We start from the raw sequence: 144179 nt of genomic DNA, 5'->3' as shown, positions 1-144179 counted from the left end.
AGAGTTAAGCTCAAACTGATGATTTTCAACTCTCAGTAATGTTGCCCAGTGGGTGATTGTATGCTCATGTGTGATCTTCTGCACTCCTGATCCCTGACTTACTCTCCCAGAGCATTTGTCAATATTAACTCTCTTCTTTGGCTATATTTGCTTATAAAGGTGGACCACCTAACATGATACCATCCAATTTCTTTTTTTTTTTGGTCTTTTTGCTATTTCTTTGGGCCGCTTCTGCGGCATATGGAGGGTCCCAGGCTAGGGGTCTAATCGGAGCTGTAGCCACCGGTCTATGCCAGAGCCACAGCAACGCGGGATCCGAGCCGCGTCTGCAACCTACACCACAGCTCACGGCAACGCCGGATTGTTAACCCACTGAGCAAGGGCAGGGACCGAACCCGCAACCTCATGGTTCCTAGTCGGGTTCGTTAACCACTGCGCCACAACAAGAACTCCCCATCCAATTTCTGAAATTCAGTTAAATTTGTCACATCTAATGCTTTTTCTGGGCAGTATGTGTGATAGAGGAAAGGAGAACAAGCCCTTCAGGTCATTCTAGTACATTCTAATGTTTGAGAACTACTTCTGTAGGCAAAAATATATAAGACATGGTCATCCTTTCCTCTCTCTATGCTCCCTATCCCCCAAGCTAAATAGAATGTTAACTTGGCTTCTTCCAGATCATGACTTGCTTTTTTACTTCCATATCCCTTATTGCTTTGTACTGATCACTCAAATATAAACTAGAAAATTGTGTGTGTGCATGTATATGTGTGTGTATGTGTGTGTTTTGGGGGGGAGGAAGTTAGCCTAGCATATGTTACTGTATTTATATAAAAGGATTCTATGGATGTATACAGAGTTTTTGAGAAGTATGTTAATCTAACAATCTTGAATCTCCAAAACATTAGCATGTAATTTAGTAATGGTTTCTCACTATTGGCTGTAGCAAGATAAGACTAACCTGAGGATGTGGACAAGCTGATAGCACTCTAGCTATAACTCCATGTTATGCTTTTGAATTTAGGGGACTATATCAGAATATCCATAATTGAGTAGGACATTATTATAAGGATATCTTTAAACTCAATTCTGTTTATATAAAGTTAATACTTGATAAAATTCATTATTTTATTATTAGTAACAAATTACTTACCTCACTATATCATATATATAATATATAATAATGGCAGGCTAGTCTCAGCTGACAGCAACTTTGAGGACCAGTCCTATGTAGACTCTGTGTAGAAAATTGTGTTTGTAGCATCTGTAGACTTTGCATTCTGTGATTACTGCTTCTCATCGCCTTTCTAAAAGATTTTGCAGCTTGCCACTGATCTAGGCTAATAGGAAGAAGAAGATCATGTCTTATACTCTTATCTGTTGTAGTAGCTCTCAAACTTTAGGGTGTACTCGAATAATATAAAGGGTTTATGAAAACAACTTGCTTGGCTCCACAGAAGGTTCTAATGTGGTAGGTCTGAGGGAGCGTCAGAGAATTTCCATTTCTATCAAAGTTCCCAGGTAATGTTGTGAACCACCATCCTATGATATTTCAGTCTGTTCAGTCTGAGAATCCCCTGATACTGATTCTCCTTTTAGATGCTTCTGAGATATGTTGCTAGTGATCAGCTTTGGTTGACCTTCTGCGGCATTGCCAAAGTCACTTAATGCTTCTGTGTTTCTATATCACTGCCTGCAAGATGGAATATGTCATCTAAGGCTTAACAATGCTTAGGCTCACATGAATAGTGCTATGGATTTGCAAGTATTTATTTTGAAGTATTATTTTGCAGACTTGGAAAATTCCCCAGAGAAGTTATGGTTAGGGCTCCATATAGAAATTGAAATCTCTCTTTTGCTTCAGAATCATTTTCTCTGGAGCTCTGGCTTATTCAGGGGGAAAAAAAGTCAGCTCTTTTGTTATCTCAGTCTCCATGATGTTATAGTTAAAAATAATTTTTACAGTTAAACTAAATCCTAATGCCTGTTGATGTATTTGGTCAAGCTTTGTAACATTTGAAGAATCTAAATGGTATGTTAGAAAACTTTTAAATAATATTTAAAGGTTTCAAGTATAAAAATGAAAAACACTCAAAATGGATATTATCAATTATTCATTGGAATAAAGTTTGTTTCATTTGAACAAAATATTTATTTAATAAGAATATCACATTACATTGAAAGATTCTTTGGGTCAGAGTCCTACAATGCATAAATTTTATTTTATCTCTAAAGTACCAGGCTTGACAAATGTTTACTCTTGGCATTCTGTGTCCTTAGAGTAATAACTTACTTGAGACTCAACTTTCTTATCTGATATTGGTGATAATGCAGCAGCATCCTCAACAAAATTGTTTTAAAGCTGTAATAAGATTATGTACTGAAAATATTTTGGGACGAAATGGATCATTAGATATTTGAAGTCTTATCCATTAAAATATAATTAGGCCCTACAATAATTACACATAACTTTTAATAGTTTATTGCTCTTAGGAAGTAAGGGAAATCTCTATGACAAATCAACAAAACAAAATGGCATTTAAAAAATAAAACAAAAAGAGCAGCGAGCTAATATAAAACAGGGAATAAACCCCAGAGGTGAAATTCAGGGCTGTCCTAGCAAAAGTCCATACCAGTTTTGTGAGTGCAGAATAAGTCTTGGGTAAGCAGCAAGGGTAAAGAAGATGAACCTGATATTCTTATATTCATTTAGGGCCCTCAAGTTGGGATAAAGTGTCCTAAATTAGCAGTAACTTCTGATTCTCAGCAGAAGTAAGTTCAAATCTTCTCTGGATATAAGTATTTTTGTATTAGAGATTTAGGATTCCCACAGAATAAGCCCCAACAAAATAAATTCATAGTAAAAAGGGCCAAGGAAGCTAGCTACTATGAGTGAAAGCTTGAAGGACAGCAAACAGATACGTGCCCACAAAGGACCTCAAATATTAGAATTTACTGATATGGAATACATAAGCATTTTAAAAGTAAAATATGGAATATAAAACAAGAATAAATAAAAATGGCCAAGCATATTTGAAAATAATCAAAATAAAACCTTTAAATATAAAAAATATAAATGTTGAAACTAAAAGCTTGGAGGATATTTTAACTACAGAGTTCATGCCACTGACTAGAGAATGACTAAACTAAAATACAAATCCAATGAGTTCCCCAAAAAGAAGCACAGAAAAAGGAGATGAAAAATATGGAAGTTTTATTATTATAGAAGTTTGAGTAAAAGAACTAACATACATTTAATTTGAGCAAACAGTTAAAAACATAATGGCTAAAAAATTTCCAGCCTTGACAAAATAAATAAAATTCATCAGCATGGGAGTCTGGTTATATTCCAAGCAAGATAAATAAAAAATGAGTCCATGCAGCGTAAATTTTTTAGCCAACATGTAGAATATTAGTGACAAAAGAAAGATCTTGATAATAGCCAGAGAGAGAATACACATCAGGCATAAAGGAGTAGTAACAATTAGACTCACAGCAGACTTGGTGAGAGCAGGAATACATGCCAAAAGACAGAACAATATCTCAGTATGCTAGGAAAAGGAATTATGTACTTATCAAAGCTAGGTTTTAAAAACAAGAGTATAGTATTCAAAATAAAAACTGGCAGAATATGCAATTTAAAAACTTTCACTTACAAAAGATATATTTTAGAAAAAAAATTAAATGTCTAAATTGAAAGAATGAAAAAATATAGACAAAAATAACCTGTATAAAATGCTAATCTTAATAACATTTAATTTGGGAGTAAAAGTAAAAGATATACCTGACCTACTAGAAAGCTATAGCATGTATGTCAGAAAGGAGTGATTGAAATCCAGTTATTCTGAAATTCCTACCTTTTTTTAAGGTGAAAAGATATTGATTTTATACTTCATTTATCATGCATGATAAAATTTCAAGAGTATTTATCAAAAAACAGAAACAGAACATACAACTTCCCAACAGAGGAAAGAATTACCATAAGAAAAAGCAAATAAACAAACCAACAGAGACCTCAATCATGCCACTTTCCATAAAGAAAAAGGAGATAATAGTGGGACAAATAAGAAGCACCAAAGTCAAAATGGTACAAATAAAGAAGTATATAAATATGATATACAATAAGAATATATCATTTAGCTATTGCCACAAAATTGCTTAGGAACACATCATTCCACAATTCAGTGAATTAACACATAAGCATTCATTCCCATGGATTGAGGATCGGTGAATAACATTTGGCTGAGCTATAAATGGTTTGAATTTGTTTCACGTATCTTTCACCTTCCTCCTAGGGCCAGCTGGCTAAACTAGGGATGTTTTCATTATGGCTACAGAAGACAAACATACAAGATAATTCACTGCTAAGCTACATTATATCTGCTAACATTCTGTTTGCCAAATCAAGTCCTGTGGCCAATCCCAAGATTGATAGAATGGGCAAATACTCTCCTTGATGTGATGGTAAAGACATAAACATTTATAAACAATAATCTGATACAAAGAGGAATAAATGTAGTAATATTAAATTCACTATTTTTATATAATAAATAAATAGAAATGTAATGATTTGTACAGTTACAGCAATTTAACTACTAATAGTTAAAAGGTAAAGATTATCAGATTAAATTTAAGAGAAACATAGAAACCTGGAGAGACTGATGATTAAAGAATGGGAAAAAAAAGGTAACCAGAAACATAGTCAACAAAATTAAGAAGGAAAATTTCAGTGGTTGCTTGGTAGGGCACACCAAGAGGCTCTTGGGGGAACTGATGATAGTCTGTTGCTCAATCTGGTGAATTTGAATAAATAGAAAAAGGAAGAAAGAAAGAAAGAAAAGCAAGGAAGCAAGCGAGCAGGGTGTGGTAGCTATATTAAAATGGAACAAAATAAAATTTTAAACACAAAGCATTCTTAAGGATAAATCCCTATAAAACACTGAAAAGTTCAATTCACCAGAAAAATAAAACAATTCTAAACTTGTATGGATCTAGCTAATTACCATTAAGATATAAAAAGCCAAACATGATAGAGCTATAAGGGAATTCACAAATTCACCAATTTCCCTTATCTTTATTTTAGGACAAGCAGAAGGAAAAATGTAACAATATGGAGGATTTGAACAATGTATTATTAAGTTTGATTTAATAAGCATGCATGGAACCATATGATCAACATTTGGAGAATCCACATTTTTTTTCTATATTACATATAAGTTTTATATATTAGACCTTTATAAATTTCAAAAAGTATATTTTACAGATTTTTTTTTTTTGTCTTTTTGCTATTTCTTTGGGCTGCTCCCGCGGCATATGGAGGTTCCCAGGCTAGGGGTTGAATCGGAGCTGCAGCCACCGGCCTACGCCAGAGCCACAGCAACGCGGGATCCAAGCCGCGTCTGCAACCTACACCACAGCTCACGGCAACGCCGGATCGTTAATGCACTGAGCAAGGGCAGGGACCGAACCCGCCACCTCATGGTTCCTAGTTGGATTCGTTAACTACTGCGCCACGACGGGAACTCCTATAGATTTAATACTTTTAAGACAGGAGTTCCCATCATGGCTGAGCAATAACGAACCCCTGACTAGTATCCATGAGGTTAAGGCTTCAATCCCTGGCCTTGCTCAGTGGGTTAAGGATCTGATGTTGGAAACTGTGGTGTAGGTCACAGACGTGGCTTGGATCCCATCTTGCTGTGGCTGTAGTGAAGGCCAACAACTATGGCTCCAATTTGACCTCTAGCCTGGAAACTTCCATGTGCTACATGTATGGCCCTAAAAAGATGAAATAATAATAATACTATTAAGATAAAAATCATATCCTAAAGGATAACGTTTACAACCATCATCCATTTGAAAAATAACAAATATCTAGAGCAGAATAAAGATACCATAAAATATAATAAAAATAGTACCATAAATGGAGAATACTGAATAATTTGAATGTAATATGTGTGTACATATGTATAGATGCTTTTAGTAAGAAAAGAAGAAAGGCTGAAAATTAATTTGCTGATTATTAAAAAAGATTTTAGAAAAAAATCAACAAAATCCAAAGAAAGTAGAAGAAAATAGATAATAAACAAAAAAAATTAATTAAATAGAAGATATAATGAAGATGATCAGCAACAGAAAGTCAGTCACTTTAAAAGACTAGTAATACTTGGAGTTCCCGTCTGGCACAGTGGCTAACGAATCCAACTAGGAACCATGACGTTTCAGGTTCGATCCCTGGCCTTGCTCAGTGGGTTAAGGATCCAGCATTGCCGTGGGCTGTGGTGTAGGTTGCAGACGCAGCTCGGATCCCTCGTTGCTGTGGCTCTGGCTTAGGCTGGTGGCTACAGCTCCGATTCGACCCCTAGCCTGAGAATCTCCATATGCTGTGGGAGCGGCCCTAGAGAAGACAAAAAGACAGAATAAATAAATAAATAAATAAATAAATAAAGACTAGTAATACAAGAACACTGTAAACCAGCTATAATGGAAAAAATAAAAATCATTATATATAAAAAAGACTAGTAATACAGATAAATCTATGGTAGAAATTAGCAAGTTAAAGAGACAAGGCACAAGTAATATAATAATTTTTTTATCAAATTTGAAAACAGATGGAATAGATTTAAGAAAACTGTAACTTACTGAAATTGACTAGATAAGAAATGGTAATCCAGATCAGTAGTTAAAAATCTCCCCACATTGAAAATAGTAAGCCCAATTGTATCAATGAATTCTTTAATTTTTATTTTTTTATTTTTTTGTCTTTTCTAGGGCCGCACCCATGGCCTATGGAGGTTCCCAGGCTAGGGGTCTAATCGGAGCTGTAGCTACTGGCCTACACCACAGCCACAGCAACATGGGATCCGAGCCGCATCTGCGACCTACACCACAACTCATGGCAACGCCGGACCCTTAACCCACTGAGTGAGGCCAGGGATCAAACCCGCAACCTCATGGTTCCTAGTCGGATTCGTTAACCACTGCGTCATGATGGGAACTCCTGAATTCTTTAAATTTTTAAGACAAACAATAAATTCCAACTTTATACAGACTCTTGCAGGTAATAGACAAAGAAGAAATTCTTCACAACATTTTTTCAAACATAAGCATAACTTTTCCACAAAAACGCCAGTAAGGACAGTATGTTCACAGAAAATTATAAACCAAACCTACACACAAACATTAATGCCAAAATGAAAAACAATATTATCAAAACAAGCCCAGCAGTGTACAAAAATGATAATACATCTGGTCAAATTGAGGTGATTCTAGGAATGTAAAGGTATTTTAACATTATAAAACCAATTAGCACGTTTCACCACATTTGCAGATTAAAGAAGAAATCCATTTGATCATCTCACTTGAAGCAGAAAATCATTTGGGATAATTGAACATCCATTTACAATTATCATCCTTTCCAACACAGCAATACAAGTATTTATCAAAACTTTACAAAAAACATTCTTAATGATGAATTTTAAAATTAGGAACAAGACAAGAATTCCTATTATTGCTTTTTTTTTTTTCCTCAACATTGCACTAGAGGTTCTATTATGACCAATGAAATATAAGAAAAGGAAATTAATATAACTTTTGGGAAGGAACAAACTTATCTACAAATAGCATGACTACATAGAAACTCTAAACAAATATTGATATAGTGTATTAGAATTAATAAGAAAAATTAAGAAAGTGACTGGGTATGAGATGAAAAACAAAAAACAGCTACATTTCTAAGCACCAGCAACAGATAGAGACAATAACTTTAAAGATGACACTATATTCAGTATAAACAAAAATTGTAAAATAACCAGGATAAATGTAACATTATAAGTGAAATACCAGTATGGAGAATATTATTAAACATTATTGGAAGACATTACAAAATAAATAATTGCAGAGATATCCCCATATTTATGGTTAGAAAGAATCAATTCTGCTAAGATGTCAATTTTCTCTAAATTAAATGAGAGTTTCAGGGCAAATTCAATCAAATTCCCAAAAGGGGCTTTTGAGGAACCTGACTAGCTTATGATAATATTTGAATAGAAGATCAAGGGGTCAAGAAAAGTCAGGATACTCCTGATGAATAAGAATAAGGTTAAGAGAATCACCCTACCAGCTACCAGGTCCATTAAGCTAAGCTAATTAAGAGTGTGGTATCTATGCAAGGGTAAAAAACGATCAATGGAACAGCAAGCTCAGAATAAATCTCCTCATATACAGAAATAAAATATATAACCAAGATGGTATCTTATATTTAAATATAGATAATTATTTATCCATAGAGAGAAAAGTTAGAATCCTCTCTCATAACATACATTTATCTGGAAATAGCTTTGTGTATTAGGAAAGGTAAAACTTTATAAATAAGAAAAAAACATGTAAAAGAATATTTTATGATTTCGGGGTAGAAAAGAATTCTTAAAATACAAAAAGAATTAACTAGATGAGAAAATTTTGGTATATTTAAGTGCAGACATAAGCTCCTTTCACTGCATTCGCAAAACCCATAAATCCATGAAATATGAAAGTTTATTTTGTATGCAACCTTGTTTGGTGGCAAAGACAGACATGAGGCTATTTGTAGCGTTTCTCTGTAACAGATGTGAATAATCACTCATTTTGCCTCTGTGTATTAATGAATTTGACTACAGACTTTTCTCCAGACTGTTGCTCTGTTGGGAGTGTTCATAATACAGAGGATACGACCTATATCATCTTCCTGGGGAAAAAAAAAAAAATCCGAATCAGAAACACACCTGATTTTAAAGGTTTTTCAATAAGGATTGTGGTCCTCCCTTAACACTAAGAATGAGAAACATAATTGATGATAATAGTTACTTCTGGGTGGTGATGGGAAGCCAAGAGATGGAAAGGAAAGGACTGCCCAAGCTCTGCAGGGATAAGTAGTGTTCAAGTAAAAGGATTAGGGGATCATGATTTTATTTGCTTTATACCCTACCTTGTGTATGTTGCCTATGTTTAATGTGTTGTGGTCAATAAGACATTTAAAGTATGGGTTGAGGATATTTTAATTCTTCTCTCATCTTTTTTCTTTTATTTTTTTTAAACATGATTATTTCCCCTGAAAAAATTGATTTTGTGGCTCACTTATATGTCGAAAGCTGCTTTTTAAAAAGCTGTCCTTGAACAACCCTCACCCACGTGTACTGGAAGTCCAGAACAAGGCTGTCAGCTGGCCTCATTCCTAAGTGTTCAGGTAGTTGATGCTTAATGGATGGGGTTGTCTTCATGTTATAAAACGACTTGAAGTGCACCTATCGAGAATGAAAACGTTCTTTCTTGTCGCTCTGAAGGTTTTGATTTATTTCTTCTTTTTTATGATGTGCACTAATTATCCTGTAAATAACCTCACCTCTTACCTGGCGGGGGCCTGCCTATTAGGCTTCCCTTGCTGGGATTTTAACGCTCTCATAAAGAACAGGCGCTGTGAAGCACGCACTGGCATCCAGCGTAGAGGGAGGAAGGAAAGCCGTCTGGGCTGCGAAGGTGCACAAGTTTGACAACCTTGATTCCAGCGTCAGGCACTCTTACCACTCAGGCACTTAAGCTGGGAGCAGGGGTGTTTAAACAGACAGCATCTGCCACAGCAGCCGGCCCTCCTGCCGCCTCTCAACAGGGAGGACATTCATCTCCCTCCCATCTCCTGTGCATTAATTGAGCAAAACAGTCTTCCTGCTGGTAAACCAAAGTAATCAGAACAGGCAGGAGATAAGACTACAAAAGACGATTTGGAGCCATTCGAACCACTGTGGGTCTCTTTGGTTGAAATGCTTTGCAGTGCAAGCACTCAAAATGTGTAGACATCCCTTGGGACTTGGAGATTATCGCCCAGGTCGTCAGGGATTTCATTTATCAAAGGGATCCTCTGCCTCCTGGCTGAAATTTCCATTTGACAGGCCCTCAGGGCGCCAGAGACTCCACAAGATGGGGATATTCTCAAAGGAAAGTAGAGTAGCCCTCATCAAGGGAAAGCTGACAAGTCCTTACCTTGTAGCAAGTGGTACCATTTTCTTTTCTGCAAAGGAAGATCACCCAGTGGATGCTCTTGAACTTATTTATAGACGTACTGTAGGAAATAAACCTTATTAATATGAAAATTAGTACTTTATCTAGTTTTTCTTAGAATGGGTTAAAATAGTTTTTATAATTTGCAATAACTTGCTTTGTTAACAAATGTGCAGTCAAATTTTGTATTTCTTTTAAAAAGTACTTTGTAAATTTACAGTTAAAAATCAAATAGTGACAATGAGATATAAATACATGTTAGATATTATGAAACAATTAAATTTTTTAAAGTTTTTAATCACCAACTATTAAGTTCTCTAGCCCCTATGGAGTTTTGTGTATTTTATTAATATATATGAGACTTTAGATTATTATTTCATGCATACTTCTATAAGATTCGTTTTGTTTATCAAAATCAAATAAGATTTTTGAAATATTTTTAAGGCCACATTAGTAGAGTTCCAGACTGTCCAGGTTCAAATCCTAGTGGCTCTACAACTATATGACCTTGATCAAATTACTTATTTTGAGACTTTCTCATTTTTTAAAATAGTATATTATAAAAGGCATTGTCATGGGAATTAAATCCATATAAAATGCTTAGAATTATCTCCTTGATACCTAACAAAGTCCTCATTATTTACTAGCTATTATTTTTCTCCATAATTGCAGCACTTAAAAATGCTAGACTTTATTCCACAATACAGTTTTCTTCATTTATTGATGAAATATGGCTTTGTGAAAGAGTTTTGCAAAAGGAAATTCAGGCCTGTGTCTTTAAAATCTAGTTTTAAAATAATCAGTGGAGTGAAACCAATAAGCAAAACATAAAAAAATTTTTTAAATGGCACACTATTAGAAGTTTCTTCTTGATTGATCACTTCATTTACCAGCCATTGCTTTTGTTCTTTGCCTATATAGTTTTGCAAAACATTGAGTTTGTATTTAGGATCATTCAGTATTAACAAAAGTAAGGTAGTAAGTTCTGCTCCTTGCCCAACCCCAACTTTAAACGGAGCAGCCTCAATTTTATCTGGTTTTAGTAGTTGAGCTTCTGGGAAATTTTCATGTGAATGAATGGTATCTTGTCAACTAAGACAATCAGATATTTTAAAAACTGCATACTTAGTCCATACATCTGACTTAATAGGCAAGAAAGCTGAGGTGTTGAGAAGTAACGTGGAGGAGATGTGCTCTCCCTAGCAGAAGGTATAAGACAAAAAAAGAATAACTAAAAATTATTTCTAGGTGATTTTTATCCATATGTATGACATTCCAAGCTATAAGCACTACAGAAACAGAAATGCATTGATGTTTTTTATGGTATTGTTTTTCTATATGTAGTAATATTTTTTATATAATGATTTAAATTTTTTTCATTATAGCTGGTTGACAGTGTTCTGTCAATTTTCTACTGTACAGCAAGTTGACCCAGTCACACATACGTATATACATTGTTTTTTTCTCACATTATCATGCTTCATCATAAGTGATAAGACATAGTTCCCAGTGCTATACAGCAGGATCTCATTGCCTATCCATTCCAAAGGCAATAGTCTGCATCTATTAACCCCAAGTTCCCAATCCATCCCACTCCCTCCCCCTCCCATTGACAACCACAAGTCTCTTCTCCAAGTCTATGATTTGCTTTTCTGTGGAAATGTTCATTTGTGCTGTATATTAGATTCCAGACATAAGTGATATCATATGGTATTTGTCTTTCTCTTTCTGACTTCACTCAGTATGAGAGTCTCTAGTTCCATCCATGTTGTTGCAGATGGCATGACTTTGTTCTTGTTCATGGCTGAGGAGTATTCCATTATGTATATACACCACATTGTCTTAATCCATTCATCTGTCAGTGGACATCTAGGTTGTTTCCATGTCTTGGCTGTTGTGAATAGTGCTATAGTGAACATGTGGGTGTATGTGTCTTTTTCAAGGAAAGTTTTGTCTGGATATATGCCCAAGAGTGGGAGTGCTGGGTCATATGGTAGTTCTCTACTTGGTTTTCTGAGGTACCTCCATACTCTTTTCCATAGTGGTTGTACCAGTTGACATTCCCACCAACAGTGCAGGAGGGTTTCCCTTTCTCCACACCCTCTGCAGCATTTGTTATTTGTGGACTTATTAATAATGGCCATTCTGGCTGGTGTGAGGTGGTATTTCATGGTTGTTTTGATTTGCATTTTGATGTTGAGCATTTTTTCATGTGCTTGTTGGCCATCTGTATATCTTCCTTGGAGAAATGGCTATTCAGGTTTTTGCCCATTTTTTCAACTGTGTTGTTGGCTTTTTTGCTGTTGAGTTGTATAAGTTGTTTGCATATTTTAGAGATTAAGCCCTTGTCAGTTGTATCATTTGAAACTATTTTCTCCCATTCTGTAAGTTATCTTTTTTTTCTTTTTTTTTTTATGGTTTCCTTTGCTGTGCAAAAGCTTCTCAGTTTGATTAGGTCCCATTGGTTTATTTTTGTTTTTACTTCTGTTGCCTTGGGAGAATGACCTGAGAAAACATTTATAAGTTGATGTCAGAGAATGTTTTGCCTATGTTCTCTTCTGGAGTTTGATGGTGTCTTGTCTTATATTTAAGTCTTTAAGCCATTTTGAGTTTGTTTTTGCGCATGGTGTGAGGGTGTGTTCTAGTTTCATTGATTTGCATGCAGCTGTCCAGGTTTCCCAGCAATACTTGCTGAAAAGACTGTCTTTCCCCCATTTTATGTGCATGTCTTCTTTGTCAAAGATTAATTGACCATAGGTGTCTGGGTTTATTTCTGGGTTCTCTATTCTGTTTCATTGGTCTGTATGTCTGTTTTGGTGCCAGTACCACACTGCGTAGATTACTGTGGCTTCGTGATATTACCTGAATTCTGGGAGAGTGATGCCTCCTGCTTGGTTTTTTTTCCTCAGAATTGCTTTGGCAATTCTGGGTCTTTTGTGGTTCTATATAAATTTTTGGATTGTTCTAGTTCTGTGAAAAATGTCCTGGGTAATTTGATAGGTATTGCATTGAATCTGTAGATAAGCAATCTACCACAATGGATAGTATGGTCACTTTAACAATATTAATTCTTCCAATCCGAGAACATGAAATATCTTTCCATTTCCTTGACTCTTCTTTAATTTCCTTTATCAATGTTTTATAGTTCTCAGTGTATGTCTTTTACCTCTTCAGTTAGGTTTATTCCTAGTTTTTTTAAATGAAATTTTAAAGGGGATTTTTTTTTTTACTTTGTCTTTCTGATATTTCATAGTTAGTATAAAGAAATAGACAGATTTCTGAATATTAATCTTGTATCCTGCTACCTTGCTGAAATCATTTATCAGGTCTAATAGTTTTTGTGTGAAATCTTTGGAGTTTTCTATATAGAGTACCAAGTCATCTATGTATAATGACAGTTTTACCTTTTCCCTTCTGATTTGGATACTTTTAATTTCTTTTCTTGTCTGGTTGCTGTGACTATGTTAAATAAAAGTGGTGAGTGTGGGCATCCTTGTCTTGTTCCAGATTTTAGTGAGAAGGCTTTCAGCTTTTCTCCATTGAGTATTATATTTGCTGTGGGTTTGTCATAAATGGCTTTTATTAGGTTAAGGTATGTTCCCTCTATACTCACTTTAGTAAGAGTTTTGATCATGAATGGATATTGGACTTTGTCAAATGCTTTTTCTACATCTATTGGATAATCATGTGGTTTTTTTTTTTTACTTTTGTTAATGTAGTGTATAAGGGTGATTGATTTGCATATGTTGAACCATTTTTGTGAACCTGGGATGAATCCCACCTTGTCATGGTGTATTATATTTTTTATAATATTTTATTGTTATTTATACATGTTATGTCTTGATGTAGATTATTTATTTTTGAACACAGACTTCTAAGTAGGTTTTTTTTTTCAGTTCTTATTTACAGATGAGGAATGTAAGGTCCAAAATCATCCAGTTAGGAGTGAAGCTATGATTCAAACCCAGCTTGTGAAGGCCACAAAATATATATTTTTTATCAGTCTTAGAGTAAGAGATAGACCATATGTGTCTTACCACCTATGTCATTTGTGATGAAATTATAACTTGAACCTTCTATTGGTCCATTAATTATAATTAAGATTTATTAGGATTATAATGAATACAAACACATGCAGTGGGAAACAAGTAATTGAAAAAAAATGTAAGATACAAAATATTTTACTCATAGGAATGATTAGTGATGGGAATTTTAAGCACAATATTTCATAGTGGGAAAAGCTGGTTTGCTTATTCCATGCCACTTTCTGGTGTAGGACCAGTCAAATACTATTTAAACCAGATGTTGGCAGTAAAGCTTTTGTGAAATGCTCCTTTATAGGTCTAAAGTTTCTAACACTTGTCATCCCATTAATGATTTTTTTTCCGTCTCTGGGAACAAATGGAATCAACAAAATGGTGATTTCCTCTGTGGCTCTAGAATTAGTCACACTAAAATTATTGTGCATATTTCTCAGAAGATATATTTTACATCTTGTAACAAATGAACCACTTAATTCTTAAGATTTTCCAGCGAGAAGTTCTCTCACAAGTTGCAGCTGGCAGTTTAAGATTATTAGAGAAAAGAGGCATCTGACTATTGCATCAGTCTCATAAAAGATAATAGAATTCTGAGATTATTATAGTGATTCATTTCTGACCTAGGAAAGGTTATAAATCGGGTTAGAACTCCCACCCTTTGAAGCAGTGAGAAGGTGTACACAAAAGACATGGATGGGGAAGTTGCGATCTATTTAAGCTTTTTTCATCTCAATCAATTGGTAATGGTGAAAAGCCCTAACTCCTTTCCTCATCACCGCCTCATGATAACCACCCTCCTCCCCTGTCATCCTAGCATGTCAAATATACTTTGCAACAATATGTCTTCAAGTGCTAAAAGTTAGTTTGACTGTGCATGGAAATTAATATATCCCTGTTGTATCTTAGCAGCACTTTCATTAACAACAAGGGAAAACATTTTCATTACACAAACAGGTAATGACTACTCAGTGGCACATCGAATTAGCAGACTCAATGATCTACTGATCAGCAACCGTGTACCCAGACTTAGGAGGCAATCCAGCCTTGAAGATGTGGAGCAGTCACACTGTTTTGGACCTTCTAAAGAGACGAATAACTCCATCCAGTTAATTCTTGAAGTGGGACAGGGGACTCCAGAATATAAAGAACTTGGAATTCCTGTTTCTGAATTGTGTCTCAGAATTTCCCTCAATCCCCAGAATCTCTTCTGAGGCTCCATTTGTCCAAAATACCAGAGCTCATGGGCTGCACACATTGCACGCATTTCATTTGGTCTGAGTCTCCATCTCTTGTTAGGACAGTGAAATCGCTTTTATCCATAGCTGACAGCATTCCTGGGGTGTGTTTATTAAGGAGTTAGCCTTCCAGTTATGTAAGTATTTAGGCTGTGTTTGGAGAGAGGGCATAACAGGTGATGACAGTTTTCATTAATACTAATCTTTGCTGGTCTTTAGGAAAGGGTTCTTTTTTCTAGGAAACAAATATGGTTGTTAATTTTAACATTTCATGGGTTCGGGAAGCTAAATATAATTTCAGTTTTCAAGGTTCAGTTAGAATTGCCTATGCTAGGGTTTTTCAAAAGGTTGTCAAACTCAATTCCCTCTAGGGAACACTGCCGTAACTTCATCCAGTATCTAAACAGTAGGCAGATTTTTAAAAAAGCAGAAGATGGATTGCACATCTTTGTGTTACAGCATACAATTGCCATTGTGTTTGGCACACCCAGAGGGAAACTGCCATTCAGTAATAAAGAAGGGCAGTTTATCTGGTTTATTTATTTTAGGCACTGGAATCATCAGAGTAATGATTAGAATCAGGTGTTTGAATTCCATCTCTAATAAGATCCAAGGGTTCTTCTATTATGAATTTCATCAAGATAACAAGAGTGGCTGAACTAGCACTGAACAATGAACTCTAAACACATTGTATGCCTTTAATATGCAGTACAAGGACAAATAAACAGTGGAGTTGTGATGGTAACTTCTAGTCATTCCTCAGTGAGAATTCATGAAGTCATAGCCAGGGAACATAGAGTCCTCATTTTGTCGTCTTCCAAATTTATCTACTACTTTTCTCCCTCCTCATATCCCTCACCATCTCATATCAGGTGGTGAAGCTGTACTTCCATGATGCACCTGTTTGTTTTTTGCTGTTGTACCATAGCAGCTGGTACACTATCTGATCACTTGTTAACCATCAACAGGCAAGTCTGAATGAACAAGCAGAGTCCCTTCCTGGGCTCAGGACTTTATGATAGTTTTTTTGGCAGTGTATCCCATTGCTGCTGCCTGATTTCCTCTCTGTCTACCTGGCATATTTCTTAGCTGATTCTGAGATTGGCTAAGGTGTTGGAAAGATTCTTTAAAAGTTAATTTTTCCTGTTTATTTGAAAAGTAATACTATTTGACAATAGTACTGTTTAATGAAAAAAGTTTTGAAAAATATACCAAAATACATAGAAGGAAATAAATATCCCCCATGATTCCACTGCCCACAAATAAGTACTCAATATTTGTTTTTCTTCTTTCTGATATCTTATATATTATATCTTTAATTAAGCTAATATCATAATTGTAATTTTAACATTTGATTTTTAAAACTAATATTATATGGTGTTTTCCTAGGCTGTTAAATATTCTTTAAATCAGTGGTTTTTAAATAACTGTCTTTGGTATTTTAGGTTTATTTTTTATATGCATTTTCATAATTATTTTAACAATTCTATTTTGTTCCAGTTCTTTTCCTTGCTGTTATAAACAATGCCTTAACTAGAATCTCGTACTTTTATGACTATATTCCTCCTATAGTGTTCCTTTAGGATAAATTCCAGAAATGGACATTCTGAGTTAAGCATAATAAGATTTTAAAGTCTCTAGATGCATACTGCTTAACTTCTTCCTAGAAAGACTGTACCAGTTTATACTGGTTTATACTTTTGTGTAAAGATTAGCTGGTAGCTTGAATTTCAAATGAAAAAGTATCCCCCACAGCACAGAAGTTTGGTTGCTGCATGCCTCCTCCTCACATGCCACCTCTGTTGCAGGAGCCTGGGGTTGTGCTAGTTCACTAACTTATACCCACTGTTAAGGCTTTACCTTGTTTCCTTTTTAAATTAAAAGATCTTCGCTACGAAATTTCTGCTAGAAATGGCTGATTCCAAGACTGGCAAGGTATAGTTTTATTGTTTTAGCATTTTGCCTCATTTTTGGCTGCTTGAGACTTAGTGCTTTACCAAAGTGCACAGGGCTGTATAAGCAAATTCAGAGATGGGGTCATGGTTAAATTACCAGGGTCAACATTTGTGCCTAAAAAGCGATTGGGAACTATACTACATCGTCTGTGCTGAGAGAAAATGCACATGTACTCTTTTGGAATGTCATCCAATAGAATGTGCTAAATAGACTAAAGCAGACCATATCCACCAATAATAGAGTGAAGCAGGAGTGATGATTGGCAAAGTTTAAATTTTTTATGCGATGTGAATTTGCAAATATGTTAAATAAACAATTAAAGCCGAGAGTTCCACACCATATCATAAAGACAAATAGTGCTGAGTTGTTTCAAGCTTATTGTTTCCTAAAATAATAGATGAAGCTATGTCATGCATTGGATTTTCAGCAAATCGTTCCCTAGGATGGAGGAACAACTTGCCTATTGTGAGTTTAGGCCTGTAGGCTCTAGTGTCCTTTGGAATGCACCTGAATACAGTTTAAGGAAATGACATTGAATCAGGTGCACAGGAAAATTAACTTGTATATTTTAATAGAAGAATAAGGGGCATGTATTCTACTGATTTTTTTTTTCCTTTCCTTCCTTCCTTCTCTACTGATGATTTTTTCAGATGAGTGAGCAAAGAAAGGGGAAGTGTCTGCTTCTGAGAAGAGGGATAGAATCACAGGGCATAGATTCCCAGAACTGGGAATTGACTCTAGTAGCTATTTGATTCATAAAGTAATTCTCTGTGATAAAGCTGTGCTACACTGGAGTTAGGAGAATTTCAGTCCTCTTCGGGCAGTTCACTGATTCAATCAATATTTACTGACTGATCACTATGTACCTAAACTGTTCTAAATCCAGGGATTAAAACAATGGGCAGAAAATAGATTTGTCCTTGTCCTTCTGTCATTTGCCATTGAGCATGAGGAGAGAGACATTAATCACGTAATTTCACAAGCAAATGTATAAAAGCAGTTGTGAAGACAGACAAGATAGAGAATAGAGGAATTAACTTTGCTGAGAAGGTCAGAGAAGTCTTCCGTGAGAAAAGTGACAGTAGTTGAGAAATGAGACATTAATTAGGTAAGGAGAGGGTGGATGAGGATTAAAGACGGAGAAACTATATGTTCAGGAGAGAGATCCTGACCCTAGAGTGGTAGTGGTGTAGATGGAGAAAATGGACGATGTTAAGGGGTAGTTAGGACATAATACTAAGAGAAATTGATGAGAATTCGTAATATAGGATAGAGGGAAAGTGAGGTGTTGGTATAGACATGGAAGTTTCTGGTTTGAGCATTGCTTAGATGGTGCCATATCCTGAGCTTAAAAATAATGACAAATGACCAGGTTTGGGGGAATATTTCATGTGTGGTTTTGAATATTTGTTAATGGGTTTCTGAAATATCCTGGATGAGATGAGTAGATAGTTGAATATGGTACTCTGAGCTCGGAGGGAGCATGCGGGCTGGAGGTACAAATTTTCTAGTCATGTGGGTATTAGATATTGATGTTATGGATGCAGATAAAGTTTCTATGTTGAAAGTTTGAGTGGGTGAAGAAACAACAAGGCATAGGCCTAATCTGCTATATTCAAAAGTTTATCTTTCTCTCCCAGGTCAATAAATAAAGAGGCTTTTTGAATTTATTTCCCAGGCTTCCTAGGAAATAAGATCTAATCTATCAGGAAAATATAGTATTTCATGAAGGAGACATGGTGATTGTTGGTGACATATTTTGTTTAAGAATCAAATAAGATGAAAATGTTAGCTGGGTTAAGCACTAACAGATTATGTACATCTGTTACTTTATTGAGAGCCATTTCAGGGAAGTCATTTGGCCTTAGACTGGATTAGGCTAAGGGGTAGAGAATGAAACAGACCAAAGTTCAGACAACTTGATAAGTCTGACTATGAAGGAAAGAAGAGATTGGAGCAATAGTTGGAGAGGAATATTGAACTGATGAGGATTTTTCATTTTTAATGGCAGAAACTTTGTGTAAAACTGATGAAAAAGTTAAGTTGATGGGGACAGGGGAAATATGTTAAATATATAGGAGAGAGAAAAGATAGTAGCAAAAGTTTCTTAAATCATTCAGGAAAGCATTTCGGTCCAAAGCACAGGTGGTAAAGAATTTTAGATTTAGCTAGGAAAAGAGATAGCCCTTTTATTTTCCCAGGAAAAAAGAAACCAAGATGATTGAAAATGTAAATGGATGTTTAATGTCAAGGAAACAAGGTAAATCCTTCTTGATGGTTTCTATATTCTTTGTAAATTTCTTGTATTTTTATGTGAAGGTGATTTGTTGAGTTTGAGAGGCAGGAAGAGTGGTTTGAGAAGAATGGAAAACTTGTGACATAAACATTAAGGTGAGTGTGAGAGTGAGGGAACTGAACCAGAGAAAGGAGATGAGATTGTTAGGTGGTGCTGAAGGTCCCATTTGAGGTTGGTGATTGTGGGTTTCCAATAGAGCTTATCTGGCTATGATTATTTCTAACTGCACTCATCTGCTGAGAGGTAAGCATCAAGAAAGCAGAGAGTCATACACCTTCATTTTGGGGGTTTCCTTAGAGGGGAGTAATGAATAAAGCATGAAGGCAATCAAATGTATAGCATTGTCAAGAGTATTACTGAAACAATAAAGCATGAATTCTAAACAGTCTCAGAAGAGACATATAGAAGAAAGAGGGAGATGAATTGAGAGGAAGTAGAGTGAGCATGAGGCTGGAGACCATGGTGAAGTCAAAGGATTATTGTAACAGAAGTAATGAAGAAAACAAGTGGAGGGGATAAGTTAATAGTCAAAGAATATGATATATTGGAATTATTGCTTTAGACATGGAAAAGTCCAAGATGAGATCATGCTCATTGAAGGTATAGAGACTGAAAAGTCCAAAGCGTTGGGCCTGATGATCCAAGAGGACTTGGAAAACATACAAGAATGGTGTCTTGAGAATGGTGGGGATGATTCTAAGCCAGGAATAATATTCTCTAGTGATCTAAATATGGTGATCCTGATTTCAGAAGATGACAGCATTTAAGTGGATAATATGTGATTGAATGATGTAAGTCTCAAAGGAGTCCTGTCCTGTCCTGTCCTTTCCCTCCCTTTCCTTCCTTTCCTTTCCCTCCCCTTCCCTCCCCTTCCCTTTCTTTTTCACTTCAGAAGAATGAGTAAGTAATGACCTAAAAGTAGCAATGGAGAACAAAAGCACAGAGTCCTGCTTCCTAGATTAAGGGTATATGGCATGTGCGAAAATACAGTGATATTCTTGAGATAACTTGAGAGCCTTCTAAAGTAAGAACTGGGTTGTAGATACAGTAGACGGTGGATATAAAACTTAGAGAAGAGGGCAAAAACAAAGAAGAATTAGTGAAAAAATTCTATAACTTTCTGATAGGGCCCCAGGAAAGGTATGAAAGGTGGATAAAGACAGAGGCCAGTCAGGGCAGGGAAGTACACAGTATCATGAAGATTATGATGGGTAGAGCATTGAGATTGTGGCCTTACATGTTGGGAATTTATTTAAAAATTTTAGTCTCAAGAAAACCTGGGATAAAGCCAAGAACTAGGCCCAGTGGCCAGGGTGGGGTGTTGCGTTTTTCATGTTGGAAGAGTCATGATGAGACCAGAAATCATACATTCCACATACTTTTGTTGAGCGGTAACTGACTCAGAACTTCAAACACAGCATAGGATTCAAGACTTTTCTTTCATTCATTTTTAGAAATTATTTCCTATTAAGTGTGGTGAGTCTTAACATGTGATGTTCTTCAAAGACTTAAGATTTTTATTGACTTTGGTTAATAAAGTGTGAATGTGCATGTGCGTGTGTGCATGTGCATGCACGCTTGGGTGCATGCATGTGTGTCTTCTGCCTCCACTGGTGTCATTAATGAATATTTAGTATAGATAGCTTGATTGGTCTGGTTTTTATTAGCTCTACCTCTAGTGGAGCCTTCAAAATATGTATGCTACCCACACAGTTGGGCTGGATTTATGAATATCTGTTGCATGTGTGAACCCCAAACTGAAGCTAATTTAAAGGTCATTTGGTATTAATGGAAGTTTCAATTAAAATCTGAGGATGGATGATTAAGTCAAACCATGAATGATTAAGAAACCAGATGGATAAAAGGGAGTTTAGATTTTGGCACGGTAATCATGTATCCGTTTTCCTTTTCTTGGAGCCTGACCCAGTTGAAGCATGAACAACTATGAGCTGACAGGATATTGGCTCACGAGGTAGGGCCTTCCCAGAAGGCTCAGTGCACTTATTTCCTGCCATGCAAAAGTCTGGGATTACCCTGCAGTTTTGTTGCTCTGTTACCTCAGAGTATTATATCATTATTATTTCTTCTAAAAGTATTGAATATATTTAGTAGAATATGATGCCACTGTTGTTTTATTTTTTATTTATAATGATTTTTTTTTCCTTTATAACTGGTGTTCTATTAGTTTTCTACTGTACAGCATGGTGACCTAGTTACACATACATGCATACATTATTTTTTCTCACATTATCATGCTCCATCATAAGTGACTAGACAGAGTTCCCAGTGCTACACAGAAGGATCTCATTGCTAATCCATTCCAAAGGCAATAGTCTGCATCTATTAATCCCAAGCTTCCCATCCATCCCACTCCCTCTCCCTCCCCCTTGGCAACCACAAGTCTATTCTCCAAGTCCATGATTTTCTTTTCTGTGGAAAGGTTCATTTGTACTGTATATTAGATTCCAGATGTAAGTGGTATCATATGGTATTTGTCTTTCTCTTTCTGACTTACTCCATATATGACATTTCATGACATAGAAATGTGTCCATAATATATTGTTGAGTGAAAAGAGTAGATTACCAAATTGATGTATGATACCATTTATGTAAAATAGTGTGTGTGCACATCTGTATTATAGGCATAGAAGGAATCGGAAATGTGTGTCACACTGTTTATAGTAGTTATTACAAGGTATAGATATGTAGGGTTCAACTTGCTGTTTTTTAATCATTTGCATCAGCCAAATAATAGCATGTAATAGAATATTTACAAAATATATATATTTATACACATCTCTATCCTACAATGAATTAATATCACATTGCTTTTATGTCACCTTTTAGGATGACATATTTGAGATTGAAGTAACTGACTTAGACTTTATGATTTGTTGTAATAATTTTGAAAAAGGGACAAATTTTTTGTCTTGCATTGTAGCTGATGTGCATATACACACACAACTATGTGGTTTCCTAATCTTTAAGTTATGCTATTCTTTGAGAGTTTGGAGCAAAACAATATTTTGATCCTGAAAGATGAGTCAATTAATGCATTTATTTTTAAATGATTTTTATTTTTTCCATTATAGTTGGTTTACAGTGTTCTGTCAATTTTCTACTGTACAGCAAAGTGACCCAGTCACATATATATATGTGCATTCTTTTTCTCACGTTATCCTCCATCATGCTCTATCATGATATAGATATAGTTCCCAGTGCTATACAGCAGGATCTCATTGCTTATCCTTTCAAAAGACAATAGTTTCCATCTATTAACCCCAGATTCCCAGTCCCCCCCGACTCTCTCTTCCGAGAGAGTCGGGGGGGACTGGCAACCACAAGTCTGTTCTCCAAGTCCATGAGCTTCTTTTCTGTGGAAAGGTTCATTTGTGCTGTATATTAGATTCCAGATATAAGTGATATCATATGGTATTTATCTTTATCTTTCTGACTTACTTCACTCAATATGAGTCTCTAGTTCCATCCATGTTGCTGCAAATGGCATGACTTTGTTCTTGTTTATGGCTGAGGAGTATTCCATTATGTATCTTCTTAATCCATTCATCTGTCAATGGACATCTAGGTTGTTTCCATTTCTTGGCTATTGTGAATAGTGATATAGTGAACATGTGGGTGCATGTGTCTTTTTCAGGAAAGTTTTGTCTGGATATATGCCCAAGAGTGGGAGTGCTGGGTCATATGGTAGTTCTCTACTTGGTTTTCTGAGGTACCTCCATACTCTTTTCCATAGCGGTTGTACCAGTTTACATTCCCCACCAACAGTGCAGGAGGGTTCCCATTTCTCCAGCATTTGTTATTTTTGGACTTATTAGTAATGGCTCTTCTGACTGGTGTGAGATTAATGCATTTCTTTAATGAAAGTAAGCGATACCACCTAGTAGTAAATTCTGAGCCAGTTTGGAAGATGAATTGTGAGTGCTTGAAAATCTCTGAGCAAGTGGTAAAATACATAAAAATAAGGAACAGAGAAATTTGATAATTGTTAGTAAGGGAAAGGCAAAGAGATCCAGGAATGAAAAAAAAGTAATTCAGCTCTTTCTCACACTCATTCATTATTTTTATTTTTGACTACACCCGAGGCATATGAAAGTTCCTGGACCAGGGATCAAACCTGCACCACCGCAGCAACCTAAGCTGCTGTAGTAACAACATGGGATTCTCCACCCACTGCACCACAAGAGAACTCCCATTCATGAATAATTAAGTAGGCGCCTTGAAACCTTGATCCAGAGGGCAGTTTTCAATAGCATGCTATGTGTACAGCAAGGTGGGATGAAGGGGTGGTGCACCTTCCTAAGTTTAGGGAGCAGAGTAGGGATCAGGGAGAACTTCGAGGAGGAGGACTCTTGAAGTAAACTTGAAGGATGGAGATGAATTAGCCAGGCAAAAGATTCCAGTATGAATTAATGGCACAAATGGGATTTGTGGGAGAGGATCATATCAGATAGGACATTTACTCCCAGTAAAGAATAATAAATGGTGTTAAAATAAATAGATAAATCTTGGAAAGAGTTAGAAGTCTCAGTGGTTACCACCAATATTAGCCACTACAGCTTTGGGTGTGGGGTTTTCTTTATGGTGAGTACACTATTCAAGGCCCACCATTGGTATAAATTAACATGAAGACACTGTTCGTCTTCCTCTTACTGCATGTCTACACAGCGTTATATTTGCTGGCATTCTTATTTTCTATCTGGTGATTCCATTCAGCAGGAATTCCTCAACAGCAAAACCCAACTTATGTGTGTTCCCTAAGTGGAATCCAGTGCCTGACAATATAGTATATGAACTATATGGATATAGTAAAATGAGTAAGTGTTGGTAATTCTGTGTGTGTGTGTGTGTGTGTGTGTGTGTGTGTGTGTGTGTGTGTGTGTGTTTAGAGGGCAGTTATCAACTCCCTTGTCTTCCAATGAGAGATATTGGAAATATGTCACAAGAAGTAAATGGAGCCCTGTGCCCTGACACCTCCATACCCCTAACAGCAGCAGGAAGAAAAGGAAGACTAATCTTAATGAAGAGACTCAGTCAAACAGTCTCTGGGATTGGGTTTTGTGATAGGTAAATCACATAGAATTAAAATATATATTTAGTGAGGTATTAGAGGGAGAGAATTCTTTAAAAAAAAAAACTTGCATTCTTTAAGCTTTTGAATCATTTATTCCCCAAACTATGAATCTTCACCATTGTAGTAAATTCCGTATTTCAGCAGTTCACTGTAACCTTACAGGACAAAATAACCATTGATTGAATTCTGAGACTGAAGAAGAGAGGATGCCTGCTTATGGTCCTCTAGTTCATGGTAGTTATAAAACATTAGGGATTAGGAAGTCTGAGGCTTGAGAGTAGAGGATAAACGTCATGGGCTGCCCACCAGAACTGTCTGGATAGGCTTTTCCAAATAGGTATGCTTCAACACTCAAATGGAATCCAGGCATGTGAATCTTGAAGATGTTTCCACTCTGGATGTTAATGCACAGCATTGTTTGAGAACTATTGATAAAGTATATACACACAAGAACAACAGAATGGCAACAACAAAAACAACCACAGCAGCTGCTTTACAACTTATAAAGGTTTTTCAATGCATTGTTTTGCCTAATCTTCATAATAATCCAGCAAGATAAGCAATGCCAAACCCATTTTACCAAAGGAGAAACTGAGGTTTAGAGAGATCCAGTCAATTTCCCAAGTTTCTATTGCATAGAAACACCAGAGCTAAGTGCAATTCCAAATGTTGTAGTATTAAAATCTTATTTGGTGTGAAGTCCTTTATACCATCAGATCATGTTTGAGCATTTCATTTTCCCTTCCCCTCCCTTCCATTTGAGCTGTTCACTATAGCTCCTTTATATATGTCCTACTGAGTGTGATACCATTCTTGAAAGTCATGTTTCCACCATATATTATTTTTTTTGGAAGGAAAATTTTAAGAAATTTGGATTTTTTAGCTTTGGATAAGCAATATTGGCAGCTCTATCACTTTGATAACCTCATAATAATTTCCTTGACTTTTTCACAGTGTAAAAAAAATATAAATGGGATTTCCAATGGCATTTTAAGGGAATTCCAGGCATCGTATTATGACATTAATGTCCTAATATTGGAAGATTAATATTATTAAAACTCTAACTCATCCATGCATGGAGGTTACACAGTATATTGACTACCTATTAACTTCTGAACTCAAAGCTTTAAGAATAGATGTACAAATGTTCTTATTGAGCAATTTCAAGTCCCTGGGGTAGTTTCTCATTAAAAAAATAATTTTGCTTTCCTAACTTAAGAATTTTAAATATTAAACAGCTGTTTAAGTATGTTTTCATTTATGATGTAAAGGAGTTTATAATCCTTGTTTGGGGAAGCTCTCCAACCATTTTACTTTTATATTCCTTCAGAGTGAAAGCTTTCTTTCTAAAGAGGATTCTCATTCACACACACACACACATTTAAAAAAAATGTTTTCTACATTTAATATTTCTTTCTATAATCCTTTATGTCTTGACAAGTCATTACTCTATCCTTTTTTCCATGGTATTTATCTACATAGCATAATGTCTCTCAATATAATCTTGACCTTAAAAAATCTCTTAGACAATTCTTAAAGTTTCTAGAGGTCAAAGAGAACAAGTTCACAATTCAATCATAGTGACAACCTAGCACAAAAATCAAGGAGGCAGTGCCTTGGAATGAGACCTACACTAAAGGATTGACTGTAAGACTTTATTTTTTGGCAAGGCATTATTCAGTGGCAGCTTTAACTTAGAACTGACATAGCTCCCAAGTGAAGTCTCAGATTAGCCTGATTTGTTTTTTAGTTCATCCATCTGAGAAATAGAACAATTGAATCTATTTATCAGCTTCCTACTCCTCTTTATATTTTTTTCCAACCTATTATTCAAGGTAGCTAAACTCAGGATTGTCACCACCTGACTTAAGCACTGAGAAGTGAATTGTGGAATGATACCATTTAGTTCACATTGTTGATGTGCCTTCGGGAAATAAAGCTTGGTAAAGCAAAAAGAGAGCCAGCTCTGATATCTATTTATCTCAGTGCCCTTTCTGATATCTATTTATCTGGATGCTCTGTCTAAGGGATGACTTGTAATATAAATGTATTTTCTAAGTCATGGTATAAATGAGAAAGAAGATGGATACTTCTACTTTGTCAAATGAAGGCTTTCTCAAAGACTTCTTTGCTTATTTATTCAACTTATTTTTGACTGAAGAGCTGTCTTTTAAACCTTATGTTCTGCTCTATTCTGTTCTCCTTTCAGCCTTTGAGGGGCTTTGAGGACAATTGCTGAAGCTGCCTAAAGGGCTTTTGACATAATGTCCAGCAAAGGCACATATTCTTTGAAAGTTAGATTTTGACTGAGAATTGAACCAGGAAATTAGTAGTCTGTTTAGAAAGTGAGACTTTTGTATGGAAATCAAAACCTATGTGAGTGTTCAGCCAGACCGTAATTTCTGCCCACTGAATAAACAATAAATCAACCCACTGAAACAAAGTTCTGAAGATAAATAATATTAGGAGCCATATTCATCACAGTGCAGATGCTTGATAAAGATATTTGTCAGGATAGCAATTCCACAGAAAATATTCTTTTTCAATGTAACTCTTACATCTGGCTGAAGATAGACCCATGATGGTTGTTATTCATTTTGGGACAAGTCATAATCGCCTTGGAATAACAAGACCCTTGAAACTCTTTTGTGAGGAAAAACAAAAACTGTTGTCTCTATTTTAAGAGATGGAAGTAAACTAAGACAAAAATTTATCCCATGATGAAAAGTGTATAAAATGCCTTTGGATGATGCTTTGTCATCATATCCAGATGTCAAAAAAAATGTTCCAATGCATGGTCCAAAAAACTATAATAACAGCAGAGTAAGCATAGACTGCAAGTCCTTGGTTGTGATAAATACAAGACAGAAACAAGTAGGTTATAATAATAAAAAGGTCTCTGTGAAAAAATAATGATCGTAAAGATGCATGTTTCCAACATAGAAAGTTTAGAGAATGTTTTTTAGCTCAAGAACAGGTAACTAAAAGTGGAGCTGAGAACTGCTTGAATACCTTCCAAAATTGCTTGGGTAGGATTGGAAAACAGCAGCAGCAGTGATAACAGCACAGCAACTATCTGGTAAGAGATGAGAACGCAGATAAAATAATGATACCCACTAAAAAACTTCAGTACTGTTGACATTTGGGGCCAGATAATTCTTTTTTATGAGAAGTTGTCCTATGCATTGTAGGAAGTTTAGTAGCAGCATCCCTGGTCTCTGCTCATTAGAAGCGGGTAGTACCTTCCCGCTTGTATAAACCAAAAATGTCTTCAGACTTTCTGAAATCTCTGGAGACTTCCCCTGGGGAGAAAAATAGGTCTCATTGAAAACCACTAGGCTAGGAAACATTTCTTAGATATGAAAATCAAAAGCATAACGCATAAAATAATAATCTGATAAATTATACATGAACAAAACTTAAATCTCTGTTCCATAAAAACACTGTAAAGAGAATGAAAAGACAGGCTGCAGACTGGAAGAGAATATTTAGAAATCATATACCTGAAAAAATTGTTGTATCCAGAATACATACATAAAGAGCTCTCAAAACTCCAATAATAAACAACCTAAGAAAAACATAAAAAAGTTTTTATTAAAGACCCTTTAATAAAAAAGGTATACAGATGGCAAATAAGTACATGAAAAGATGTTCAATAGCATTAGTCAGTAGGGAGATACAATTTATGATATACCACTGCATGCATATGGTATATTGCATACAATGGAAATGTATGATATACCATTACATACTTATTAAAATAGCTATAAGTAAAGAGAGTGACCATAGCAAGTGTCAGTACGGATGTGGAGGAACTGGAATTCTCATACCCTGCTGGTAAGAATGTAAAGCAACACTGCATTGGAAAACCATTTGGCAGTTTCTTACAAAGTAACCATATATGATCCAGCCATTCTATTCCTTGATATTTATCCAAGAGAAATGAAAGCATATGCTCAACAAATACTTGTATAAGTATGTTTATAGCAGCTTTATTTTTTAATAACCAAAATAGAAAATAACTCAAACGTCCATCATAGATGCATGGTTAAACTAATATTGTGGTATATCCATATGATAGAAAACTACTCAGTGAAAAAAATATAAATATTGATATTTATGCACCTAAAACATGAATAAATATCAAAATAATGATGCTAGGCAAAAAATGTGTAAGTATATACTGTATTAGTCCATATATATAAATATTGAGAAAATGCAAACTCATTTATAGTGAAAGAAAAGAAAGCTAAGATTAGAGGTTGTCTGGGGATGAGGAATAGGTAGGGTGAGAAAAGTGGCAGTAGAGAGGCATAAGAAAACTTTTGAGGTGATGAAAATATTCACTATATTGATTGCAGTGTTGGATTTACCGCTGTATACATATGTCAAAACTTAAAACTTGTATACTTTAAGTACAATTTATTGCATGTAAAAATATAAAAGGAAAAGGTACCATCTAGAATAATAACATGAAGTATAAATTACCTAGCAAGAAATATCAAGGACAATTAGGAAGAAACTCAAGACTGTTGTGGATATAAAAAGAAGGTTTAGCTAAAAGGGAACTCATTTTGCATCATTAATATTGGATGAAAAAACTCATTACTATAAAATTGTCAATTTCTCTAAATCAATCTATGATTTTAATGCAGTAATAATACCAGTCCTCAGGAAATTATTTTATTTTTGAACAGTGACAAGTTTATTCCAATGTTCATATAGAAAAAATATGTGAGAATAATCAAAAATTGAAAAAGAAAGTCCTGAGAAGTGACTTTAACTTACTACATTTTAAAACATGTTATAAAGCCTGAGTACCTAAAACAGTGTCAATATGATATATAAATTGATAGATAGATCAATAATGTAGACAAGATATAGAACCAGGTATATATGTGAAATAAGCATATGGCAAAAGTGGCATTAAATTTAAAAATATATTGGACATGCTTAAAATTTGGTTGTGATGATTGTTGTACACCTATAAATGTAATAAAATTCATTAAGTATTAAACTTTAATAAACAGTTTGGGGATAATTAACCAGCCATTTGAAAAAAATTAAGGCTAGATTATTATAGTCTGTATAAAGATAAATTCCAGGTTGAACAAAGATGAAGTATTAAGATAAAATTGTTAAAAAAAAATAGAAGATAAAAAAGGGAGAAATTATAATCTTGAAATGGTAAAGATTTCCTTAGCCTGAAATAAAAACTGGAAAGATATATAACTAAAGATTTAAAATGTTTTGTGTTTGCCAAGGGGGAGGGGGTGGTAGTGGGGTGGTCAGGGAACTTGGGGTTAATAGATGCAGACTATTGCCTTTGGAATGGATTAGCAATGAGATCCTGCTGTGTAGCACTGGGAACTATGTCTAGTCACTTATGATGGAGCATGATAATGTGAGAAAACAGAATGTGTACATGTATGTGTAACTGGGTCACCATGATGTATAGTAGAAAAAAAATTGTATTGGGGAAATAACTATTAAAAATTTTTAAAATGTTGAATACATAAAAATTGAAAACTTTATACCTAAAAAAAACCCACAAACAAGGCTGATGAACATGAAATATCTGCAATTAAGCAGGATGGTAGCCATGCAAGTCCCAATCCGCTAAGGAGCATGTAACAACTCATCTGCCAAATCAATTAGCCCTGAAAATGGATGGCACTGGAGCATAGGGCTCATACCCAGCTGGCTGGCATCGGAGAAGTGCATGAGAGGGACTAGAGCAGGGCCCATGGTCACCCAGGGTCAGGGGTGGTGGTGGGGGCCGAGGGGGTGGAGGTGGGCATAAAAAATAAAGATTTTTAAAAAGAGATAGCTGCAATTAATGTGATAGAAAAAAGTTAATGTTTTAAGCATACAAAGCACTGTTAAAATTGAGAACAGAATTGATAATTTCTGAAAAGAAATAGAGGCAAAAAAGATATAAACAGACATTTCACCAAAGAAGAAATATAAATGGTCAGTGAATTTTTTATATATATAGCCTTATTAGTAATCTAATGTGGGCAAACAAACACAATAATGAGCTATCGCCACCTTTCTAAGGAGCAAATTTAAAAAGACTAATCAAACTTAGATTGGCAAGAGAATGGAAATTGACTTATTTGTGTATTGTTGAAAGGAGTATAAAAACTGACACATTTTTCCAGAACACAAATTGGAAATGTATGTCAAAACTTGAAATAATGCAATTACACTTCTAAGTAATTATTCTAAGTGAATAAATAAACATGAGCACAAGGATTTATGAACAATGGTATTCACAGCTGCTGTATTTCTCCTTTGTAAGGAAAAGTACAGTTTTTTTTTTAATGGAAAATTTAAACATACAAAAGTAGAGAATGGTATAATGAACCATGAACTAAATCACCCAGTTTCAACAATCAGCAACATTTTGTTAATTTTATTTGTCTCCTTCTCTACTTTTATTTGGGAGACCTTGCACTTTCATTTTAGTGTGGAGACAGACTTTGTTAAAGTAAGTCCAAAACAATATAATATACTCCACAAATACTTTGTAATTAAAACATAACTACAAAAAGCTGTTAACATTTTCTAACACCCAGGCTATGTTTAAATTTTTTTTTTCTCAGAAATGGCTGTTTAGAATTAGTTTGCTTGGATTAAGATCTTAAGTTTCATATTTTACATTTGGTTCATTATGTGGCTTCTTCCCCTTAAAAATCTGTTAATATTTCCTCCTCTCCCTCTTTTTTGATGCCATTTATTTATTGAAAAACTCATTTATACTGTAGAAATTTGTGCAAACTGAATTCAGTTGATTGCTCTCCAGTATGCCATTTAACTTGTTTTTCATTCCCTTATATTTATTGTAAAATGTTGGATATGTAGGATTGATTAAAATTTTTTTGACAGAAACATTGCATAAGGGATGCCCTATACTTCCTGTTGCAAAATGAGTGATTGTCCTGTTTAAATGATGTTAAGATCCAGATGGGTTCAGATGATGTCAGTGTGACACATCCATTATAAAGTTCCCCAACAATTCCTAATGGTTTTACATTCATGTTGATAATTGCATAGATCCATTTTTTAATTAAGAATTGCGAAACCGTGATTTTCTAATTGTCATCCTCTTTGCATTTATTAGCTAGAATTCTTTAAAGAACTTTTTCTTATCAACTAATTGATCACACTGAAATAGATTTTGTACAGCAAAGACTGGCTTGATTCTTTCCTTTACTTGATGTTCTTTTTAGAATAAGTTGGTTTCCAAGAAGGCTCTAATGGTGGTCATTGAATTTGTTTATGGTCTTCTCTCATTATGAACCTGTGGGTTTTCATATTCTTTTTTTTTCTTTTTCTTTTTGGCTTTTTATGGACACACCTGCTGCATATGGCAGTTCCCAGGCTAGGGGTCGAATTGCAGCAACTTGGGATCTGAGTTGTGTCTGTGCCATACGCCACAGCTCATGGCAATGCCAGATCCTTAACCCACTGAACGGGGCCAGGGATCGAACCAGCATCCTTACAGATACTAGTCGGGTTCATTGCCCTCTGAGCCACAGTGGGAACTCCGGTTTTCTTTATCTTAAATTGTTTCACTCTATTGAAGCCATTATTCTTTTGATGTACAGATTATCTATATCAGCCTGGTGAAAGCCCCTTTGAATTGGTGACTCTACTGTTTTTTGACATAATTCCGGGGGGGGGGGGGATTGTTTGTTTGTTTTGTTTTTTAAGAAGTGTCTTGCCTTTTGGCACATCTGAAGGTCCTAGACTCACTTTACACATTTCTAGCCTTTGACCTAGATTCACTCAAGTTCTCAACAAACTTATTTAAGCTCTAGCCGTCCTCTAACTATGTGCATTAGATTCTACCCCTTTTTACCTATTCATTCATCATTCTCATCCTGGGGCACCTTTATTTCTCACTCACTATTGGATTATTCCTACCATGTTAAAAATATGTTGCTCCTTTTCACCTCTAAAAAATTCTTTCAAATTACCTTCCCTTTACATCCACTACCCCCATATTGTGTTCCCTTTTACAGCAAAACTCTCTGAAAGAGGAATCTATGCTCACTACCTCTAATTTCTCTCCCTCCATACTTTCTTGAATATATTTGAACCTAGTTTTTGCTCTACAACTACCCTAAAACTGCTTTTACAACAGGTATCAGGTCCAAAAGTCGTTTCTCAGCTTTTAGCTTAAAGGATAAAACACATAGGTATTTGATCATTCTTTCCTCTTTGAAACACATAACCCAGATTGAGTTTCTGATTTTTTTTTTCCCCACAAAACAAGCTCTTTACAATGATAACTTTACTCTTTCAGTTGCTCCAGCCAAAAACCTTGGCGTCATCTTTAATTTCTCTCTTGCATCAAACCACATCTAGTCTGACAGTAATCTCATCCTGTCATTTCTACCTTCAAAACACACTCAGCATTCTACCATTTCTTATTCCAAATGCCATTAGCTTGGCTTAAGTCACTAACATTTCATACCCATAGGATGAAAATAGAATCCAAACTGGTCTCCTTGCTTCTGACCTTGGTTTATTGCAATCTATTCTCAACAAAGCGGCAAAGTGTATGTAGTTAGAACATAAACCAGATTATTTCTCTCTTTCTCTGGTTAGTGCCCTCCAGTGGCCTCCCATCTCACCCAATATGCAATCCAAAATAGCTACTCTGAGCTACAAGACCATTCATGATTACTTTTCTGTCCTCATACTTCAGCCCCTTCCCTATTATTTTCTTTACCCCATCTTCTTTTCCTCCAAAGGCCTTTGCACTTACTAATCCCTTTGCCTGTACTGCTCTTCCTCCAGTGTCTGCAAGCCTCCCTTCCTCACTTCCTTCACATCTTTACTTCCCTGTATGCTACCTAAAACTTCAAACTTGGCCATTATTAATTGGCTTTGGATGCCATAACAAAATACCATAGACTGGCTGGCTGAAACAACAGGAGTTTGTTTCTCACCGTTCTGGAGACTGGAAGTCCAAGGTCAAGGTACCAGCAGGACTGGTGTCTGGTGAGGCCACTCTTTCTGCCTTGTAGAAAGCTGTCTTCTGGGTGAGGGCTTACATGGCCTTTCCTTGGTGGGCACTTTCCTGTCTCTTCCTCTTCATATAAAGGCACTGATCTCATCATGAAGGCATCACCTTCATGACCTCCTCTAAACTTAATTACCTCCCCAAAGCCCCACCTCCAAATATCATCACATTGGAGATTAGAATTTCAATGTTTGAATTTGGCAGGGGGACTCAAACATTCATTCCATAGTAACTATATCCACTAATGTTTTGTATATTCTCTCTTTATTTTTTAAGACACTTGTCACTTTCTAAAACAAAATATATCTTACTAATTTGTTTTGTGGATTGTTTGCATTCCCCATTGGAATTATACCTCCAGGAAATCAGGATTTTAAGCTTTTTTATTTGCTTTTTTTTTTGGTTGTTGATTCTCTAGCAACTCCAAAAATGTCTGGCACATAGTAGATGCTCAGCAAATGGGTGTTGAATAAGTATATGTGTCCAGAATGTCTTAGAGGTTCAAGTGGGCCATAAACATAAAGGAGAATGTAACCCTTGTAAGGAAATAAACATGCTCAACCCTGGAATAAGACATGTGTTATAGGAAATCATTGAATTATCTTCACACCCACAACTGTGAACACCTTAACATTCATTCAGTGAATTTGTCAAGATTTCTCTTTTGAAAAATATCTAATTGATTAAGTTACAACAAATAAACTAGGCTGTCAGAAAAAAAAGAGTACCAAAGTGATTTAAATGCCAACACTGATATAGGCATCTGTTTATCATAAAACAAAGGCTTTTTTCCCTTTTACTTTAGAATAAACAACTGTGACAAATTGGCTCAATATTTCCTTTAGTTATGCTCATAATATATTTTAAGCAACATAATAGGCTTACATTACCCATCTTGTTTTCAATATCCATATGGCGACCATTATGTAAATGTTCCTTAAAAATAATACTGTTTAGTATACAATGTATGTTGTTTGCTGCTAAAGTCGTGATTATATGAAAGAAAAAAGTCATTGGATCATCCTAGAAAAAGGTTTAAATTTTAGGAGAGTTATAAATAGGAAATAGTTGGTACAATTAAACTAATGTCAGGAGCACTTTACTTGAATTTATCAAGATGGCATAACTTGGAAGAAGGTTTTAAGGTGATAGAAGAACATGTTTTATAAGTTTTTCAACAAATACTGTTTATAAAAGTCTCTACAAACTAGCTATTAGAAAACTGCAATCATATGGGAAGTGTTGACTGAGGTAACCCAGTGTGTTACTTTGTTTCTCAAAAACCCAAGTGAGTGTAATAAGGACAGGTACCCTTGGGATTATTAACGTCAATTTTAGGTATTCCAAAAAATGCAACAACAAGATAGAATTTAGTAAGAGTTGTACACTTCTCATTATTCCCCCAAATTATGTTTTCTCTATATTTCAAACTATAATATTTGTGGCCTATTGAATTGAAGGCTGACAGTATAAAAGCATCAAGTTGAGCAGTTAGGGACCATATTATAGATAAACCTGCTCTGGTACATTTGTATAAGAGACCTTTCAAACACTCTATTTGTGTTAAAGGTGTTCTGTCATATTCAGTTATAGACACATAGACCCTTAGCATTTAAACTCTCCTCTTAGCCGTGAAAAAGTGTGGATCCTGTGGGCATCAGGAGTTTTCCCATGGTTACATAGGTCAGGTTAGAGGATACCAGGACTGAAACCTACCTACCACATCCCCTAGGTAGTCTGCTGTCAAAAGGGATTCCAAATCTTTTTTTGTTACTGGATGAGACTGGCCGAGTAAAAAATACCACACACATACACACACACACAATTTTATTGATGCATCCTAATTCCATTTACAATGGGGAGGGAACCAGGTTTGTAAGTGCCTAACAGTATGTTCAGTCATATGGACATCTGGTTAGCATGTAATCCTGGCCTGCTTCTTTAGGGCACTAAATTTCCCTAGCAGCACCCAGAGCCTTGGACTTATGATAGTGATTAAGTGGTTTTTAAAGTGAAGAAAATGGCACACTAGTCCTGCTATTTATGTTCCTTTATGGTATCTGACATTTAGAAAAGATCAGAAGCATACAGTGACTCTGGCTGCAAGCAAAAGTACCTAAAATTGCCCTATAAAGCTAGAAAACAAGAAAGAGGCTAGAGAAAAACAGCGTATTTCCTGCCTCATTACCTTCCTACATAAAAGCAGAGGCTGGGTGTGAGGGGCACTCCAAGATACTTTCTTTTAAAAACTTAGGTTTTTAAGAAATTAATAGCTTAAACAAAGAAGAAGAGTACTTTGCTGAAAAGTGTATTGTCTATCAGCATTTTCAAGTCTTCTACTTTTAATGATGTGATATTTTATCCAAATTTGGGGGATTATGCATAAGCCTCCTTTCATTAACATTTTCTACAGAATATATTTTTCTTTTCAGAGTTTTTGAAGATATGCCACTACAAATTTGGAAGTCTAAAATAAATTGTAGTAGTTCATAAACTTTCCATTTGATTTGGGGGACCCTAGCTTCCCTTTGCATGCACTACTGAAATATCAACCCCGTAACTCCATAAAGATGGGCTGGCTTCTTTAGGTGACACATCTATCTTTTGTATATTAGAACATTTTTCTACCTATCAGAGATGTGTGTTTGTGGTTTGGGTCAAGGAAGTGAAATTGTAAGAGGATAGGAATGCAGGTTGATTAGTTAAGGGTCTTAATGATATCCAGTGATCTCTAAGAGGGGACACTGATGATGGAATTTGTAACCCCAACAACACCCAGCACTGTAATGGGGACCCTGAGGATGGATCAGAAAAGTGAATGCCAGCACTGTGGGAATTTCCTTCTGCCCAGAAGGGGGGGGGGGCCTAAGAAATCTGGAATTTGCTCTCATTTGTTTCTCCCCAAACCTCATATACATCATAACAATCATGAATATCAAAAAATCCCAGCAGCTTCTAGATTCAAAAGCAAATAACTCTATGGATAAAATCATAGCTTGAGAGAAAAAAAGAACATTAGCAAGTTCTTATTCTTTTTTTAAAAAAGAAATATTATAACCTCCAGGTTAAATTTAGAGGATGAACCACCAAAAAGAAACTTTTATTTAAAATATTTCTTGCTTATTCATTTATAAGTAAGAAAAACAAAACAGCACAAAATTGAAGTTGCAAAGATACCACATGTTTAAAAAAAAAGGCATTTTGAAATGTGGGAAGATCCAACAGGAACAGTGGAGGAAACCACAAGATTTTTAATACATTGGAATGAAATACCAATGAGGGCTGTGGAGGTTGGTCCAGGAATTCTTTCTTGGTTATGGTGGATATGCTGGATTGGCTCTTTTAAACATCTGTTTCAACTTGCTTCTAATAAGTAGAGGGTGAAAATAAAAATAAAAAGTCCCAGATACTTTTGAAATGAGGATTCCAGATGTGATTTGGGCTCCTGCTGATTGGATGTTCTCAAATGACACTTCAAAATTGAGTTAATGGAGGGGTGAGGCTCACTGTGTGAGACACTAATTTTGTGGGTGCAGATTCAGCAGGATTTGCATGACTCTGGGGCTGACAGTGGCAGTGGTGGGTCCCTTGGTCTCAGATCGCAGCTGAGCCATGGGTGGACTCTGCAGTGAGGAGATGGCTCCTGAATTCTCTCCCAGAAGTCGTAATTCTCTTGGCAGCCCACTTCTGCTGTGTGGTTCTGGGAGTCATTCCTAGAGGCCCAGCCTAGAGCTCGATCCTTCAGCTTTTGCAGCAATTCTGTAAAGACCTTATTCCCTGTATTAAATTATTTTCTAATTTCCTATATTAAATTCTTTTCTACTTAAAACATGTAACATATTTTATGTTACCAGCAGCTGAATTTTTACACAACAGCCGAATATGTCCTTATCATATGTTTCTAGTGTAGTCCTGCTGGAAGGGTTTAGGAAAGAAAAGGACTAAATATATTGAACGTCTAGCCCTCCCCTCTCCAATACAATTGTTCTCTTTCTATTGCCTTCCCTCTGGAATCAGAACCACCACCTTGGCTTTGACCTTTGGCAACTTACTTGACCTCTCTGTGCCTGAGAATAAAATAGTGTCTGCTTCACAGAGTGATGGAAATTCAATTATGAAAGTGTATAAAGCATTTAGTACAATTCCTGGTACATAGTAAATGATTATTGAATGATATCTACTGTCAGCATTATTACCTCTATATAACTTCTGCTATCTGTAATGATAGATACATGATAAATGGTTTGCATATCCTTGAGAGAAAGAACTAGGCTTCATTAATCTTTCTGTCTCAAGAGCCTATTGTAAAGCTTAAGACTTAGATATTTAATGCTTCCTGAATGACTGTTTCTAAATGAAGGATCTATGAGTTCAAAAACATTCTCAGAGTTCTCAGAGTATCTTGTTCTTTTATTTTCTTTTGGGAAATTGGAATATTGCTAATCCTTCATAGAGCCTTCCTTGTGTGTAGAGAATAAAAAAATCTAAAAGAAGTGTTGTACAATATTTCTTATATAAATATTTTTATATAATTTTATTTTAAAATTTTTATTAAAGTTGATTTTCAGTGTTCTGTAAATTTCTGCTGTACAGCAAAATGACCCATATATATATATATATATATATATATATATATATATATTCTATTTCTGCTGTACAGCAAAATGACCCATATATATATATATATATATATATGGGTCATATATATATATATATATATATTCTTTTTCTCACATTATCCTCCATATATATATATATATATTCTATTTTTCTCACATTATCCTCCATATATATATATTCTATTTCTGCTGTACAGCAAAATGACCCATATATATATATATATATATATATATATATATATATATATATATATATATGGGTCATATATATATATATATATATATATATTCTTTTTCTCACATTATCCTCCATCATGTTCCATCACAAGTAATTGGATATAGTTCCTTGTGCTATACAGCAGGATCTCATTGCTTATCCATTCCAAAAGCAATAGTTTGCATCTACTAACCCCAAACTCCCAGTTCACCCCACTCCCTCTCCTTCCCCCATGGAAACCACAAGTCTGTTCTCCATGTCTATGAGTTTTTTCTTTTCTGTAGATAGGTTCATTTGTGCCATATATTAGATTCCAGATATAAGTGATATCATATGGTATTTGTCTTTCTCTTTCTGACTTCACTTAGTATGAGAGTCTCTAGTTCCATCCATGTTGCTGCAAATGGCATTACTTTTTTCTTTTTTATGGCTGAGTACTAGTCCATTGTACCATATCTTCTGCATCCATTCATCTGTCGATGGACATTTAGGTTGTTTCTTTTTCTTTTTTTTCTTTATAATGATTTTTGTTTTTTCCATTATAACTGGTTTACAGTGTTCTGTCAATTTTCTACTGTACAGCAAGGTGACCCAGTAACACATACATGTATATGATTCTTTTTTCTCACATTATCATGCTCCATCATAAGTGTCTAGATACAGTTTCCAGTGCTATAGAGCAGGATCCCATTGCTTATCCATTCCAAAGGCAAAAGTTTGCATCTACTAACCCAAAATTTCTGGTCCAACCCACTCTCTCCCCCTCTCCCTTGTTCTCCATGAACATTTAGGTTGTTTCTATGTCTTAGCTATTATGAATAGTGCTGCAATGAACATAGGGGTCATCTATCTTTTTCAATGAAAGTTTTGTCTACATATATGCCCAGCAGTGGGATTGCTGGATCATATGGTAGTTCTCTATTTGGTTTTCTGAGGTACCTCCATATAGTTTTCCATAGTGGTTGTATGAATTTACATTCTTTCCCTCCCCAAAGAGAGGGTTCCCTTTTCTTCATACCCTCTCCAGCATTTGCTATGTGTATACTTATTAATTATAGCCATTCTGACCAGTGTGAGGTGGTACCTCATTGTAGTTTTGATTCACATTTCTCTAATAATTAGTGATATTGAGCCTTTTTTCATGTGCCTTTTGGCCATCCATATGTCTTCTTTGGAGAAATGTCTATTCAGGTCTTCTGCTAAAGCAAAGCAGATATAGGAGGGAGTTAATGCACTTGAAAAACAGGGCAACCACAAGTCAAAACCAAACAATGCATTCATGAAAACTAAAAAAGGACACAAGCATAAAATAAAAGAAAATCATCCAACCAAAAAAAAAAAAAGGAGAGAGAGAGAAAAGAACAAAGGAGAAACAGAATCAACTGGAAGACAAGGTATAAAATGGTAATAAATGCATATTATCAATAACTACCTTAAATGTCAATGGACTGAATGCTCCAATCAAAAAAAAAAAGTGAACAAAAACATAGAGTGGCAGACTGGATTAAAAAAAAAAAAGTGCCTACAATATGCTGCCTACAAGAGACTCACCTTAGGGCAGAGGACACATATAAATTGTAAGTGAGGGGATGGAAAAATATATGTCATGCAAATGAAAAAGACAGGAAACCAGGAGTTGCAGACAAAACAGACTTTAAAACAGAGGCCATAAAGAAAGACAAATAGGACACTATTTAATGATAAAAGGATCCATTCAAAAAGAGGATATTACACTCATCAATATATATGCTGCCAATATAGGAGCACCCAGATACATACAACAAATACTAACAGACATCAAAGAGAAACTGATGAGAATACAATAATTGTAGGAGACTTTAACACCCCACTCACATAAATGGACAGATCCTCTAGAGAGAAAAATCAATAAGGGAACAGAGATCCTAAATGACACACTAGAATAGTTAGACTTAATTGATATTTTCAGGACATTACATCCAAAAAAATCAGAATATACATTCTTCTCAAATGCACATGGAACATTCTCAAGGATTGACTGGGGCACAAACCTAGCCTTAACAAATTTTAGAGTATAGAAATTAAGCATCTTCTCTGACTACAGTGGCATGAAACTACAGGAAAAGAAATGAGAAAAAACTGACTACATGGAGACTAAACAACATGCCACTAAAAAAACCAATGGATCAATAAGGAAGTCAAAAGGGAAATTTAGGAGTTCCCGTCGTGGTGCAGTGGTTAACGAACCCGACTAGGAACCATGAGGTTGCGGGTTCGGTCCCTGCCCTTGCTCAGTGGGTTAATGATCTGGCATTGCCGTGAGCTGTGGTGTAGGTTGCAGACGCGGCTCGGATCCCTCGTTGCTGTGGCCGCTGGCATAGGCCAGCGGCTACAGCTCCAATTCGACCCCTAGCCTGGGAACCTCCATATGCCATGGGAGCGGCCCAAGAAATAGCAAAAAGACAAAAAAAAAAAAAGGAAATTTAAAAATACCTAGAGACAAATGATAATGAAAATACAACTATTCAAAATCTACGGGATGCCACAAAAGCAGTTCTTAGAAGGAAGTTCATAGTGTTACAGTCCTTCCTCAAAAGAGAAGAAAAATCTCAAATCAAGGACGTAACCCACCACCTGAAAGAATTAGAAAAAGAAGAACAAACAAAATCTAAAGTCAGCAGAAGGAAGGACAGCATAAAGATCAGAGGAGAAATCAATAAAACAGAGATTCAAGAGACAATATACAGTTTTTAAAGTTTACTTTCCATTTACAGTTATTACAAAATATTGGCTATATTTCTTGTGTTGTGCAGTACATCCTTGAGCCTATGTTACACCCAGTGGTTTTTGTCTCCCACTTCCCCCTCCATTTCCCCTCCCCTTCCCCACCGATAACCACTAGTTTGTTCTCCCTATCTGTGAGTTTGCTTCTTGTTTATTTTATTCACTAGTTTGTTGTATTTTTTGGATTCCACATATACATGATATCCTACAGTATTTGTCTTTGTCTGACTTATTTTACTTGGCATAATGCAGATCAACCCATGTTTCCGCAAATGGCAAAATTCCATTATTTTTTATGACTGAGTAGTGTTCCATCATGTGCATATATGTATTACGTGTGTGTGTGTGTGTACATATATTACATTTTCTTTATCCATTCATCTGTTGCTTCCATATCTTGGCAATTATGAATAATCCTGCTGTGAGTATTGGGGAGCATGCTTTTTGAATTATTATTTCTGTCTCTTTTTTTTGGATATATGCCCAGGAGCAGACTTGCTGAGTCATATGGTAGTTGCATTTTTCATTTTTGAGAAACCTCCAGAGTGTTTTCCATAGTGGCTGCACCAAAATACATTCCCACCTGCAGTGCAGGAGGATTCCCTTTTCTCCATATCCTCACCAATATTTGTGACTTGTGTTCTTTCTGGTGATAACCACTCTGACAGGTATGAGGTGTTCTTTCTGGTGATAACCACTCTGACAGGTATGAGGTGATATCCCACTGTGGCTTTAATTTGCATTTCTCTGGTGATTAGTGATGTTGAGCATCTTTTCATATGCCTCTTGGCCATCTGCAAAAGAAGCTTTGTGTATTATTCATTTCAGATCCAGAACTTCGTGTGTGATGAAGGTGAGACCCAAAGTTCCTCTTCTCTGCTCAAGTTAACAAACCTACAAACCTACAGCCAGTTCTCTATAATCCCTCTATATGTCTTTTTATGGCATTGCATTAAGTAAGAAATGATTAGTAAAGTCTCATCCAGCCCTTGAGAGTTCATTATTTTAACAGATGAGCTTTCAAAAATTGCATCATTTTGGATGTAACCCTTCAAACTATTATTGAAAACTTTCACACTTTTCTTAATCATATGATTGTTTCTTTTTTTTTCATTACCAAAGACTATAAATCTAAGTATCAGTAATTGTACTACAATACAATACAGTGACATCTTAGAGTAATTACTGGTCTATGGGATGTCTCCCCTGAAACTAAATCGTTCCCAGTGTTCAGATGCCTTAGGTCTTCATTTATGGTTCTATGTTCAGTTTTTTTTTTTTTTCCTCACTATGAGGCATTTCACTGTCACTTCCTGCTGCTGTCAATAATCTGGTCTCCAAAAACTCACACCAACTTTCTAATTTTCTTCTAATACTTAAGAGTTCAGAAATCAGGAAAAGAAGCTTTCATAACTAGACCAAACAAAGAGTAAATGTACTAAAAGTGAAATCTTTGGGGATTTTTCTAGGAAGAGATACAGATTTTAGTGAGCAGATCTATGTTGGTATTGGTTTTGGCCCCTCAGGTTTCCCCTTCCTACTTTCTCATCTGATTTCCACTGGAGTTTTGATAATTGAGGTGACCAGACAATTAGCCTTAAGATATGTTAAACTAAGTACCAATTTGGAACACTGAAGTAGCAACTAATTGCAGGGTCAAATTCCAATAAATTTAATCTCTATGTAATTTAAAATACTACAGCCACTTTGAAAAAATATTCTGGCCCTTCTTCACAAAGTTAAACAACAGTTATCATTTGACTCAGCAGTTCCACTCCTAGTTACATAACAAAGAGAAATAAAAATGTGTCCACACAAAAATTTGTACAAGAAAGTTTACAGTAGTCATTATTCATAGTAGCCAAAAGGTGGAAACAACCCAAATGTCCATCAACTGATGAATGTATGAATAAAGTGTGGAATATACACATAATGGAATATTATTTGGCCATAAAAAAGAATTAAGTACTACAACATGAATAAACCTGGAAAGCATTATGTTAATGAAAGAAGATAGTTGCAAAAGACCAAATATTACATTATTTTATTCATATGAAATGTCCCAAATAGGAAAATTTAAAGAGGCAGAAAGTAGATTAATGGTTGTCTACGGCTGGGGGTTGAGGATGGGAGGTGTTGGGTGTTGGTAGATAAAGGGTACAGGAGTTTCTTTTTGGTGATGAATATTTTCTAAAATTGTAGTTACTGTTGCAAAATTGTGCATATACTAAAATCATTGAACTGTACACTTTTTCCTTCCTTCCTCCCTTCCTTCCTTCTTTCCTTTCTCCTTTCTTTCTTTCTTTTTTTTCTTTCACTTTGTAGGGGTGCACCTGCAGCACATGGAATTTCCCAGGCTAGGGGTCGAATTGGAGCTACAGCAGCTGGCTTACACCACAGCCACAAGAACTCAGGATCCAAGCCACATCTGTGACCTACACCATATCTCACGGCAACACTGGGTTTGTGACCCACTGAGCAAGTCCAGGGTTCAAACCTGCAGCTTCATGGATCCTAGTTGGATTTGTTTCTGCTGTGCTACAATGGGAACTCCGAATTGCACACGTCAAATGGGTGAATTGCATGGTATGTGGATTATATCTCAGTAATGCTATTGCTAAAACAAGTCGCCATGTAACAAAATGATGATCAGTCTTAAGCTGAAATTCCATCAGTGTCAAACAATATTTTATTCAACACACTTAGACAGTTTTAAAAAGTTTATCTCAAGCAGATCCTGTGTGTAATAGTATTTTGATGAGGACAAATACTTTCCCCAAATTGCCTGTCTTAATGGTAGGGAATTTGACTAAGTATCACTACTCCTAATCTACACTAATGGAGACTAAACTTTCACATGAAGGCCTTGTGTGCCCCCTCTTTTTTTGCTGTTTTTTGTTTTGTTTTGTTTTGTTTTTGTTACGAAAGACATGACTGTCTGGGATCTCACTTTTACAGTGTGACGCAAACAGGATTTCTTAAAGACAGGAATGTTCAATAGAAGAATGATGATTAATCAGCACAGAAGAATTTCTAATGTCCTGGTTAACTTGTGGAGTCAAGTTGCTTTGCTATCTTTTCATTGTTACTATAGAGATCAGGGAGCTGTAACCTCATGTGGTTTGGACAGGAAGCTTCTTCCACTTCATCAGCAACAAAAGGACAGAGGGCAGCAGTGCTGAGTTGGGGGAAGGCCTGCACATGAGAGGCAGGAGGCTCTTTCCTGAGCCTGTCCAGGGTTTCTGGGTTATGCTGGTGACTCTCGTTTGTGTCTCTTAGGTTTACTTTCCCTGTTACAAGTTTTCAAATTAGGTCCTGGGAAAAGATGTTTCAGCTTATTGACCTGAGCTATTTTTCTGAAACTCTCTACAACAGGATTCTCACCTTCCTGTGCTGTTATTAAATTTTATTTAAAGTAAGACAACAACATGACATTTCATTATTAAGTTTAAAAAGAAGAGAATAGGAAAAAATTGTTAATAATTCAATCTGAACTGGCTAGAGGCAAATAGCTACATTAAAAATAAATGCATTTAAGGTGTAATCTTCTAGATTGTTTATAAAAATTATGCCAGGGACTAATAGGAAAATCAGAATAATTACCTATACATCCTACTTTTATATAAAACTGTATATTTTCTCCATATGATAAACTTATGGCTGGGGGAAATGCTATCTATCATAAGAAACTCTGTGTGTTTGTGAAGATGCTGAACATGTGTCAGACATGTGTTCATAATGTAGACTTAGAGAATTTGTAAGAATTTGCTTTCTGCAACAGGGCAAGATATGGAATTATCAACATTATCCAGTTATCTAAAGGTCTTCTGTTTGACAGGCTATTCCAAAAATTTTAAAATTAAGACACTTTTAAAAATAAAATATGGGAGTTCCCGTCGTGGCGCAGTGGTTAACGAATCCAACTAGGAACCATGAGGTTGCGGGTTCGGTCCCTGCCCTTGCTCAGTGGCTTAACGATCCGGCGTTGCCGTGAGCTGTGGTGTAGGTTGCAGATGCGGCTCGGATCCCGCATTGCTGTGGCTCTGGCGTAGGCCGGTGGCTACAGCTCCGATTCAACCCCTAGCCTGGGAACCTCCATATGCCGTGGGAGCGGCCCAAGAAATAGCAACAACAACAACAAAAAAGACAAAAGACAAAAAAAAATAATAATAATAATAATAAAATATGTAGTTTGCGAATAAACTTAATATTCATGTTGATCATTTGCAAAAAGTTATTTCAAATGATTATTTTAATGCTTTACTGGAGTTCCCTTGTGGCTCAGTGGATTAAGGATCTGGCATTATCACTGCCTTGGCTGTGATTACAGCTGTGGCACAGGTTCAGTCCCTGGCCCAGGAACTTCCTCATGCCATGGGTGTGCCCAAAAATAAATAAGATGTTTTAAAAGTAAATAAATGCTTTACATTCTGGAATTTCTTGTTGGCCTAGCACTTGAGGATTCAGTGTTGTCACTGATGTGGTGGGAGCTTGCCTCCTGGCCCAGGAGCTTCTGCTTGCCTCGAGCAAGAGAATTACATCATCATACTGGAACATTCTTGGATTAGGAAACAAAAGCGGAGCGTGTGTTAAGGGTCCAGCTTAGACGACTTGGGAGTCCATTCCACCTCTACACAAAGGGAGAGATGACCACAGGGAGTGATAAGCTGGTTCAACAGAACTGATACTTGCTTATGACTCACTCTGTATGAAACTGCTATTGCAGGATTCTATTCTGGCAAGTGGATTTAGTAGTATGGTAGCAAATTTTTACAGTGTCTTTAAAAATCCTACATCTGTGCGCACAGATACTAAGTAGAACTTTAATCTGATTAGGAGTTGCAGCTTTGTGTTCTATTATGCATATACTATAAATGCTAAATGGACTGAGGCAGGAGGCTAACACTGATTAGACTGATCCTGTGAAAAGTCCGACATTTCCTAGGAAGACAGGCATTTTGTATGTTAAAAACCATATTACTTCATAAGATCTGGATTAATTGCGTCAGGAAAGCCCTATTTATTTAGGTAAATTCAAAACAGTTGGAACAGTTGATTAATCCCAAGGGCTAAGTAGCATAAATAAATCAATTTACGGGCCAACTGGAAATAAGATTAGGGCAGGGACTGTGCATGCATTAAAAGTGAACTAATGTAAATTGCAATGTTTGGAAACTTGTAGCACATTTACTAAAGGTAAAATATTATTCTAATAATTGAAAAATATTATGGGTTTTAACATCATTACTAACTCTGCAGGATTTAATTTTAGGTGCTTGCCAGTAAGAATTATGATAAATACCTATTTTCACCTTATGCAGCCTTTCCTAAAGATTATGCAAATTTCCTTTGCCAGGGAACTTTCCTTAAGTGATAGTAAAAGTTATTTTTTGTATCCACTTGAATACAATAAAGACAATCTTCACCAATAAACCCTAGGCCAATGTCACTAATTAGCTTTCTAATTCATTGCATATGAAGCAGGGATTTAAATCCTGCTGTCCCCTTTTCAGAACTAAAATTCTGGAAAAAAAAATTTTTTTTTTGTTTGGTCCCTGGACAGATCTGAAACCAGTAACTCCCCTGAACTCGAGGTAGTGCAGAATGTGACGTGACTGGATGCTGAGTACGTCACATCTGTCATATCACTGGGTCCTCCTGAAAACCTGAAAGGCAAAGAGCAACTGCAGGTGAGAGAGAGGAACCAGCCAAATTATCTACCCTGGTTTCAAGTAGGCAATTCGCCACTCTGCACGCCTCCAACTGAGTGGATTTCTGCCTGCTTTAAAAATGCTCTTGGCTAGAATACTGCCTTAACGTCTCATATATATAGGAGAGGAGAGGAGCTGAGGGCAAAGGAAGATGGAGAAGAGATGCTTTGGCTTCAAGCTCTGCTTCAAGAATACTTCCTTAGGAGTTCATGTTGTAGTTCAGCAGAAACGAATCCAACTAGGAACCATGGGGTTGCAGGTTCAATCCCTGGCCTCACTCAGTGGGTTAAGGATCCAGCGTTGCCATGAGCTGTGGTGTAGGTTGCAGACGTGGCTCGGATCTGGCATTGCTGTGGCTCTGGCATAGGCTGGCAACAACAGCTCCGATTAGACCCCTAGTCTGGGAACCTCCATATGCTGTGGGTGCAGCCCTAAAAGGACAAAAGAAAAAAAAAAAGAGAGAGAGACTACTTCCCTATATTCCACCTAATTTTGTCTTTGACTTTCCTGGAATGATGGGCCTTATTCTTCATATATGATTCCTAAAAAGGTGTGATAGAGCAGTGGCCTCTAAAGATATTTCTGTTTTAATTCTTAGAACTTATAAATATGTTTTCTTATATGGCAAAGGGGAGTTAAGATTGCTGGTGGAATTAAAGTTGTTAATCACCTGGTCTTATAAAAAGGAAGATTTAATTTATAACAGCAGAAAATAGAAAGTAAACACATATAGCCAACTCAGTGTTCTTCTGGGTATAGGAGGAAGGTACAACATCTGTCAACCTCGCTCCACACCTTCCACTCTCTTACAGATGGGTGATGTAGTTGGACCAAGGGAAAGTGAAGGCCATAGGAATATTCTGTGGTTTTCTGTCCCAACCCTTAGCTTTTCTGCCGTGATAGATCTACCCATCTTGCAAAACCTGAGGGCACCCATGTGCCTTTTATGTGAGGGCGCTTAGGAGACCCATACCAGCATATAGCTGGATTCCTATTAGCCATGTTTACAAATAATGGGGTGGGGATATTAAAGTTAAAATTTTTCCATCCTCAAGAGTAATACTTAGCAAATAAATATAAGTAACATAGTTTGGCAGGTTTTTAAGCTCTGCTTGAACCAGAGTAGCATAGCTGTTGTGGACATGGGCTTTGGAGTCTGGTGGACCTGCCCACTAGCTGGGTGACATCAGGCAACAATGTAGCTTTGGGAGAGTCAAAGCAGAGAGCCAAAACCCGAAGGCTCAAGGTACCGCCTCACCTAAAGAATCAGGGAATATTAACTGTAAAAACTCTGTGACATATCTTAAAATTTGTAACAGATCCATTTGTTATATTGATCTCCTCTTTCTCTTTCCTTAATGTTAAGCAGTTCCACACTCAGTGTAAGAATACCAGGGGACTTGTCTATTGTGAGGGCAGAGAAAGGATGAGAAAGGTGGGTGGCAAGGATGGAGGTGAAAAGAGTTGAGAAGATTGTGTTGGTGCTATATCCATCCATGGTGAGAGGGCCCAGAAAACAAGAGTGGTTGCTGGCCTCTGCTAAAGGGGACAGAAGCAAGCTGAGTTTCTGAGCTTGAGGCAGTGACCAAAGTCTGAATGCATCTGAGAAAGCGCTATGGACCCTTGGCTGTCTGAATGGAGAACTGCAAGTCATATTCTTCTTATGGACTTACTCATTTCATATTTTAAGAATTCAGTGAAGTCTCTTCCATAAGAGTCCCTGCCTGAAGTTGACTGAGAGGGCTGGGTAGTAGGATCATAAGAAAGTTATTATAGGAAGGAGACAGAAGAGCTGGGCCTGATTCCAATGGCAAAGCTTTTACTGAAAACTGAAGTGACTTGGAAGCATAAAGCCCATGAAGATTACTTTCCCGTAGTAAAGGTTAGAAATGACTTTGTGAAGCCTTGAGTCAGATTCCTTCTTTGATTTCTGGGAGAATGGGAGCTTCATATTCAAAACACTTGGGTTAGCTTATACCATTTAAGTGAAAATGACCTTTAAAAAATTACTCCATGAATTGAATCCAGGTAATGTTAGCCTTCATTTGGCCTGACCCTCTGGAAATTCATCTGCTTGGTTCATGGGCAACATGAACCAGCTCTCAGTGCTCAGAGCTGTGCCCCATTGTGACTTTGGCCCTCAAGGGAAAGGTCATGGTCAATAAGAGATCATCTCTTGACTCACTCCCCTTCCCTCAATGCATGACAAAATACTCTCCATGTTGAGAAGCTCACCCTGTGAACAATAGGTAAGATTGTGGGTCAGATGGGCAAGACCAGAGTGGCTGACAGGGACAGAAACACAGTAATAATAATTTAAGCTTAAATTAAATTAAAGTTTATGCAGTTTAATAATTTATTTGTAGTTAGCCGTCAACAACTTCCTTTCCCAGTCTCATGATAGCCACTTCCTACATTTACGACTTCCCTTTAATCTCAAAACGACCCTCACTGTTATCAGGAAACCTAATCTCCCATCCTGCAGAAAAGGGAGAACTCTTATAACTTTCCTTAATTTTCCAGTAAGTATATAGCTATCTCATAGCCTCTTTCTGTCTAGAATTGGTCTAGTATTTCTTCCTCTCTATTGGCTACTTTGCCTCTGCTATGTATATGCTCAAAATCCTCAGGCCCTACAACCAAACATCTCCCACTCAAGCCTGCCTTCCTCTGAGGCCACCAATCTCTCTCTCTGACATCAGTACGGTTCTTAAAAGGTGTCTTCTTTCTATTTTCTTGCCCCATTTTCATTGCTTACCCCACAGAACGTTAGCTTCAGTCCCCTCCTTCCTAATGAAGTGGCTGCCACCATGGTCATCTCTATCTACTTCCTAATGGCCAGGTCTGGTTTCCTCATCTCCATTTTCATTGTGGTTGATTTTCAAATAATTATTCAGTCACCATTTTGTCCTTGGCATTGTTTTAAGAATGATCACATATTCCCGTTAGTCCTTAACATAATCCTGTGTACTAGGCGTTACATCCCACATTTCCTAGAGAAGGAAACACCTTTGCTTGACATCGTTAACAACTTCCTTCATCTAGGCCATCTTCCTCTCTGAGTTTCTATAAAATTTCTCTTTCCTGATTCTCCACCTGGTTTGGGGACTGCTTTTGCTCTCTTTTCCTGCATCCTTTACCTTTGTCCATTTCTTTCCCCCTCTCTGGTACAGATTCTTTCTTAGTGATGTAAATTAAGCCTACATGCATAAAAGTGCATCATCTCTGTGATCCTGATTTATACTTTCAAAATATGTAATATCTCTACATTCATCCTCAAGAAACCAGACCTAACTATCTTTTAATTCATATTTTCAGTAAATATCTGTAGCATCTAGAGCACATTCCAGGAATTGTTTGTTTCCTTGGGGACATCCAGATCAGTAAAAGAGAGTCCTGTCCTTGAGGACTAGGAGATGGACTTGCAAATAATTACAGCATAAAATGTTAAGTGTTATAATACAAGTATGAGGAGGAGATCAAGAAGCAAGAGAAGGGAGTCTGTAGCTGCCTGATGGCTCAAAGAAATTTTCCCAGAAGAGATGAAAACTTTTGTTATGACTTTGAAGGAGATTTCTAGTCAGACAAGGGAAAAAAGAGACCTTGGGTGCAAAGTTTCTTCAAGAGCATAGAGGTTCAAGAAAGAGAGAGAATGACAACACAGCAAAGCCTATGGTTTACTAGTTTAGATGCTTAGGGGGGCATTTGCACTGGGGTTGACAGTACCATTATTTATTGAATTATTTACCTAAAAGATATTTGACTGTCTCCTCCCCCCAGTAAATACTATCACACTCAGCATTGTTGATTCCATTTTCCATAGGATTTTGATAACTGTTATATCCTTTCTTTCTTCCTATGGTCACTGCCCTAGTTGGAGTTCTTATAAATCATTGTGGATGATTTATTGCTTAAGATTTGAGAAAGGAACTCGACCTGCTGCACAGTTATCAAGCCCTTTACCCTCTTCAAAAATAAATATGTTTACAGATCTAGATGTCCTATTATGCTGATGTGAAATTGTGCTGGTTTTGAATTTTGAAATAGAACTAAGCAGTTTTAAGAACATCAGAGTAACTTTTGTCAATGTGAAATCAGTTAAAAGAGAACATCCACCTTTTTTTTTTTTAATTCATGGAAGCTATTTGTGTCCTCTTACTTATAATATGAAATGACCAGTGTCAGACACCAGGCAGGTATGATTCTATCAAATGGAAGAAAACATAAAGGGATCAGTTAGGATTTTAAAAGAAGGATATGTCAACATGTCAGGACAAAGGTTTGGAATATAGTGACTACCTAAGAGGCTATGGAAGAAGTGAGATGGTGAACTGAGATGACTCTCTTTCCTGACCTAAATGAATGGTTTCTGTGCAGTGATAATACTTTATATATGTAACTATAATTCATTTTCAAATAGTTTTTTTCAAGCTTTTGCTGGATTCTTATTCTAACTTCATAGATAGAAATTGTTCATTTCACAAATGGAAGGAACTGCAGTAAAGTATTTAAGAGGCATACTTAAGATGAAAGGAGCTAGTTAGTAATCAATAGAATAGGTATGGAATCAGGTCTGTTGTTCTAGAGATCTTGCTATTATATGAGCTGACTCCTAGTAATTACTGAGAAAACTGAAGTTATGTACTAAAATGTAGGTTTATTGAAGGCAGATCCTGAAACATATTGTAAATCAATGTGAAATTTGCAAACAAGCTAAGATACATTTTCTTGAAAATTGTCATAATTTTTGATTGTATAGTTTTGTCTTCTGTGATTCTATTTGTTCAGGCATATTAGCATAAATTTTTCATATCGATCACAACATATCACCTGGTTATTTGGTCATCATTTGATTTGGGATTTGGTAAATTTGGATGTCACATAAGTACTATTTTGTATTGTTTGTATTGAAAGACTATTGTATTGTTTACTTGCAGGCAATAGTTTCCTTTTCCTTCTAAGCCTTAAAATAATTGAGTGCCTTTTCCTTTTCTTCTTTAAAAAATCAGTTTGAGTGAGTATTTAAAGGAGGAAATGCATGTTGCTCACAGAACTGGGTCCCCTTCCCATCCAGTGGAGTAACAGAGTCCTGGCTAGAGGCTCAAATATATTGCTAGGTTTTTTTAAGTCAACTTCAAAATATCCAAAATATATCAAAGGAATGAAAAAAGGTTAACATCAATCATTTCTTTAAATGTATCTCATAATTTATTATGACTTGGGCGATTAGGTAAAGTACTTGGTTCAGTCTCCTGTGGGTGCTTTTTCAAAACTGGGAACAGTTGTGACAGAACGTGACAGTGATGAGTCAGTGTCAGTAGCTCATTCTTCCACCTGTGGGAGAGGCAGATGAGCGCCTCCTCACTGTGAGGACAGACTACCACATGTCAGGGTGTTCTCTAGTGTTTAGGGAAAGAACAGCTACCCAAGGTTGAAGAGAGACCTGTTGAGTTTCCGCTTTGGGCTCACTAAGACTTCCCTGCTGGAGCAGGAGGCGGAACTGCTAAGGTCGCAAACAGATACAGTGGAACTTGCCAGAGCTGCTTCCATGAAGTCTAGTTACCTCTCTTACCAATACATAATTTCAGACAATACATGCATGATATCTAGAGCGTATCTTGTGGATTGTGTTGTGGGGAGGGAGACATTATTTTTATAACAGTTTGTCAGTTTTACCTGTTTGGGAGTCTTGCATTGATTATTTATTTTTATTTATTTTTTTTGGCTGCACTTGTGGCATGTAGAAATTCCTCAGGCCAGGGACCAAACCCACGCCATAGCAGTGACAATGTCAGATTCCTTGAACTGCTAGACCATAGAGGAACGCAGGGAGTCATGCATTCAGAAGGAATGCTACTCAATTTGTCCCTTCTGGGAATTCTTTGAAAGGTGTGACCTAATGTTCCCTGTTATTTTGGGAGCACTTGGAAACTGAGGAAAGGGAGATAGGCTGAATGGTGAGGTGATGCTGACCTTTCTCTTCCATTCACTTTTCCTACTTTTATTAGAATTCTCAAAGAAAATTTGTATATTGCCATTCTCAGAGAAAAATTAATATTTACACCTCAAAATTTTACTTGCAATTTTTTCATTCTTAATTCCAAGTCAAACAATTTGATTAGTATTTATTTTTTTCTAAGCTGTTATCTATCCTGATTTCTTAAGAAAAAGTTTCTTCTCCTAAAAGGATAGTACTTGACCACAGTATGTAAACTTGTATTTAGTAACAGAATAGTACTAAAATTTAGTACTAAACCCATTTTGACTAAAATTAGTTGGTGAGTTCATCCCCAATCCCTGAGAAATAAAGAGGGAGAGAGTGACATCAAAACTTAGCCATCAGGAAACACTGATATTTCTTAAAAGAATTCAGAAATTTAAAGAAAAATATGATGCTTGAAATAGCTCCTGAATTTGGCCCACCAATATAATAACTTCCTCACTCACACACTAACACACACATACTTTGACTAATTCTCTATGTGTTTATTCTATGAAAATATACAATACAGTAATGACTACCTAAAACAAAATTCTTTTATAGTATTTTAGAAACAATAGATATTACTGGCAGGTATGTTGAGGAAGGAACACTGGATGAAAATTATGAAAATTATATCACATTTTGGAAAAATGAGTGAATTACTTTTTGCAGAACACAGATAACCTGAGAACAATTCAGTTAACACTTTTGGTTTGGAAATACAATAGAAGCTTCCTTCACCAACTTTGAATGAAGCACCTGGCCAGTGTAACTGCCACTCTCCGTTCCTTCTATAGATTATACCAACTGACGTCCTATACATATGAGTGCTCATGGCCACAAGGTTACCCTCTGGCCAGTCTACAGACTTCTTCTACTTCTAACTGAGTTATACACTTACTAAGTGTAAGTTGTGATGATTACCAAACCAGTAAGTGCCAAATGTGTGACAGTGAAATTATGATATTTAACTAGATATTAAAAAGAACAATGAAATATGTTAGAAGAGTTTTGGATTTTATGAAACCTAAGTTGCATACTTTGGAAATATTGAATAAAGTGAATTATTCACACAGTTCTTGCCATATCAGGTGTTGGTAAGAATACTGTGAAAGATGGAGTGTGTGTAGGGGGAATTTTCTCATTAAGATGGCTTTACAAGTATCTTTAAGTTTTTTGTGCCACATTAAAGAAAGTGAAACTGAAACTTGAGGATGATACAATAACAGTTGAGTCAAGAAAGATGATATGGAGCTTTGACTATTTGATTTAAGCTTGATGAAAATGCCTTAGTGCCACATAAAAAGTTTGGCAGCTGAACATGTATTTATATATTTTAAGTAGAAATGCTTAACATGTATGTATTACCTGCATACCTACTCATTTTAAACTGGCTTTTTGATTAACTGAACAACTACCATTTATTAAACACGTCAACATGAATTAACATCTCAGATACCTATTTTTTTTGGCTATGCTTGTGGCACTTGGAAGTCCCTGAGCCAGGAATCAAACTTGTGCCATAGCAGTGACCTGAGCTACTGGAGTGACAAATACAGATTCTTAACCTGCTGTGGCACAAAGGAACTCCTCAGATACCTTTTTAGATGAAAAAAATAGTTCATCAAAATATGCATATAATATTATTCCATTTACATAAAGTTCAGAAGTATGCAAAACTAAGCAATATATCATTTAGGGATGCAAATATAGATGGTAACATTACTAAGAAACAAAGCACTGGTTGTCACAAAAATCAGGATTCTGGTTATACATAATTATATTGATGGTTATCCATTGCAAAGTGGTTGAAAATGGCAGTTAAATGAGGTGTCACAGGAGCCCAGTTGTACCTTTGGGATAGTTCACCTTGGTGAAGGTGCATACTTAATGTGTTAACTTCATATTTTTCTGGCTCCTATGCCACTCTTGATTCTGGTGTTGGAGTGATGTCCAGCCTTCTGCAAGTCCTAGAAATGGTCTGTCCCTTTGATTGGCAACTATTTCCATCCTGTATTTTTTACTCTCTTTACTTATTTCCTTTTGGAAATTGACTTCCAGAGAAAGAGCCACTCATGATTTCCTACCAGTAGTTAAATAAATTGGCTCAAGTATAAATATCTTTTTATTCAAATAAGAGAATTCTTATGATTATCACCGCAAAACCTTTATTATGTAAATTTTCAAACATACATAAAAATTGAGAGAATATAAAATGAATCACCATGCATTCCTCACCCAGACTCAGCAATTATCAACATTTTCTTCTTATGATGAAATTTAGATTTTAATAAACAGCATTGACTTTCTTGAGTGCTAGTTTGTGTTTAGAAGTAGAATGAGCATACTCTGAAATTTAATGGATTTGAAATGTGTTTCAGTTCACTGCTTACATCACTTCTGTGATTCGAAGCACTTTTAGTTATTTTTTATGTAAGAGAATAAATTGCATTTTTAATAGCATCTCATATGGTTGCCTGAGGTAATACATTCTCACACTGAATTATAATTCAGTGAGAAAATATATTATTTTTTCCTAAAAACAAGCACCAGTGTTCTGGATGAAATTAGGATTTAAGATCTAGAATTTAAAATTATTATTTGGCTGATGTTCAATAGTGTCTAAAGGGTAGTGTTTAAGATATGATTATAGCCCATTAACAGAGAAAAATTTTAATTTAATTTTTCTCTAAGTTTAGATATTTTCACTTTGGGTATAGCAATTTTGTACTTTTGGATTCTTAGATATCAGATATTATACTTCCACATAATTATAACAACAGACCTCTTATTCCTCCCGGTCTAAATACTTGTAACCAGCTTTAAGTACAAGGAAGGGGAAGAAAAAGTCCCCCCACCCCCTCTGCAGATGGCTTTCTTGTAAGAACAAAGCAGACCAAATGTGAATCTTTAATAGAATTTTAAAGTAATGACAGAGTTGTGTCTGTATTTTATATGATGGTACCCAGAAAAATGATGACACATTTTGAAAATTTCATCCAAGGGAAGAGGACAAAGGAGCCTCCACAGTATACTTCTACAGATACCAGGAGGATAAAAATGAAGTTGCTTTTTGATTACCATTCAATGCATTCTGCTTTCTCTACACTGTGGTTGCACATATAAACAATCAGAGAAGACTAAGGCTGGTACTCAGTTTACTCTTGGCAGAAATCACCAACACCCAGCAATCCTACTCACAAACTTAATCAGATTTCAAAGGGATGGGAAGAGTGATCACAGTGCCCCATCCTCCTTTCATTCCTCAGGGAGGTGGTGATGGTCTATGCCCTGCTCGGGGAGTGGATCAGAATATTTCTAGTCTAAGGGGACCCAAACAGAAAGAAGGCTACACCAGACTTGAAGCTTCACTTCTCCTGAAAGGATGACACTAATGCCCATGTTATAATGATTCCACATAAGACATTAATTCTGTTATTCAGTACAGTCATGGCATGCAAACTGTTTACTTCCCAAGCCCTGAAACCTTGCTGAACCATTCTAATGCCAACATCTATTTTCTGTGCATATGCTGGGGTTACACACATTAAAGTAATACTACCTGTTGTTACAAATAAACCCCTACATGTGTAACAGCTCAAACATGATAGATGTTTAGTTCTTACACAACATCCAAAATTGGTGTTCCTGATTAGTAGACAATGCTTATCCATATGGTGATTCAGGCCTCTGGGCTCATTCCATTTTGCAATGTTGTCATCTTCAGCACATGGTTTCTAAGGCTACTATGCTTATATCATCAAGCTGGCAAAAAGGGAAAGGGCTTAGAAAAGTTTTTATGAAAACTTGAAATTGGTGCCCATCACTTCTGCTTCCAGATGCTATTGGTAGAAATAAGTTCTGTGGTTACCTGACGCTCTAGTTAGTAGCACAGAAAGAAGAGGAGATGGGTTCTGTGGAGAGCTGACCATCTTCAGCCACAGTTACACACATCATTCTCTGTACTTGTGGAGTCCAGGTATTTTCCACTTATATCTACTTAGGAGCTTTTCATGAACGAGCCTGAGCCTGGCCAAGCCTTCTACACAACAAAGTTAAGGTATTCATTCAACTTTATGTAATTAGTTCCTTGTGCCTTTTGATGTCAAGGACTAATAATACCTAATTCTTTTCCCAGAAATTGTTACATTTAAGGAAGAAACAGAAAGGGCACTAATTTTGAAGAACGAATGGTGGCAGCTTAATATTTGCTCATTAGAGTCCATCATTGCCAACAGATTTTGTTCTTTGAAATAATTTTCATAATTACTTGACTAAATTCCTCCATGAAAATAAATGATGACAATTAACTCAAATTTTGCTTTAGGATGTAGATAATTAGTGAGTCTGTGTTTTCCAAATGTCTCTGTCATGAGAGCAAAGATGAGAATTCGAAATTCTTTCCTTGCAAAGCGGCAGCACTAAACTATGCACAGAGCCTGATGTTCAGAATCATGAAGTCCAAGTGGTACCCGGACACTCAATTTCCATGTGATTTTAGAATGGCCACTCTCCTGTTCTATATACTCCCTTTTACAAAATAGTTCTTACAGATCTATTTTGAAGCTCACTTTGGGATGATAGCAATAAAAATATTTTTGAAAATTTAAAGTTGCTGCATGAGTTCTAGGTGCTATTTCTTCCAAATTAAGTTACCAATAAAGATTGGTAAAAGGAACAAAAACTGATGCCCTGGTTAGACAGAGACCTCTCCCTCAGCCTCCAGCAAACCTTATTTTTACAAGGAGGATGGGTTACTACTATTTCCGGCTATTCTCTGAATGCTGCTTGGCAGTGCCTTGAAATTGCCTCTGTTTTGCACTGAAACTGTTACGGATGGTCTTGTGGTCCCTGCCCTGCCCTGGTCTTGACGTGGCCTGGAAGTCTGGGTTTGTTTTACAGTCACCAGCAGAGGAATTAGCTTTCCTGAGTGGATACCCTAAAAACCCAGGCTCTGTTTTGTATTTTGAGAGACAGTGGCCAACAGGAACACGGATATTTTTAACTTAAACTCGGAGATATAGGCACATTCAAAAATAAGAATCATTTGTCTGGAGTTATTAATAAGAAATAAAACTACTTCATGCCTTATTGAGTAGAGCTCTATCTACCTCTGGGGAGAAGAATTTAATGATTTTCCTTCTGAGAATCACTTTTCTATTGATCCTTTACATAAACAAATATCTCTTTTTTTCTGCCTCAGGAAAAAATCAGATCAGAGAAATGAAATCTTAATGGACTAATATTTGAAAAATGACTTAAAAATTTTAGAGTGCAACAACTTCTTTTTCTGGTTCATAAAATCCCCAAGTATCCTTAAAAGTATCCTTAGTTATACCTTTAAAAATCTCTAAGTTTTTACTGTTAGCTAGGTGAAACTTAAGTAACTCTATTAACCAGATTTAGAGAAATTTTCTTTTTTAATAAAATAAAATTGAATTTTCTCCAAGAAATTAATAATTGGCTTGGCTTAGGAATTTTGGAGCTGTTTATAACATTATGAGCAGAAACTGTGAAAGGAAATGTAGAGCCAAAAAATTTGTGTAATAAGACACATATTTTGTGTTGATTTTGCTTTTGGCTTTTTCTGCCTAATACTTGCATCACTACCAAGTCTCAGGATAAAGCACCTGCTCCAGCCATTAAAGCCCTTTCAGCAGCTGGTCCTTGAGCACCTACTGTGTGCTGGGCACTGTGTGCATCACTGTGGTTCTGCAGCCACCTGCAGGGACCATCTTAGCCTGAAGTTTGAAAATATTCTTACATTGGTCTCAGGGAAGTATCAGTCCTTGAAAGTGTTTGCTATTGAAAAAAAGAAAATAATGCTTCTAAGTGACAGAAAATGTGTTAATGCCGAACTATTACCCCAACTTTCTCCTCAGGAAAAAAAGAGAAAGAAATAGTCAGAATTTAAGAACTGCCAGGAGAATTGTGTCCTTTATCCACTGCTATTTTTGAAGCCAATATTATTAACCATCAACATCAATGTCCAAAAACATTTCATAAAAGTTAATAGTTTAGAAATAATAGCTGACAGTGAAATGGCATGATGTGAATTATAGAAGCAATGTAGACTTCTGAATCTTCTTTTTCTCAAGCTAGTTGAACTTTTCCTGTTGAAAGGAAAAGAAAAAAAGATACACTTCCAACAGGTACATTTTTCCCCTTTAGGCAAAATGTCTTAAGAACTGAAATTCATTGAAATATATACATAGATTCTAATGTCTCCATGAAATTTGTCTTAAGATTATTGCCTCAAGAAGGAAAAAAAAAAGTTAGTTCTGACCCCTTTTAGCTGTGATTTTAATTTTATATGATTTCTAATTTTATCACAGAGGTTTATATTGAAAATCATCTCAATATCCATTTCAGTATCCATAAATTATGTTATTTCTAATTTCAGACTAGCTGCTAATATGTTTATTTTCTCTTCTTGGTATCTCTAATCAGTTGCCTTATGAGATTTGTCAGCAATACTAACACTGAGTCAAGATCATGTATTATTAGCCTCTGTCTTTGTAATCTGGTCTGGACTGAGACAAGAAATCCTTAGGAGACCCAAACCAACCTGCCTTCCTCCTGATAGCCCCTTCCCATACTGGCTGTCCCCAGGAGCTTGGAAGTATGGATATAGCCTCCTGCTTGGGAAAGCGATTGAGCTGTAGCATCTGTCACTCATTTTTCAGAAGATAACATTATGTATCTGGTCAGGGTGTGTCCCCATTTTTCTCACCATTCCATATACTTCTTTTCAAAACTGCACCCGTTAACAAGCAGGAGAAGATTCTTTTTTTGCAAAAGGATACTTTTAAAATCAAACCTATGCAAGTTGAAATATCCACACCAGGCAGTGGTCTATGAAGGTGCATGAAAGCATATTGCCGTGTTTGACCTTCAGGTCCTACTATATACTCTAACATCTGCATATTTTCTACCTATTTGTATTGTCTTATATGATAGCCACCTCAGTTTTCCAAGCAGGGCTGTCATTGATATTTAGATATAGCGTGCATTAGATATTTGCAATGACTAATATATGCAGGGCTGGGTACTGTTTTGGTAGGAAAAACATAAATAATTTCAATAAGTGAGACAGAGAAAATTTATAATAAAAAAATAATCTGACACAATGAGTGGGATTCTGTAAGATCTGAAATTTGGAGGGAGAAAACATGCTGTGGTTTTTCTTTTTCCTTTATTCTTTTTTTAAAATCGAGGTAACATTAGTTTGTAATATTGTATAAGTTTTATGTGTGCAACATATTTGAATTTCCATATACGCTACAGCATGCTCACAACCAAAAATTTGGTTTCCATCCATCACCATACAATTGACCTTCTTTATATATTTTGCCCTCTCTGCTTCCCCTCTGGTAACCTCTACTCTCTTCTCCGTATCTTTTATGTCTTTTTTGTTTGGGTTTATCTATTAATTTTTAAAATAATACATATATAATATACTGCATCTACAAAAAATGAAAATCATAATAGAAAAAAGCATTTAACAATATTCAACACCCACTTATGATTAAAAACTCTCAATAAAATGGTTTTAGAAGGAATGTACCTCAACACAGCTAACACCATACTCAATGGTAAAAAACTGAAAGCTTGTCCCTTTAAGATCAGAAACAAGAAAAGGATGCCTACTCACCATTTTTATTCATCAGAGGATTAAGATTTTAACCAGAGCAATTAGGCAAGAAAAAAGAAATGAAAGGCATCCAGATTGGAAAGGAAGAAGTAAAACTGTCACTATTTGCTGATGGCATGATTTTATATACAGAAAATCCTAAAGATACCACATCAAAATATAATAGAAATAACAAATGAATACAGTAGAGTTGCAAGGTTCAAAATCAGTATACAAAAATCTGTTGCATTTTTATATAGTAATGACGAATAAGCAGAAACAGAAATTAAGAAAACAATCCCATCTACAACTGCAACAAAAAGAATAAGATACCTAGGAATAAATTAAACCGAAGAGGTGAAAGACCTGTACACTGAAAACCGTAATGTTATTGAAAGAAATTGAAGGAGACCCAAAAAAACCTGACGTTAATTTTTTAAAAATTTTATTGGAGTATTGTTGATTTACAATGTTGTTAGTTTCGCGTGTAAAGCAAAGTGAGTTAGTTATGCATATGCATACATCCATTCTTTTTCAGCTTCTTTCCCATATACATCACTACAGAAAACTGAGTAGATTTCTCTGTGGCATACCAGTAGGTCCTTGTTACTCATCATTCCACCTAGAGTAGTGTGTATATATCAAACCCAACCTCCCATTTTATCCCTCCTCTCAACAACTCCCATTTTTTTTACCTTTTTTTTCCTACTATACAGAATGGTGATCCAGTTACACATACATGTATATATTCTTTGTTCTCGCATTACATGTTCCATCATAAGTGACTAGACAGAGTTCCCAGTGCTACGCAGCAGGATCTCATTGCTAATCCATTCCAACGGCAATAGTCTGCATCTATAAACCCTAAGCTCCCAGTCCATCCCACTCCCTCCCCCTCCCCCTTGGCAATCACAAGTCTATTCTCCAAGTCCATCATTTTCTTTTCTGTGGAAAGTTTCCTTTGTGCCATATATTTGATTCCAGATATAAGTGATATCATATGGCATTTGTCTGTCTTTTTCTGACTTACCTCACTCAGTATGAGAGTCTCTAGTTCCATCCATGTTGCTGCAAATGGCATTATTTTGTTCTTTTTTATGGCTTAGTAGTATTCCATTGTGTATATATACCACATCTTCTGAATCCATCATCTGTCGATGGACATTTGGGTTGTTTCCATGTCTTGGCTATTGTGAATAGTGCTGCAATGAACATGTGGGTGCATGTGTCTTTTTTAAGGAAATTTTTGTCTGGATATGTGCCCAAGAGTGGGAGTGCTGGGTCATATGGTAGTTCTGTGTATAGTTTTCTAAGGTACCTCCATACTGTTCTTCATAGTGGTTTTAAAGTGTGAGCAGCGCCTTCAGGCCCGACACTTAAAACAGTGTAACACAGCAGAGGTTAAGTCTTTCCCCTTTCTTGTCTGCAGAATTATCCTAACACTGAGTTAGGAGAATCCATAGCCAGCATGGGAAAAGTTCAGAGTAGCTATGATCAAAGGCAAGAAGCACTCTGTTCTCATTCATGGATATGTTGTAAAACACTCCTTAGGAACTTCCAATAGTGGTTGCCTTTGGAGAGCAGATTGTGCCAGGATGATTCATCCATTAGCTTATCCTCCATCCAATTCCTACATATTCACATTTCCTACAATCCTGCCCTCCAGCCAGCTTCAGTCACCCACCTCAGTGGTCTTGCCCTTATCAGAATCGATAACTGCTCTCTTGTAATGGCCAATGAATTATCTGGCTTTGTTTAGGACCAGTCACTCCAGGAGTACTATTTTCACCTGCTCCAGAACTCTGATCTTAAAATGACTAGCCCTCTCTTCTGCATTATCAATGTTCCCTCCCAATGCAGTATACACACAAATGCTATAAAATCTCCAATCAATTTTGCCCCTTGACAGTCGATCCTCTTCAGCTACTGCCATGTACCTCTCCTCCTCTTTGTGGCAAAACATCGTTAATGAGCAATATTGTCCGTTTCCTTATCTGATACTCTCTCTTACTCCGGGTCCCCCCGACCTACTAAAATTGCTTTTTATCAAGTCACCAATGACTTCTCTGATACCAAACATTGTGCTCAATTCTCAGTCCTCATTTAACTTGGCCCCTCTCACTGTCCTTTGGTATTACTGGTCATTCCCTCCTTCTTGGAACACCTCAGGACCAGTGTTGCAAGGCACTACTCTTTTATAATTACTTATTGGCTGCTTCTTATCAGTCTCCTTTTTTTTTTTTTTCTTTTCCTCCACTTCCTGACATCTAATGTTAGAGAACCACAGGCTCAATCCTCAACTGTCTTTTATTTCCTATACTTATTCTGGAATTTTGTTCCTCCCCAGGCTTTATGTCATTTATATGCTTAACTCCCAAATTCATATCTCCACCCTAACCTTTTTCTTGAGATTGATTTATCTATTTGATCCCAACAGACGAATGTTTAACAGACATCTTAAACTTAGCATATGCAAGCTCTGTATTTCCTCTCCTCTCTTCCCAAACTTCCCTTTTCCTCAGAATCCCCCATGTCATTAAATAGAACCAATATTTACGGGCAAAAGTTCTGTTACAAAGACCAGTAGGGGCAGAGAGATATAAAGGGGGTGCATCTTCAGTTTATTTATTCATATTTTGTTAGGCACCAGCTTTTTAATTACCCTCCAGCCATATGTTATGCTTCTAACTAATGGCTACATCTGTGGAAGAAAACAAACTCTTTTCAACAAAGTGATAAACCCTAAATCCTCCTTGTTTTATATGCAATCAACAGTACATCACAGAACTAATTCCCATTGATCACTATTTTGTTCTGGTCTAGCTTGTGTTCTGCCTAAAACATGTGACCAGGTGATAAATTGCAGCCCATATAATTAAGAGACAAGTCATTTAAATACTGTGTTATTCCTAGGAATTATAAATGGCTCCAGGGACAAGTTCTGAACAGTTTTTTGTTTGTTTCTCTTTTTTAATGTTGCCTTTTTAGTTCTCTCTCAACCCTCTTTTACTGAAGTTTTGTTCTTCAATTTGAACTTTTCCATTTAGTATAGATATCAGAGTCAGAACAAGGTTAGTGTTAGTTCTTCTCAGCCCTAGGGGTTATTCTCAGAACAAATCAATTTGCCGTTGTATTTAACAAGGTATGTATTTATCAATCGTCTTGTTACTTTAAAGGATTTTAAAGAGATGTCAGTATAAAAATCTGGAGGATTATATTGACCATGAGGGCTTTTTGCGTGTGCATGTGTTCTTTTTTTTTTTTTTTTCTTCTAGCTTTTAGCATGTTAAATAGCTTTCTGGTCTCTTCATCTGCCACATCAAAGTAATGACAGACTCTTACAGCAATAATAGAAAATTAAATGCTTGAAAATATATAACACTCCAGATATACAGATTTTAATCTTTTGATATGATTGGAAGGGAAATAGTACCTTAGAAATTTTCTGTTTATTTCATTTTGGTTTTTACTCTGTGAAATTGAAGAACTAATCATGCTTCATATGAAAGCCAAAATGAAAATTCTAACATATTGATGGATATTGAAACCTAGCTAATTTTCCCTTTACTTTGCTGTGTTTATTAAACATGTTAAATTCCACTTAACCAACTCTATACAGCAAGTTTCTATGCAGAATGAAGGATTCAAAAATGTAAAAAGAAGCACAGTTTTTTTCTTCAAAGATTAAGCCAGAGAAAAGAATTCACATAAACAACAGTAATATATTTTTACAAAAACCTTGTTCAGGCCTAAGTATTTCTCCAGCTGGACTCCATGTATTATCAAGGGACCTTCTAGTTCCCTCTGAGATGTTTTACATTTTATATTGTAATTTTATAATCATTTGGAAATATTAATAGAATCCTGTTTAAGACTATTGAGATGAATTTCCCATAACCAAAAACTTATGTGAACTTAAAATATGTCTCTGTCTAAGTTTTTGATCCAACTGGCACCCTAAAGCAATTTTTTTTAATGTATTGACAAGCTTGTCTGGTTGCTGTTAATGTTCTGATGTCAAAGTGATAGCAATAGCCTCAAGTCTGTCAAGTGCTCAGACCAAATTATTTTCCTAGTTACAAACATAAAATTTCTTTTCTAAAGTGATAATTTACAATTTAAAGATATATTTTAATTTGACTGTAGCTTTTAAATATATTTTAAAATATCACTTTAATTTGACACCACAGAAATGAATGTGGCAGAGCAATGATTTTTTTTTTTTAAAGTTGTGGTTTAATAATACAGCCACAGCCATCACACTAATAATGCTAATTATGGGTCTGTAAATGTGTTGGATATAGATTATGTCATGGTTCATTTTCTTTCTGAAGCTTCACAGTTATTAAAAAAGTAAGAACCAATTTTGTATTAAACATGGTTTTAAATACTTTCCATGAATTAATTTATTAATCCTGTGGTATAGGCAGAATAATAGCCCTTCAAAGATTTCCACATCCTAATACCCAGAACACAAGAATATGTTACACATATGGCAGAAGGGATTTTGCAGATGTAAATAAGAAGATGGACCTTAAATTAGGGAGATTATCTTGGATTATCTTTATGGGCCTGGTTTTATCACATGAGCCCTTAAAAAAACAGAACTCTCTCTCGCTGGAGATCAGAGAGATGCAGCCAAAGTGAGACAGATTCAAAATATGAGAGAGACTTAACCCAGCATAAGGGGAGAGAGCCACAGGAAAAGCATGAGAAGAAATAATGATAGCCTATAAAATTAAAGACTGACCCCAGGCTGACAGCAAACAGGGAAATGAGGACCTTAGTTCTCTAACTGCCAAGAACTGAATTTGGCCAACAACTGGAATGAGCTAGGAAACAGATTCATTCCTAGAACTTTCAGAAAAAAAACAGTGTTGCTGATTTTGCCCTTGTGAAACTCTAAGCACAGAACTCAGTTGAGCTATGTTCTACCTGGAATTCTGACCTAGAGAACCATGGGCTATGTGTAGCAAATAGGCGTTGTTTGTGAAAGCTAAATTTGTGATAATTTGTTACAGCAGCAGTAGAAAACAAATACAAATGTTTACAGTGGCTTGTGAGTTGGTACTATCATTATCGCCATTTTACTGGTAAGCAAACTGAGGCACAGAGAAGTTACATAACCTCAAAATACCCAATGGTTAAGTTGGGATTTTAACAGGAGAAATGAGCCATCATTTGAGAGAGTTTATTAAGGGCTTGTTAACACCTAAAAGAATATGCTGTGTATTAGATATATTTTTATTGAAAGAAGATGCATGTATGAATTGTATCTTTTACATTAGATCTGTAATAGTTCATTACAGTAGTATACCAGTAATTATTAGTAAATATGCTATAAGTATTAGTATATGTTTCCTCAGACAATATTTTCAACTTCATCATATTTATTTTAGAGATGCACAATTAAATTGCTTGACCCATCAAACTAAGAGTTAATGACTAAGGAGTGAGAGTTCCTTACTGAATCAAAGGTATAATAACCAGAAATAAGAATTAAAGTAATAGTTTATCATGTTCAAAACACAAAATCAAGTTGAGACACAAAACATAAGATATTCAAATAACAGAACAAATTCTTGTTCTGAGAATTGTCATAAGATTCAAATACAGTTGGCCCCAGCATGAGGTGATGAAATGGTATGAAGTTGAGTGTTTAAATCTGTTTAAACTTTCTAGATTTCTGGAAATCAACACAAATTATGCTTAATTGCCTCTCTAATTTAAAAAAATGACTTGTGAGAATTATGTGAAAATATAAGCACCACAGAAATAGATTTGATCACAATGAACAAAACTGAGCACATCGCAAAGTATCCTTGTAAAGTTTAAAACTGTAAATTATACATCGGCAGAGGAGACCATAAAAACTATGGTCATTAAAATTCTGCAAAGAACTAAATTAAATGAATATAATCATACATTAATAAATATTAAACACTATAATGTGTTATAAATATTAATATTTAATAAATCAATGGGATGATTTATTAAATAATTAATAAGTTAAATGCATGAAAATATGAAGGGATAATTATTTTCTTAAAAATATTTTCAATTGAAAAAATATGGACATCTCAAGACTAGTTATATTTTATTGATGGGAACATGGACAGACTTTCAAAAAATTATGTATCATTTATAATCAACTGACAGTGTTGCTAATGCTATATTTTAAAACATAAACTATTTTAAAAGTTCCCCATAATGGTACATGTTCAACATGACTGGATGGAGATGGTATATGGCCTATATCTGAAAAATATCCAGGACTTGTTAGGAAAGAAAGGTATTTGTCAAGTGGAATCATTACAATATACATAGACTAGCCTTAGAAGTCAGAAATACATTGGAACATTACTGTTATATTAACATCTTATAATAATAAACTTTGTTACAGCTCATTTACTCAATTTTTGCTTTTTCAAATTTTGTAAATCAAACATGGTGATTATGAACACTTGTATCGTGCTCTAAAAACTTTGGCTAGTTCATGGAAATATTCTTAAACACATAAAAAATTTCCAGATAAAACAGAAGTATTTCTAAATTATAACACTTTTCAACTATGTTAGCAAAATGTTCAGCTAGCTTAAAATTTTCAGCCTTTATAGAATATCAAGCTGATGAAATAGAAGTATTTTTCAATAATTTTTACAATATATTTCAATTACGCTAACATGTGTTAACTTTATTATTTTATTTATCTTTATTTTATAGAGGGCATTATAAAGTAGAGAAGTCTGTGTATGACATGGGGGTCTTTTATTCTTTTTTTACTTTGGGGCTGTCATTACAGTCACACAAGTTAACTTTAAATTGTTGGCTCTGATAGAGTGAGATTTTATTTAATTTAAATTAAGGAGAAAAGAGGGAGCCACATTTACCTCTACATATCCATATGTTTGGATATTGTTGCTGAATTAAATTAGCATTGAGACCTATAAATGTTATCACAGCTAATTTTTACACATGGCTTAATGTTGAAATCAGGTAGACCAAAAGCAAAATGATATAGCTCATATTACTAAAAGCACTCTCAAAATCTGGAGGTTAAAAGACATGTACATTACAAATGTATGCATATGTTTTATACACCCTCCCCCCATAAAAACCTTAATAGTCACACACATGTTCAACCAAGTGGTCTCTGGAAGATAAAAACCTAGGATGTATAATTTTAATATTGTGTCATCTTGGTCTAGAATGTATAATTGTTTCTGTATCTGCTAAAAGTAAGAATGTGCTGTCTTCTGACCATATGTTCAAGTGGCAGACTTGTCTAGAAATCTATGAGGAGCATAGATTTGGTAAACCATACTTGTAAGAAACTAGTTGGCTCATGGCAATATTAGTCAGATTGGGACTATACAAACAGGGTTGTATAGTCCCAACTTAAAAAAAAAAAAAAAAAGATTCTTCTAAGGCATTCTAAGCTCTTTTTAGACCACTGCTACATTCAAACTAAATAGTATTTCTTAGTGCGCTGCTGCTTTCCTGTAAAGATTTCACTTTTATTAGACATCACCAACCCTTTGACATCGGTCTCCTAGATTTTTAACCCCTAGTCCTTCAAAAAAGACAAGGTGATAACATTAATTTTTTTTTTTTTTATTAAGAAACACAGTGTAAGTCTGTAAATCACAAGGATTTGCGTCAGATGTCCTGCAATATGGGTTGTTCGTTGCTGGAAGTGATAATACAGGGAGATCATAGATCTTTTCCTTGTATGTCTTTAAAGATCAAGTAGTCCTGGGATTTCCCATTGTGGCTCAGTGGTTAACAAAACTGACTAGTATCCATGAGGATGTGGATTCAATCCCTGGCCTCACTTTAGTGGGTTAAGAATCCGGCATTGCCTTGAATTATGGTATAGGTTGCAGACACAGCTCCAGATCCCATGTTGCTGTGTCTGTGGTGTAGGCTGGCAGCTACAGCTCCTATTTGACCCCTAGCCACCTGGGAACCTCCTTATGCTGCAAGTACGGCCCTAAAAAGACAAAAAAAAAAAGTCATTAAAAATCAAGTAGACCAGAGGAGTTCCCATCATGGTGCTGCGGAAACGAATCCGACTAGGAATCATGAGGTTGCAGGTTCGATCCCTAGCCTCACTCAGTGGGTTGAGGATCCGGTGTTGCTGTGAGCTGTGGTATAGGTTGCAGACACGGCTCGGGCCTGGCGTTGCTGTGGCTGTGGTGTAGGCTGGCAGCTACAGCTGCAGTTTGACCCCTAGCCTGGAAACCTCCATGTGTGCTGCGGGCATGGCCCTAATAAAACAAAAAGACAAAAAAAAAAAAGTAGTCCTAATTACATAGAATTGGAAAACCAGAGAGCTATATTGGTATAGCCATGTACTCAGATACAATTTTGATTGCTTTTTTTTTTAATTCTAAAAAAGCCTAATATCTTGCATAATTCTCTGCAATAAACTGTCAGTGTATGAAGAAACAATTCTGAATGACATAGAATAATTTTATGAATAATGAAAATGCTGGAGGCAGATGTTAAACTTATGATTACAAAGGAAAGAAAGAAAGGCTTACTGAAATTAAATCATTCAAATATGCTGGAACTTCATGATTTTTGCAACATGATTATTATTGTAAAGCGCTCAAAATTCCTCTTAGGAATAGAAAGATGAGTTGTACCTGATGAATACTTCGCCTGTAAAATTTATACCTGAAATAATATGTTCAGTTAACCCCTTTATGTTTCACCTGAGTCATCCAAATTACATTAGTGAAAATCAAATAAAATAAAAAATTAAATAAATTAATGCAAATTTATTCAGCATTTTATAAGTGCATTCTGTTGTCCTTCACAGTAAATGATGATATACTGAATGATGAATAGGGATTAATTTTTTTCTGTTGTGAAGTTACAGGTTGTTTGTCTAAAATACAATTTTTAAAGGTTTTTTTTTTTCGGCCTGGCTTGAAGTGTCACAAATCCTTTTTCCACTTGTAAGACGATAACTGTTTGAATGTTTTACTATCATTTTTGGTCAAGAAAGTAAAATTTTCAGTAACCTTTTAAATAAATCTCCCTCATCCACACAAATGTTTAAATCTTGTCTCTGTGAGGTAAATGATATTTAAAATTTGGAACAGTACTGAATCAGTTATTCTTTTTAAAAATATTAATACCAATCTATAATTTGTGATCTTCTGAGAGAGAAAAAAGTGGGCTACTTGGAAACTAGCAATTTCTTCTCTTACGTTTTCCATTTATAAATATTTGATGGCTTCAATTCATCTTGACATGTACTAGCAATTAGAGAAATTCTAGAATCTCTTAAGGTAGACATTGCATAAGAATTTATTGTTTTTATAGTATTGCCAGTCTTCACTGTGACCACTCTACGGTTCAGAAATATTGAGTGAACTATGGGATAGGACCAGTCTATGTGTATAAGGAACAAAGAGGACTCTTGGAAAGAAAATTGTTCCAAGAGAAGGAATGGGCATGAAAAGGTTGACAAGCCTTAATTACTGAAGGGAAGAGCAAGTCTGAATTCAGCGTGGGGTCCATGTCCTAGCTCACATCCTGTAATGCTATGAGGACTAATGTCTGAGGGAGTAAAATGGAAACCCCCATGGCAGAGTGAAGCACAGATCAGGGGAAGAGTAGTTCCTCTTTTGGAACTAAACTTAGCATTTTGACAACTGCAGGGTTCCAGTGCTCAACTGGGGGCTGAGGAGAATCTGGAGAGACTGGCATGAGAGAAATTTCATTCTTTGAGGCCTTAGGGAACCCCAGGGGTGCCTGCAGGAAACTGTTATACCTATAGGGTGTGGAAAACTCCCATGGAAGTAAAGTGGGGGTGCTGAGCACTAAGGAGCCACAGCAGAAGAAGAAAGAAACAGGATACCCAACATAGCAGCTAACTCAGCTAATGGTGTCTGGATTTATGGGAATGCACATAAGACACTCCCAGTAATACAGGAGAAGGAACTGTCAGGGGTTGGGTCTTCCATTGATAGGTCTGGATGGGTTTTATTTATGACCACTCTCTATGCCTTCCTTATAATAGATTATCAATAAATGTAGATTGAATGAATAATGTAATCTGATAATTTTCAACAGTGGTAGAAGAAAAAACTGAGAAGATAAAAGGTCAGCTGCCACCCTTATTCAATATGATTCTCTGTTGGTTTACCTAATCTGTCTTTAGGATTTGAATATTTAGAAGACAGAATTAAAAGGATACATTTTCACTCATCTAATGGTGGAACAAAACAATCCCATTTTGAAGCATTTAAACAATTTTGGCCATAGTAAAGTCAAACAATTTAAAAAATTAATACAAATGCTGTGCAAATTTTGTTTTTCTATAGGATGATGTTCTGAAAATCAGGAATGTATTTTACTTCTTAGGATAATTTCCTGATTATCAAATTCTGAATATAAAGATTTTATTTTTAGTTCCTTTGCTCTAAGACAAAGTTTAATAAATCTTGATATTTTAAAAATGTCCTAAAAAGATGAATATGATGTCAATAATGAAGAAAAATGAGCCATCACTGAAAAATACCAACCCTACATGTTTCTGGCAGCTGCCATACCAGCTACTTCAGCCCTACAGGAATAATCCCTGATAAAATAAATTAATTGATGTGCATTAATTTGTTTTCATAAATGTAGGAAAGTTCATGCTAAAGAAATATATTTAATTGTGTCACTTTCTTGCCCTTGATAGCTTCCTATCACCACCTGTTACAGGTTGGTTTCCCCAGTATGCAGACTTGGAAGCTGTATTACTATGTAGGAGTTTCAGGATCAACAGTGATATAAAGAAAGAGAAAAACTGCAGAATTACATACAGGGAGAAGTGGAACTGAGGATCTGTCTCCATGGGGCCTCACTTGAGGAGTTCTGAGGTTGACATAGCCCTTCTGAGTTGTCCTGAGTTGGGGACTAGGAACCAGGCTTTCTTGTCTCTATCTATCAGTCATGGGCCACCATGAGAAGGAGGCATGACCTTGGTTAAGATGGCCTTCCTCAGCAAGGCAATCCCCAGAGGGAGCCAACAGGGGAGGGCTGAGGGCTTCTGGCTGGCAGCACTCTTAGCAGGGAAGAAGTTAAGTCATTTGTTTTTGAAGGGAGGTTCGAGCAGTACATTATGGCATCTACACACCACTCAACTGGATGAAATCATACAGTAATACAGCTCTCAATCCCAGGTCAGATCCAACATACCTTCCCAATTTATTCTCTGCTATTAGCCTACCTATACCCTGGATGCCAATCAACACTCCGCCCCCAGTTTACCTCTATGCTATTGTAAACAATAACCCAGACAGAGTCTCTTCCCACCCTTTAAAACCTAATTTTTCCCTCAGTCAGAGTTAATGCTTCTTCTGTGCTTATACCATTAGCATTTACCTCCTATTACTATTATTTACTAACTCCTCAAAAGATAGCTACTTTTTCATCATATTATACAACAAATACTTAACATAGAGCCAATACACAAAGGTCCTATAAACATTGAGTGACCACATGAATAATGAATGAGCAATAATTCACAAGACTAAGAGGAAACAGATGTCATTTATTTATTTCATGGAGACTGATTATCCTATTAAACAAGCCCAATTCATTAAGGGCATAAATCAAATCACAGTATTTACAAAAGTTCTAGTATATGTCTGAGACTGCTTGGAATTTTGGAAAATAACAATTTATTCTCTGTCTTCAAGGTTCCTATGACCTATTTAAAGTGACAGGAGATGAAAATATAAAACTTAAATGTGTGACAGAAAACAGAATCTAATACAAAGATAAATGAAAAATCACAAAGAGCCCATCTACTCTGAGATGTGTTATAGGAAGTTATTTATGATTTTTTTTTTGTTCAGAATTCAGGTCCCATCTTCCCACAGAACAGTATTTGACATACTAATCAATTTCTCTGGATGGCTTATATAATCCTATTTATTAAATTTAAAATAAGCCTTAGGACTAACAGTGATATATAATGTAGTAGCACTTACTATGGCATTTTTATTTGTATGTCAGATTTAATTAATGGATTACTATGTTCATATATTCAGTAAATATTTTGATGAGCACCCACTGTATGCCAGGCACTGGGATATAGCTGTGAAAAACTCAGATAAGCTCCCTCTGTTCATGGAACAAATGGTTTTTGGGCAAAGGCAGGTGCTGAGTGATCATAATAATGAGAGGAGTGTTATGAACAGGAGGTTTTGATGTTATGGTCGCATTCAACAAGGGAGCTTCTTGGGCCGGGGCCGCTTATTTAAGGCAGGACTAGGCTGAGGTGTTAAGGGCTAGTTAGCTATAAACTGGAGGCTGGAGAGAAAAGGAGGAAAAATGAGTTCCAAGTAGAAGGAAGATCATGTGTCATCCATGTCAGAGCATGGGAGAAATATGCCTATACAGGCCATTTTAGTAGCAAAAAGAACTGTCTCGTGGTGTGATTACTAAGAGTAATGTGAGACAAAGCTGTGTTGGAAAGATAGGTAAAGGTTACATCATGACAAGCTTTGTAATAAGACCACTCTTGTCTTTAATGCCATGGAGAGTTAAAGGTGGGCAGTATACTCTCAGGTTTGCATTTGTGGAAGATTATTCTAGAAGCAGTGTATAAGAGGAGTTGTAAGGGTCAAGGATGGCAGTGGGGAGACCAGATGGCTAATGCTCCTGTTGAAAGTACATAGTAAGTTGGCCTAAGGTATTGGCAGTGGAAGTGGATAGAAGTGGATGGTGGTGAGTCCGGAGAATGAATGTTGGTTGCAGATTGATGATGCCCAGGGCACCTGAAGTTGCAATACACTTGTATCCTCATCTGATCTGGTCAGTGTGGGAGAGGCTCAATTCTGTTCCTGTTCAGGCACAGGCCACAGGGCAGGAAAGGAATCCTTGGTCAGGTGGCTACAGCAGAGGCAAAGGTGAAAGTGAGCCACCCTAAGCAAAGCAGGGTGAAGAAACAGAGTGAGTCTGGGTCTGTACCCAGTGGGGAGGAGAGTCCCTGGCCCGTCAGCACAGAAGAAAAACAAAAGAAAGCAGCCCTTGATATATGCAGCTGATTTTTACAGGTAGACCTCAATGTTATTACCAATGGGTCTGACATTCAGAGCCAGGTCATTTTCTCCTATTGGATACTAACAATCTCTATCTCCAGACAAGGTCACCCTGAGACAATGAAAAAATGAAACAGAACAAGGCTACTTCATAATTCTAAACACAGACAAAAATATGGTTATTATGTCATTCACAAAACATCCAAATATGGAAACCCCCTCTTTTTCTAACAACAACCAATCTGGAACAAATGCTGCTTCCTTAGACCATCTCCCAAATCACCCAATCCAAGCCCCAAACTTGTAACAGATTCTTTCTGACTCTCTCACTGAGATGCCCCACAGGTCCCCAGATTATTGCAGTAAGTAATAAACTCAACTTGTTCAACTACAAGGTGTGTGGGGGGGTGGTTCTTCGTGGTCTTTGGCTGAGGGCACAAGCAGTAAGCTACAAATTCATAAATTGGAAACTGCCTGCCTGTCTGTGATGCATTGGCATTTAGTGCTATGGAATGACACACTATGGGCACATAATAAGCATTTGCTAGACAAACAAGGAAGCTTTTACAGCGATGAAGAAAAGACTACTGCAATAATCCACCTGCTTATAATCTGTTCCGACCAGTCCCCTGGTCTCAAAATTTGATCTAAGCCTTCACTGAAAAAGAAACAGGGAAAAAATTACAACAAAGAACTAAAGCACAACCCCCAGAAGATTTATGAGTAATGCTACTTTAGTCACGACAGTCTTTAATTTTTTTTTTTACTTTGATTTTACTCAGGGAACTTTTAGCTTTACTCATCTTTAATTACCTCAATTTCATGCCTAACTCAGGCACAGAAGAGATCTGTTTGTAATTTCAGATGAGAGAAAATGAAATTCCCCTCAGCAAAGTCAAATGTTAAAATTCAAAAGGAAGAACAATGTACCAGCTCACTGACAAATATCAACTTTACCTTCCAAGGTAATTGAGTGGTAATGCAGTATTGAAGAGCTCAAGTTTTATTTTGAAAACATAACAAAATCCAACACAGAAAGAGTTAATGTTAAAACCAAATCTCTTTGTCTCTTTTTTATTGTGGTAAGAACATCTGACATGAGATCTACCCTCTCAACAAAATTTTATGTATGCCATACGATGTCAGTAAGCACTGAACACAATGCTGTACAGCAAATCTCTAGGACTTAATCAGTTTTCTTGCAAAACTGAACTTTATGCCTGAACAGCCACTCCCCCATTTCTCCCACCCCTCTAGCCTCTGGCATCTGCCATTGACTCTCTGCTTCTATGTGTTTGATAGTTTAGATGCCTCATACAAGTGAAATCACAGTTTCTGTCCTCCTGAGACTGGCTTATTTCACTTAGCATAATGTCCTCCAGGTTCATTCATGTTGTGGCAAATGGCAGGATTTCGTTTTTAAGGCTACACAACATTCCATTGTAATGAGGCACTTTCTCTTCATCCATTCACTGCCAGTAGACACAGGCTGTTTCTACATCTGGTCTATTGTGGATAATACTGCAATGAACATAGGAATGCAAATATTTTCTTTGAGATCTTCATTTCAATTCTTCTAGCTATAGATCCAGAAGTGGGATTGCTGGATCATACAGTATTTCTATTTTTAGTGTTTTGAGGAACCTCTATACAGTTTCACATAGAGGCTGCACCAATTTACACTGCTATCAACAGTCAGTATGGGCTCAATTTTCTCTCCCATCCTTGCCATCTCTTGTCATCTCTCTCTCTCTTTTTTTTTTTTCTAATAGCCTTTATAATAGGTATGAGGTGATATCTCATTGTGGTTTTGATTTGCATTTCCCCATGATGAGTGATATTGGGCATCTTCTCATATACCTGTTGGACATTTTCATATATTCTTTGGAAAGGTGTCTATTCAAGTCCTTTGCCCATTTTAAAATCAGGTTCTTTGTTTTTTTGCTACTGAGCTTGAATTTACTGGATATTAACCCCCATCAGCTATATGGTTTGCAAACATTTTGTCCCATTCTGTAGGTCGCCTTTTCATTCTAATTGTTCTGTAGGCAGTACAGAGGATTTTTATTGTCTCTTAGAAGGCGGAATATTCAGCAGATGTTAATATTTTTTCTTCAGTTCCTTGTTTTTCAAATGTTCACAAAAAGAACAGTAATTATTTTATAATTGAAAAGAAAACAACAATTCAAACTAATTAACAAGCCAATTCAATGAAGCCAAGTGGAATGGTAAATATGGTAGGTACTTAGCCTTGATAAAGGTTATTTGAGGAAAAAGGGAAAATTTGGACTTACATTTATGGTTATTTATATTAATTATGTTCATCAAATTCTTCCCCTCTTCTACAATTTATATGATGTTGATTAAGCCAATGACTCAAAGACCAACAAGCCACTTTCTGAAGCTTTTGGTAAATTTTAGTTTGCCAGCTTAATTTTCTAAGGTTGGGAAAGGAAATAATGAGAAAAGGGAAATGTGCAAAAAGTTACTGACTTTTGTGCATTATGGATGATAACATTTAGCAGTTTCTACGAGAGGCAGACACAGAGGCCATGTTTTGCATTTTTAATGCACTCTCCACATTCGTTGAAAAAAGCTAGTGTAAACAGATGCATATCCCTAATGAGGATGCTACAACTGATATTGCTTTTCCTGTGAAAACTCCCAAATTTTATACAGAACACAGGAGAAAAATAGCTGAAGGCAGAGACATGTTCTTTTTGAGAACCATAGCTAAGTTTTTCTTTCATTCCTGAAATATGAGTCAGATTAGGATCACGATATTGATGACTAAGATCATGAATAAAAGAATGACTAGCCCACGTGGAACTAAAGATGTCAGTGCAGGGCTGCAGGCTTTATTATTCCAAACTTAAGAGAATGATGGGCACAGAGATATTCATTGTAGAAGATTCTACACCAAAATAGTGACATCCTAATTAGGACATGTCTGCCTTCTATTCTTGTGCTTTTCTATGCACTTCGTCAGTGACTTTCAACCATGTTTTTTAGCTATACAACAACTCAACCTCAAATTCTCAAAACTCCTTTTTATCATCTTTAAATATTTATGTGGCATTCAACACTTTTTGGAAAGCTATGAGTCCCTACATCAAACCAAATAGAAAGTTGTGAGCTAAAAAATCTGGAAACCACTGTCCAGGGGGATCAATTCCAAAGGTAATACGTCTTCTATAAATTGGAAAATCACCCAGATGAAATCATTATTGCAGGCTGAAGTGATGCTGGTGTCAGACCACAGAAAATATTAAGGATAAAGGGGATTATAGAGGCACAGATGCAGTGAATCATCCATATTCAAATGAAAGCATCTAACTTGTGTGTAACTAATAATTTTTGAAGGGGTGGCATGAGGTTTGGGGATTTTTGTGTGTGTGTGTGTGTGGCTTCTGCCCTTTCAGTGTTTTCTGCAACCATCTGCCATTAAGTGATGCTTAACTCCTTGCCATGGCTAGCACAACCCTATCAGAATTATAAAATGATGCATATCAAAATAAAATATAAGATAATGATAAGAATTATAAAAGAATCCAGTGTCAAGACTCAAAGTTGACGATATCATAAAATTTCTAATCTGAAGCTAACAGTCAAAATCTAGAACTTCACTCATTTCTCTGTGCCCAGAGAGGTGAATTCCATGTCGTGGAACATCCCTGAAGGGCTCAGGTAAAGACCGGGTGCATGAAACCAGTGTGCCTCCCTCTCCAGCAGCCACATGGAAATCCTTGGATGCTCAGGGGCCTTTTGGTAGGGCAAAGTGGTGGTGGTGGTGAGGAGAGGAGAGCCTGCCTGGAGAAGAAGCTATGTCAAAAGAAGTCTAGGCCAAGAATCCAGACCCAGAGGCAGTATTGGAGGTTCTAAAGGGAATGCTGTTCCAGGTTCTGTGGGGTTATTGGTACTGAATAGGTCACACCTTGGCCAGCTGACTATGTGTGTGCCCTGGAGGAGAAGTTGAACCTGTGTAAGATTATCAAGGGGCCACACCTCCACACAGAGTCTAGAGCCCAGGAAAACGGTACATCTCATTTGCTCTGCTGGCATGGGCACGGGAACACAGATCTCTTTCTTAGCCAAGTAACGCCAAGGTGGGGCAGGAGTGGAGGGGCAACAGGCATCTTTCCAGTGCCAAAATCTCTCTCCATGTTGGGGGCGACAGTCTTTGACACATGATTGCATGTAGATAACAGATTTAGAATCATTATAACCATACTATGAAGACAATATGAAATGAGAATTATGGTTTAATAACTGGTTTACTTATGCACCATAATATAGAACACCACCTAGTTTCTAATATTTACCTCATTTTCCCCAAAAGACTGCATGTAAGATATAGGTATGGCTTACAGAAAAATAATAAAATATTCTTATATTCCATGTAACTGCCATCTAGCTTAAGAAATAGAATATACCAAATGTTGTGAATTTTTTCTTTACTTTATAGTATAAGTATGGTATCAAATAGGGTATGCTCTTCTCTCACTCATGGAGTATACTCCTAAGAGAGTGACCGCTATATCAAAGAGTTGTGAAACATGACTAGGGAATGAGAACTGTTTCCAAAGAAAGTTGTCCTGATCTCCACTCTGACTGGTATTTGAAGGGTGTTCTTGTTGCCTCACGTATTCTCAGATATATATGTATTTTTTGGTTTTCTTGGTCTGTAGGAGGTAAGATGGGATTTTACTGTCATTTTATTTTGCTTCTTCTTGACTGCTAATACAATTAAGCATCTTCTAATTTGCTTATGAACCATTCATGTTTCCTCTTCCATGAACTGCCTTTTGTTCTTTGTCTTGCTTTGACTTTTCATGGTTGATTTACAGAAGTCTTTGTTATGTTCTGGTTTCTCATCTTTGACAGTTGTGCATTTTGCAAATAACTTCTCCCTGTTGGAGGCTTGTGTATTTATTCTCCTTATGATGTCTTTGATGATAATCAATTCCAGATATAAATGTTGACATATTTTTCAATCTTTTCCTTTATGTTCTGTGCTTTTGTAAAAGGTATTAACAATATCTTTGTGAATCAAGGGCAGAAAGATATTCCCCTGTATTGTCTTATAAGCATGTTGGAGTTTTGCTTTCCACATGTTATGTCCATCTGGCACTGAATTTTACGTATAATGTGAGTTATAATTTATGGGGTGGTCTTAATTTGTTTTTTTTTTTCCGTCTGTAAAATCAATATACTAAACAGTCCATCTTCCCCCACTAATCTACCAAAGCAAATATTGAGTTTCTATGTACGTGTTGGTCTGTTTCCAGGTTCTCTCCCATTTCTCTGTTTTATTTACCTATTCATGTGTCAGGTGGCACTTTCTAAATTACTACGTCTTTTAAGTATTGCTGCCTCATAGTCTAAGAGCCAATCTTCTTGAGAGGTGGTTTCCCCCGCCCCATATTTTTAACTCCACATTGAGATGTTAGTAGTAGTAGTAGTAGCAACAGTCAATGTTGTTTAGTTTTGTTTAGTTTTTCCCTCAGCTTTACCAGTTTTTTCTTAGCATTATCCCTTAAATTTTAGACTTGCTTCAAGGATCATTTTCCTTCTTTCTGAAGCATAATTTTGGTAGTTCTCTTAGTGATGGCTTGCTATTGATAAACTTGAATTCTTATTATTGTTACTAATGCCTCAAAGCATCTTTTATTTTACCTTCATTCCTAATAAAAACAATCATTTTTCTGAATATTCTAGAATGACAACTATTTTCTCTCAAGATTTTAAAGGTTTTTTTTTTTTTAAATATTTTTCCAGTTTCTGTTGTTCTTGATGCAATGTCAGTTTAATTGTCATTCCTGTCAGTAATTTGGGACCATTTAAAATTCATATTCACCTTGGGCTTTTGGGTCATATAATTACTATGAATTACAGCTTAAAATTTGTATGGGGAATGTCCACATTTATGTGGTCAGGCAGTGTCCATGAAGAGAGTTTATTTAGTTTATTTGTCCCTGTCTATCTATCTGTCTATCTATCTTTCAATTTTACCTGGAGCCGAAACTGAGGTAAATATATTTAGTTTTCCTTTAAGTTTTTACCAGGTTTTTGCTCACTGATTTCCACTGGGAATGCCAATTTTTGATTGTTTTGGTTTCCAACCTAGCCCATAGGATTGACTTCTGTGCACACAGACCTTCAAAACCTATCTTCTCAACCACAAGGGGTTTTCAGATATCCCTGTAATAAACATTGGCTCTAGCACCTATTTATCTTTCCAGATTTATGATTCCTTACAGCTCTGGTCTCTGGTGATTTCCCTAACTTTCCCAAAAGCTCAGTCATGCTTTTAAAGAGACAATGTTTACACTTTATCAAGCATTTCAGACACCCTATACAGGGAATGTTTCTTCAGATACAAATTCAAATGGGGTGTAGGAAGCAGAAAACTCAGACATTTTCAAACTCTTCTTCGTATCCTTAAATACACCTTCAAACTCTTAACATCCTTCAAATTTTTATCCATTAAAGAACTGAAAAACTTCCTTGTTAGTTATGGGACCACAGGCATCTTGTTTCATCCAATCATCTCAATTCAATACCAAGTCAATCTCCCAACTGCTAGTCTTCCTAATCTTTACAACCACTTATCTGGTTTGCTCTTACATTTACTTCTGAATCATTCTACTTTCTTTCCCCTTGGATATTCTTTTCCTGTGTCTCCTGGTGATTTTGAGTGTGATTACTGGAGCCATCAAATGAAGATCAATCTATTCCCCTAAAATAGCCTTGGCTTGCCATAAGAAAAATGTATCAAAAAATGTAAACCTAGCAGATTTCTTCCTGAAGTCTACCTGGGAGAAGATAAAGCACAAATTCTTGGACTATGATAGGAAATGGGTCTGTATTACTTTTGTTTCTGGGAAATTCCCATCATGGCTCAGTGGTAACGAGCCCAACCAGTATCCATGAAGATGTGAGTTCAATCCCTGGCCTTGCTCAGTGGGTTAAGGATCTGGCATTGTCGTGAGCTGTGGTTTGGTTTGCAGACGCAGCTCAAATCCCATGTTGCTGTGGCTGTGGTGTAGGCCAGCTGCTGTAGCTCTGATTTGACTCCTAACCAGGGAACTTCCACATGCTGCAGGTGCGGCCATAAAAAAACAAAAAAACAAACACAAAAAAACCCTTTTGTTTCTGTATCTTTTTGAAATGGCACCACTTTTATAGAATGCTCTCTCCTCCTTTCCCTCAGGCCTTAATTCTGCCACTTCTTGGGACTGGCCAAGTGGTGACAAAAAAGTAATAATGTAGAAGACAGAGCACTAAGCTTCCAAGAGGAATAGAGCGGTGTCAGATAAGCAGTACCTGAGGACATATCTGAATACACATGCTATATAAAACATGGGCTGGACAAGCATAGCATAAGCTCTACAAAGCAGAGAGTTTTGATGGTTTTATTTCTAGTTCCTGGCATGTAGTAGGTATTCAATAAATGTTTGTTGAAGGAATTAAAAAAATGATACTCAATTGGAACTTAGATTATTTTTATGCTTGCTTTAATAACAACAGTGCAACATCACAGTCAAAATTAATCACTTAAGGTAGATTCACTTTTAAAGTTTATTTTGTACAAAGAACTTCAGGAAATTCATAATGTATTATAACCTTAGTTTTTTTGTTTGCTAGTTTTTTTATCATCACCCATGCCTGAAGTGAGCACAGTCACTGAGGCTGTGCTACCTGAAACAGACATTAATATTTATGTGGTAGCAGCTACCAGAAGAGCAGACATAGTGCCCCAGGGGAATAATTCACTTCCTTCGGATCAGCCTTGCCGCTCAGATCCTCATCAGAGCTGAGGAAATGCCCCAGAATATCTCATTTGTTTATTGCCACTCAAAACCTCTCACACTTTCCCTCTTTCCTTCACTTCTATTTTTTCTATTATTTTTGCCAGGGTTGCTATCACTCTAACCTTTAGGTAAGGCAGGTGCTAATGAATGTATTATTTTTTTAATCAGCTGAAGAGGTTGTCACAATCTCAGTGTACATATAACTTCCTTTACTTAGATGTTTTTAGAAAGTGGGCTATAATGGTACATTGTTAAGTTTATAATGGCCGAATAAAAATACAGGTTTTAAGTGCATTGGGGGGTTACTTTGTTAAAAAAAAAAAATCCCACATTGAATTTTGATAAACTTTAAAAGTTACCTACAGAATTATTTAGAACAGGGAGAATAATCACCCTTTACTTTTAAAAATTTGGATTTTCATGGACATGTCTGTAAAATAAACTAAGGAGCTTTCATTTGTGTGTTTAAAGGGATAGCATTCCTATGTGTGTCATTTAAACTTGTTAAACGATATTTTCAAAAGAAGCCCTAAAAATCCTGGATTCCTACCCTGGTTCAGGTGGTTCTAAGACAGGATCCCTAATTCAGATGCCTCTTGGGGTCAGGTAGGTAAAATAAATGAGTGAAGCAGGCTAGTTGTAATGCAATAAGGAGTATTTCAGGCTGTGGCAAACTGAAACATATTTGCTTCAGGTTAAGAGTTCCCATCAACACTTGCCTTGTAAAAAAGTTAGGGACTACTGCCAGATATTGTTTTTCAAGAAAAGCAAAACCTGGAGTTTCGCATTTGTAGAGCATAACAAACAAAATCACAAAATGGGCAAAGATATGCTCAGGCTCTTCACACAAGAGGAAACCCAAAAGGACAATAAACTTTGGGAGATGTGAATTTATTGAAACAACAATGGATCTCCTTTGGTCCCGTTGGTTCTACAGATTGCTTAGGAGTCCAGCAAAGGAAGCTAGCTGTCTTTCACTGCTGATAACAGGGCAAATTGGCACAAGCACTTTGAAGAGAATTTGATGATATTCAAGATGAAAGATGCACCTACTGTATAACCAGCAGTTCCACTTCTGAACTAGAGAAAGCCACACACATTGGTAAACGAACAACTGTGTGTGAATGTTTGCAGCATCCTTGCTGGAAACAGCATACATCAGAAACAGACTTAATGTCCTGCATAAAATGTTTGAGAAAATAGGCTACAGCAAATTCTTAAAATGTGGTACAGTATTCTAAAAAATTACTCTAAACTATATGAAACAAAATGTTAAAAATATACTACTAAGCAAATACAAACCAAGAGATGTGGAAGGCATTGTATAGGTTGTACAAAAAAATTTTAAAACCTGGAAAATAATATTATGTGGACATAGATAATTTAAAATATGTATACACATATATAGTACCAAAAAACTGCCTTTATATTTAAATATGAAAAACCTGCATAAGAATAATAAATATTGACTTCAAAAGAGTGATGGTGGCCTTTGGGGGGAGAGAGAATGTAATGAAGGGAGAAGAGAGTATAGGAAGGTGACTGCCTAACTGTAATATCATAGTGCATAAAAAAAGGGAAAGATTCAATAAAGCACAGAGGGTTTTATAGGAATTTTCACTGTATAGTCTCTATATTTTAAGTAAATCTAATAAAACATTTCATTACAAAAACCAGTGACCACAGGGAGCCACCTTGGTCAAATACAGGAGAGCATCTTTCAAATCCTCCAACTACTCTGCCTACATTTTTTTTTTTTTTTTTTGGTCTTTTTGCCTTTTCTAGGGCTGCTTCTGTGGCATATGGAGGTTCCCAGGCTAGGGGTCTAATCACAGCTGTAGCCACCGGCCTATGCCAGAGCCACAGCAACACAGGATCCAAGCCACATCTGCGACCTACACCACAGCTCACAGCACCACTGGATCCTTAACCTACTGAGCAAGGCCAGGGATTGAACCCGCAACCTCATGGTTCCTAGTCGGATTCATTAACCACTGTGCCATGACGGGAACTCCTGCCTACATATTTTTAGTCTCTTCTCCACCTCTGGGGTCTGTCACAACTTGCATTCTCCAGAGCTTTGTCCTGCAGTATCATCTGTCTTCTGCACTAGGTTCCCTACGTGCTTCAATGCTATCTCTCGGATTTAAAAGCCATCTATATGCTGATGACCCTCAGATTTAATTTTTTCAGCCAGAATGTCGCCCCCTAAACTCCAGACTCAATTATTCAGCCATCTACTTAATGTCTCCACTTGTATGTCTGTGAAACATCTCACGTATAACACATCCATTGTACAACCCCTGGCTCCTACCTCAAGGCTGCTCTCTGCATCTTCCCCAGCTCAGTAAACAGCAACTCCACCTTTCTGCTTGCTCAGGCCCCAAACCTTGGAGTCAACTTAGAATTCTGTTTCTCTTATACTTCATATCCAGTCAGTCAGCAAGTTACATGATTCAAACTTCAAAATATATTCTGCATCTGACCACTTTTCACCACTTCCACTGCTACCACCTGGTCCAAACCAATAGCATCTTTTACCAGAACTGTTCCATATCAGCTTATTTCTACTTTTGCACCTCTTCAGTCTATTCTCAACACAACAACTTTTTGAAATGCAAAATCTATTATAGTGTGTGTTAGGTATGTCACAAATGTACCCAAACTCTCCAATGGCTTCTCATCTGTTGAGAGTAAAAGCCAAAGCCTTCTTGTTGTCCACAAGGCTTACAGGGCACAGCTCCTCTTCATATCTTTGTATTTTTTCCTACCTCCTCCTTTCCCTCTGCTATAGCCACTGACCTCACCACCATTCCTCTCCAAACCCAAGTCTGGTGCCAGGACCCAGAGGCCTCGACCTTCCCCAATCCTTTTATTCTACCTTATTTGTCTCCACCATTCATCTACCATCTACTTCTCTGTCCCTGTTTTTATTATATGTCTTTCCTTCTATAATTTAAGTTCTACAAAGGTAGGAAACTTTGTCTCTTGTTGATTGCTATATCCTGAACACCTAAAATAGTGTCTAGCACATGGTAAGCACTTAATAAATACTTATTAAATAATTTAATAAATGCTGAATGAAAAGCCTTATAAGGAAAGTGAATAGTTGATACAGAATTGAAATTTTAAAAATAAGCCAAATATATTAGAATTATTAGGATCAAATTTTTATGGATATTGTAAAGATCTGGATTTAGATGAAAAAGATCAGTTGTACAGGATGGGGGTTACTTGTTTCCATGTTTGTTCTCATGTTCCCAATAAACAAATTAGCATATTTAATTGATCAAATATTCAACATCTGTTAACTTGGATGACATAAAAAAGTTAATATTGACAGACTGCATTTGGAGTTGGGTATAAGAGAAAGCTAACTAATAACACCTACACACACAGGACATATTTTTATTCTTTGAGGAGAATAAGAAAATCATACCTGAATGTCTTCTATTCTTACCATGGGTCTAATTTATACTGAAATGAGATACCAATGTAATGTGTCTTCCTGAAAACATCTAATCATTTTTTTTTCCTCTCCTTTTGAAGAATTAGCAGTATACTTTAATTTTACAGATATTTTAAGTTGCAAATATGACTCTCGAGAAAAGTACATAAACAGAGATCTTAACAAGTTTTACTGAAGACAAGTTCTGGTGAATCTCCCTAATATACTTTTTCTTTCCTGTGTCTACTCCTAGTCTTCCAGGCCTTTTTTCAAGTCTTTTCTCCTTTATGTTAGTGTGTGTTATCTTTCTTCATCAGTTAATCCCATCCAGGGAAGGAGCTACATGCTCGTTTAAGGAGGGTTTAAAACTTCTCTTTCTTTCCCTCAAAACCTTCCTCCTGGGCCTTGAACATTGAAAGAGCTCAATAAATGTGTGTTGAATACAGGGATGAATGAAAAGTGGAGTTGTATTAATAGATGGGAAGGACACAGGGAATACATAAGCCCCTGCACACCCCCCAAATAATGAGATGGAACCACTGTAAGTGTTAAAATAGATGAAGACAGATTGTGTGGTAATCAACCATCCCTTCCCCATTTTTTTAATGCTTAATTTAAGAATGGAACATTTGATATTGAAATGTTAGACTTTATGAAGATGTAATCATTAAAGTGAACAAGTTAATGAGGCAGAGAAAGAATGAGACAAGAACAAGGCTTTCTTAGCATCTTTGCATCAATAGCCAGGCCATGATGGGAAATGCTCGTGCACCTCAGGAAACGAGGAACTCAATCAAGCGCCGAACCTTATTAAATGGCTGCAGTCTAATGTGATAATTAAAAGAACATGGCTACTTCTTTTTCTTCTTCCCTTTCTGAATTGCCATTTTTTTTGCAACTTCTCTTGTCTCTGTGATAAGGGGAAACAAGAAGCCAGTCCTCAGCTGCAGCAAGGGAGGAATCTCCTCAACGTGTCCATACTAGAGTAAAATAGCTTTCTAATGCCTATATTTCATTACTGCTTTAGGTGCAGAGAAGGGGCAGATAACTCAAAAGCACTCCCTGCTTTGCCAGCTAAAGCTAATATTGGAATTTGATGGATCTTATCCCCACAGAGAAATGGTGCAAAAAAACTGCATTGTCTGTTCAGTCCTAAATCCCTCACACTTGTAGAATGTTCTCTTCTGAAGACCTCATGCCCCATGAAAGCCCTGTCTGTGCACATTTTGTGAATGAATACTGTTGACCATCGTAAAAAGTAGTTCCGTGGCTGAAGATCTCAAAGTATTAGCAGATGGGAGAAAATATAACTATGTCCTGAATTTTACTAAGTGGAAGGACACAGTCACCAAATTAAAAAAAAAAAAAAAGATTTACAGATATCTTTAGTGCCTGGGTTTCTGACTGAAGTTTCAAGAAAAATCAAAAAATATTATAAAGAATGAAATGTAGGGCAGGTAGCAAATATTTGAAACCACATAAATAAAAATACAAGATTGGTTATTATGCAATAATACACCTAATAATTGTTTTGTAACTCAGAACTTCATCATCAAATTCATAAGACCAAGGCAAACCTTCTAGTCTCATTCACTTTTGGATTATTAGCCTTGACCTTTGTGTGACTCCTTCTACTTTCTGAATTTCTCTACCAAAGGCATTTTAAAAGTTTATTATCTTTCAGACATATTATTCATTTCTAGCTAAGTCAAAGAGAAACAAAAACAGAGAGGACATCAAATCAAGAATATAAACGAGACATAGTCCAAAAAGGAGGATGCCAATTAATAAGAAAAATACACTTAGATCTGATTGCAAATTAGAGAGCAATCCAGGTGTTCACTGATACAAATTCAGTGGTATCATTTATTTAGTAATATGTTAGAAGTTCTGAGTGTAGATACTATTTGAGGAGCTGAAGATACCAGCTCACACTCAAGTGGGGGCTATATCAGCATACACATCAAAGCTCAGGGCTGGGGATAAGCCATGGTGGTTGTATATTAGATACTGTCATGTAACAAAGCACCTTAAAACTTAGTGGCTTTAAACAGCTATCATTCCCTCCCTCTCCAAGAGTCATCAGGATGGCTGGGTGGTTCTTCTAGTCATTGGCACTCAATCATGTCAGCAGGGTGGCTTTACTGATTTGGGGTAGACCCTTTCTGGGACCTTGAATGGGATAACTGATCTCACTTGGATCTTCTCAATGTGGGCTCTCATCTTTCTGCAGGCTAGCCAGTTCTGCTGAGAACAAGAGATCCTCATGAGATGATGCAGGAAGGGGAGCAACAGAGAAAGCCAAAGTGTCCAGGGACTAAGCACAAAGCTAGCATTCTGTGCATTTTCTTCATTCTACTGGCAAAAACAGATCAAAGGGGCACTCAGGTCAAGTCAGAGAGGGGAGAAGTAGATTCCACTATGTGAAAGGAAGGGACTGCAAAATCACATGGAAATGAAGGTGCGCAGAAGAAAGAGCGAAAAATTGGGGACACAGAATGGTTTTACTTGGGGATGGGGACTGGAAGGAACATAAGGGTAGGTCAGCCAGCACGAAGGCACCTGAGAAGGTAGGTAGTGCTAACTCCTAGTGCTAAGCTCTACCTTTAAAATAGTGAGCCAGACTCATTCTCCTTTGATTACATTATGACTCAGGAGGACACCTACCAGTAGTTTTATTCATTATTGAATATTAAAATCAAAGGCCTTTAATATGCAGCAACAGTGTTGTCCAAATTGAAGCCCATCTGTGCATCTGTGTAGAAGTTTTCATAGCATAATACAGAGGCAATTTTAATAAACCTGTTATTTTTTCATCTGCCCCAAAGGACTGGCTGAAACTTCAGCCTTATCTTGAGGCCTCTTGGAACATACTAACTCTTTTCTCAATCTACATCTTTTAAAACTAGGCTGGTCTGATCATGGGTGATGCAGTCACCAATTGTAAAGAGCCACCCACTGCTGTAGTGCAGCCCACAGTGTCTGTCCCCAAGACACAGACCCCTTTTCACCCTCCTACCCACGTCAACAAGATTTCTGATAGTTCCATCAGCTTTTATATTTTTCTGATCAAAACTTAAGTATGATTCCAGTTAACTCTGGCCTCAGAAGTGCTCCTGTTTGAATCCATTTTTCCTTCTCTTGTCACAAGTATTAGTGGAAGAAAATTCATAAATGAGAAACACAATCTGAGTGGACTTCCAATGTGTCGTTCAGATTCTGAAAGGAACTTCAGGGACAACCGAACACTGTAACTGCTTTTGATCATAGGCTTAGAAAGCTGTTCAAGTCCTTCCTCTACCCACTTACCAATTTTCTTTTAGTTCCAAGTCCCATCTCAAATGCCAAAATATTCTCCAACATTCTTTGCTGGTTGAGGTGAGGAGGCAAGGGGTCTTAACAGAGTGTGGCTTCCGGAAGAATCAGACAAATCTGGGTTTCAGTCTTTGAGAACTTGTTTAAACCTCTCTAAGCCTTGGTTTCTTTCTATTCAAAGTTTAAAATTGTATCTAAGATTGTTTAGAGAATTGAGTGAGATAGGCCATGTCCCATTTTCACCTTCAGTCTTCAGTACCCATGAAGACTTGCAATTATTAATGTAGAATAATAACTCACTCAATCTTAAGATCCACCTTAAAAATAAATAGAATGTGATACTACCTCGACTTAACTATAGCTCTTCCTATTAGTCAAATACTCTTTCAAGCACTTTCAATATGTTATCTCATCTAGTACAAATAGTTTCTATGTATTAACCCATTTAATACTCACAACAGTACCATGAGGGAAATATTTCCATTATCACACCTTACACATAAAGCAACTATGGCACAAGAGGTGAGATGCCTCAGTTGAGGTCACATGACTAGAAAGTTGCAGGGTCAGGATTGAAACCCAGGTTGTCTGATTCTGAAGACTCTATTCTCAACCATGATATAATGTGGCTTCTGGAGAGAAACTCTTTCAGGGAAGGAGGTTGCTATGGTTTCTCCAGTGGTTACATAGCTCTAATTAGATGTATTGCTTGTTGACTGAGTTGGGTATTTCAAACTATTTTCCTTCCTTCTTTAGAATGTAAAATCTTCAGGGACAGAGACAATGTGTCTTGTTTTCCTTGTGCTATAGCACACTGCTCTGTAAGCTACAGGTCCACAGCAGGTCTTATTGTCTGGCTTTCTCTGTCTTTCATTTTCCCAAAAGACTTTGAGGAACCATAAGTGGGTCCCAGGAGCTAAGAGTTAAAAAGGTCCCCAGGTTTGTTTGGCCTCCTCCACCCCTTTGCAAAATTCTCATTAAAATGTCTCAGGCAGCTAAGCATTATCCATGTAGAGGAATAGCAGCATCCTGAAAAAGAGCACATATCTTTATAAACTTCTGAAATGATGATGCCCACAGCTGCCAACTTCCTGCTTGGTGCTGAGCCCTAACCCCGCCCATACCTCCACTTGCCACAGCCCGCAGGTTCCCTGGACCAAGGCTCAGATGGCTCAGAAAGCTGACGGGTGAGAACAACCGGAAGGGAAGCCAAACAGAGCTCAGAGGACTGCACTAAGCAGTCTTTTCTGATCATTAGAATACTTTTCATTTGAAGATTTTTAGAAAGGTTTTTAAATTATACTTTGTAGGCAAGCAAAATGTCCTTCATAGAAGATCGGGGACACTGCAAGAGGCAGTGTAATATCCCCAGTTTAACAGTTAAAAGGTTTAACATGAAAACAAATGCTATCCCAATAGCTCTACAGAAAATAAAATTCATCATTTAAAAGAAAATTTTTATAGAGTCAAATCTTTCCATGTTTGGACTGTTCACTCTAACTTATAGCATGTATAAAGTGGAATATATTCTTGAGCACTTGAGTTACACTCTGGAATTTTCAGCTTGTTTGGCTGTCCTGCTTGGCAGTTAGGGGAAGGGGGGTTCATAGCCAAGCTCCACTTATCTAGGTAGGTGTGTGACCCAGCAAAATTACTTAGCTCTCTCTTAACCTTAGTGTTTTTGGTCTGTAAAATGGAGACAGTGGTATTTCTACCCGTTAGGATTATTTTAAGGATTAAGTCAGAAGTGACATACAAAGCCCCAGCACTTAGCAGTTCCTCAATTAATGTGTATTTATATATAGTCGGATATGTAGATTCTGATCATTCGCTAAAATATAAATGCCAGGAAGAAGGAGACTTTGTTTCCTTCACTGATATACCAGCATGTAGAACAGTGCCAGGCACACAGCAGTTCAGAAAATGAGCAAGTGTTTGAAACAATTTGAGAAAATTTACAGCAGATTTGTAGTGAAGACTGAATCATACTCTCTGTTAGCTGAAGAGAGGCAAAGTTGCCATGTAGAGTTAAATGTATCAGTATTACCTTAGAGCTAGTTTCTAGTTTGTACTGCATATTAATTTTGTCTTTTATTGCTTTTTCCTTTTCTCCCTTACTCTCTCTTTCTGGTTTTCCTTTGCATTTCTTATCAATCCAGTGTGTCTAAACTGTCAGCCCTTATCCTCCTGTAGGGATGGTGGTTCATTTTGTCTGGCTGATTCTCTTTACGGATATTAATGTCACAAACTTCTGGGTTAGAGGGAAACTGGCTCATTTTCTCATCAGGTAGAATTTTTAGTCAGTGGGAAGGAAAGCTTCTTTGTTCCTGCTATGACCTTTGAGTCACAGGTGCTCACAAGGAGGATTTGAAACATCTCAACAACACAAACTTATTCTTCAAAATGAACTGCATGCATTCCCCAGGAAAATTGTAAAAGGTATATTTACAGGTCAGTCTTGACTCCTACTTATAATACAAAGATCAGCAATCCAATTTTAAGAAAATAGGAAAAAAAAAAGGCTGGTATCAATGTAGAAGTTTTACAAACCCAAAAAATGGAATTTGTGGGTATGCGGTCATATATTATTGAAAGTTAGCAATAATTCTACAAGAAAATCACATATTTGTTCAGTTTAGAGAGGATTTGAAGTACCCTTCATGAGCTGAGCCTACATCTGAGCCTGCTTTTATGGAAGTGAATTGAATATTTGAGTTTGCTAGGCTGTTCCAACTCCCTGAGAATCTCTTAAACCGGTGCTCAGGACACCCTCAGATTCTTAGTCCTAGTCATTCATATGTTTATTCATACATATTCTTCACTCAAGGCTGGAACAGGAGGGGAAGGAGAGCCAAGAAGACCTGGTCCTTAACCTGAAGGCACTTACACACTGATGTATCCTAAGCTTTAACAAACATTTGGCTATTAGAAAAGGGCTAAATGACAATCACTGGACCTTAAGGGTGAAACAATTACACAGAAAGCTTTGTGGGCTGAGCAGTAGGAGGAGAATTTACAGACAAAGTAGAACTTGAATTGGGACTTGAAGGTGGCTAGGTCTGAGAAGACAATAGGAAGGCACCAGCCGGAATGCCCTAAGGAAGTAAGTCCCAGAACAGTGGAGGAGGGAGAATAGTGGGAAACAAGACTTTAACAGTCTAGACAATGGGTTGGGGTCTCTTAGGAGTTTTTTCAGCAAAGAAATAATGTGCTAAAAGCACTTTATTCAATAAACAGCATCATTTTGGGCAAGCGATTTTGTCTGTGCTGTGAGGGAAAGAAAGCTGAATGAGTCAAACTCTTTGCTCTAGAAAGGCTTAGATTTCATCAGAACCCAACTAGAAAGTCCTGTTTTAGAAAGATGTGTTTGGATGGATAAATGTGTTTTAAATGTCCACTTTAGCAATGTTTTGAAGAAAGTTTATTATTAAATAAAATGTAAAACCTCTAAAAGCCTTCATTAAAAATTCTTCTCTGCTCTTCGTTCAAGTCCACTTCAAACTCGATTGCAACACTGACTGGCACAAAATATCTGTGGTTCTGAAAGCTGTCTCCAAAGACATGCATTTAATCCTCTCCATTTTCAGAATTCGTGACATGAATTCTGAGGGTAGATATAATTTCTTGACTTAGATCCTCTTAGCCTGATAGCTTTTTTTTTTTCCAAGATGCTCATGCCAGTTCAGGCTCGGACCTGCCAGGATCTCTTACCCAAAGCAGACACTAACATCTGTTGTTTTCACTTGGGATGCCTCACATTGTACAAGCCATATTAGTTGTCAAGACTGGACAAGTGACTCACCATACTTACCTTTCTGCTAGCTTCCCAAGTTATGCGCCTGATATTAAAATGTCAGTTCCTTGACCTTTGGAGGCACAGAGGAGCCTCAGAGGATATTTCCAGTATTTGAAAGCAAGGTGTGAGAGGCTGGTCCTGGAAATAAATGTTACCTGCAGTTTAACAGTCTTTGGGGTTACTGTAGTACTGTTTTTAAAAAGCACTCTGTGTTCTTGGAGGTTCAGCTGAGCAAATTTAGAGTACAATGCCAATTAATGTAATCATTCCTTAGAAGTACTGAATTTTCAGTGATAAGAGGTTTGAAAATAAGTTATTTTCCTTGGAATGATGTACTGGACTCCTTGGGTATATATATATTTGGGGAAGTGCCCTTAAAAGTGCTCTTTAATCTGTTGCAGAGAAGCTTGTTTTCTCAAGAATGCCCAGGACTCTGGATAGCATTATTCTAGGGACATCTTGATGAATAGGAAAACATTTTTACATCCCACAAACTTGAACTAATTAAAACGAACACGGTTGTGGCTGGGTGAAAGGCAAATGCAATTTTAAATAGTGATTAGCAAAATTTATATTCCTGGGTAAAAAATGAATATGGTCAAGGAAATGAGGCTTATCAAGTCTTTCCACTTGCCTCACAAATCTTCTATGAATTAATAATCACTGACATTTTTATGAAACAATGTCATTCTCAGCACAAGTCTCTGCTTTCTGTATTATGACCGTCTTTATAAAGGCTTACCTCACAGTGAGAGGAATTAAAAAGAAGTCTTCACAGGACTCTTCAAACAATTACCAGGGAAGCAGCAGAGGGAAATAAAGGCCCAACTTATTCTGCCCTGAAGAATTCTGGCAATTGACATAAAAGTAATGTGAGTACATTGAGAAGAGAATATAAACGCCGCATAATTAGAGAAAACCCAAACTAGATGAATTATCAGGGAAGCCTCTGAACTGGAGAAACAGGCTCTGTGACAGTCATTACCTTTTAAAAGTCTCTTATTAGATAAAGGTAACACAATTGGAGTTTTCTACATCCACTAAGGCTCAATAAAAAAAGCACAAAAATGGAACAATGTAAAACTTATTTGTCCATTAGTATAAAAGCAATTTGAGGCAAAAGTACATCTCTGCTACATTTCATTTTTGAAGAAAGAAAGATAAACTTGCATTTGAAGTTTGAAACTCAAACTAAAAAGCAATCTAGAGGAACTTTTCTGTGATTAAAGATTACTTATTAATCACAATGAACTTAACTTCAATATTATCTTTCTAAAGTACTTTAACCTACTTAGAGTCTTTTAGGACTGCAGTGATAAAGCAAACTCTTGAGACTAAGAAATACAGGGTCTTCCTCCAATGACTTCACCGCTCCATAAATATGTAAGAGTTCTATTCTGGTACCCTTGGTTCCAAGAGAGAAACTTGAACATCAAAGCAAGTAAAGCAACTAATTGCCTGCTGATATATTATAAGTGGTAGTAAGTATAAGAGAAGTAATAGTAAAATGAGTGAATCATGAGAATTGAAAAAGGTCTCCCAACAATTTTACTAGTGTTTATGAAAATCATCATCATGTACATTGCTTTGGTGCAAATCTGTATGTACTTTTAAAAAACTAACAGAATAATACATTTAAACCAAGAGAAATAAAATGACTTAAGTGTGGGTTTAATAGCACTCAGGATGAGAATCCTAGTGTTCCTGATTTGGAGTCAGAATTCTTTCTATAATAACAGAGAGGTGTTGAGTCTATCATCACAGCTATATCTCCAAAGAGGAAAGTGCTGGTGGCTTTAGGGCAGCATGTACCTCCACAAGCATGTATAAATAAAAGCCCAAGTGTCCAGATCCCTTCCTTGAAAAAGCCTGGTAAGCATGGACTATTTGCTCTTGTTTCTGCTCCCTGAGAACTATGCCACACGTCCACATGTAATAGAGCCACATTCTCCTATGAAATGGTAAAAATACTGGCAAACCATATATGTGATAAGGGGTTAACATCTAAAGTATATAAAGAACTCAACTTCCCAATGGCAAATAACAACAATAAACAACAACAACAACCTCATTTGGTTGGTTCCTCAAAAAATTAAAAAGAGAACTACCATATGACGGCACAGTCCCACCTTTGGGTATGTATCCAAAGGAAATGCAATCAGGATCTTGAAGAGATATCTGCACTTCCATGGTCATTTTATCATTATTCAAGATCTGGAAACAACTTTAGTATTCACTGACAGATGAATGAATTTAAAAAGTGATATACACACACACACACACACACACACACATATATATATGGAATATTATTCAGCCTTAAAAAAGAAGGAATCCTGCCATATGTGACAACATGGATGAATCTGGACATTATAATGAGAGAAATAAGCCAGATACATGGACAAAGAGTCCATGATCTCATTTATGTGTGAGATCTAAAAAGCCCAAGCTCATAAAAGCAGACAGTATAGTGGTGGTTGCCAAGGGCTGGGGGTGGAGAAATGAGGGGATATCAGTAAGAGGGTATAAAGGTTGTCATGCAGGATGAATAAGTTCTGAAGACCTAATATACAACATGGTGACTACAGTTAATAATACCATATTGCACACTTGAAGTTTGCTGAGCTCTTATCACAACACAAAAACATTTCAACTATGTGAGGTGATAGATATATTAATTAGCATGGTTGATAATCACTTCATAATGTACATGTATATCAAAACAAAATTTGGACACCTTGAATATATACAATTTTTATGTGTCAAGAGTATCTCAGTAAAGCTAGGGGAGATTTCCCGTTGTGGTGCAGTGGGTTATGAACCCAACTAGTATCCATGAGAATGTGGATTCGATCCCTGGCCTCACTCTGTGGCTTGAGGATCTGGTGCTGCCGTGAGCTGTGGTGTAGGTCAAAGATGCAGCTTGGATCCCATGTGGCTGTGGCTGTGGCATAGGCCGGCAGCCGCAGCTCTGATTTGACCCCTAGCCTAGGAACTTCCATATGCAGCATGTGCGGACTTAAAAAGCAATAAATAAATAAATAAATGAATAAATAAAGTGGGGGAGGGGAGAACAACTGCCTGCCTTCTATTTTATACTTTTGAGCATTTAGCATAATATGTGCCAAAAATCTGCTGGAATCACCAAAGGTTCCACAGCAAATCAGAATATCCTAGCAATAATGTTAACAATTGGTATTTCTAGCATCTGAAATCATTATTTCTGCCTCTGAAGGATAATACAGGAATGATGTCCATAAAGATGAAGCTGAAAGTGCACAAAATATGTTAATATAAGTATATTTCATGAAAAAAGGCATCTAATTAAGGAATGGGTACGGAGCGGTTTGCTTTCAGCTGAGTTTCTAACACCTTTATATTATAGATTCAGACATGGATGTAAAGTTCTAGTGTTTATGTTAAAGTGGATCTTGGATCTACTGTGGCTAGAAGATACAAGAAAGATGTTATTTGAGGCAAAGAGGAAAAATTAAAAAACACTACAGATCATGTAAATTATGGTTAATTACCTGTTAATTATTTTTTCCAACACACACAGTGCTAAGAGCTATTCATTATATATGAATTGGGCACTCAATAAAAATGTGTAGGATGGATGAAAAAGTGAATATGCCTAGGAATCATCCAGAAGAGTGATGTACTTAGACTGAAATGGGGGAACTAAAAGAAATAAGTAGGAAAGGATAGTTATGCCATGAAAAGGAGAACTACAGCAAGAGGACAGATACTCCCCATAAAAAAAAAACCATTCACCTTGCAGCTACAGAGGAAACTTTTAAAATAATGTCAAATAAAACAAAACAAAATAAAATAAAATAATGGCATGGCCAAGTATTCCCCATGCCTGAATTGGTGCCTGCCATATACTGAATGCTCAACTGATTCCAAATCTCTGTTAAAGCACAAGACACTTAAATAAATAGTTGCTCAATAAATAAACTGCTCTTTTGGGAAGCTGTACCACTGCCACCTCTGTCCTAATTGCATTTTCAAAATTATACTATTTCCAGTAAGAAGGTAGCCTGTGCCTGACGCTTCAGCCAGGCAATGAAACGTTACAGAAGTTCTGGCATGCACAATGTGTGATCTCTTCAGTCATCATTCCCTCAAAAATTCATTCAAAACTAGTATTTTCTCCAGGTGACCTTCCCTTATCTAAACATTAAGTGACCACAGCAGACCATTATTGAAAAACCACTCCATATCAGCTACCGTTCTAAATGTCACATCTATAAAATCTCAGGCTCCACTCTTGCCAGGTGGTTCATATGCACACTGAAGTTTTATCTTTTTTTTCCTTTTTATGATTTTTATTTTTTCCATTGTTACTGGTTTACAGTGTTCTGTCAATTTTCTACTGCACAGCAAGGTGACCCAGCCAATACATACATGTATACATTCCTTTTTCTCCTAGTATCATGCGCCATCGTAAGTGACAATATATAGTTCCCAGTGCTATACAGCAGGATCTTATTGCTAATCCATTCAAAAGGCAAAAGTCTGCATCTATTAACCCCAATTTCCCAACCCATTCCACTCCCTCCCCTCCCCCTTGGCAACCACAAGTCTGTTCTCCAAGTCCATCACAGAAAAGAAAGAACCTTTCTTTTCTGTGGAAAGGTTCATTTGTGCTGTATATTAGATTCCAGATATAAGTGATATAATATGGCATTTGTCTTTCTCTTTCTGACTTACCTCACTCAGTATGAGAGTCTCTAGTTCCATCCATGTTGCTGCAAATGGCATTATTTTGTTCTTTTTTATGGCTGAGTAGTATTCCATTGTGTATATATACCACATCTTCTGAATCCATTCATCTGTTGATGGACACTTTTAGGTTGTTTCTATGTCTTGGCTATTGAATAGAGCTGCAATGAACATGGGCGTGCATGTGTCTTTTTCAAGGAAAGTTTTGTCTGGATATATGCCCAAGAGTGGGATTGCTGGGTCATATGGTAGTTCTATGTATAGATTCCTAAGGTACCTCCATACTGTTTTCCATAGTGATTGTACCAGCTTACATTCCTACCAAAAGTGCAGGAGGCTTCTCTTTTCTCCACACCCTCTCCAGCATTTGTTATTTGTGGACTTATTAATGATGGCCATTCTGACTGGTCTGAGGTGGTACCTCATGGTAGTTTTGGTTTGGATTTCTCTAATAATCAGTGATGTTGAGCATTTTTTCATATGCTTGTTGGCCATCTCTATATCATCTTTGGAGAAATGTTTATTCAGGTCTTTTGCCCATTTTTCCATTGGGTTGTTGGCTTTTTTGCTGTTGAGTTGCGTAAGTTGTTTGCATATTTTAGAGATTAAGCCCTTGTCAGTTGCATCGTTTGAAAGTATTTTCTCCCATTCTGTAAGTTGTCTTTTTTTTTTTTTTTTTAAGTGGTTTCCTTTGCTGTGCAAAAGCTTGTCAGTTTGATTAAGTCCCATTGGTTTATTTTTGCTTTTATTTCTGTTGCCTTGGGAGACTGACCTGAGAAAACATTTGTAAGGTTGATGTCAGAGAATGTTTTGCCAGTGTTCTCTTCCAGGAGTTTGATGGTGTCTTGTCTTATATTTAAGTCTTAAAGCACACACTGAAGTTTTAGAAGCAATGAATTAGGTCATTTAATTCTTTCAACAGCTTTGTGAGGTAGAGAGGGTGTTACCTCTGAAAAATAAAGCAATTTTTAAGCAGAGGAAAGAGAGGCATTGAGAAGTCGAGCTACATAAGGATACACAGCTAGGAAGGGTCAGAGCCAAGATTCAGACACAGCAAGGCTGGCATGGTACCAAAATCTTAACCACAATACTACTTTTCTTTGTGATAGCACCACCATTAGCAATGACCCTAATAAAGGGAACAATTACACCTCTCAACACTGGAAAGTTAGATGAAATCTAAGAGTTTCCACCATGAAGATGTTTGCTATAGCAGAAAGGACATAGGCTTTGGAACTACACAAACATGGATTTTACCTACCTGACCTTGTACCAGTCATTTATTCTGTGTTTCCTCATCTGCACAAGTGGACTTTAATTTGCCATACTGTTGTAAGAATTGAAGGTAATGTATTTATCGTGACAGGTATCTGAAAACAAGAATGCTCTCCGTAAGTGATCCTTCTACTGAAAAGTATCTGCAATTTTATGTTTTCTTAAGTAGCTTGACACCTATGTGAACACCTTTCAGAACAGTTCTAACACCCTGAGCAAATATCCAAACAAAACCTATATTTATTTTCCCCATCATTTTAACTAAAAGAGAAATTATTTTTAAAATTTTCAGCAGCTTTGGTAATTATAAAGATGTAAGCTTAGTTATTTTGAAGGGCAGATTTGGTACAAAAATACTAGTCCTTTTGCAGAAGTAGGTCAAGTAGGACTAAAGGTTTCTATCAAATTTCCAGAGAAATTACAAGAACTCAGGTCACAAGATGGACCTGACCATCACATTTTACCTTCTCTTCCTGGTAATCCTTGAACAAGGATGACTTAAAAAATACTATTGTAGGTAGGTCTAGAATCAATCTGGGACATAACCAATATTAATTCTCTATCTGAATGACAAGCAGAAAAACCTATGTAACATCCTGGAAACTTTTAAGAGGTAGGAAGCAGAGCACACTTGTCCTCTCTTCCCTTTTGGTCTCTGATTTCCTCAGAAAAGATGTGAAATGCAGCCACTGAACTTTGAATTTTCAAATTCTGTTTGTAGATTCTTTCTTTATTTAGTCATGGTGATGATAATTGAAATGGTAATGTAGGGTCCTAGCTCACAGCACAGACCCCACCTCATTTCTGTCTTACTGTCTTGCTGGGTATAGGGGAAGGATGGAAAAATAAGCCCTTAGCCCCTAAGGGAAAGGATTCTCAGCCCTTAATTCAGTTATCAAAGCCACGGCAAAATGTTAAGGTAATTGGCCCAATCTAAAGCTTATAATCTATTTTTCTTTATCTCCCAACTGTTTCCCAGTACTATTAGGTCCTTACGCCAAGGTTTCCTGAGAAATAAAGCAATTATATTAATGTTGTCAATCACTGCTGCCAGGCTGATCAATGAAAACATTGTTAACCTTACTAATTAATTGCTAGCAATCTCCTAACTAACTTGAAGAAACTATTAGTTGCACAAAACTGATTAAGGAAGTGCTCTAAGTGACGTTTATAATGTGCAATTTGCAAAACAAAAGATTTCAATTCCTCTTGAAAATAGGATCTCTCAGCTCTAGGTGAAAAACAGTAGCCTCTTCTATTTGGTTTTGGATGAGAGTGTATATTTCTATTGAAATTATCATTCAAGGCTGCGGACACTAAATAAAACTGGAATGTTCATGACAGATGTGCTATTTGTGTATAAGTTATCTGAATAATTTTGATCTGAAGGAGTTGGGGTAAAGGCAGCTCCTTCTCAGTCCCCATCATAGCTGCATAGTCACCTGGGTCACCTGACTTAGGGGTTCTGGTTTAATAATAGCCAAATGGGCTTCTTTACTTGGGATTTTGGGGAAACAAAGGAATCATTTAAATATTCCTTTAAAAGGTTGGTTTAGCATGTCATGAACTTTTTCACTCAGGTTGAAGCACTACTTGGGAAGGCAAACTTGGTTTCTTTGACTGAAACCATCAGTCAAGCTATTTAGTTGGAAGCTTATTTTTTGGGGACTGTAAGCAATCTGAAGTTTACCTAGTATCGCTAATATGGCAATTTTTTTTTAATGAAAAAAATCATATGACACATGAGTTTAAAATGCTGATTCCTGGGCTGATCCACTAAAGTCTAGTTCTGTAGGTCAGGTATTAGGAACAAAAACCTGCATTTGACTATGGTTTGTGCTCTGAGAATCAAGACTATGAACTTGAATCTAGAGCCCAGTCTCCTCTAGACATTAAGCACTCTGAGCCTCATTAAATCCTAAACTCTGAGTGCTGAGATCTTTTGAACACTAGACTCCAGAAGACAGGATGACAATGGGGGTTGGCAGTTCCTTCAGGAGGAAGTTTTGGGGTTGAGCAGGGCTAAGAGTGGTACCAGTAGCAATAACCACTATAAACATGGAGAATGCCTCAAGTTAGCATTAAGCTGGTGACTGCCTGAACAGAAGGCTTCTGGCTTTTGTGGGTTTAACATTCATAGTTTGCAGATTATTTCATGGATACCTCAAATACTCATTTGTAACTCTGTGAAGACAGGAAATTGAATCCATGTTCTGGAAAGCTGGTGTAAACATTGGTCTTTTAGCTAGGAAGTAGGCAAAGCCCTACAACCAACATCTTCACCTATTCTCACAAACTAAGTCTTCTAAAGGGATAAGAAAAGTTTTTCTTTTTAGTATCTACAGTACAGCATGTCTGGATCATTTTTTATTTTGTTTTCACCTTGTGTTTCTGAAACAAAAGCCAATTCTTTGTGCAGTGATGCTGTACAACAATCTATGAGTTTACGATGGTCAAAGGATCTGGTCCTTGTGAATTTTAAGTCTTCTTATGCTGCGTTTACTATTTCTGTTCTTATGTTAGGGTGATGGAGGAACACAAAAGTGACAATGTGGCTGCTGAGTTGTAACCCTCATGAGAGGGAATCAGAATTAAAACCTGATGTTAAATCAGGGAAAAGATGGATTTCTCGAATGCCTTTTAAATATGCTCTGTTGATGACAGTGGTATTATTAACTGTCAGTGGTAGAAGAGCAAAGTTTGAATAATTTTATTTTCTTTTTTTGCCACAAATTAAAACAAAAGTACCCCACTGGTTCTTTTCTCAAATTAAAAATTATGAGACTTTAAGTAGGCATTAGGGAGTAGACAGAAGAGAGTAATGCTGGCAAGTAGATTATATTTAAATGCTGATGATGAATGATATCGCCTGCCTTTTCCATTCTTATACTAAGAACAGTGTTGTGGCCTAGTCCAGTTTTACCTAAGGATTCATTTTAATAAGTATTTTTGATTGCCTACTGTGTGCAAGGAACTGAATGAACTATGAAACTGAAACATTTATTTTTCCTCAGGGAGTTTACAGTAGGAGAGGAAGGCATGGATATAATTTATCATAATCTAGGACAGAAGGCAGAATTTGTATCAAAAATGCAAAAACCACCGGTAGGACATAGCCAAGAATCAATCAGAATGATCACTGCCCCACTCGCCTGCAATCAACAAGGGTCCCACCTGCAGAAATGCATGCCAGTTGAACGTTTGTGCTGGCAGAAAGTGAGAAAGTTCTTAGGAGAAGGACAGACTGTGAGTTTAGAAAATTCCCTTCTGGTTGAGGGGATCAGGGTGAAATATTTGGGGCTTTGAAGAATGCGTGGTATTTGATTAAAAATTAGATGTAGGAAACCTGCTTGAAATTTAAAAAGGCATGAATTCAGATGCATTTAGGGAATATGTTCCAGGGCCAATTACATGTTTCAGCTTCGGTTTTCTGAACTGGGGGACACTGCAGATGAGCTGTAGGGTAGAGGGCTGGGTCAGGAATTAGGAGAAATCCTAGGAGGCTGAAGACCAAGCCTGCCACCGAGGAGGAAGGGGGAGGACTTGTTGGACTAACAGAGGGCACAGAACACCCTCCTCCTGGTCATGTCCCTTGGGATATCAGAAGGAAGGGAAAGCCTGGAAGGAACATTAAACTATACTGTTTCTGACCCTAGAGGGAAAGGACCCCAAAATCACTGTATTGAAAAACAGATATGACATAACGGCAATAAAGAAAATCACATTTTCTGCATGCTCAAGTTTGTGATGTTGAAATTCATACCTATGATGCATTTAAAGCATTTAGCTCTTACTAAAGGGTGGTGATTATTTGTAGCTGCAAACCTGTAAGATCTTCAAGATGTCTAAATTATTATCTCCCATTTGCCAAACTCCTTTTTCTTTACCTCTTTCCACTGGAGATAGAAAACAGATCCTATTCCATCCTCTGTATCTTTAATGATTTTTCTAATTTAGGGCAAGTCTCTTCCTCTTCCAGCTGCCTGTTTGTCAATCCATTTCAGCTTCTCTACATTGGGTGATCATCAAACTTAACTGTAGATGTAAAAGCTGAAAGTATGCCAAGGCAATGTTGGAAAAAAAACAATGAGGATGGCATTTCAGAGGAGATACACCATACTCACACAAGTACAGTGATTCTAGCCCCATTTACTAAAAAAGAAAAACAAGTTTCAGGAGGCCACTGTGGACTGTCATTTGGCGTTTTAACCTCAGAGTCAGTCCTGAGCCGTCATCTACTTATGAGGTTCCCATATGATGTTTTATTACCTCTATGGATGCAAGACTTTCTTTGTGCCTTCCAGTCACAAGTACTTCTTTGGAAGACTGACCTAGATGTTTGCTTACCATTTGATGGGTCATTGTGTATTCTAAGCCTCTGAGTCCTTGGTTAATTGGTAGTTGTTTTCTCCTTTGGCAGCAGAAGTCTTGCAATTTGGGAAAGTTGTGTGCAAATACAACTCAAACATTCCCTTCACATGCAGCAATGATTTTATTTTTAGTGTCTTGGGACATCGGGAAGGAATCCAACCACTCTCACATGATTTCTGCCTGGTAATTTCTAAGGAAGAGTGAAGAGAGATGTTCTTCCTTCTGTCTGGAGACGGGAAACATGTGTCTGATCTGTTGGCACCTTGACATGAGATCATTTCCAGAAACTTTGAGGAAGTGGCCCAGATCTGCAGGCATTGGTATTGATGGAGCAAACCATGGGACTATGTTCTCTTTCACTTTCATATAATCTGAGGAACCTGGAGAATACACAGACGTGGCCTCGGAAGGACTCGATGCCAGGGAAAGAATCTGCAGGACTGAGTTTATCCCTTTGCGAGCACCTCCATGATCCAACTGCAGTTTTGAGTCTCGTGGTTCTATCTCTAAACTTTAAGCTTGGTGACCGCTGCTATTTATCATTGTTAAGTAAGAAAAGACAACATTCTGTTTGTGTTTTGGATCTGTCACACTTTGTGGCTCATTTTTCTATTTTGAGGATTAAAGGGTTTGTTCCTGCAAATGAAAATATACTCTGATACCTGCTAATCAGAGATTCTGCAGGTGGTGACACTGCTGAACGTAATATCACCTGTTGTTGGGGATAGTTTGTTTAAAAGAAAAAAAAAAAACCTAGGGTAGAAATAAGAAGAGAAAACAGAAGGTGGACCAGTATTTAATAGGTTATGGTCATCACCTTTATAACTTTTATTTCTTTAAATTCCCCTCATAATTTCCAGAGCAAGCTGCTTCTTCATTTTATTAAAAACATCACAAACCCACACCTGGTTCTGGAGCCATGCCCTGATACCAAGCAGTGTGAGTCCATCCTGAGGCTTTATATATGAGCTAGAATAAATAATCTTCTAAAAAAGGTACGTGACAATGCTTTGAAAAAACAAATTTTGTTGCCTTTTCAATTTTCTTTTTTATTGTTGTTATTGCATTTTCAATTTTCTTTAATTCATTGAGGGTGTAAAGTTCACTTTCAATTTGGCCGTTTCCTTTTCATTGAATCCTCCATGTCCATGTCACATATGCACCTCAATGATTTCTGGGTAATTTCCAAAATAAGGCTGAAAGTATGTCTAAAATTTCTATTCTTAAAGGCTGCCTAGAGGAATTCACACATACATTTTAACAAATAAAAAGAATGATTATGAATTATTTAAACTACCAATTTCAGCAATATTTAAGAGTTTTAAATAACATGTTATTTATTTTGTTTTATAAAAGCAGCAAACTATCACTTAAGGAATTTGGAAAAAAGAATCAAGAAATTATATTGCATGTCATATTGCATTCAGAAATAAATTTTTTTAATAAAATTTTTAAAGATTTTTTTTCAATTTTGGTATATATTTATTTATTTACTTTTTGTCTTTTTATCTTTTTAGGGCTGCACTCACAGCATATGGAGGTTCCCAGGCTAGGGGTCCAATTGGAGCTACAGCTGCCAGCCTATGCCAGAGCCATAGCAACACCAGATCCAAGCCGCATCTGTGACCTACACCACAGCTCACAGCAACACCAGATCCTTAACCCACTGAGTTAGGCCAGGGATCGAACCCGAAACCTCATGGTTGCTAGTTGGATTTGTTTCCACTGCGCCATGACAGGAACTCCTCAATTTTGGTTTATATTTATAACCTTTTTCACATATGAATGTTTGTAGTGTTTCTTCCATGTTATTAAATATTTTTTAAAAACTTTTTCATGGGAGTTCCCGTTGTGGCTCAGTGGTTAACGAATCCGACTAGGAACCATGAGGTTGCAGGTTCGATCCCTGCCCTTGCTCAGTGGGTTAACAAGCGGGCGTTGCCGTGAGCTATGGTGTAGGTCGCAGACAGGGCTTGGATCCCGAGTTGCTGTGGCTCTGGCGTAGGCAGGTGGCTGCAGCTCCGATTAGACCCCTAGCCTGGGAACCTCCATATGCCACGGGAGTGGCCCAAGAGATGGCAAAAAGACAAAAAAAAACCAAAAAAAAAAACAAAAACATGTTTTCATGACAACGGCATTCCATCAGAAAAAAGTGCCTAATTCTTCTAATATTTTTCTTCTTGCTCTTTTAGCTATTTTTCATTTTTTGCTATTATATCACATTATGATGAATTTTTTATGCACATATATTTTTGCCTATATTTAATTATTTCTTTAAATTAGCATTAGAAAGCTCCTGAGGATTAAGTTATTGAGTTAAAAATATTAGAAAATATATTAAAACAATGTATATTGTAAAATTACTCGATAATTTTCTCTGCCAATATAGTTTCTCCAAAAATGACTAAAAGTACTTAAAAAAAAAACCTAGAATATTTTTCAAACATGGAAGGCTTTAATTTAAAGAAAAGATATTAGAGATGGGATTAAGATGGCTGAAGAGAAGGACTGGAGCTCAACTTCTCTCGTAAAAACAACAAAACTTACAACCAAATGCTGAGCAATCTTCAACCAAATGGACTGTAAACTTTCAAAAAGATATACTACTCCAGAAGACAAAGAGGAGGCCACATCAAGAGGTAGGAGGGGTGATTACATAATATAAGCAACCCCATACCTCCCGGGTGGGAAGCCCCACAGACTGGAAAGTAACTGGTTTACAGAGAGTCACCTACAGAAGTGAGAGTTCTGAGCCTCACATCAAACTGCCACACATGGGGATCTGGCACTGGGAGAAAGAGCCCCTGGAGCATCTGGCATTGAAGGCCAGTGGGGCTTAGGTGCAGGAGCTCCACGGGACTGGGAGAAACAGAGACCCCATTCTTAAAAGGCCCACACAGACTTTCATGTGCACTGGGTACTAGGGCAAAGCTAAGTCTCCACAGGAATCTGGATCAGACCTGCCTGCAGTTCTTGGAGGACCTCCTGGGAAAACAGGGGTGAATGTGGCTTGTAGGGGAAGGACATTGGAAGCAAAGCTTTTGAGAATATTCCTCAGCGTGCCTTTCTCTGGAGGTGGCCATTTTGGGAAAATGTGGCCCCACCCATCAGTGCTGAGAAGCCCCAGGCCAATTAACAATCCAGGTGGGATCACAGACCCACCTCTCAGTAAACAGCCTGCCTAAATCCCCCCCTCCCCAGGCACAGAGCAGCCTCTAATCTCAACCAGAGACAAAGCCCCACCCACCAGAGGGATAGGAAGCAGCTCCACCTACCAGTGGGCAGGCATCAGTCCCTCCCATCAGGAAGGCTACAACAAGCCCCCCATACTTACTTCAGCCACAAGGGGGAAGACACCAGAAGTAAGAAAGGCTACAACTCTATTATCTGTAAAAAGGTCACCACACCAAAAACCTATAAAAATGAAAAGACAGAGAACTATAACTCAGATGAGGGGGAAAGGAAAAAACCCGGAAGATCAGCTAAGTGATGAGGAGATTCTCAGCCTCCAGGAAAAAGACTTTAGACTGTTGATGCTGAAGATGATAGAAGACATTGGAAACAAACTGGAGGCAAAGACGGATAATATACAGGAAACACTGAGCAAGAAGATACAAGATATAAAACTTAAGAGATGCAAAATACAATAACTGAAATTAAAAATTCATTAGAAGCAGCTAACAGCAAAATACAGGAGGCAGAAGAATGAATAAGCAAGGTGGAGGACAGATTAGTGGAAATCATGGATGCAGAACAGAAAAGAGAAAAAAGATTAAAAACAAATGAAGAGAGTCTCACAGAACTCTGGGACAACATTCAACGCACCAACATCCATATTATAGGGGTGCCAGAAGGAGAAGAGAGAAGGGGACAGAAAAAGTATTTGAAAAGACAATAGCCAAAAACTTTCCTAACATGGAAAAGGAACCAGTCACTCAAATCCAGGAAGTGCAATGAGTACCATACAAAATAAACTCAAGGAGGAATACCCCGAGACACATATTAATCAAACTGACCAAAATTAAAGACAAAGAGAAAATCTTGAAAGCAGCTAGGGAAAGGAAACAAATAACATACAAGGGAACCCCAATAAGGTTATCAGCAGATTTTTCAGCAGAAACTCTGCAGGCCAGAAGGGAGGGGCATGATATACTTAAGTGATCAAAGGAAAAAACCTCCAATCAAGATTACTCTACCCAGCAAGGCTCTCATTCAGATTTGAAGGAGAAACCAAAATCTTCACAGATAAGCAAAATAAGAGAATTCAGCAACACTAAACCAGCTTTACAACAAATACTAAAGGAATTTCTCTAGGCAGAAAAGAAAAGGCCGCAACCAGAAACAAAAATATCACAAATGACAAGGCTCACCAGTAAAGGTATATATACAGTAAAGATACAAAATCACCCACGCAAAATTATGCCACCAAAATCAGAAATCATGAGAAGAGGAGGGTACAAATGCACTTACAATTAAGGGACCCACAACTTAATCTCATACAGATATAGGCTCCTATATCAAAACTTCAGAATAACTGCAAACCAAAAATCTACAATTGATACACACAAAAATAAGAAAAGTCAACTCAAATACAACACTAAAGATAGTCATCAAACTACAAGAAGAGAGAACAAGAGAAGGGAAGAAAAAAGAGCAACAAAAACAAATCCAAAACAGTTAATAAAATGGCAATAAGAACATACATATCAATAATTATGTTAACTGTAAATGGACTAAATGCCCCCAAAAAGACATAGACTGGCTGAATGGATACAAAAACAAGATCCATATACATGCTGTCTTTAAGAGACCCACTTTGCTTCTGGAGACACATACAAATTGAAAGTGAGGGAGGATGGAAGAAAATATTCCAGGCAAATGGGAATCAAAAGAAACTCTAGTAACAATATTCATATGAGACAAAATAGATCTTGAAACAAAGAATATTATAAGAGACAAAAAAGGACATTACATAATCGAAGGATCAATCCAAGAAGAAGATATAACAACTGTAAATATACATGCACCCAACATAGGATCACCACAATATATAAGACAACTGCTAACAACCTTAAAAGGAGAAATTGACAATAACACAGTAATAGTGGGGGACTTTAACACCCCACTTACAGCAATGGATAAATCATCCAGACAGAAAATCAACAAGGTAACACAGGCCCTAAATAAAGCATTAGACTAGATGGACTTAATATTTATAGGACATTCCATCCAAAAGAAGCAGAATACACATTCTTCTCAAGTGCACATGGAGCATTCTCTAGGATTGATTGCATTCTGGGCCACAAATCAAATGTCAGTAACTTTAAGAAAAGTGAAATCATATCAAGCATCTTTTTGACCTCCACACTATAGGAGTAGAAATCAACAAGAAGAAAAAAAATGCCAAAAACACAAACATGTGGAGACTAAACAACATGCTACTAAACAACCAATGGATCACTGAAGAAATCAAAGAGGAAACTAAAAAGTACCTAGAAGCAAATGACAACAAAGATGCAACACTCCAAAACCTATGGATGCAGCAAAAGCAGTTCGAAGAGGGAAGTGTATAGCAATACAAGCCTACCTCAGGAAACAAGAAAAAGCTCAAATGAACAACCTAACTTTACATCTAAAGCAGCTCGAGAGAGAAGAACAGACAAGACCTAAAGTTAGCAGAAGGAAAGAAAACATAAAGATCAGAGCAGAAATCAATGAAATAGAAACAAAGCAAACCATATAAAAGATCAGTGAAATGAAAAGCTGGTTCTTTGAAAAGATCAACAAAATTGATAAATTCTTAGCCAGATTTAGCAAGAAAAAAAGAGAGAAGACTCAAATCAATAAAATTAGAAATGAAAAAGGAGAAATTACAGTGGACATCACAGAAATACAGAGGGTCATAAGAGACTACTACATGCAACCATACACCAATAAAATGGAAAACCTAGAAGAAATAGACAAATTCTTAGAAAAGTACAATCTTCCAAGACTAAACCAAAATGAAATAGAAAAGATGAACGGACCAATCACAAGTACTGAAAGTGAAACTGTGATTTAAAAACTTCCAACAAACAAAAGTCCAGGACCAGATGGCTTCACAGGCGAATTCTATCAAACATTTAGAGAAGAGCCAACACCTATCCTTATGAAACTACTCCAAAAAATTGCAGAGGTAGGGACACTTCCAAACTCATTCTATGAGGCCACCATCACCCTGATACTAAAACCTGACAAAGATACCACAAAAAAAGAAAATTACAGGCCAATTTCACTGATGAACATAGATGCAAAAATTCTCAACAAAATACCAACAAAACAAATCCAACAACCCATTTAAAGAATTGTCATCATGATCAAGTGGAATTGATCCCAGGGATGCAAGGATTCTTCAATATCTGCAAATCAATCAGTGTGATACACCACATTAACAAATTGAAGAATACAAACTATATGATCCTCTCAATAGATGCAGAAAAAGCCTTTGATAAAATCCAACACTCATTTCTGATAAAAACCCTTCAGAAAGTGGGCATAGAAGTAAGCTACTTCAACATAATAAAGGCCATATATGACAAACTCATAGCTAACATCATTCTCAATGGTGAAAAGCTAAAAGAATTCCTGCTGAGATCAGGAACAAGACAAGGATGTCCGCTCACACCACAACTATTCAACGTGGTTTTGGAAGTCCTAGTCACAGCAATCAGGGAAGAAAAAGAAACGAAAGGAATCCAAATTGGAAAGGAAGAAGTAAAACTATTAGTATTTGCAAATGACATGATACTATACCTAAAGAATCCTAAAGACACTACTAGAAAACTGTTAGAGCTCATCAATGAATTTGGCAAAGGTGCAGTATACAAAACTAATACACAGAAATTGATTGCATTTCTATATACCAACAACAAAAGATCAGAAAGAGAAATTAGGGAAACAATCCCATTTTCCATCACAGCAAAAAGAATAAAATACTTAAGAATAAATCTACCTAAAGAGACAAAATACTTGTACTCTGAAAACTATGCTGATGGAAGAAATCAAAGATGACACAAACAGATGGAAGGACATATCATGCTCCTGTATTGGAAGAATCTTTATAATCAAAATGACTGTACTGCCCAAGGCAATCTATAGATTCAATACAATCCTATCAAATTACCAAGGACATTTTTCACAGAAGTAGAACAAGATATTTTAAAGTTTGTTTGGAAGCACCAAAAAATGATGCATAATAGCCAAAGCCGTTCTGAGAAAGAAAAATGAAGCTGGAGGAATCAGGCTCCCTGAGTTCAGAATATACTACAAAGCTACAGTCATTCAAACCATATGGTACTGGCACAAAGATAGAAATATAGATCAGTGGAACAAGACAAAACACCCAGAATTAAACCCACGTACCTACAGTCAACTAATCTATGACAAAGAAGGCAGGAATATACAATGGAGAAATACAGCCCCTTCAATAAGTGGTGCTAGGAAAACTGGACAGCCACATGTAAGAGAATGAAATTAGAACACTTCCTAACACCATACACAAAAATAAACTCAAAATGGATCAAAGATCTAGATATAAGACCAGAAACTATAAAACTCTTAGAGGAAAACATAGGTCGAACACTCTCTGACATAAACCACAATAAAAACAAAAATAAACAAATGGGACTTAATTAAACTTAAAAGTTTCTGCACAGCAAAGGAAACCCTAAACAAAACAAAAAGACAACCAACAGAATGGGAGAAAATATTTGCAAATGAAGCAAATGACAAGGGATTAATCTCCAAAATTTATAAACACCTTCTGTAGCTCAATACCAAAAAAACAAACAAACCCATCAAAAAAATGGGCAGAAGATCTAAACAGACAATTCTCCAAAGAAGACATATAGGTGGCCAAAAAACACAGGAAAAAATGTTCAACATCACTAATTATTAGAGAAATGCGCATCAAAACCACTATGAGGTACCACCTTATACCAGCCAGAATGGCCATCATCCAAAAGTCTACAAACGATAAGTGCTGGAGAGGGCGTGAAGAAAAGGGAACCCTATTATACTATTGGTGGGAATGTAAATTGTGGAAAACTGTACTGAGTCTCTTCAGGAAACTAAAAATAGAATTAGCATTTGATCCAGTAATCCCTGGGCATCTATCCAGAGAACACCACACTCGAAAAGGTACATGTCCTCCAGTGTTCATTGTAGCACTATATACAATAGCCATGTATGTATATAAATGTCCATGGACAGAGGAGCGGATCTAGAAGTGTGGTACATATACACAATGGAATATTACTCATCCATTAAAAAGAAAAATTGCAGCCTTTGCAGCAACATGGATGGACCTAGAAATTATCATGCTAAGTGAAGTCAGTCAGACAGTGAAACACAAACATCAAATGCTATCACTTACATGTGGAATCTAAAAAAAGGAAAGACTGAACTTCTTTGCAGAACAGATGCTGAACTCACAGACTTTGAAAAACTTAATATTTTCCAAATGAGTCAGATTGTGGTGTTGGGGAATGTGATGGGGGTTTGGGGTAGGAAATGTTATAAAATTGGGTTGTGATGATTGCTGTACAACTGTACATGTAATAAAATTCATTTAGTAATTAAATAAAATCAGCATTAAGTTACTGAGATCTGCTTATGCTGCTACATTTAAATATAATTAATTACTTCCAGTTGCTGCCTTGCATTCCATTGGTGGCATATACTATATTTTAGTTATTCACATTCTTCTTGTAAGGGTTTCCTATCATAAGTGATGCTGCAATTAATTTTTTATACTTATTTCCTTGTGGACATGTGGAATTTCCTTCTCCTCTTATGGGATTTCTTTCAGATAAACTTAGTAATGGTATTAGATATGGATTTTGGAAACATCTTACAACCATTCCAAAAAAAGTGATTGATCAAGCTCAAGAATATAATTTTCAATTTGATTTGCTCATATAGTTAAAGGGTTTTTTCTTGATTTTTTTATTTTTTTGCAACTTATACTCAATGTCTTTCTGTAAAAACAGTAAATCAAAGTATTAAAGAATATAGGCTTGCAAATCAAAATGACTGCTTCAAATACTACCTCCAAGGAGACTGGATTAATTCTATATATCTCAATATCTGCATTGATTAAATAGAGATGAGAAAAAAATGGTGAATACTGTCTTAGCAATAGAGTTATTTTTAAGATGACATGAGTTAGTAGTGCCTGGCATAGAATAAGCATTTAATAAGTAGCTGTTGATATCATCATAATTATCATGAGCTAAATTACCCCATATTACCTGATAGTCTCGAGCTTATGTGCGGGGGCTCACTTTTTTGATTATTTTGTTTAAGGCTGCTACTGGCAGTCACACCCATCTTCCCTTACAAGACAATGTCACAAGCCTGGGGAAATCGAATTTTCTACATACTTTTCTTCTGTTCCTCCTTGGATTTTAATTCTTTCTTCATCATACTCCTGTCAATCAGGAAATGAAATTACTTAGAGACAATATAATAACTCCACACACATTTATTCCATATACTTATGAGGCAAACAGATAATTACTTCTCTGTCTCCCAGACTTAAGGGTTTATCCTCAGCTCGCGGCCCCCACCAATCCCACAAGCAGGTAAACACAGTGAATATTTCTGTGATACTTAGTAACCACTAAGTTCAGTTGGAATGTGTTTAAAATGTACAAGAGAATTAGAAGAATCCTATCTTTAAATTTTCATCAGCTCTTAAAGGAATAAATTATAGCTTATACCCAAAATACAGCTCACAGACCCTAGCCTGCTACCAGGTAGCATTTCTAACCTTACAAAAAGAAAATATTCCCTCAAATTGAGGCTATTGCATCAGAATTAAGGACTTAAATAGATGTCTTATATTACCAAATTACAGTCCACACTAACTAACCACCTAGTTTCTAGTTATCAGAAATAGAATCCTTTTGCGTATTTTCTACAACTTGAAATTTGAACCTTCTCAATTACCTGCTCTTTGTTGGCAGGATTGCAGGGATGGTTTAAAGCTAAAAGACTTAGGAATGTTAAATCTGTGTAAAAGACTTGATGGTAGAGGGAGAAGGGCTCTTAAAAGTTACACTTTTTTCCTATGCAAAAATTTTTAAGTTTTTGAGATCAAAAATAGAAGAGAAGACAGGAGAGCAGAGAGAAAACAGTTTTACAAAACCATGTTTTCATGACATGTCTGGCATTTTAACCCGAGGCAATACTCTCTAAACCATTCATTCCAATGTTAAACTGTTGGAATACGACTGCTGGCCTTTATATTCCCATCAGTTCTATGTTGTAGAAGTTATCCTACAGATAAAAGCAGCTCAAGGAGGACCCAGACTCTGGATAGATTTCTGGAGGAGATTGTGGGGGCAGTCAGAGAGGTGGAAAGAAGTTGGAAGTACGCTAACAGCTAAGAAAATAAAAGCCCTATTCCAGCATTTTGAGGTCTCCAGGTGGGAAATAGTGAGATGTATGATGATTAAGAAGGTTGGCGCAAAAGACGAGTGCCTCTGACTTATTACAATCGTCACTGTGCATACTGAACATGAACAATAGCCATTTACCAACAGAGGAGAAAACTAATACGAAAGTTACAGAGACTGAGTCCATTTTATTGCATGTTCGAAATAAGGTAGCAGGTTCAGAATGTAATAACTTATCAACAGGACTGGGGTCCCAGTAGTTTTGTGGAGTATTGGCAATGATAAAGGATTCAGGAATAATGCCATCAAAGTAACTAGCTTCCATTTCCATCACTGCCTTTACACAGACTTGGGTGGCTCTTCTCTTAAAGTGAATGAAATGTACAGTACCATATTGGAGAATTATCCCAAGTTTTCTTTATGACAGACAGTAAGATAATAGACTTTAACATGCAAACACATTCAAACCAGAGAAGGTTAGGGTCATGAGAATTTCCTTTTAGATATCTGCCCTGGTTTCAGAGTATGATGTCAGGTCATTAAGTAGCTATATTAAATTAAATATAGCTACTATGCAGCAAGACCACAGACTGCCTTCTTCCTAATACACACGTTGGCTTTATCTCTTCCTGATGATTACATCTGTCCCAGGAATAAGTACCAACATTTATAATGCTGTTTATTTGCTGCAAATCATACAGCTCCTTAATAAAAATACACCCATATTCAATTCAGTCTATGAGTCACACCGCATTGTCAGCCAGAATATTAATATTTCAAGATATAATCCAATCTAGATCAGAAGGCATTATAAGGACAATTCACCAATTTACAAACTTTCCTCTATAGAAAATAAAGTTTCCTTTATTCAGTCCAAGTCCATTCTACTAAGCGTAACTAGTTACTCATGATGTTTTCTTTGTGGACCCCAAATTACTGAAATTGATCATAAATATTCAAGTCTGTTTAGCTGTATATAAAATCATGGTAATTTTGTAACTGGAACCAAATTAACAGTTTTTGAACATGTAGTTAATATATTTAATATATAAGTTAGAACTATATGTCCTGAGCCCTTTTCAAGACATTTTATCTTTATGGAAAAAAAGGAGGAAGGCAGAAAGGAAGGCAGCAAGGAAAGAGCTGAGCTATCCTTTCCCTCTCCCTTCATTCCACACCAGCCAGAAGTGGAGTTAAAATAAACATCAAGGGTCGAAAAGTAGCCTGGGCTATGGGTAGGACTGCTGTTGCACAGCTGGTACCAGTTAAAAGCAATGTTACTTTCTCTACTTCCTGCTTGCCTGCAGAAGTACCCTAGCCTAGCACAAGACTCAGAGTGGTAGCTGCGATGTGCTTTACACAAGGCAGGTCCTCCCTGCTCATATTTATAAGCTTATAAACTGAAGTGCAGCTGCAGTATCTGCAACATGATTATTCTTTCATTGTTTTCTAAGTCTTATATTCACAGTTATATATGTGCACCTGTGCTGAATTCTTCCCTCCCTCCCTCCCTTCCTCTTTTCCTTTCTTCCTTCTCTCCTAAAATATTAATTGCATATCTATTGTATTTCAGGCAAATCACTGTCTTCCGTAAGCACACAATGAGGGACAGAAACATGGAAACAAATAATTAAAGGATGATGCAATAGTAAAGCGAGCTATATGGACGGATGAGTTGGGTGTATTTGCTGATGTCCATATACTTAGCCTATTTACAAGTTGCTATAAGGCCACAATATAATGCATCTTAGGAGTGGCTGCTAGCCATAAGATAGAATTAAAATAATGAAACTGTGAAGCTATCACAGCTCTTTCTGTATTCACCCTCTTCAGTTGTTACTTTAATTAGCCTATGGTAGAATAAACCAGGCTAAAATTATCATGGAAAACATCTTCATTACTTTATTAATATCTTTACTAATATTACTGATATTACTATCTTTTATTACTCACACCTTCAAAAATAAGACTTAATTCTGTTGGAAGTGAAATTTGGATCTTTGAGGGTTAGAATTCTTCATCGACATTTTAGGGTTTATTACAACAATCATGATGTTATTGAATAGGTATGTGACAAATATCTCTGCTTTATCAGAAAAAAAAAAAAGGATCATTAAAAACTGCAACTGTGAAACTTCCAAGGTCTAGGTCCAAATCTAAGCAGGAAAAAAAAAAAAATAGGAGAACGCAGAATTTCAGAACAGTTTGTAATGAGAAATCTGTACAAAAGTATTTACATAACCAGAAGAAGCCTCCAGAGAAAGGGAGAATTTGCAGGTAAATTAATGCAATGGATTCACAGAAAAAAAAAAAAAGGCAGAATTCTGGAAGGCTCAAAGGTGCACTTTACAATGAATAATTCCATCAAAATTATGTGTGCAAATTAGATCAATTAAAGTGGAAGATGCTCAGTCACATACTGGTCTAAGAGTTAAATGCTGTGGAAATAGAACTAAAACCAATTCCACCTGAAATTGTGGAGAATATCCCAGGTGGAAAACAACAATTCCTGAAGGAAAGAAAGAAAAAGTATTATTTATTTTCTTTCTTTCTCTCTCTCTTTTTAAAAGGTTAACACTTTTTAAAAAAATGCATATTTTTTGCCTGGCTGTTTCTACTTTTCTACTTTCTTTAAACAATAACAGTAACAACAAAAACGCACAAGAAAAGGGCAGAGACCTCTCCTCATGAACTCAAAAAAGCCAACCAAAAGTTGGTCCAAGGAGATGACTCTCATTTTATCAGAATTTATAGAGATTTAATCTCCTACTCTGTTAAATTTTTTGGACACCTACTTAAATATTTGTTAACTAAGGAACTACAGGAGAGAAATGGCAAACTGAGTATGTTATTCCAAGGAGGAACAAAGGTATAAAAAAGTCCAGTGCACATTATACACAAGTGCACTGGTTTGCTATCAATGTTGATTATAACTGTTTATTGTTGTTCAAGCATCTAGGGCAACTGGATGAATCTTCAAGTTTCAGCTGGACTCACTCAGGCATATCTGGTCAGCTGCAGGTTGGGAGTAAGCAGCTCTCTTGATCTAGGTAGGGCTCTCGCAAAATCAAGCATCAACTAACTAGAAACCTCAGCTCTTTCCCGCTCAGTCCCTCAGTGTCCACTAGACTAGCCCAGGCTTGTTCCTAATAGTGGAGGGCAGGTTTTGAGAAAGTGGAGGTATTTGAGATTTCTTGAGAACATAAGTTTTGAACCTGTACACTGTCACTTCCCCACATTCTACTGGCCAAGCAAGTCAGAAGGTAATTCCATATTTAAGGAATGGGGAAATAGACTCTACCTCTTGATAGGAGGAATTTCAAAGTCACAGCTTAAAGGTTATTGATATAGGGAGACCATTATTTGGGCCATCGGGCAATCAGTCTCATAAGAGATAAGTAGCCACAGGGATGCTAGATTTTATTGTAGATCAATGTATTACAGGCTAGCAACATCAAAGCCACTGCCCCATAAAATGGTACAATCTGGGGAAAAAAGGAAACAGAAGTTAACATTAGATCATGGAACATCCTGCCATTCATCATTCTCTCCTTCTAACTAATGTTATAATCACTGGTGGCTTTGGGTGTTGTTGGCTTTAGTCACATTCTTAGTAGAGTAACAGGTAGTACTGGATAACATTTATTAAACACCTGTTCTATACCAAGTTCAAGCACTAGGCAGACTACCTACCAAATCTTATTTAACCTTTAAAATCACCCTGTGGTGCACAACTTATTACAGAAAAAGAAAACAAGAACTTTGAAGACAGTATCACTAATAGTGGATTTGCATCTGGAGCTCAAACACATTTTTCTTTCTTTCCTTTTTTTTTTTAAATTTGCATGTTTAATTACATATAGACATTGGCAGTGAATTTCCTTATTATTTGCTTCTCTGGCATTTCTCCCTCTTTTGATAGCAGTGCCAAGTTTTATTCAGAACTGTCCTCTAGCTCGCTTCTAGTTTTTCAAGGCATCGTTGCCCTATGGGGGCTGAGCTCTAAGCCAATCAGTGTATTGCTTTTTTCTATAAATTCTTTCTTCTGGTTCACACTCAGGCCAGCTGACTACTCTGTAATCTAATCAGAGTGATTTTTAGGCTACTTCCAAGACCAACAGAGACAGTCTAGTGGAGGTCTGCCGCAGGTGCAGGCAATAAAAGGGTGCATGGTCTGTGAAGAATTTAAAAGCAACTGGAAAACTAAGTATGAGTCAGTTGCTTTTTATTATCACCATGTTCCAGCAATTCTAAACAATGTTAATGAGAAACTACTCCTCCCTATCAATTTGTCTGCTCCCACTGCCTGTCTCTTCCCTAATGTGGTGTGTGCTGGGTAGGATGACCGTGATGGAGAAACCGGCTTCTTTCTCCAGATCCTAATAGGGAAACCAACACCTGCAAGAATTGCCAGTGATCTTCTTGTGAAAAATCTGGGCCTAAGCATGGAAACAACCCAGGGGTAGAGGAGCCAGGAGATGGCTTCTGATGATGATAATGTAAACTGAGTCAAGCCACAAATGAAGCTGCCTTGTACCTAGATATTTTCAGTTTGTCTGAGCTAACAATTGTTATCCTTTTTAAAGATTATGTGATTAGTTTCAGAAATCCTTTTTAAAGATTATGTGATTAGTTTCAGAAATCCAACCAAATCAAGAAGAAAACATTCTGTTTTAAACCCAGAACACTGGAGTTCCCGTCATGCACAGAGGAAACAATTCTGATTCGGGTTCAATCCCTGGCCTTGCTCAGTGGGTTAAGGATCTGGCATTGCCATGAGCTGTGGTGTAGGTTGCAGTGCGGCTTGGATCTGGCGTGGCTGTGGCTGTCAGGTAGATTAGACCCGTAGGCCTGGGAACCTCCCCATGCTGAGGGTATGGCCAAGACAAAAAGACAAAAAATAAATAAAAAAATAAACCCAGAATGTTAAAATAAGGGTAAACATTTATTCTTTGGGGTTGGCAAATTTTTTTCTACAGAAGGGCCAGATAGTGAATATTTTGGCTTATGTTTTCTGTTAGTTAAATAATAATTAACGAAACAAACTTTTTAGGTTTATATTTACTGTCTATACCAACTACCCAGCTCTGCTATTAGAGCTTGAAAGCATCAGGCTACACTTAAAATTTAAAGGGTCATTAAATGTGCCATTGACTAAATTGAATCAGACAACTGTGATTGTATCTAATAAAACTTTATGCACAATGAAATTTGAATGTCACATAATTTCACACTTATTTTAAACTATTTTTCTTCTGCAGATTTTTTTGCTTCAACCATTTTACATTTTAAAAACAATTTTTTGCTGCAGACCTTATAAAACCAGACAAGCCATAGTCTGATGACACCTTTCCTTTGACTGTTTAAAATATGAATATACACACTGATGTACCCATGGAAAATAGTGTTGATTTGAAATTTTGAAATTTTTAAAAATAGTATTGATTTACATATATCGTTCTACAACATGCTTTTATAACTGAATAAAGATTTTTTAGAAATTTAACTGTGTAAGTCCAAATCCACCTTTTGGACTACTTTTTAATACCAATATAATGTAGATAGTTCTAAGTGATACTTAGGCTACTGATACCTTTTTGTAACAAACATTTTTACTCACGCCACCATGTTCCCAGGCATAGTACCTTTTCAGGGTAAGTGCCCAGATGTTCCTAGGAAATGTGTTATAAGCATTTGAAATTTTAAACTGTATGAGAGTACTGCATTCCTCACACCCTCATAAACATGTGGTATCATTAAACCTTTTTGTATTTGACATAGTAGATTAATATATTTGAATTTTTATTTCCCTGAATATTAGTGAGGTTGAATAAATTTTATATCTGCATTGGTCATTTGTAATTTCTGTTCTATGAATTAACTGTTCCTTTCTTTTGCTAATTCTTACTGCACTGCATGTCCTTTCTTTATTTGTAGAAATTCTTTGTATATTCATGATGAAAACCTTTCATCATTACATTGAAAATTATAAATATTTTTTCTCTGAATGCTTTCATCATTTTTTTCTATTAGTGATGTATTTCATCAATAAGTCCTAACATTTGATACAAACATCAGTTTTGGGTGTCTCATCACAAGATCTTCCCCATTTCAAAGATATAATCTTAACCATTTTTACTTTCTTCTATTAGTCTCATTGTGTGGTCTTTTACATTTAGGTATTTAATCCATCCAGAATGTGATATTATAATTGCCATAACGAAGAATATAATTGTTTTTTTCAAAATGATTAGACAATTGCCTGGAAAACATTTATTGAATAATCTGTCTTTTCTCCACTGATACAAAATGCTGCATCTATCATGCCTAATTTCCTAACTATGCATGGGCCATTCTCTGCATTATCTATCTAATTTCACTGATGTATATGTTCCTTAGCCAACTCCACACAGTTTTAATTACTATACTTTAAAATATGCTTTAATATCACACAGGGAAAATCCATCTTTTGTTTTTAAATATTGTCTCAGTTACCATTTTGCATTTACTCTTGTACATGAGTTTTAGAACTAAATTTTCAACTGCTGTGGAAAATTTTATTGGGATTTTATTTGGAATTAATCAAATTGATAAGTTAATATAGTAACTATTGATAGTCATAAAATACTGAGCTTATGGATCCATAAATATATCTTTCTATATTCAAAATCATTTTTAGGTCCTTCAGTAGCATTCTATATTTTTTCATGGATTAAAAAAAATAACTAGCTATATTACTAGCTATTTTCTTGTTTTTGTGCCTATGAAAAATGACATTTTCCTTATACTTTATAATGGGTTATCCAAGTCTCTAGACAAACTACCAATTTTTATACACAAATGAGAATGCTTATAGTTTGCTATAATTTGCAGTCACTAGTCACAGTATCATATTTTGTTCCAGTGTAATCATAAAATAAATTGAGTGGCTTTCCATATTTTCCTATGCTCTAGACTAGTTTGTATAAACTGGGAATTCCATGTTCCTTGAAGGTTTGGTAGACACTGCCTGTGAAGGGATTTAGTACCTTTTGTTTGTTTGTTTGTTTTGTTTTTTGTCTTTTTGCCATTTCTTGGGCCGCTTCCGCGGCAATATGGAGGTTCCCAGGCTAGGGGTCGAATCAGAGCTGTAGCTGCCAGCCTACGCCAGAGCCACAGCAACTTGGGATCCGAGCGGCGTCTGAGACCTACACCACAACTCTCAGCAACACCGGATCGTTAACCCACTGAGCAAGGGCAGGGATCGAACCTGCAACCTCATGGTTCCTAGTCGGATTCATTAACCACTGCGCCATGACGGGAACTACGGATTTAGTACCTTTTGAGGGTCAGGCATATCTTTTTTATTTGATTGCAATATAGTCAATGGATGATGGTATAATCAGGTATTCTACTTATTTGTGCCAGTTTTTATAATTTAAATTTTTTTAGCAAATTGTGCAATTCATTTTTTATATATTGGTATAATGTTGCACATATGACCTTTACCTTGCGCAGTTATATCCTAGACTATCACCATTCTTTCAGTAGTTATTCCTAGCTTTTAATACATAATTTAATTAGTACTTTATAATAGCACATTTCACTTTGTACTATTTCACTTTGTACTATTATAAAGTACAAATTAAATTATGTATTTTAAAATGAAATAGCAACATTTCACCAGTGCCTAAAATACAGATGGAGCTTCAGTATATTAGCTGTGTCTGTTTATGCCTATATATCTATCTATCTTTAAAACTTAAAGTGGTTTACTGAGTGCCTACTCCATGTCAGGCTCTTTAATAATCAATCTACAAAATTCCAAAATTGCAAATTAGGCATTCTTATTCCCATTTGAAAAAGAAACCTCAAGCCTGACAAAACTGAATCAAGAAGAAATAAATCAACTGAACAGACCAATCACTAGAAATGAAATTGATTACGTAATAAAAACACTCCCTACAAATATAAGTCCAGGACCATATGGCTTCAAAGGCGAATTTGACGAAACATGCAAGAATAAATTTATACCCATCCTCTTAAACTTTTCTAGAAGGTTGAAGAAGGAACACTCCCAAAGACATTCTATGACATCTCCATCACCCTAATACCAAAACCAGACAAAGAAACCACCAAAAAAGAAAAATATAGGCCAGTATCTTTGATGAATACAGATGTCAAACTTCTCAACAAAATTTTAGCCAACCGAATACAGCAACATATAAAAAACACCATACACCACGACTAAGTGGGATTCATCCTAGGCTCACAAGGATGGTTCAACATATGCAAATCAACTGACGTTATATACCACATTAACAAAAGAAAAGTAAAAAACCACATGATCATCTCAATAGATGCAGAAAAAGCATTTGACAAAGTACAACATCCATTAATGATCAAAACTCTTACCAAAGTGGATATAGACGGAACATACCTTAACATAATAAAAGCCATTTACAACAAACCCACAGCAAATAGAATACTTGATGGAGAAAAGCTGAAAGTCTTCCCCCTAAAATATGGAACAAGACAAGGATGCCCACTCTCACCACTTGTATTCAACATAGTATTGGAAGTCCTGGGCACAACAACCAGAGAAACAAAAGAAATAAAAGGTAGGTAAATCACGAGAGAAGAGGTAAAATTGTCACTGTATGCAGATGACATACTATATATAGAAAACCCTAAGGACTCAACCCAAAAACTACTGGAACTGATCAACTAATTCAGCAAGATAGCAGGATGTAAGATTAACATTCAGAAATCAGTTGCATTTCTGTATACTAACAATGAAATATTAGAAAAGAAATACAAAATACAATACCTTTTAAAATTGCACCCAAAAAAATCAAATACCTGGGAATAAACCTGACCAAGGAAGTAAAAGACATATATGCTGAGAACTATAAAACATTCACCAAGGAAATTAAAGAGGATTCAAAGAAATGGAGAGATATTCCATGCTCCAGGGCTGGAAAAATTAATATTGTAAAAATGGCCATACTACCTAAAGCAATCTACAGATTCAATCAGTCCCTTTCAAATTACCCATGACATTTTTCACAGAACTAGAACAAACAATCCAAAATTTTATATGGAACCACAAAAGACCCAGAGTTGCCAAAGCAATCCTGAGGAACAAAAACCAAGCAGGAGGCATCACTCTCCCAGACTTCAGGCAATATTACAAAGCCGCAGTCATCAAGACAGTGTGGTACTGGCACCAAAACAGACATACAGACCAATGAAACAGAATAGAGAACCCAGAAATAAACCCAGACATCTATGGCCAATTAATTTTCAACAAAGGAGGCGAGAATATAAAATGGGGAAAAGACCCTCTTTTCAACAAGTATTTCTGGGAAACGTGTACAGCTGCATGCAAATCAATGAAACTAGAACACACCCTCTCACCAGGCACAAAAATAAACTCAAAATGGCTTAAAGACTTAAATGTAAGACACAACGCCATCAAACTCCTAGAAGAGAACATAGGCAAAACATTCTCTGACATCAACCTTACACATGTTTTCTCAGGTCAGAAATAAAAGTGAAAATAAACCAATGGGACCTAATCAAACTGACAAGCTTTTGTACAGCAAAGGAAACCATTAAAAAAATGAGCAAAAAGACAATTTACTAAATGGTTTCAAATAGTTTCAAAATAGTTTTCAAAATAGTTTCAAAAGATGCAACTGACAAGGGCTTAATCTCTAAAATATACAATTTATACAACTCAACAGCAAAAAACCCAACAACCCAATGGAAAAATGGACAAAAGACCTGAATAAATATTTCTCCAAAGAAGATATACAGATGGCCAACAAGCACATGAAAAAATGCTCGACATTCCTGATTATTAGAGAAATGCAAATCAAAACTACCATGAGGTATACCTCACACCAGTCGGAATGGCCATTATTAATAAGCCCACAAATAACAAATGCTGGAGGGGGTGTGGAGAAAAGGGAAGCCTCCTGCACTGTTGGTAGGAATGTAAACTGGTACAATCACTATGGAAAACAGTATGGAGGCACCTTAGAAAACTATACATAGAACTACCATATGACCCAGCAGTCCCACTCTTGGACATATATCTGGAGAAAACTTTCCTTGAAAAAGACACATGCACCCACATGTTCGCTACAGCACTATTCACAATAGCCAAGACATGGAAACAACCTAGATGTCCATCAACAGATGAATGGATTCGGAAGAGGTGGTATATATACACAATGGAATACTACTCAGCCATAAAAAAGAACAAATAATGCCATCTACAGCAATGTGGATGGAACTGGAGACTCTCATACTGAGTGAAGTGAGTCAGAAAGAGAAAGACAAATACCATATGATATCACTTTTGTCTGGAATCTAATATACAGCACAAATGAACCTTTCCACAGAAAAGAAAATCATGAACATGGAGAACAAACTTGTGGTTGCCAAGGAGGAGGGAGAGCGAGTACGGTGGATTGGGAACTTGGGGTTAATAGATGCAAACTATTGCCTTTGGAATGGATGGATGGATATGCAGTGAGATCCTGCTGTATAGCACTGGGAACTATATCTTGTCACTTATGATGGAGAATGATAATGTGAGAAAAAAAATGTATGTGTGAATGGGTTACCTTGCTGTACAGTAGAAAGTTGACAGAACACTGTAAACCAGTTATAATGGAAAAAAATAAAAATCATTAAAAAAAATAAAAAGTAAATAAAATGGAACCTTAGAGAGCTTAATTGAAGCACTCAGGATCATGCAGCTAGGAAAGTCAGGAATTAGGGAAATATAAATATAAATATAAATACAAATATAAATATAAATATAAATATAAATATAAATCAAAGCTATCTTATACCTAGCCCAAGCACTGTCCAGCAATTCAGGGTTTTTTGTTTGTTTTTGTTTTTTGTGTTTTTTTTGCTTTTTATGGCTGCAAGTGTAGCATATGTAAATTCCCAGGCTAGGGTTGAACTGGAGCTACAGCTGCTGGCCTTCACCCACAGCCACAGCAACACAGGATCTGAGCCACGTCTGTGACATGCACCACAGCTCATGGAAATCCTGGACCCTTATCCCATTGAACAAGGCCAGATTCAAACCCGCATCCTCATGGATACTAGTCGGGTTCATTACCACCGAGCCACAATGAACTCCAGGAATTCAGTTTTGAACAAACGTTTATCTAGCTTCTGTAAAAAATGAATTTAGGCCAAATGATATAATAATAGACTATGACAGCAAATTAATAAATAGAATCAATTTGGAGGCTTTAAAATGTATGTAATTGTATAAGTCCTATTCCAAGATCTATTGAATCAGAATTTCTAGGAATAAGACCAATACACAGATGTTTTATGTATTTTGAAACATTCATCAGACAATTCTGATGGTCCAGGTTCGGGAACTTCCAGTCCAAGGTTTACATTTATGATTCATTCCACTAGACTAATACTTCTCAAACTATGGTCTAGTGAGCTGATGTCCATGATAATAACCTCGCAGTCAGAAGTTCTAGAATTGTATCTTGAACAAGCTCCCTGGGTGATCTTGGGTACACTAAAGTTCAAGAACCATCACTATATGTATGCTTACTGAGTCCTACCCTTAATGGATCTTAGTTTGGCTCCCTAGTATTTTCATAACTGACAACCTCATCTTGAGCTTTTGGCTTTGGGGAGGATCCAAAAACAATAACAAAAACAAAACAAAACAAAAAAACAGGTAAATGGTGAACATGTCAACATTCTTTGCAAAATTATCATCAGCAAAATTCTATTGGTTGTGACTTGAGAACCAATCTGAAAGATGAAGATAACTTGAATGTTTGGTTATATTAATTACACACAGTTTCTGGTCAAATCATTGTTCCTTTCTCTATATCCCAGTTGCTTGATCTTGGCACTGTTGACAATCTGAGCCAGATGATGCTTTGCTGGGGACTGGGGACATGGCAGGACATTTAGCAACACCCCTGGCCTCCAGCCGCTATGTAGCAATCCACTTCCCAGACCCCCCCACCCCAATAGAGACAACTGAAAATATTTTCAGGCATTGTCAATGTCCCCTGGAAGATAAAATCACTCCGCAAATTGCCCCATACACTACCAGATTGCTTATCTCTTCCCACTGACTCTAGTTAAGAGTCTCACGTGAGCATTTGAATTTTGAGCCTCTTCAAATAATTGTGGGAGTTGTAAGCTATAAACACATTCAAAACAAAGCAGAGTGCAACTTTATTAAAAATCCACTGATAGGGAGTTCCCGTTGTGGCACAGCAGAAACGAATCTGACTAGGAACCATGAGGTTGTGGTTCGATCCCTGTCCTCGCTCAGTGTGTTAAGGATCTGGTATTGCTGTGGCTGTGGTGTAGGCCAGCAGCTGTAGCTCTGATTAGACCCCCTAGCCTGGAAACCTCCATATGCTGCAGGTGCGGCCCTAAAAAGCAAATAATAATAATAAAATAACTGAATAAAAATCCACTGATATATTAAGAAACTGATTGAATGTTTACATAATTATCAATGGATTCCAAAATATTATTAACAGATTATTAACAGATCCTTCACCTCAATGTGATCTTTCAGAGATCTATGTAATGACATGCCATCCTGAGCTTGTTTTCTTATCTAACAAGTTAGCTGGAATTATCAACAATTCTTTAAAAACATATCCTAGTTCTTTAGTGTATGATCTTGTGAAATCTACCCAAGGACACTATAGCAGATAGCACAACACATTATAAAGATCTGGGCAAGTGAAGGCAGATGAACGGAATCATAGAGTTAACATTTGTCCTTTTGTCTTATTTGTCTTTTCATCCATTGCCCAGGAAAATGTCAAAACAGTTTGCCATAGCTTGGTGTTTGATGCTGGATCCCAATAAGTATTGATACAGAAGAATAAGTATGTATTTGTAATATCTGAAGCCCAGTTAATCTTAGATTTCAGGGCTAGTTCCCACTAAAATCACTAGCATTTCTATTTACACTTTTTCCTATCTGTTGATATTTTGTAAATAAATATTTAGACACCAAGTGGCTGTATCTACAGGCCTTCAAATATGGGGATAGAAAAATGAAAAATATCGTTATCTGCTTCCTAAGTCTGCATGTTTTGTTCTACATTACCAAAGCTAATTAAAACCAAAGATGACAAATAAAAAGTAAAAAGAGGTTCCATTTTCCTACATATTTACAGAAAAGAAGACATGAAAAACAGAGTAATTTAAGGCTATCTTGTGCTTAGAAAATATGTATTTGACTAAAATTCATTTCAGTTTCTAAAAGGTTTTAATTTCTAACAGAGATACACTGCTATGTCACATTTAGGATTCTGGTATTCATTATAGCTAAACTGCTTCACATAATTAGAAGGCCACCGAAAATAAAAGTTTACTTTCACTCAATTAACACTAATTGAGTGTATATATCATGCAGATGTTCTGCGAGGTGCCCGGGAAGACTACGATGAATAATCGCAATTGCTGCCCTTGGGGAGCTCATAGCCCATTGGGGAAATAGATTGTGACTAATGGTAGCAAGAAGTGGTAAGAGATACATGCTGTGTGTACCCCATGGACACAGTCCATGAACTGAGCTGCCAGTAAGCTGATGTGGAGTATGGCTGGAGGTCACAGTACAGGGTGGGAGAATGTGATAGAAGAAGGGCTGCAATGGTGGTCTGCACAGAACAAAATGAGGAAAAAGTATTTTCCTCACAGTCAGATTCTGGAGTTATACAAAAGCTGGGTTAGTACATGTTTTTTGTTTGTTTTGTCTTTTTTAGGCCCGCACCCATGGCATATGGTGGTTGCCAGGTTAGAGATCAAATTGGAGCTGTAGCTGCTGGCCTACACCACAGCCACAGCAACACCAGATCCAAGCCACATCTGCAACTTACACCACAACTCACAGCAAGGCAAGATCCTTAACCCACCAAGCAAGGCCAGGGATCGAACTTGCATCCTCATGGATACTAGTCAGGTTCCTTAACCACTGAGCCACAATGGGAACTCCTGCTGCTTTTCCATATAACAAAATAAACCATTTTTTTAACTCAAATCTGATCAGTGATGCACTAGCCAATAAAAATACTCCAAGTCAAAAATAATTTCTCTATTGGGTTTCACATACTAACTTCTTTCTCCTCGTCTATGTAACTTTCACTCATGTTGCAAAAGACCCAAAAAAGCTCGAAGTGATAAAACATTCGGAAGAATATTGTATTTGTTAACTTCATTAATTTGGATATATTCACTTCATTGAAGGTCACATCAATCATAGACTTGATGCTCCATGTTTTAACCAACTGAAACCAACTCCTGTCATTTCCCATGCATCATCCCAGTTACAGAATGGCAGCTAAGGGTTTGAATCTATATTTATATAAGTATATTTAATATAATAAAACTCAAGCCGGAGTTCCCATTGTGGCACAGTGGAAACGTATCCAACTAGTATCCATGAGGATGCAGGTTCGATTCTTGGCCTCGCTCAGTGGGTCGGGGATCTGGTGTTGCCATGAACTGTGATATAGGTTGCAGACGTGGCTCGGACCCTGCATTGGTGGGGCTGTGGTATAGGCCGGAGCTCTAGCTCCAATTCAACCCCTAACTTTTCATATGCCGCAGGTGCACTCCTAAAAAAACCCAAAACTTAAACCAAAAGCATTGCCACACTAACCCATTGGGAGTGCTCAGGATATATTCATGTGCATTAAATCAAGGATATCGGCAACAGCAACAGTCTTTGCATCTTGGATAGTCTTTCCTTTACTTACATGTCCTGCCTCTAGGTCTAGGCATTCTGAATCTCCTAGTCTCTCTCCCCTTTCTTTTTGCCAAACCCTACTCTCAGGAGAGGATCTGATATTCATATCTTGGTATAAATTTGAATCATTGCATCATCTCTCCCTGTGTTACTTTCTTCTAAAATCTTACCTTTATATATATATTTTAGATATTTGTGAGTAGGAAAAGAAGATCCAACTGAATGAATTGAGTTAATCCAGCCCTGTCTCCATACTCAATACAGTGTGGAGAGTAGGACATAGTAAATACCCAATGGCCAAGGGTTGGATTACTCATCAAATACGAGCTGTTTTGGGACATAAGAAAGCAAGGTGGGTAATTTGATATTTACAAATAATGTTAGAAGTGGAAGAGACACCTACTTTAGCTTCTGCACTCTACAGATTACAGGACTGATGGCCAGCAAGTGAAGAATCAGGAGCCTAGGGTAGCATAGCTGAAAACAGAGCTCTAATCTCCTGACCAAATTCATTTCCCACTATGCCACATTTTCTGCAGAGCAGGCAACACAGTACCCAGGGCAAAAGACTGAAGGTAGACAGAGTTTATAATATGAATCTTAGCTGTGCACTTTGATTCTTATATTACTGTCTAAGGTTAACTTTTACCAAAATACCAGTCCAGCTGTAGCCATTGAGACAATCTACAGCATCACCATTGGTTAATAATTTCAACTTTTACCTTTCTTTGCAGAGACACTAATCATCCTGATTATTATTTTCTGTCTGTGTTTTTTCCTTTATGTCTCTCTGTTGAGACTGTTGAGTGTACATGATGCTCCATTATCACTGAGAGCTTTAAGCCCCATCTTTTTCATCAATTTTAATCAAAATATATTTGAATTATATTTGTAAACCAAATATTCCCTGGCCTTACTAGCCTATAACTACAGAATAAAATTACATTTCCTTTGATAACCATGTTAGGATGATTGAGAATGAGAACATTCTATTCAATAGCAGGTACTCTGGTGTCTTACTTCGGCAGGGAGGGAGGTGTATGGACTCTGCAAATTCGGGCTGTCTTCTGGGGTCTCAGCCTTTTCTGATCACTACTCTGCCCACTTGCTCCACTGCAGTTCACCTCCTGAGAGTTTGAGAATGCAATGTCTCACAAGATATTATCCCTTCTCCATGCATTCTCAATGTGTGTGATACTGCAGCCACAGGATGAAAATTGGTTCTTGAGGGGTGAAAACATCTTACTCATCTTACTCGTTTAATGTATAAAGCACAGAAATGCATATAGTGCTTAAACAGATATACAGTCTATCTGTGGCATTAAAACTTCATGAGGAGAGAAGCAATTAGGGAGAAAAATGGGGGGAAAATAGTTTAACTTTTCGTAGCCCAACTGAGAGCCACTTGCACGTGTTTTGAGAGTTACATCAGGTGAACATCCTGGCAAAGTGTTAAATCCAGTCCCACTCAGAACACATCCTCCCTAGGGCACCTCAAAATGCACCACTCTGCCTGGTGTCCTGGTTGACTTTCTTCCCATCAATGTTACTACCCTCTCCAAAGACATTCTGGTCAAGACTGAGATTTAGATTTTAAATCTATATTTCCCCTCCCCAGTTTCATTCTCTGTGCTGGAGATGCCACATTCCAGGGTGAATGGCCATGGACATTTCCACGACCTCCAGGCACTCACTACTCATAATGGGTCACCTTCCCTCATGGCCTCTTGTAGGAAAATCTGGTTGGAATATCTCAGTCTGATGCAGTACAGTTTTTAAGTCTGTGATAGCTGGTCCTAAATTACTCTAAAACTATAACATCACCATTTTAATCTAGGTTGAGATTAGTTAAGCCCAACCTCATACCCTTTCAGTTTCCCCTTTATTTGACAGGAGATCATACTGTCAAGGCTTCCCAGTCATCTCTGAGATCACTGTGCCCAAACTCAGTACAAATATGTAGAAAAAGGTGAAGAAATTCTTTAACTATTTCTCCAGTGTATAATAGTTATGCAATCTTGAAAAATCTATTATTATTTTATCTCCCTTTAATTTCCACCCAGTGATCCAGTTATGAAATTCCAGGTGTGATCCAGGTGAAGTGGCAGTGGCTGGGGTAGATACACAGTTTTACCCTATTTCAGATCAGAGGAACTGATGGTAAATGATAAGTTTCCAGTAGGCTACCAACTTATCCTTGTTTGTCTGGGGCTCTCTTTACCTTAGCACTGACAGTCCTGAGTCCCCGGAAACTACTCAGTCTGAGGAAAACTTGTTTCCACTTCAGTTAAGTGACAACTGTGAGACCATGGTGACATAACATTGGCAGGTATTAGCATGACTTCCTGTAGGGCAGTGCTCAGTGTGCTTTCTTGATGCTACATTCTTCTTTATGTCTCACTGTAAAAAGCCAAGCTATACAACAATCTTGCTTTTCTATATACAGCAAGTTAAACATTTTATCTTATAATCAATAGAACACACATATCTTTAAGAAACTGGACATTTAGGTGGTCATTCTCTAACAAGCCACTAATAGATGCTATTATGTTTGACAGCTGAAAGAATGGTGAATCATTCTATTTGGTAATCACAGTTTGTTGGTTATCACGAAAAAAAAAAAACGTTTTAAATATTGCATGATACTGCTTAGCCCTGTGCCCCTCCTTGTCTATGCCACTGCTGTGCCTCCTGAGAGACCCAATATGTTAGGGCATGTCCACAGAAAATTGAAGCTGTATAATCTATTACCATGCAAAATAGAAATCAGCTTCATGCTGTGGGTAGCATTGAAACAGGCTTGTTACATTTACAAAGATTGTTCTGATACGAGCATCCCCAGTTGACCAACATATGGGCACTGATGAGGCTATGCGTCTCTCATTTAATTTATAGTTGGAGCTTCCACCTTTGAGACTTAACTAGCTTTTCAATGGTATATTTTGCACCTGTTCAGTGTTACTAATCCCAGAGACTATTTTCCTCTTTATCCTGTGGAATTATCCAGAGAGGCCAATTAAGGTGGGGAAAAAAGCAATTCAGGGAAATAGAAATGTGCTGCATCTCAGAGGTTATGAGGGAGCACATGAGGGAAAATGAATTCATCTTTGAATGTGCTAGTGTAATTTAAAAATATATATATATACACACACACACATATAAATTGGCACATACTTCAGGAAGCTTTTAATGAGCTTTAAAAGTCTCTATTAATTCCTAACATATATGATTCATATATTTGTGAAGTTCCTACTGTATAGATTAGTGATGACAGACAGCTCTGTCTTGTCTTCTTCCCTTGCCAGGAAGAACAGAGTTCAATACTGCACAACTTCCATACCAACTGGAGGAAAGTAGAAGATGCCCTCACTTCTGTTTTACAGATGGAGAGACCACCACACAGATACTGTGACATCTCCAGCCTCAAACTCATACTTTACCAGCATGCCTGGAATACGACAAATTCAGGGCTCTTACTTCCCCATAAGCTATCTGGCAAGAAAATGGACCCATACTTCCTCTCCATTTTATCTTGTTGTTAAAAAACATAATTAATTTTCAAAAGATTTATTTTCTGGTAGTTTTTTATGTTAATGCTTAAGCACAGCCAGGAAGGAAATAAAAACATAAGGTATTAGAAGTTCTGCGCAACCTAAATAGGGAAGAGATTGGATTTACATATATAAACTGGAATAAGTGGAGTATTTTCATATTTTAGGGTTTTAATTATAGCAGTGTTTCCTTTTGCTATGTCGAGATTGTGACCTTTTATATCTACTATTGTTTTGAAGTGCCTAACAGGCAGTTACCCCAACTATGTCCTCTTTCAATTGTAGTAGCAAGTTTTGGTGCTGTGGAATTAAATCTGATCAATTATGGAAGATTTTTATCATTTTTCTACTTACATTGGAAAGACTTAATAGTGCCCTAATTGCTTAATATGACTGCTCTGATTTCATTAAGATAAAATTATAGTTAAGTTATTGTAATATTTAATTATGAACAAGAGAATCGGTGACACTATAGGGAGTTCTGACCAAATATATAGGTTGAACCATATGATTCAGTTTCATTCAGTTCAGTCTCACAGTTTCAGGTCCTAAAATAACTGGGGCTACACTATTTCAATAATCCAATCCTGATGTAAGCTTTCCCCTCTTTATAAAGAACTCAGTCAACAAATTAATAAGCTCTGCACTCAGAATTTTAGGCTAATAGAGAATTGGGCAAACTAAGCAAGTTCTAAACATATCCAAACTTTTCGAAGTTTTGATATATGCCTATTATTTCTTTATCTCTTTGCTATTTCCTTTTGCTAAAATAAGCATTGGGCAAATGAATATTCATATTCAATGAATATTCTTTAAAAATAAGTTTTATTTTCAGACCTTTTTAATATTTTCCTTAAGATTCCATGGAAACATCTTAACATATTGGAATTGGTGATTGCTGGTTCATCCTTCAATTGCAGAGTTGATTATTTAAACTCTGCCTAGTCCCAAAAGAATTTGAGTTGGCTCTTGGCTCACAAAATGCACACAGTAAAAAAAAAAAAAAAAAGATGATAAACTAGGAAACTGAGGAGATAGGAAAATGAGAAACATCAATTAAAAAATTCGAAATAATTGGCAAGAAGATGGGATTCAGAGATTCTACCATTAGCTCTGTCATCTCTAAATCAGTGTTTCCCAGTTTTTTCTGTGTATTCAGATCAACTGGGAGGCTTTTAAAAAACACCAATGTCTGTACCCCACCTCACAGAAGTTATGTAAGAATTTTGAGGGTGAGGCCTAAGCTGTGCTACTTTCAGAAAATTATGTGGCTTTTTCTAATATGCAACCAAAATTAAGAATCACTGCCCTATGCCCCCAGAAAAAAACACAAAAACAAATACTTCCCCCCACTGGGTTCTCTCCTTTTAAATGTAAAGAAAAGTTAAGAGATTTTCACAGCAACCCATTCTGTCTCTCACATTATTACATCATCTCATTTTACCTTCATAGCAATCCAATGAGATAAGAACTAGTTTTATCCACAGATGAGATCAGACCAGCCAACTTGGTAAGGTCACTCAGCAAGGCTATGGGGAACATGGATTCACCTTAGGCTGAAATCACAAAATCCTATTTCCTTAATTCCTATGTCCTCTCCCTAAAATCTTTATTCTATGCTGCTATTAGTAAAAACATATGCTAATAAGCCAAAAGACAGGAATGCTGTCAGCAAAGGATTTATTCTATTACTTTCCTTTCTTGACAAATGAAAAACCCTCATATAAAAAAAAAAAAAAGGTCTGAACAAATTCAGTTACCAAGTGTACCACGCTCACTTCCAGAGATAACTGGAAAAGAAGCTCCACTATGACCCAGTCTGCTCTCCCAAGGTATCTCTGCACATTTATTCCTTTTCTTACGACTGCACATTTTTCTCTGTAAATGACTACTTGTCATTTACATTCATTGTGTTCTGATAAAGGGCTGTCATAGCTTTAAAGTAACCTTCAAGGAAACCATCCACAATCAAATGCTTATAGATCTCTGTCTCACTACCCCTTATCTTAAAATGAATATTGGAAAAGGAAATCTTTTCACCACAGTCGTTGGGGAGGGAAATGGATTGCATTTTCCATATGCGAGGCAGGATTTTTGATGAACTTCGAGATATTCTGGTACTTTATGCACCTGTCACTTTGTTCAGTCAAAGTAGTTTTGTTTCCTCACAACTTGTTCAGTGGTATCAAAAAGCCAGTGAGAAGCTGAGCTAAAGAGGGTAGAAATTCTTAATGGGGCTTGTATTGAGGGGCAGCTTCACCATATATCCTCTTCATAATGGACACCGTGGGAGTAAAGAGGCCCTAACCCTTTCCTGGTGCCCAATAACTTGTTTCTCTATCTCAATAAGGTGGATTTTAGAAAATCCTTATAAAAGACAGAAACTGGATAGGTATGTTCATTCTGGTACATTGTGTATGATTATGGAAACATCAGTAGCTTCAACTCTCTATTCTAGGGGTAAGATTTGGGGCAAGTTTAATATTCTACTATATATTATTCTTAAGATTCACATTTTCCTAAAGTACACACTTATAATTTATAGTAATAATTTATAAACAAAATAATAAACAAGTAGTATAGCATTAACTTTATGGGACATGTGAAAAGAAACAAAAACCTAGAGAACTGTATCATGAAATATCATTAAAGACCAGCTGAAATGGTACAAAACATTTTATCAACAACAGGCAATGCCTTTAGGAGTCTTGGAATGGGGAAAGGTCCCAACTACGTGGACTTGGTCTGTCATGGAGGAGGCTGCTGAACATGTTAGGTCAGGGCAGAGCTGACTGAGTTCTTCAAGAAGCTGAAGGTAACAACACACAGCTCTGGACTCCTTTAATCAGGAGAATGACAGATCCTCAAGGAATTAAATGAGGTTGGCCTTGCAGCTCTGCCAGGTATAAAAGAAGGATTGCAAGGAGGTTAGGGATTCTGCATTTCCAGAAATTTCTTTTAAAAATAATAATATCTTTATCAGTTTGTATATTTCCTGAACAGAGAAAAGAGAATCTTGGAGATCAGATGTGGAACCCAGGCCAGAGAAACATCGCTGGGTAAACCTTGCTCTCTGCAGTGGTATCAGAGATCTATTGACAGCTGGTCTGGTTGTGCTCTATATTCCCCAAACGGCACTTGCACCCATTCCTGCTGACTGGGGAGCAGTGCACTGGCAGCTTCGGACAGACAGTCTGGTTGTTTGGTTATAAGGTGCTTCATCTTCCAAGGATAAATTGTGAAGCCTTTTTTTCCTCTCTCTCTTTTTGTTCTTTTAAGATAGGGGTGTCTTATCTGAAAATACGTTAAGTTAGTATGTATCGCCTTGTTTCCAGTCCTACACTATGGATACGGGCAACTTTTTTTTTTTTTTTTTGTCTTTTTAGGGCTGCACTAGAGGCAAATGGACCTTCCCAGGATAGGGGTCGAATCGCAGCTGTAGCTGCCAGCTTACGCCACAGCCACAGCAACAGCAATGCCGGATCCCTAACCCACGAAGCAAGGCCAGGGATTGAACCTAAGTCCTCATGGGTACTAGTCAGGTTCGCCACCACTGAGCCACAACGGGAACTTTAGGAATTCAATTTTCAATAGGCTTTTGTCTAGCTTCTGTAAAAAATGAATTTAGGCCAGGGATCGAACCCACGTCCTCATGGATACTGGTTGGGTTCACTACTGCTGAGCCACCACAGGAATTCCCCAGGCATCTTACTCTTTAGAAGACAGCTTCCTATACCTGGAATAGCAGCTGGGGTAATTTTGACCAAGAGAGCAATCCAGAAGGGTTGAGCATGGGAGATGGGCTTGGTGAAAGAATGACCAGATCAGGCTCAAAAGTAGGCAGGATCCTTAGGTGGCCTTGGTTGGGTCTATTACTATTGTTTTCAAAACCAACAGTAAGCATAGCAAGAGAGATGCCGAACTGTGTTACAAAGGGGCGTCTGCAGAGAATTTCCTCTGCTGCCCTTCCTCCTGCCTCTTCACCCAGTGAGTACCTCATGCATGTCTGACATGCAGTGTTTGTAAGCTGTGATTATGGAGAAGAGATGTGTAGTGGTGTGAATCTGAAAGGGCTTACTAGTCACGAGAAGTGCTGCTGGAGAGTCAGGGATGAGGGTTGGGAGAACATTCTGGTCAGGAAAAAAAAAATATATATATATATATATGTATATATGTGTGTGTGTGTGTGTATACACACATATATATGTGCAAGTCCAGGGTCATATAATCTCTGCCTAACTTTCCTGTGCTTACTGACTCCCACCTCATCCAGGCATTTTGAGGGGGGATTTCCACACAGGTCCTTGAGAATAAGATTTCCCAGCTAAAAATAGCTTAGTTGGTCCCCTAACTGCTAAGGAAACCTCTTCTTCTTGCTTCCTTCCCTTCCTCTCATTCTCCTAACTTTTTCATTTCTAACCTTTGCCCCATTCCTTTGTGTCCTGTTTCCCCTTTCCTTTGCCCTAAGTTCCCCATGCCATCCTTATCCTCACAGACTAAGGGGACAGGGCATGGGGGGTCATCGAGGTTTTCCATACACCCAAGTGCTTTGGAGTTGGTCTTCTGTATGGCTCTCCTGACTCCCTCTCTTCTCTGTGCCTGGCATAACAAAGCTCTGAGAGTCATCGTGGTTGCAACATGACATAAGTGTGAGTCAAAAACGTTCATTTTCCACCTTTGTATTTTGCCTCTGCAAAATGTAAACCTTTCCTTGTTCACCTCACCACCTCCCCCCCTAAAAATCTGCATCAAGCTCACGTGCATCTTCAACTCTCTCCTCTTTAACTGCCCCAAATGGAACTTTCCACAGTGTTTTGGCTCCCCTGAAGGTCTGAGGATCTAGTGCATGGCTTTAGTTTTATAATAAAAGGGTGATAAAATGGTTTGTTTTTTTTTTTCACCTTCTCCGCCAGCTTGTTCAGATTTGGCTCTCTTATCTTCCCTTGTATCTTAGTAAGATTTCCCTCCAGACGTTTCTTTAAATGACTTGACAATAACCCTGCTATCTTCTAAGAACCTAACATCACTTTGGCTGCTTTAGAAAAAATGTGTGTTTTTCCATCTCATTAAGAAGCATCTTGCAATCTCTCTGAAAACACAAGAAAGGGATTCACAGAGGGCCTCCCAGAATATGAAAGTCCCATTGAAATTAAATACAGCCCATTAGTGTTTTTTAATGACATCAAAGTGTTATCCATGCATTTAAAATATGTTCCATTTTGTTTGGGATATGGGTAGGGTATGATGTAAAAGCAAACATATTTGCTTCTTGGTTTATCATAGGAATCAGAAAAGAAGAGGAGAAAAGGGAAGAAAGGATGGCTCTAATTCTTTTAATCTCAGGTTATTTCTGAAATGACAAAATGATCTTTCAACATTCTCAGGACTCTCTTCCTGTTGCGACTGTTTCGCTGCTCTCAGGGGTGACTTGCCCAGGAAAGCATCCCTTTCGGTCTCTCTGGCTACTAAGCTGAGGCAGACATGGCCACAAGGTGTCACTGTTGCTAAAATAGATCTCCACCTACAGATTCTGAAGTGATTATCCATCTATAATGTAGCTTTCCTTTTGTTCTAGTAGGGTCTTTGGGAGAGGCACTTTTTGATCGGCAGTTATTAGTTGCCTCCTTCACTTCAAACACATTGTGACCCTGAGTGAGGCTCGGGTTTCTAATCTGGAAATTGGATAGAAGAAAACAATTCCTGTTTTTCAGAAAAGTTGTCAGCTTTAAAGTAGAAAACCTTGTATAGGTGAGTTTCACAGGCAGCACTGAGTAAGCTCTCAACAAAGGTTAGCTCCCTTAACTCAGAAGTGAGGGATTTGCTTGGCTGGTAGGAGTGGGCGAGAGGCTGGTACATTTTGAGGCTGCCTTCCTTCCTACCATCCTTCCTTTCTTTCAATTTTAAAGCTGCAAAACACCATCTGGTACAGAGTTCTGGCTATTGTTAACAGCCATGCCATTTAAAAAGCATTTGGGAAAAGCTAAATTCTATAGCTTCCTCTGACAGAGTCAAAATAGTAAAATCATATTAAAGTATCTAAGGGGTCCTGTTATAAAGAAACCTGTCTAATTGGTCTCTTTTGTTGAACCCAAAGTTCCCTAAATTTCTTTGAGACAAGAATTTTTTTTATTATCATCCGGACTCGGAAACTTTAGTCTGGATTAAGTTCTTAGTTTGTACAGATGAGAAAAGAGAAACCCAGAGAGTAAGGTTTGGTTCACAAAACACATCTTGGAAGGGGCAGAGATGGTCTGGAAGCCCTGCTGTGTTAGAGTGGTTTTTACCAGCTCACAAGAACCAGTTGTGCTCATTTCTTTCCAATCTTGTGTTTAGTGATAACCAGGTTAGCTTGCCTGACATGCAGCAAGCCAAAGGCTGAGAGGCACGGGTTTACAGCCAAGGACGAGTTGATTCACAAGTCAGCCGAGCAAGGAGATGAAAGAACAAATACCAGAACTGCCTCCCTGAAGGTCAGGGGGTTGGGATATTAATGGGATGAGCAGGACGGTCTTAGGAGTAGGGAAAGTGACTGGAGGCAGGGAAGGGGAGGAAACAGCTGTCCTGCACAGGTGCTCTGGGCCTTGTGCATTCAACATGGAGGTGCTTAGCATGACCCAAGGGTGGGGTTCCCAGCCCTCACATCGAAAGGCCATTCATTGGACATCAGGCCCAGTTTTAGGGCCTGTTTTAGGCTCAGGAGTCTCAATCAGTCCCCAGACAGCCTGCACAGGGCAGGAGTTAACTCCAAGTTCCTATGAAACAACTGGGCTGTGTGAAGCTAGGAAGATGTGCAATTAAATAGAGGAAAGAAAGAAAAAACTAAAGTGAACTTAATCAATGAAGGCAGTTTACAAGCAGAGGCATTTATAAGCAAAGGGGGATTGCCTTATTTGTTATTCTGTAAGTCAAGTTCAAGAATTTCTATTAGTTATCACTTCTGTTAACTCTATGGAGCATGGTTTCAAGGTTAAAAGCTTGAAATCAGCCTCAGTGGGAATATCTACAGAAACTGTCAAACATTACAATTTTTTTTTTCCAGAGGAAAGGTTTACCAGCACACCACTCTTAGAACCCAGGTGTTCAGATGCCCAAACCCATATTTTGGTGATGTTTTCAGCCTCCAAGTTACCTTGAAGCAGATATTTTGGCAGAAGAATGTCAAAAACTCAGAATATTAAATGTGCATCCATACATATACCTATTATTGATGTCATTGGAGGGGAGAAGCATTTGCTAGGAGGTATTTCAGTTTCCATCTGGGCTCTAACCTTTCAGGCCACAGGCATTCAAATTTCAAGGTAGATAGAGGAAGATTATTTGCTAGCTGGCCAGTACCTCTCCCAGCCCAACTCTGATTCTTGGGGTAGCTTTAGGACTCAAGACAAATTCAGTGGCTCCATCTACCCCACTGCTGGCCTAAGATGTCTTATTTGTAGATGAATGGGATGTAGGACAGAGGGGTCTGATGACTCCCAGATGCTCTAGCAAGTCTCTCTCACTAATATATAACAATAATGAGAAGGCTGATAGCCATCACTGCGGTACTTTGTTTTTTTTCCCTTTCTTTCTTCCTTCCTTCCTTTTCTTTTTCTTGCGTTTTTCTCTCTCCTCTCTTCTTTATTGTCTTTTTGTGCTTCTTCTTGCTTTCTTTACGTTTGTTTCTTTCTTTCTTTCTTTCTTTCTCTCTCTCTCTCTTCCTTCCTTCCTTCCTTCCCTTTCCTTTCCTTCCTTCTTTCTTTCCTTCCTTCCTTCTCTTCTCTCTCTCTCTCTCTCCCTTTTGTTAGGGGTACACCTGTGGCATCTGGAGAAGGATCGAATTGGAGCTGCAGGCCTACACCACAGCCACAGCAACACAAGATCTGAGCTGCATCTGTGACCTACACCAAAGCTCATGGCAACTCCGGACCCTTAACACACTGAATGAGGCCAGGGATTGAACCTGCATCCTCATGGATACTAGTCAGGTTCTAAACCCAATGAACCACAACAGGAACTCCCAGCCATCACTGGGGTACTTTTTCCATGCCACACGCTGCATTCAAAACTTCTCATATCCAGTCCGAGTCTTACAGAGAAAACTGAAATGCAGCCAAGTTTAATAACGCATCCTCAGTCACACAACTAACACTTCCCTGCCAGACTTTCAACAGCATGATTTTCCCTCAGGCCACTTCAGGCATCCTCAGGTACAAGGAAAGGGGAGCAGAAATGATTGTGGAGACTGGAGGGGGCATTCCTGAGCAAGAAAACACCCAGAACCAAGGAAGAAACAGTTCGCGGGTGGGGTGGGGGGGCTCTCCCTGCTCTGTTTAAAACTCACACTTTCCCCAGCCAGGAAGGTGGAGTGAAACTCTGCCCGCCTTGGAGGGGCAGGGGACATTATGTAAATACACGGGAGACACAGAGAGACAGCTGTGGTTGATTGCTGGCTCCTGGCTCCCAAGCAAAGAAAATATGTACGTTAAAGTAGCTTTCACTAATAACAGCTTGGGTGTTAACCCAGAAGGACAAGCTGCCCCATGCTTTTGGGAAATGGCTTCAAATCATTCATCAGTTTTTTCAATCACAACAACATTAGCAACAGCAGAGACTCAGAAATCTGAAGTGAGATGGCAGCCCTGAAGCAGGAGGAGCACAGAGCCAGGTGGGCTCTGGCCAGGGACCTAGGCTGGGGGGTTCCTGGGCGGTGTGCCCATGCCTGAGGGAGGTGGGGACCCTGGTCTGTCCTCTGTGTGTGCCTCCAGCTCCACTTCTGGCAGCAGTGGGTGCTGAGAACCCAGCCTTGCAATAAGAGAGGCCAAGAATGCCTGAAGTGATGAAGAGAACAGGGTTTGCGCCAGCTCCACGGGGATTGGCTTAATCCTGCTCTTTTGTTTGGGGAATGAAGTGCTGGAGCTATGGAGCCACTTTTGCATTCAGGCTTGGATATTCAGTTTGTGCTCTATGGTCTACAGGTTGAGCTCCACACAGATTTATCATCCTGGAGAGTTTCTCTATTTTGTTGATAAATCTGTATTTGATACCAACAAATCTGAACCAGAAATCATTTCCTTATACCACTAGGTGCAGTACCAATCAAATAAGTGCCACTTCTCTACAATGGATTAGAGATCCATCACTCACGGTCAGGCATCCCAAATCAAGCCTCATTATTTCAGGATGGATGAACTGTCTCCTTTTAAAGGCAGGGAGCGTGTCATTTTTACATACTGAGTTGCCTGCCTCTCTAAAATTTCCTGGGCCAAGAATCTCATAACCTGGAGTAGAAAGGGTGGAAGTATAACCTTTCATGACCACAACTCCCTTCCAAGGGGGTCTGAGAGGAGCTTTCAGGAGGTTGCTTTCATAGGTAACATGCTCTGCCCTACATGGTCCTTCCACACTCAGCCCAGGACTTGGCCTCATGCTGGCCTGTGAATAAGAACAACTGGCCTCAGGCTGGTTTGTGTTGTGTGCCATGAGCGAAGAGCACTGGAGCCATAGGACACAGCTTGATGGAAGGAGAGGCTGAGAAGGAAAAACCCTCAGAGCATGGCTCAGGGGTCCTTCCAGCGTGACAGCTGCAGGGAGCTTGTGGCTTAGCCCTTGATGTTCTCCCAGAGTATAGGCTTCCCTCTGAGGAGAGTCAATGGAAAGTTCAAGCCATGTACTCAATAAAAGTCATCTGCACACACCCTAAATTGGGAGTTAAAGCAGTTTAAGAGTGAAAAGCCATGAAAATTTAGAGTGATAGGATCAGAAGTTTAAATTTAGAAAAATAATCATAGAACATAAAATAAAATAGCAAGATCTCCTGTCCTTTGGTACTAGGAAATGGAACTGACGAAACTTCCACTGCCTACCACTTTATTTCAGACCCTAAAAGGCACAACAGATTCCAAAGTTAATTGTAAAAAAAGGAAGGGCAACTACATCACAGTCCGTGTGTGCTTATCTCCATCCTCCACAGCAGCCCATTAGCACTGCTTTATCACAGGATGTTAGAATGCAGACGCATCAGCAAAGCTCATTTCTGAATGCTGTGGACAAAATTAGATCATCAGAGCTTATTCCGAAATTTTTGGACCAAAGCTGAATATTAATACGTAAAGAGACTATTCAAAACAAAGCAGTGCATACACTATGGAGAACTCTTTTCTGCCCCCTGCCCCCAGCCAAGAGCACATTCTCCATCTTAGAGCCTATGAAGTTTGCTTCACTTGCCAAGGTCACCCAGGGGACCTTCTGCTCCTTCTTGGTTATGGGAAGAGGATGCTTTCCACTGAGACAAGCAGCCCCAGATCAACTCCAGTGAACTCTCTCCTTCTACTCGCCTGCATTCTACCTCATCTCCAACAGACCTGGTCTTCTCATCATTCAGTAAGTATAATTTATTTTTCTGTCTCTGGTGTCCACCCAGGCCCTTGTTTCCAGCTAGAATGTGTCCCACCTTTCAGCTTTAACTCTCGAGCCTACTCATCCTTCAAAACTCAGCTAAAAGTCACCTCAAATGACTCTGAGAACAGGATATGATTCCATCTGTGATCATCTGAAAAGATTATTAAGTTTTTCTGTGTACAAGAATCATATGTAAGGCAGGTTAAAACATAGATTCCCAGGCCTTATTCCCAGTGATTCTGATTGAGCAGATCTGGGATGGGGCTCCCTAATCTTCATTACAAAAAATACCCCCAGTTAATTCTTATGCATTAAGTTTATGGACCATTCCTGTTATAGACTGAATGTGTATGTCCCCTCCAAAATTCATACTGAAACCCAGTCTCCATTGTGATGGTCTCAGGAGTTTTGGGATGAGGTCCTGAGAGTGGAGTCCTCAGGAATGGGATTAATGACCTCAAAAAAGAGGCGCCAGGAGTTCTGACTCTGATATAGAAGGTTAAGAATGCAAATGCAGCAGCCTGGGTCACTGCAAGGGCCTGGGTTCAATCTCTGGCCCTGCACAGTGGGTTATAAAGTCTGGCATTGCCACACCTGTGGCGTAGACTGCAACTGTGGCTTGGAATCAATCCCTGGCCCAGGAACTTCCATATGCTGTGGGTGCGTCCATAAAAAAAGTAAATAAATAAATAAAAATAAAAGAAGCTCCAGCCAAACATTATTTTTGAAGCAGTTCTCTTTTATCCTCATTATGAAAATACAAAGCCTTGGTCCCTATCTTTAGGATTGGAAAAAAGTTTGTCACTTTGGGAGGCACTGTTTGTACTCATTGCTCATGACTGTGACTTGCTGCCAGCTAATTCACTAATGCCTTCAGAAGGGGCTGAGGTGTCTAAATGCATGGTCTGAATTGTTTAACAAAGAAGCATTGTCTCAGTTTCCATACTGATGGAAAAAAATTAAAGTCTTTCATTAAGCATACACCTAGCTAAACTTAGTGAACTACTGCTTTGCAGAAAAGCTCAGACCCTATTTTACTTAATCTGCTTTGTATAGAAATGTTCAATTAAACCTGGGAAGAAAAATAAGGTGTCCCTCTAATGTTTATATGAAAGCCATTTTTCTAAATGAGTTCCTGTATGAATATACATAGCACTTTTTCAAAAATTAATAGTCTTGGCCTGAAAAAAAAGCATAGCACTATATATTAATTATCCAAAGCAGTGGCTTTGTTTATGACCTCTTTGACACAGCCTTCACCTCAGTAGTCTCAACTCCGGAAGTCACGAAGAAAATAAAAAAGGAACTGAATGTAGGTCTTCAACTGGAACGATGGTTAATTACTTCTGTTCTACACTATTTGTGCTGTATGGTCAGTAACAAGTAAGGAGTTTCAATTAGGTTACCTCTGCAAATTTAGTTACCTTTGTAAAATTCTGCCAAGAAACAGAAATTGTGTCATATAAGGTGGGATGTGGAATGAATATTGTCTTGTTATCAGGCAACACATATATGCTTGACCCCTTTACTTTTCCATTATCTGTGATTCAGAATCACTGATGTGTGTTATGGGGTTAGGTCATGATTACAAGTAGCTGAGAAGGAAGTAAAAGAATTAATGGGCGAAACAACTGTAACACTAATAGGTTCTGTGAAAACTGGACGATGTTCCATGGACTGTGGTACCCTAAGCCTTGTCAGCAGAATGCCGAGGTGGAGAGTGACTGGCCTGAAAGAAGGGACTGGAATTAGAACATCTGTCAGCGTATTCTTCACAGAACAGTAATCCCTTAAAAGAATAAGAGGAATAAAGAATAAAGAAAAAAGAATAAAAGGAAATTTTCCATGGTCAAAGAATTTGGGAAATGTTATATGCTCTATCTTCTCATGCTACCTTGGAGATTTATACAACTAAAACCTCTGAAATTCCTGCAATTAAAGAAAGCCCAAAAAGGTAATTAAGTTTGTTAACCAATATCCCTTGATACTTTTCCTGAATGAAATCCTTATCTTGAGAACCATCCATGGCGATGATGTTCTGACATCTGGGAATATGAATTTGGGGAGGGTTCCCTGAATTTCCAGAAATGATGATAAAGAGTATCTCTTTCTACTCTTAGCAGTAGCAGTAATTTAGCTGCACCTAAATGACTTATCCAAACAGTGTCTATGAGGAACATTTACTTTTCTTCCAAGAGTCTGGGATTAGGTACGTGCTAGGCTGGCGGCAGCGGGGGAGGGAGGCTATGTCATAAGTTGCTTGTGAAAACCTCAGACATTGAGCATCTAAAGGGTTCCCCTGCTTGGTAACATTCCACATGTGTGGTGACAGTACATTGCTGGGGGAAATGAGGTTCCTCTGTGGGATTCACTGGGCCAGGAGGCTCATGCCTGGTTTCCTTTTGTTGAATGTGATCGGTATTCTTTCCCCCCTCTCACTGCCAAGTCCTGTGAGTCCTCCTAGAAAATGACTGAACCTGAGGGTGATCTTGGGGACCCCCAAGCACACGTGGTAAGCAAGGACACACCTCTGTCCTCACAGACCTTACCATCTAATGATGAAGGTGATAAACCAATACTTATAAAAATAATCACTATAAACCTATGGTTAAGATAAGTTTGTTTTTTGTTTTTTTTT

Source organism: Phacochoerus africanus, chromosome 11, assembly GCF_016906955.1.
Source record: "Phacochoerus africanus isolate WHEZ1 chromosome 11, ROS_Pafr_v1, whole genome shotgun sequence".
Taxonomy (NCBI): domain Eukaryota; kingdom Metazoa; phylum Chordata; class Mammalia; order Artiodactyla; family Suidae; genus Phacochoerus; species Phacochoerus africanus.
This window is presented reverse-complemented; position numbering follows the sequence as displayed.